The sequence below is a fragment of the Sabethes cyaneus genome, chromosome 3, assembly GCF_943734655.1.
Source record: "Sabethes cyaneus chromosome 3, idSabCyanKW18_F2, whole genome shotgun sequence".
Taxonomy (NCBI): domain Eukaryota; kingdom Metazoa; phylum Arthropoda; class Insecta; order Diptera; family Culicidae; genus Sabethes; species Sabethes cyaneus.
Genome location: NC_071355.1, coordinates 51,001,811 through 51,145,989, shown reverse-complemented (window position 1 = coordinate 51,145,989; position 144,179 = coordinate 51,001,811). Strand labels below are relative to the sequence as shown.

At 39.9% G+C, this 144,179-nt stretch overlaps 7 protein-coding genes across 12 annotated transcripts; 5 read left to right on the top strand and 2 right to left on the bottom strand.

Annotated features, from left to right (window-relative positions):
- Positions 1–2,661: 2,661 nt before the first annotated feature.
- On the top strand, positions 2,662–8,580 carry LOC128739579 (uncharacterized). Its single transcript, XM_053835073.1, has one exon. It carries the CDS (start codon positions 2,662–2,664, stop codon positions 8,578–8,580), a length of 5,919 nt encoding a protein of 1,972 aa, XP_053691048.1.
- A 1,633-nt stretch (positions 8,581–10,213) lies between these two features.
- On the top strand, positions 10,214–11,191 carry LOC128744039 (60S ribosomal protein L32). Its single transcript, XM_053840782.1, has 3 exons — positions 10,214–10,301; positions 10,637–10,732; positions 10,794–11,191. Exons 2-3 carry the CDS (start codon positions 10,640–10,642, stop codon positions 11,103–11,105), a joined length of 405 nt encoding a protein of 134 aa, XP_053696757.1. The 5' UTR covers positions 10,214–10,301; positions 10,637–10,639; the 3' UTR covers positions 11,106–11,191.
- A 783-nt stretch (positions 11,192–11,974) lies between these two features.
- LOC128743308 (DNA-directed RNA polymerase II subunit RPB7) lies at positions 11,975–12,792 on the bottom strand. Its single transcript, XM_053839862.1, has 3 exons — positions 12,679–12,792; positions 12,153–12,611; positions 11,975–12,089 (listed from the first exon to the last, which is right to left on the bottom strand). Exons 1-3 carry the CDS (start codon positions 12,688–12,690, stop codon positions 12,039–12,041), a joined length of 522 nt encoding a protein of 173 aa, XP_053695837.1. The 5' UTR covers positions 12,691–12,792; the 3' UTR covers positions 11,975–12,038.
- A 4,439-nt stretch (positions 12,793–17,231) lies between these two features.
- Positions 17,232–20,462, top strand: LOC128742402 (small G protein signaling modulator 3 homolog). Of its 2 annotated transcripts, none has more exons than XM_053838752.1 (4): positions 17,232–17,399; positions 17,459–18,417; positions 18,675–19,512; positions 19,570–20,462. In XM_053838752.1, the coding sequence occupies exons 1-4, from the start codon at positions 17,331–17,333 to the stop codon at positions 20,107–20,109; spliced, it is 2,406 nt and encodes an 801-aa protein (XP_053694727.1). In that variant the 5' UTR covers positions 17,232–17,330; the 3' UTR covers positions 20,110–20,462. The 2 variants fall into 2 exon arrangements, with proteins under 2 accessions (XP_053694727.1, XP_053694726.1); XM_053838751.1 differs by having other exon boundaries at positions 17,453–18,417.
- Positions 20,463–24,860: 4,398 nt separating this feature from the next.
- LOC128744091 (dual specificity tyrosine-phosphorylation-regulated kinase 1B) lies at positions 24,861–130,627 on the top strand. Of its 5 annotated transcripts, none has more exons than XM_053840867.1 (10): positions 24,861–25,427; positions 55,588–57,281; positions 107,263–107,384; positions 107,546–107,683; positions 120,981–121,149; positions 121,225–121,392; positions 121,460–121,633; positions 121,696–121,808; positions 121,875–122,451; positions 128,683–130,627. In XM_053840867.1, exons 2-10 carry the CDS (start codon positions 56,540–56,542, stop codon positions 129,720–129,722), a joined length of 3,243 nt encoding a protein of 1,080 aa, XP_053696842.1. In that variant the 5' UTR covers positions 24,861–25,427; positions 55,588–56,539; the 3' UTR covers positions 129,723–130,627. The 5 variants fall into 5 exon arrangements, with proteins under 5 accessions (XP_053696842.1, XP_053696843.1, XP_053696844.1 ...); XM_053840868.1 differs by lacking the exon at positions 24,861–25,427 and adding an exon at positions 33,764–34,320; XM_053840869.1 differs by lacking the exon at positions 24,861–25,427 and adding an exon at positions 55,263–55,442.
- An 8,186-nt stretch (positions 130,628–138,813) lies between these two features.
- LOC128743597 (uncharacterized) lies at positions 138,814–139,963 on the bottom strand. The gene is made up of 2 exons (XM_053840201.1): positions 139,839–139,963; positions 138,814–139,768 (listed from the first exon to the last, which is right to left on the bottom strand). Exons 1-2 carry the CDS (start codon positions 139,857–139,859, stop codon positions 138,881–138,883), a joined length of 909 nt encoding a protein of 302 aa, XP_053696176.1. The 5' UTR covers positions 139,860–139,963; the 3' UTR covers positions 138,814–138,880.
- A 1,351-nt stretch (positions 139,964–141,314) lies between these two features.
- On the top strand, positions 141,315–142,825 carry LOC128742729 (cytoplasmic 60S subunit biogenesis factor ZNF622). Its single transcript, XM_053839176.1, has 2 exons — positions 141,315–142,227; positions 142,283–142,825. The coding sequence occupies exons 1-2, from the start codon at positions 141,448–141,450 to the stop codon at positions 142,634–142,636; spliced, it is 1,134 nt and encodes a 377-aa protein (XP_053695151.1). The 5' UTR covers positions 141,315–141,447; the 3' UTR covers positions 142,637–142,825.
- The last annotated feature ends 1,354 nt before the right edge of the window (positions 142,826–144,179 follow it).

Genomic DNA, 144,179 nt, shown 5'->3' with positions numbered 1-144,179 from the left:
AGGGACGGTAGGGGAAAGAAATGGGCTTTTTTTGGCGAACCAAGCTATAATCTGAGATTATAACCGGATTCGTTGGAACCCACAACTCCCGCCAGGGCATGTGGGCATGTGGACCACAAGTGGCTCTCTTGTCCCGCCTACAATCACGTTTAACAGCCCTCTCCAGTTCGGCGTATCGTTGACGGGCAGCTGTCTTAGCCGATCTGGTTCGCGCTCGCTCAATGCCGGCCTTCACCTCTCTCCGCTCGTCGATCTTCCTCCAAGTTTCATCCGAAATCTACTCCTCTCGCCCACTGCGCGCTTTGCCGAGGGTTTGGTCACTGATCGTGATAAAGGCGTTCTTGATGCCGGGCCATTGCTCTTCGACGGTTCCACCAGGTAGCAACTCCGAGACTCGGGATTCAAGTTGTTCGACAAAGGCCTCACCTCAGAATTCTCCAATCGGCGGACGTCGTAACGACACCCGACTTTCTCCTCCCGTCGTTGGACACGTGCGACGCGTAAACGTATTTCAGCGATAACAAGATGATGGCCGGATGCGATATCAGCGCAGCGTTTGTTGCGTACATCAAGAAGGCTCCTTCGCCATTTTCGGCTGATGCAGTTGTGGTCGATTTGGTTTTCTGTTCGGCCATCGCGAGAAACCCACGTAACTTTATGTACTGGTCTATGGAGGAAGAGCGATTCACCAATGACCATGTTGTTATTACCGCAGAATTCTGTAAACAGCTCCCCGTTTTCGTTCATCTCTCCTATAGGCCATGGCGTCCCATAACGCGTTCAAGGTTTGCGTTGTTTGAGCCAATCTTCGCGTTGAAGTCGCCCAAGTGGATTAGGATGGTCCCCATTCGGGAGTCGGTAGACTACGATCAACAAACAAACTTCGTGTCACCTAAAGCCTATAGCACTGACGAACTGACATGACACATTGAAGAAAATCCTTTAAAAACCATCGTCCTACACATTTTGCTTGCACACTAGCACCCTCTGTTATGCATGTCGCGGAGTAGCTTGCATTAGCAGGGTTTTATGCAGTAGGGTTTTTACCACCCGATCGACGTCTCTATATCGAGCTGCAGTGAACGTCAGCGACAGCGTGTCCTGGGCTCAAAATTTGACAGCTGGCTCAAATCAGGCGAAAACATGGTTGCCTGCCGATGGGGTGGTTTTTACATTTGTATGGTTTTATACTGAAAACTCGACAACACTCGCGCGTCGCGGTGTCGCGAGTCTCGTCTGTTTGTCTGTGCTTGTAATTCGGTTCTTTTTGCGCCTGAATTTGTTAATTGAGTCATGATTGCACTCCAACTATTGAATCATGATTTGTTAATTAGGCCGACTGACAGTTGATAGGAATTTCGAAACGATGGAATTTTGACATTCAAGTGCTTTTTAATTGGAAATAGGCCAACTCCACCACTCCACCCAGTAAACCATTTGGTTTGTATATCTCGATTGCAACTGAGATATACGAAATCATATCTGAACGAAAAAGTTATATTTCTCGCCATATAAGAACATATATGTACCAAAGTGGAGGCGATATACGTGCGAAAATTTTGACAATTATTTGTTATTCTATTTTGCGTAGTTTTTATAACACGCAACTAAATACTCCTGAATATATTGTCAATTGCAAGGAAAATTGTACCATCGAAAGTGCGATATCGCTCATAAAAGTGCTATTTTAGCTTAAACCGTTGCGGTCTCTTCGGCGCACTTATTGCTTGGAAGATAACGAAAAAGTGCGCCGAAGATACCGAAACGATTTAATGCAAAATAGCACTTTTATGAGCGATATCGCACTTTCGATGGTACAATTTTCCTTGAAATTGACAATATGATTAAGATATAAGCAAACATTGCAATCATCTATACTGCTTTATAATTCACAGTCATGAATTGTATATGAAGACACGCACGACTGCAAAACAATTTTGTCACCGGAGTGTCAACCCCTCGGATCGAACACACCGAACGCATTCCAGTAGCAACAGCCCTGATCGAGCGAAAGTGGGCTGTATCGAATGCAAGTGACGGTAGGAGAATCGTAAACAAAGGAAAAAAGAAGATTGATCTTTACAACGTGAGACGCGAAATAAAAGTCTGATTAAAATTTCTTTAAAATATCATTAAAAGTCAAAAGTTAATAGTTAAAAGTTTATAGGTTAAAGTTAGTAGATAAAATATTGTTACGGAGGCAATAAACTTACTTTCTAACAGTGAATCTAAGGTAAAGATAAAAACTATAGGTAATTTGTGCTTAAAATTACTGTAAAATTGCTTATACTTAGGATCGTATGTCTACTTATGCCTATGATTAGTACGGAAGAAAGAATAGCTTGCTGATCTAAGTCTATGGTAAGGAAATCTATTCTAAAACGAGTTTAATGCCTAAAGATAAATTTAAATTAAAGGTAAAGCGTATTAACAGTGGGCTCGTACGTCAGCGAATAGAGAGGAAAAAGGACACTAAACGTAAGCAGACCTAGTTAACCTAAAAATTATCAAAAAACTATCTAAAATTTATGTACTACACAGGAATTTAAAACGCTCGTTAAGCTTCGTACGAATAAACGACGTTGCAAATTTGGAAAGGCCAAATCACCCTCTTTGTTACCGTGTTCCGCAAGTAACAAAATTTTTAAATTCGTTTATACGATGTCGAGTTCAACTGGAAATGAAACCACCGCTACCAGTCAAGGTAAGAGCAAAGCTAGTTCTCTTCGAAATGCGGATGCGGCAGAAGTAAACCCCCCCGTTAATTCCGATAGTAATAAAGATACCCGTAACAACCCGAGCGTTAATAAAAAGAAAGGTTCGTCTGTCAAAGACTCTTCAAAGACTCCCCGTAAGAGCCAAACTTCCCTCGCGAATAGCCAAACCTCCCTCGCGGTCGAAAACGTTGGTCAGAATTGTCGGACGTGTAACTCAATGGATAATAGCCGTATGGTACAGTGTGATAGCTGTGATGAATGGCATCATTACAGCTGTGTAGGTGTCGGTCAAGATATCGAAAATGAGCCGTGGTGTTGCGTGAAATGTGCGGAAAAGGCGAAGAAGAAGCGAAAGTCTAAGGTGACGAAGCTTGTGAAAGAGACGAAAGCAAAGGAAACGAGTAACGTACCATCATCATCGAAGAATCGTGAACCGGCAAAACAAAAATCCGCAAAATCCCAGAAGGCGGCTTCAGTGACTTCGGCAGCGTCGAAGAAATCCTCCCGGGAGCACCTGAAACTCCAACTACAGAAACTCGCAGCAGAGCAGACACTGCTTGAAGAGAAGAAAAAACTGATCGAGAAGCAGTTTAGTGTACGCCAGGAGCTAGCAGATCTAGACGACGAAGATGAGTCGGGAGATGATGTAGTGGACGGCAACTCCAAAGTAAAGGAGTGGTTGAGCGATGAACGTGAACAGGGTGAGGAGAATGCTGAAGGTGAAGTAAGCGATGAGTACGTCGATGAAGATACTGACGATGATTCTACGGACGATGATGAGTGCGATGCGTGTGATTTCGTTCCCCAAAATCGATCCACGCCGAGGGCTATAAACGCTAGTCAGCAAAGAGGAACGAGCAGCAATCCGTTAAACGGTAGCCTGACGCGAAATCAACTCGCTGCTCGCCAGGTCGTCGCAAAGGATTTACCCATGTTTACAGGTCATCCTGAGGAGTGGCCAATGTTTTTTTCCACCTTCGAAAGCACAACGCGTATGTGCGGGTATACGGACGACGAGAACATGCTTCGTTTGAGAAACTGCCTGAAGGGAGACGCGCTTGCTACAGTGCGTAGTTTTCTGCTACATCCGTCAACAGTGCGTAGGGCGATAGATGCACTTAAGTTGCGATTTGGACAGCCGCAGTTCATTATACAGTCATTGAAGGACAAAGTCTTAGCTATGCCACCACTTAGAGCCGACTCGATGAATAAGTTGATCGATTTTGCGCTGGCAGTGCAGAATCTTGCTGTTACGATCGACGCATGCGGGAGGAAGGAATACCTGCGAGACGTTTCGTTACTGGGCGACATAGTTGGGAAGCTTCCCGCTTCGATGAAGCTAGAATGGGCGAGACACACCAGGTGTTTGCGGAGGGTTAATCTGGTGGCCTTCAGTGAGTGGATCTATGCCATAGCGGAAGATGCCTCCCTAGTTTCTGAGCCGCGTAGACAACAGGAGCCTGACCAGAACCAGGAGCCCCGCAAGAAGTCGAAGGCCTTTGTAAACACACACGCTGAGCAGTCTTCTAGCAAAGGGCAAGCATCGAGCGTATCTACGACGACTGGAGCCAGGAAAGCAAACCAAAACAGCTGCATTGCTTGCAAAGGAGCTTGCGTGTCACTCGCGAAATGTAAACGCTTCTTGGAACTCTCTTACGATGGACGGTGGGCGACAATACGCGAGGCAAGAGCGTGTCGCAAGTGCCTGAAACAGCACAAAGGTGGATGCGAATCGAGGGATTGTAAGGTAAATGGCTGCACCTTCAAGCACCATCCCTTATTGCATAAGGAACTGAGCGTCAACCCATTGCACGACGAACAAGCTTGCAATGCACACTTGTCTGGGTCGAGTACAACCCTATTCCGTTACGTGCCCATTGTAGCGTATGGGAACGGAGTAATGATGCACTGCTACGCCTTCCTGGATGATGGATCCTCTCTGACGCTGATGGACCAGGAACTGGCAGATGAATTAAACCTTACGGGAGAGCCCCGGCCACTGTGCCTCAAGTGGACTGGAGGCACGCACCGTTCAGAACCTGAATCCCGTAGTGTTAATATAGACGTCTCTGGGCTAAAGGGAAAGCGGTTTCATCTCGAGGATGTCCGCACTGTTAAAGAACTGCAGTTACCGCCTCAAACACTAGACGTGAAACAGCTACAAGCTGAAAACCGCTACTTAGAAGGTGTTCCGGTTGAACCCTATTGTAATGTTCGACCACGTATCCTAATCGGAGTAAGGCACGCAAGCGCGACGCTCGTGAGGAAAAGCCGGGAAGGAAAACCGGGTCAACCAATCGCAATTAAAACCAACCTGGGTTGGACGATCTACGGTGGCTTTCCGACGGACAAGCCAATGAATATGGTACACTATACGTGCCACGTTTGCAGCTGTGAGCACGGGGAGAAGGAAAATGACGACGGATTCGTAGAACGCGCTATGAAAGAGTATTTCTCTCTTGAGAATTTGGGTGTAACGCCGCGTTCTAGGCAGCTCCGTTCTAAGGATGATGAGCGGGCCATAGAGCTTCTACACGAGTTGACCGATCATGCAAATGGGAGGTTTGAAACAGGTTTGCTGTGGCGTTATAACGACGTGCGGATGCCGGATAGTAAGCCCATGGCTTTAAAACGGTTTCATAGCCTTGAACGGCGGATGGAAAAAAGCCCGGAGCTCGCACGGATGCTGAAGGAGAAGTTTGCGGATTACGTAGCGAAGGACTACGCTCGCAAACTGACCGAAGAGGAGCTGATGGAGGACCACGAACGTGTCTGGTATTTACCAGTCTTCCCAGTTACCAACCCTAATAAACCCGGAAAACTGAGACTCGTCTGGGACGCAGCCGCAAAAACGAATGGAGTTTCGCTGAATTCCTGTCTCCTCGCTGGGCCTGATCTGCTCACGCCGCTGGTTACCGTCCTCTACAAGTTTCGCGAGTTCCGTTTCGCAATATGTGGTGACATTCGCGAAATGTTTCACCAAGTTGGCATACGTAGCGAGGATCAGCACAGTCAACGGTTCTTGTGGCGGGATACCGAGAAGAGCGAACCCAATGTTTACGTCATGCAGGTGATGACATTTGGAGCATGCTGTTCTCCAGCGAGCGCGCAGTTCATAAAGAACAAAAACGCCGAAAGGTTCAGCAAACAGCACCCGGCAGCTACTAAGGCAATTGTACATTGTACTTACGTCGACGACATGTTGTGCAGTACAGAAACAGAGCAGGATGCGATCGAGTTAGCAAAAGCAGTCTGGTACGTGCACAACCAAGGTGGGTTCGAAATTCGAAATTGGATGTCCAACTCCGTCGCCGTTCTGTCGGCACTTTGCAGTAACTCGGGAGAGGAGAAAAGCCTTGATCTATCGTCTGATCTAGCAACAGAGAAGGTACTGGGCATGTGGTGGTGCACCAAAACAGATTGCTTCACCTACAAGATCAACTGGGATAGACTGGGAAGAGACCTGCTGGAGGGTGCCCGCTGTCCTACGAAGCGAGAAGTGCTCCGCATCATGATGACCATCTACGATCCACTAGGTTTGATTGCCCACTATCTCATGTATCTCAAAGTACTGATGCAGGAGATCTGGCGAACGGGTGCAGGTTGGGATGACAACGTCGATCAACAATGCTACGAAAAGTGGCAAACGTGGCTGAAATTCCTTCCAGAGATCGAACACTTGAAGATCCCACGCTGCTACAGACTTCAAACGAGGATTACATCTCAGATGGAGGTACAGTTGCATACCTTCGTGGATGCAAGCGAAAATGGTATGGCGGCGGTAGTATATCTTCGGTTCGTAGAAAACGGTGCGGTCGAATGTTCACTCGTGGCAGCGAAGAGCCGTGTAGCCCCCCTCAAATATTTAACCATTCCTCGATTGGAGCTTGAAGCAGCACGCATTGGTGCTAGACTATCCGTTTCTGTTCTTCAAGGATTATCCATAGAGATCTCAAAGCGTTTCTATTGGTCAGACTCCAGAAATGTACTCTCCTGGATACGGGCTGATCACCGCAAGTACAGCGCATTCGTGGCAGCAAGGGTCAGCGATATTCTGGACCTGACAAACGTTATCGAATGGAGGTGGGTTCCAACGAGGTGGAATGTCGCGGACGAGGGTACGAAATGGCACTGTCGTCCATCGCTAACGGGTAACAGCAGGTGGTTCAAGGGACCTGAATTTCTTTGGCAAGGAGAAGAAGAGTGGCCGGTAATACCAGGTAAAATAGCAGAACCTACAGAGGAGCTGCGTGCACATGTCAACGTGCACATTGAAACGACAAGCGAGGCAATACCTGCGACTAACTTCTGTACTTGGAGGAGATTAGTTCGAGCGACCGTATACGTATTCCGGTTTATTAAAAACGCACGCCCGAAGAAGTTCGCCAAGATCAGTGGATGCCTCACTAGTGACGAAATCCGCCAGGCAGAAGAATTTCATCTTCGCATCGCGCAGCAGGATAAGTACTCAGAAGAATTGTCAATCTTACGCAGGAAGGACAACACGACATTTCCTAAACGAAGTCCGCTTTACAAACTGAGTCCGTATCTCGACGAACGTCAACTGCTTCGTATGCACGGTAGAACGGGAATGTGTAAATTTTTAACTCCAGATACTGCCAACCCAATCATCCTTCCACGTGACCACCCGATTACGCTCCTCATCGTAGAAAGCTATCATCAAAAGTTTCACCATCAAAACCACGAGTCGGTGATTAACGAGGTTCGTCAAAGGTACTGCATCAGCCGACTGCGCAGAGTATACACCAAGGTCAGATCCGACTGTCAACGCTGTAAGTTGCGAGTAGCCCGTCCGCGACCCCCCGCGATGGCAAATCTCCCGGTATGTAGGCTTGCAGCGTTCGTTCGTCCTTTCACGCACACCGGTATTGATTATTTTGGTCCCATGGAAGTGGCTATAGGGAGACGGGTTGAGAAACGATGGGGGGTTCTTCTGACTTGCCTTACGATCCGTGCGGTTTACATAGATATAGCTAGCTCACTGTCAACAAGCTCATGCGTAATGGCGATACGCAACTTCATGGTGCGACGAGGCACACCGGCTGTTTTCTACAGCGACAGAGGAACCAACTTCGTTGGCTCCGAGCGAGAATTGAAGCAGGCATTGCTGGCCCTAGATCAGCACGAGATGGCGCAGGAGCTCGTGTCTTCGACTACTACCTGGCGTTTCAATCCACCGGCGTCTCCCCATATGGGAGGAAGTTGGGAACGGCTTATTCAATCTGTCAAACGTACCTTGTCAGAGTTTCGGTTGTCGCGTCGAACGACAGAGGAAGAGTTGAGGAACGCGTTGATTGAGGTTGAAGGCATTCTAAATGCAAGACCGCTGACTCACGTGCCCATAGAGGATGAGGCAGCCCCCGTCCTAACGCCTAATCACTGGTTGCTGGGATCGTCTGACGGTTTCAAACCCTGGACCGAGTTGGACGATAATTCAACTTTCTTGAGTCGTGGCTGGCATCTCTCTCAGCAAATGGCCAACTACTTCTGGAAGAGGTGGGTGCGAGAGTATCTGCCGGAAATCACCCGGCGATCCAAGTGGCATGAGAAGGTTCCGCCAATTAGGAGGAACGATATCGTGCTGATAGTGGATCCAGGTCTACCAAGGAACTGCTGGCCGAAAGGGCGCGTCATTGGAACGATAAACCGAGACGGACAAGTACGCACGGTTACAATCCAAACTTCGAAAGGCGTGTACGAGAGACCAGCGGTTAAGGTTGCGGTGCTTGATGTCAGAGGAAAGCAGGAGTTAGCAGACTCAGAGGCGGAGTCAGCAAACTGGGGGGGAGTGTCACCGGAGTGTCAACCCCTCGGATCGAACACACCGAACGCATTCCAGTAGCAACAGCCCTGATCGAGCGAAAGTGGGCTGTATCGAATGCAAGTGACGGTAGGAGAATCGTAAACAAAGGAAAAAAGAAGATTGATCTTTACAACGTGAGACGCGAAATAAAAGTCTGATTAAAATTTCTTTAAAATATCATTAAAAGTCAAAAGTTAATAGTTAAAAGTTTATAGGTTAAAGTTAGTAGATAAAATATTGTTACGGAGGCAATAAACTTACTTTCTAACAGTGAATCTAAGGTAAAGATAAAAACTATAGGTAATTTGTGCTTAAAATTACTGTAAAATTGCTTATACTTAGGATCGTATGTCTACTTATGCCTATGATTAGTACGGAAGAAAGAATAGCTTGCTGATCTAAGTCTATGGTAAGGAAATCTATTCTAAAACGAGTTTAATGCCTAAAGATAAATTTAAATTAAAGGTAAAGCGTATTAACAGTGGGCTCGTACGTCAGCGAATAGAGAGGAAAAAGGACACTAAACGTAAGCAGACCTAGTTAACCTAAAAATTATCAAAAAACTATCTAAAATTTATGTACTACACAGGAATTTAAAACGCTCGTTAAGCTTCGTACGAATAAACGACGTTGCAAATTTGGAAAGGCCAAATCACCCTCTTTGTTACCGTGTTCCGCAAGTAACAAATTTATTGTTCACTTCGATTTGACATACTCTAACCATTATACAATTCCAATGTGAAATTGACATGAAAACGATTTAATGTGAACTTTCTATTACGATTTTGTGTTATCTGGGCAGTGAACATCGAACTAACGAACCGCCCAATTAAAGAACTCTCAATTAGCGAATCATTGTTGTATTAAATATTCTGCTTTGCAGCTATAGCTGGATTAATCCAGATTATTTTCTCTAATGCCAATGTATATGACAAAACAAAACAGCAACATTGCAGTTGTCACTCTTTCTCTTTCTCACTCACAGCAATCGCATTGTCGCACTTTTTGTGCCAATCGCACTTTTAGACTGCGGTGTCCAGAGGCTGAGAACCATTTCGCGAAATTTTTAACTTTTTAGTTAAAATTTGACAGTTTGATGGTTATTTCTCCTCGAGTGGTTAGTTAAAATCAGTTCAGAATGCGAACCATTTCATATTTGACGTATTGATAGTTTTTTTTGTTCAATGAGAGCCTATAAGGTGAGGATGAAAATATTGTTTATTCTGTTCGAGTTAAAATTGGATGAATTTTTGACGTTGATTTGCTTTTATTTGATAGATAAAATTCATCTCATTTCAACCCGGGTTGTTTGAACAAATTTATTTTGTGATAAGCATCCATACCAATGCAAAAAAATTCCAACGACAAATCAGTGAAACACGTCGAAGCTCTCTTCCTCACCTGTGCATATCTCATTGGCTCTGAAGCGAACCATCGAACTGTCAAAACCTTGGTCAAAACTAACCATGCTCCCGAGCAGGGTTATTTTCGAAAAACCATCAAACTGTCAAATTTTAACCAAAAAGTTAAAAATTTCGCGAAATGGTTCACAGCCTAAGGTGCAAAATGCGGGCTATCAATCAAATCAAAAATTTTCACAGTGCATCAACTCATTTCTGCCAACTGTTTAGAAATTCTCAGCATGCTAATGTCAAATGGGATCATTGTTGACAGCTTATGTCAAAGCGGCCAAGTTTCTCTCCTTTTTGATTGTCCCTTCCACATTGAACGAACAGCCTCGTGTCGTGTTCTGATCAAAAGTAAGAAATTTTTTAAGTTATTCTAGAAAAAACAATACTTATTATCTGTTGATGTGTTCAAATAATTGATTTGTTTATTGGAATAGTATCAATTTTGAGCTTTACCGCCGTAATACACGACATTCAGTAATAAAAGATTTGTTTACAAGTGGGCTGAACTTTTCCGCATAAGTTTGCCTTATTAGATTATTTACAGGATAAAATGGTTTATTAAGTATAGTTTGCAAAAAAAGTGTAAATTTGAAAATCGTATTGCAGTGTCTTTAAATATTTTTCCAAATAAAAAACATTCTTGGTTCAAATTCTAACCTCACTTTCTCTGTTGCTTCCCACAGAAGATGGCTCTTCGACCAGCATACAAACCTAAGATTGTCAAGAAGCGAACGAAGAAGTTCATTCGCCACCAGTCGGACCGCTATGATAAACTTGCAGTAAGTAAATATCAAACAGAAAATAAGTAACTCAATGACTAACCGTGTTTCATTTTTCTAGCCAAACTGGCGCAAGCCGAAAGGTATTGACAATCGAGTGCGTCGTCGCTTCAAGGGTCAATATCTGATGCCAAACATCGGTTATGGATCGAACAAACGCACCCGTCATATGCTGCCGAATGGGTTCAAGAAATTCCTGGTTCACAACGTGCGCGAGTTGGAAGTGTTGCTGATGCAGAACCGTGTTTACAGTGCCGAAATTGCGCACGGCGTGTCGTCCAAGAAGCGTAAACTGATCGTCGAACGTGCGAAGCAGCTGGCCATTGCCGTGACGAATCCGAACGGCAGACTGCGGGCACAGGAAATTGAGTAAGCGTGACTGGATGAAGGAGTTAAATGCATACGCCAGAGCTTGTATGAAAATCATCTTTAAATAAAAAATTAAGTTCTAGTTCCAAATGTTTTGAAATTTATGAAGAACATCACATTGCGTCGTTTGTGGGTTTTGAAAACATAAGTTAAGTTTATACATCTTAGCGTGAATCAATCTATACTTCGCCCTTAAATTCAAATTTTTTTTGTGATGATGACAAAACAATGGGATGCATTCACTTTTAACCTCCACTTTTAATCTTTAACCTGTTAACGCTCCATACGATTTGAAAAATTTATGTAAAAATGATGGTTGCAAATTGCATCGACCCTAGAATATACACCCACAGTTTTGAATAGGTTCATTTCGCGGATTCGACCAAATTAGCTGTAATACTCCTTAGGCAGGGCATGATCAGTAACTATGCATTTAATTTTGCTATTTTTTCCATTTACACCCTTATTAGTGAGTCCATCGAATCATACTTTCGATGGAATTTTCAAGTTGGCGATTTCAGTAAAAAAACATTCTATAGTATCGCAAATCGTTAGAAATAGAGTTTTGCAACGGTTTTAAGCTTTCTATACGAACGGCTATCTGGTATAATATACTTATAGAATGTATCAAAACTATGAAATGTTCTTCATCAGAAAATCACGGAATGTTTCACCCTCATTCCGCACTCCGACGGATCTTAATTTCGTTCGACTTACTTCGAACAAGTTGTTTCGCCTATTTGATTTTGCTAGTGGAATGGAGAATACTATCCACTTTGGTTCGATAAACCGATCTGTCGTTTAGAATAAGCCTAATTACTGTAAGCAAAGGCATAGGTTTACTTATTTACCAAAAAAAGACAATTTTTAGTTGGGCGAAGATTTTATAAAATAAAGTTATGTTATTAGTTTACACACTAACAAGTAGCGTAAATGACTAACTGCAAGCTAATCCTAAGAAGTCGTCCATCAGAGTTCCAATAGCAAACTAAAAAGCAAGAAAAAAACGATGAGGGAAATATTATATTACTGTTAAAAATTAACAACTTACAATACCAGTGGCATCCACCCGCGTACCGACAATCTTCAGTCGAATTTTATCCTCCAGCGCAATAACGACGTCTTCTTCTTTCGACTTGTAACAGGGCGGATTGCCGTTCGGGCAGAATTGCATGTCGGCCGGAATGGAGTGATGGGAGATGAAACAGGACAGGGGTCCGATTTCGGCAAACATTCCTACCTTGTTGACCTGTGTAACTACCGCATCCAGCACTTCACCCTTGAAGGGACGGAATACGATAGCCTTGTACTTGACCGGGTAAACCACGAAGCCCTGGCCTGGCTGGATGACACCGGAACCAATGTCGTCGATCGTGGTGACCGCTATCACGAAACCGTACTTTCCGGTGCATGTCCCTTCGACTTCTGTGTACAGTTTTTGCTTGACCGTTTCGATAAGCTGTGGACCGAAGTATCTTGGATGCAGCAGGATTTCGTGCTCCAAAGATATCTAAACACCAAAACAGAGAATTTAACAGGAATAAGCATTTGTTTGTTTAGAGGGTATTAATACTCACATGATAAAACATTGTTGTTTTTAATTATAATTGATTAGGTACAAACTGTTAATAGTACAACCCGGCAGCGTTATTTACTTATATGCTGTTGATGTTAACCGTGGCGTTCGCGTTGAAGAAGGTGGAACTACTAATGAGGTATCAAAAGGTGTGGAAGAATACAACACTGTCAGCTGTCACTGGCGGCGTCGCTGAACTAGCCTCTAGTACTACAGAGTAAAGTTTACTACCAACAGGGTTGCCACAATCACAGATTATTAAAGTAAGTGAGATGAGGGAGTTGATGACGGAATTTTTAAGTAAATAAATTGTCATTGCCTCACCTTTATATCGCTCCTTGTTTGACAAGTTTATTTTCAATTTATTATTGCGACATTTGCCTCTATTCAGACTACCCCGATTTAAACGATTACAGTCGAGTTTCGCACACGATTTCGCACAAGGAATATGAAGTAAAAAAGATGTGCAAGAAGGAAAAAGAAGTCAAACTCATAAGTTGATTATTGTTGTTGCACTGCAGTTGAAAACTCTAATAATCGACGTGGGACATTCGGTTTTATTCTTTTTCTGCGTGTCGCAACTACGTCGCGCGTGGTGCGCTGTGTTCGCACACTGAAGCGCTATACAGCGCACCACCTACGACGTAGTTCCGACACACATAACAAGAATAAAACCGAAAGTCGCACGTCGATTATTACGGTTTTCAACTGCAGCAACAATAAACTAAACGCCACTCTACTGCCAGATTAACAGTGCAAAATGCGGTACACTCAACCCCCGCTAATATGAAAAACAGCTCGTTCAGATTGGGCGAGTTCATTTTTAATCTGAATATTTGGTAACTCTATTCATTTTCACATACGCGCAAGACGCGCACCCTATAAACTTATTGTTTTGATTTGACGAAAACAAACGTTTTGAAAACATTTCAAACATGTGCGAATTCTAAAGGTTCGGTTTGTAGAAGACGAAATTGGCTCGGGAGTTTCGACTAAAATGGTCTATTTTGAGTGCTGGAGAGAGGTAGGTTGCGTATGAGCTGTATTGCCAAAGCTCTGGAGCAAGAGGAAACGCATTAAGATTTTTTGCTTTTTTTTTAATTTACCGGTCAACTTTAACGTCAATTGTGTATGACGCTTGGTCGGTTTTTAATGTGAACGCATTCATACCACCGGGGTACAGATTAAAAATGTTCAGATTAAAGAAGGTCATACCAACGGGGGTACACGGTATTCCCGGATAAAATAAGCATAGCACGAAGGTAAAAATTATGGTAACAGTAGAATACAAAATACAGTAAAAACAATAAAACTTATCGTCATAAACGATAAACAAACCATCAAACTAATCTTTTAAGCGAAAAAATAAAATATTAAAAAAGCAGTAATTTTGGATTGTATAACAATTCCCCGAAAACCATTTCCCCGAAACCCGTCTCCCCGAAAGATATTTCCCCGAATGTATCAATTCCCCGAAAACTCTTTTCCCGAAAGATATTTCCCCGAATGTAATAATTCCCCGAAATATATTTCCCCGAATGTACTAATTTCCCGAAAGATATTTCCCCGAATGTACTAATTCCCCGAAAAATATTTCCCCGAATGTACCAATTCCCCGAAAAACATTTTCCCGAAGGTATCATTTCCCCGCAAACCTGATTTCCACGAGTAAAATTCATGTTACATTGCATTGCAAACCTGTTGTCAAGTGTATGTCTGGTCTTACCCAAAAATTTTTTCCCAGTATCTTCAAAGTAGAAATATATGTAAGATTATACGACATACGGGGAAATATTTTCCCCGAATGAAGTTTTTCTGAAAAATACTTTTCCGAATGTAGGTACTAGATTCCCAAAATACAGTTTATAAAAACCAATTTCTCGAATGCCGCTTCTTCGGAAAGCATGTTTTTAAAAATAAGCCATTACTTCCCCTGCACAGCATTATAGAATAGGTAAAGCAGTTTTATGCTGCAAATCTGATAAGTTTAAAATTTAAAAACTGGGGTTGAGTACCACAGAAGGCTGCAAATCAAAAAGTAGAAAAACACATAAAGCTGAAACAATTGAAACGTCAATGAATTTTGACGGAACATGTCACATACTATTTAACACCTCAAAACAAAACCAGTTTTCACATATTCTTGCTGATAAAATAACTTCTGCTCGTGCGGAATCAACTGAAAATTAGTTACTACGACTGGGTATGCGGAAATTTACAAATTTGTGCGTGCGAAAGTCTGCTACATCCAACGGTGGATTGGCTATCATTTTTCTTGGTGAATAGATGGATCAATCTTCGTGAACAGACGCAGAACTTTGACCTTCTTAGGTCCCTTGGTATGATTTCCAACGTAAAAATCGTTTTCGGATCATGTAGGTAAGGTCAGTGCCGTAGCGTGCGGTTGTCAGACTAGCCACCGCTAAGGGCGCTAGGTCTTAAGGGTGCAAAAAGCAATGCTCCAATAATAATTACAACCCTTTTTTACCATACTTTTACTCGAAACACTGTGTAAAGGTCAATTAAAGGTAATGACATTATATTTCATGAAAAACTGAAACAAAATTAGTCATTATTTGCAAAGATATTCTCGCATTTTGCTATTGTTATTTGATACCGCTCATCAGACGGCGCACATCTTCTTCAATTACGGTCTAGGCCAGCAAAGTCGCTGGTGACTGCTTCTTTCTTTCATCTTCAGTCAGAGAATTTAACTCTTGCAGTAGGGAAATATCGACTGTATGTCAAAACATTCGCAGCCTTCGGTCTACTTAATTGTTGGTTATATGCTGTCCTTACTCGCTATCGCTCGTTCGGACTCAACTAAAGGATAACCCCTACTAGTCGGCAAACCTAGGAAAACACATGCACCTAAATAGAGGTGGTTTCTGCGGGGGGGCTGCCCCCCCGCAGTGGCCGGCGCTTCCGACGGCGGGTCGCCGGCGAACACTCGCGGCCTACGGCCGTCTCGCCCTGAATCATCTAGGAAACGTTTGCTACTAGTACGATAAAATAGTTAGGTGCCACATCTTGTAATAAGCGTAACTCATTGTACTCGTAACAATGATTTTAAAAATATTTCGTTTATCCGAGAAAATAATTTTCGGGGAAAGTCGAAAATGCGGGCAAATGCGGTAATTAGACGATGCGCGAAAAATCCAGAAAAGAGAGATACTTAATAAACTGTAAGATAGCAGATGAAGATGTGGTTGGAAGAAAAGATATTAATAATTATAATAATACCTACTGCAGAATAATTTGGTTTTGTTTCCTGATGTAAGTTAATTCCTTTAAATAAATGAACACTCCATTTATTTTTAACTTTGGGTTACTCGTTGTTAAACATTTTTCTAGATATTGGTTCTTTCTTGCCAATAGCTTTCTGGTAAATAGTACTTTCTGAGAATCAGTTCTCTGGAATTTGATACTTGGAATTGGTTTTCTGGAATTTAGTACTTCCTGAGCATTAGTTTTCTGGAGAATGATTCTTTCTGGGGAATATCCTTCGGTATTTTATTTTCTGGTGTTTAGTTTTCTAGAGAAAGTCGGACAACCATTCGTTGAGTCCGTGAGGTGCCGCAATTGCGTGCGACGCCTAATTGCATACGCTTGGTCTAAAGGTGGCGGTTTCCTAGCGGAAGATACAGAACATTTTCGACAAAAATGTTTGAACGTATTCTCTCAAGCATTCAAACATTGTTGAAGGAAATGTGCATGTTTTGTTCAGAGATATTGTTGACTTTAATACCATTTGCACGGAACTAGTAATGCCTAATACTCTGATCTCTGATGTGCCTAGCTTCAACACTTATATAATTTGTGACCTCGAAATATAAAACGTTACTTTTCGGGGAAATGGTACATTCGGGCAAACGGTTTTCGGGGAAGTAGTATATTCGGGGAAATGGTTTTCGGGGAAGTATTATATTCGGGGAAATGGTATTCGGGGAAGTAGTACATTCGGGGAATTGGTTTTCGGGAAAGTGGTACATTCGGGAAAACAGTTCATTCGGGGAAATAGGCTTCGGGAAAATATCCTTCGGGGAACTGGGTTTCGGGGAAACGGTTTTCGGGAAAATGTTGTACAACCGTAATTTTGTGATGAAATATGGCCAATTCTTTCGCATAAAATTAAAAACAATAAAATGAAAAAAAAGAGACTTTTACAATAAATTTACCGTAAGTTTCAATGTCCACAATAAAAACTGTTGTAGATGCATTGTTTATACTACAAAATTTAATGTAAATCTTTTTAACGGGTTGTTTCTATACTACAAAATTTAATGTAATAAATTTTTACAGGATGTTAGGGTAATGTTTTCCGGGTTTCTCCTGTTTTTGTTTTACGGAATTCGTTTGCTTTCGTTATAAATTGTGCTGGTAGCACTGCCTGGTACAATCTAGTACTGAATTGAAACCAAAAGTTTTACAGATGCGAGAAACTATTTTCTATAATTGATTTAAAAAATTTTAGCGTGTGTCTTTGTCATTTTCTGAATTCTGATGGGGGATCCTGTTTACATTTTTTTCATCTGCGTTGCATATGAAAGTTATTAATGTTTCGACTAAACAAGTGCAAAAATCGTTTTTAAACTTGTGGTGCGTAGGTGTAGAGATTTTTTGCAGTGGAAAAGTGAAACATTGATCATTTGAATGGATGTAGCGAAATCTTTGTTCGGTTCTCGCGACCACGAAGGATATGTTGGCAAAGATGAACATATGGTAAGTGAACCGAATGATGACTGGTGCTGTGGACTGATAAAGTCGAATTGCAGAAAAAGCTGGAGACTGCGAATTCTGAGGATGACGGAGAGTTTGTTGAGTTGGGCGAGAGTATACGCATCGCAGATGGCTTGCGGCCAACAGCGGGAGGACCGTTTTCGGCGCTGACCCCGTCAATGTGGCCGCAGGATATATTGGCTAAGCTGGGGCAACCGGATCCAAATGAACCTCCGAATCATCAACCTGATTATCGATTCGATGAGTTTGGTTTTCGAGTGGAAGAAGAAGATGGGCCAGAGCAAAGTTCAAACAAACTGCTTAGTATTCCCTTTATGGAAGATCCGGCACAGAGATTACAATGGGTTGCACATTTGGAGTTTTCACATAACAAGGAAGCCACGGAGCTTACATGGGATAGTGTGGATGTTGTCCTTCCTAGGACGGAAAAGTTGCGCAACATGGTACGATCGGGGATACCGCATTCCCTGAGGCCACAGATGTGGATGCGTCTATCGGGAGCGTTACACAAGAAACTTAAATCGGAAACATCGTATCAGGAGATTGTAAAAGTTTCCTCAAATGATGCTCTCATGACTTCGAAACAAATTGAGAAAGATTTACTGCGAATCATGCCCACCAATGCCTGCTTCAGTTCGCTATCGAGCACCGGAGTTCCTAGGTTGCGTCGAATCCTGCGCGGAATTGCTTGGCTTTTTCCCGATATTGGCTACTGCCAGGGAACGGGCGTAATCGCTGCTTCTTTGCTTTTGCTTTTAGAAGAGGAAGACTCCTTCTGGATGATGGCGACTATCGTGGAAGATCTACTGCCGGCGTCCTACTACTCGTCGACCCTTCTCGGTATTCAGGCTGACCAGCGAGTAATGCAAACGCTGATCGGCAACTATTTAACCGCCGTCGACGACACTTTGAAGAGCCATGACATTGAGCTGTCTTTGATTACGCTTCATTGGTTTTTGACGCTATTCGCAAGTGTTGTTCATATGAAGATTTTACTGCGGTAAGTAAAGATGCTAATGAATACATTCTTCTCATGACGATAGAGAAAAAAGTTATGTGATTATCGAATTTTGATTACAGACAAGATAACACAAAGTTCGCTTGAGTATGTTTGATTAGCAATCAAAATTTAGTATCAATCCATCAATGTCTGCTCATAAATCATCTTCTTTTCAATCAAAATGTGACATCACTTACTCATACTTTAGACAATTTTTGCATGTGCAATAATAATTGACTAAATTTTAAATTTTTCAGAATCTGGGATTGGTTCTTCTACGATGGTTCGATTGTGCTGTTTCAACTGACGCTGGGTTTGCTCAAAATCAAAGAACCTTCACTAAAGAATCTTGAAAATTCGGCCCAAATTTTTAATTCTCTGTCGGATATCCCCGGTGACATAGACGATGTGGAGCATCTGTTTTCCATATCGATGGAAGTGGGAGGTTCCCTTTCGCCGATGGTAATTGAAACGCATCGCCGCCGGCATCTGGCTTATTTGATGGCCGATCAGGGAGCGCTGGTCGGTAACCCCGAGGCTGGTTCAAATTTGCCGAAACAGCATCTGGCGCGCCGACAAGTGAAGAAGTCCAAATCAATGCTGCAAATAATTCTGTTCGGTAACGATAATGGGGAGGACGAGTTGAAAAACAAAAATATTCGTCAGACAGAAATATTGGTCGATTTGCGAGAGGCCATTCTTAAAGTGGCCCGGCACTTTTTGGCTATCGAACCGAAGTTGAGTGCACACATTAAGCTAGTTGCTGATTACAGTATGGATAGCCATGCCAAAGACCACGAAAACTATATCAATGTCTCTAGGACGCGTAGTCGACGAGCAAAAGCCTTGCACGATTTCGAGCGGCACGATGATGATGAGTTGGGTTTTAGGAAGAATGATATCATAACGATCATCAGTCAAAAGGATGAGCACTGCTGGGTCGGCGAATTAAACGGATTGCGTGGTTGGTTTCCGGCAAAATTTGTAGAACTGCTGGACGAGCGCAGCAAGCAGTACAGTTGCGCTGGAGATGATGCAATTTCGGAAACTGTTACGGATTTGGTTCGCGGAACGCTGGCACCCACTATTAAACAGGTAAACTATTTGCTTGTTTTAGATTTAATATTTACTGAAAGCGAATTACTTTGTCAGGTCTTGGAGCACGGTATGAAGCGTCCATCGTTTCTCGGTGGTCCCTGTCATCCGTGGCTGTTCATCGAAGAAGCCGCTACTCGTGAGGTAGAAAAGGACTTCGAGTCCGTTTACTCTCGTTTGGTTCTGTGCAAAACTTACCGCTTGGACGAAGATGGCAAAGTATTGACGCCGGAAGAGTTGCTGTATCGTTGCGTTCAATCGGTAAACCAAAGCCATGATGCAACGCACGCTCAGATGGACGTTAAGCTACGTTCGCTCATCTGTCTCGGTTTGAACGAGCAGGTATTGCACCTGTGGATGGAGGTGCTTTGCAGCTGCTCGGAGATCGTTCAAAAATGGTATCAACCATGGAGTTTTATCTATTCGCCCGGGTGGGTACAGATCAAGTGCGAACTGCGACTGCTATCGCAATTTGCGTTCAATCTCAACCCGGACTGGGAGCTACCAGCAAAACGGGAAGCTGTGCAGAGCCAACCGCTGAAGGATGGCGTGCGTGATATGCTAGTTAAACATCACCTTTTCTCGTGGGATCTTTAGAGAAAAATAGTTAGCTAAACAAAGATCAAAGTTTCAAGTTTATTTTATTGTCAGAAGAGATTTTTTATTATTTATTTATTGTTTGAATGTCTGTGCATGTTTTGTTGTTTATTGCCTGATTTTTTATAGTTTACAGCTATTTGCTTTTAGCGAGCAATTTAAGAGTCTTGGTTGCCGTTATTCAAATCTCAAAAATCAACGGCCAAGCTTAGAAAACAGTGTCGCTTTAATAACTAAGTATTTCCATAATCTTTCAAACAAGTGCAAATTAGTTTTGGATAAAGGATGAGTTGTGTTCTAATATAATTACGTAGAAACTACATAATTTTAATGCAATTGGATAAATATATAAATGTTTCAAAAGTTTTGATCTTGCACGCCTCAAACAAATAATGCAAAATATATTTATTCCGATACTAAATAAAATATCACTAATATATTAACACAAAATCGAAGGCAGATTTTTCTGTTTGTCCGAATATTAATGCTCAAACAAATGATAAAAAAAATCTTATCTATGATTATCTGTCGTAGTCGTCTTCGTTCGGCATAAAGCCGGGGTTGGCTCGTGCTGTTTCAGGTAGTTGTCTCGATTTAATTCGGCCTTGGTTTTGGGCCACTCAAGTCTACACAAACTTACCAAAAACATTCAGTTCGTTCCCACCAACGAACATCTTTAAGCACTGAGCTAGCGGGTGTTAAAACTTTAACTGTGCCCTGCGAGTATGTTGACATGAAAGGGGACACTCATGCGAATGCTAAGCATTAGGGGATTGTCGGCCTTGATCATCTGCTCAAACGGTGATTCCTCTGCAAGGTGGAGCATTGTAGTGAACGGCTGCACTCCACATTGAGAGTGGCTCACAACAGCGTTTGACTCTTAGCTGGCGGCTGAATTAAGAAACTAAAGCCAAAATGGTAGTGTTGGATATCAACAGAATCCACCCCAAGCTTCATCCCTAGCTAAATTCTACGACCCACTAAATTTCTACTAACCGAAAGCAAGCAGTACATGGTCCCGGCAGCTGCAGCAAATAAACATATCCGATTAACATCATCGTAATCATCGTATTGGAATCGACCGAAGCCACTTTGGACAAGTGGTGGTGAGCCGTGAGCGCAGCTTATCGGTGGTGTATCGATGAATCGATAACCACTGATATCAGCCAAGAGAGTCGAGGACATCCTCTCAGGATACAAAATCAGCGCAATCGGATCTTCATCGTGCCAGTGACCTACATCGGGATCAGTACCACTGGCAGTATCAATTGGAATTGGATCACCGATCAAGGCAGTTGCAACAATAAGAAAATTATAAATTATAAATGTCGGATAAAATTATAGTTTAATTAAAAATCACAGTCAATTAATTTAGCTAGTGTATGCTTTAGTGCGAATACTTAAATATTAAATAAATTTTTATTCATCTCGGTAATTTCCAAGGGACATTGGAAACTCACTTATATCGCCGGAAATTTATTCTGAACAATTAGACACTGCCGGCGTGCATTGGCAGGAACCGCCAATTTTTCCGTTACAGTCCACTTCTAATCATCCTTTCGTGTTGGTCAGGTCCTAGGACCAACAGGTAGCTCTATTATGAGACTCAATAGCGTGGCCCTAGTAAGGTAACCTACCTTAATAAAACATAAAACTACCATAAACGTTCAAGTGAAACATTCGTGATAATAGAGGAAGTAACTTCATTCGTGCAGTAAGCAACGGAGATGTGCCACCCCCCTCGATAAGCAACGTTAAAGAAGCTATCTAGCAGCTGAAGAGTAGCGGGAAAGGATGGTTTTCGTTCGAAGAATATTTAAAATAGACCAGGACAAGTTGGCCAGCTTTTTGCATCAATCGATTGCCGAGATTTGGAATACGGAACGATTATCGGAGGAGTGAAAAGACGAGGTTATTTGCCCCATCTACAAGAGAGGTGATAAGCTGGATTGTGAGAACTACCGAGCGATCACTATCCTGAATGCCACCTAAAGTGCTTTCCCAAGTCATCTTTCATCGACTGTCGCCAATAGCCAATAGATTGGTGGGCGCCGGCAACTAAGCGGCGATTGAATTGTAGGCACGATTTTCAATAAGTCCAGTCAATGTATCTGCTTTGCCGACAACGTGGATGCTGTTGGCAGAACATTTGAGGTAGTGGAAGATCAGTACACCAGGCCAAAACACGAAGTAGAAAAGAGTGGGATGAAGATAAATAAATACGTCAAAAACGAATTAGTAGGTATCCATCTTTTCGCGTGCGTAATGGCGGCTAGTGGGTACAACTTTCGGAAAACGTTAGCATGCCTTTGGCAACTTTATTCACGTCAGGTTGATATTTTCAGACTTGATTGTTGTTGTAGAACTTTCAAGCATACGTGAGCGGAGTTCTCAAAAGCAAATAAACATTGTCGAAAAGTGAACCCACCTGCCGCCAATAATCGCGCGAAAAGGTGGATCCTTTAGGCGTGGTAATCGACGGGGATGAGTTCGAGGTAGTCAACGAATTTGTATACCTTGGATCCCTGGCAACAGAGGACAGCAATACCAGTCGTGAGATTAAAAGGCGTATTATCAGCGGAAACCAAGGGGTTTCCAACAGCAATGATTACTACGCACCTTTGAAAAAAGTTAGATTTGATTACCCCTGATTACTAGTAATCACCCAAGTAACCACAAGCATTGATGCATAACCCCATATTGGCTGTAGCTCGGCATCGCTAATACCAGACAGCGGTATATCAGCAATTCGCATGGTTAAAACTTTTGTATAAACATTGCTAATGCGTTTAAGCATTATCGTAAATTAGCATTATTAAAAACACTATTTGCGTATATAATGTTACAATATGTTGCTTACAAGCTTTAGGACAAATCTTTAAAACGTACCGTAAATGTTAATAAAATGCTTATACCTGACTTCGTTTTTGCTTATTTACGGCCACTACTCATACTCTGTTTCACCTAACTGCTGCTGTCTTTTTTCAACCAATTGAATTCTAAAATCAACTACGAACGACGATTTAAGTACGACTAATTACAACCCACTCATCTATAACAGCTGTGGTTAAGATATCAAAGGCGCCAGCAAATGAACCATGCAGGGATACACGCACCCATCAGGTTCAAGTCTCATTAAAGGTAACATTTGAAATACAAAAAAAATCCATTCGTCGTAAATAATGAAGTAACGCATAGCTTGAGAAGCTGCTAGAACCAGCGGACTTAAAAAATAAATATGAAATATATTTATTTTTGTCTTTTGACACGCCGGCCGAATTGATGTTTTTATATTTTTTTCGCAAACAGGCTAAAAATAACGATATGTCGATAATGCAGGCGAAGCGATGTTTAATTCATGCCGTAATGGTGCTTTAGCAATTGCTATTATAATGCAGCTTTAATTTGACAATAGTGGGGCCCTTTTCCACTTTATTACTGCATTTATTGTACATGTAAGAAAATAATACATTATATGATATGCTTTGTAGCGCACTATAAAGCATTACAATTGAATTGATATAAAGCTTCGTGGTTACTTGGGCAATCTCTTGTGATTACTATAAATTAATCATGGTTACCAATGATTACTTAAGATTATCATTGATTACTCTACTGATTACCATTGATTACCTAATTAATTCGTAAATGATTACAAAAGTGATCTCTGATTACTACGCACTTATACGCCTTACTGAAACTTGGCGGAAGCCGTGCCTAATACGGACTCCACAAACCTTAATATTCGAACAATCTGATGCTCCGTATAAAGTGCATATTGTACAAAACGCTAATTATACTGGTTTTCCACTACGGGGATGAAACGTGGACACTGTTTATTGGAACAATCTGACAACACTGTTCCTTAATTTACTTAGCTTACGAAGTATTCCACCACGCACACATATAAAGATTTTTTGACATTAGCTGTGGACCTCGCTGATGCTGTTTGCAGTAGGAATAATATCAAGAACATCAAATTCCAAACTCCCGGATCCTCTCCTCCACTCTTTGCTTCCCTCTCACTCCTACATAAACGATCCGCAGCTAATGTCATTCTCGTTTGTGACGAAACCGCAAATTACTTCACTTAACGTACACTCTTAAATGAGTTTACCCACCCCATCGGCAGGCAACCATGTTTTCGCCGCCAACATCTCGTATGTGCGAAAATGAGATAGCATGTCAGCATTGCGTTTCACTCAACTGCCAGCAGTCTGATTTGGGCCCGCTGTCAAATTTTGAGCCCAGGACATGCTGTCGCTGACGTTCACTGCAGCTCGATATAGAGATGTCGATGGGCTGAGTTTACCCGTAAATTGGTTGAATTTAGAATGTGTGTAAGAAAGGTTGAAAAAAGTCATGCTAATAATTTTCGCTGGGAAGTCTAAAAAGGTGGAATCCCCGCAAAATGAAATAAATTTAATGAATTTGAAGTAATCTGCCCCGTGGAGAAAAGCATGTTTGCTTACTCATTGTTATAAAATATGCAATTGTCTACGGGCCGGCCTGATTTCACAAACAGATAGTTAAATGTTTATTTAACTCTCGTTTAATAAATTAATTCCCTGATCGTCATTTGTACTCATATATGTAGATAGAAAATTTTGAGCGTGTACACAATCTGAAAATCCATCTCCGTCCGTATTCCCTTTTTCTAGCTCTCTGTGACTGCGAAAATGTGATCAACTAAACCCACCTCGAAGGGGAAAGTCCAATGATGAGTGAGTATCTGATTTAGTCTGTAAAGACCAGGATTCAATATTGCTCCACTGAAAGTGACCAGTTTCCGCTGTAAAGTGACGAAATCTGTGAAATTACGGATTGCCGCAACCAGTTCCTGTTGTGCAGCGCGCGGTTTTCAGTGCAGAAATTGTGTTCACAAGTGGAGTCACTGTTTTTCACATTCGCGCACGGCACCCCGATTCCGTGTCCGTCTTGCGGTACTCTGCGAGCAAGTGCTTTTTCAAGGAAAAAGGTGTACTCTGTACTGTCCGGCTTCGCAAATCTACGAATAACAGTGGCATTCAGTGATTTTGGGTCGTGATATCAGAAAATGGAAATGTGAAGGCTGTTGTGGAATTATTGGGCGAGCATTGGTCGTCTGGGGTTTTTTCATGCTAAACGGAAGAAGCGGTGGCGGCAGCAGTGCCTTTCGGGGAATCCGTCTATTCGCAGACGACATATAGCTAAGCATGTATGCTGCCTGCTCTGCTGGCTAGCCACGCACGAATACATAAACAGGCATTGTGAGAGACGCTAAGGGTAGAGAGAAATTCCAACAAGTGCTGCCAATATCATCGGAAAGAAAACGAAAGGTAATTGATTGTAAATATTGTCAACAAATTGGAAAAGAATAGTGTCCTTGTTTTCGCATTGTTTTATTTTTCGGAAAGTAACACAGGATCTAACAACTCTTACGGCAAAAGTGCCAACTTTTAGTTAAAAATAATGACGTCTAAAATTTGACATTCTTAGCTTACAGATTAATCCGGAAATATTGTCTTCACTATTCGATCAATAAAAGTATTCGTGCTAGTAGTATTCGAATAAAAAAATTCCAATATTGTTTTTGATATTCGATTCGTTGAATTAATCGAGCGATTAACGGATCTCTATTCAGAAACAAACTCACTCATGTTAATCTTCTATGGGAGCTTGGGGTAAAACGAACACCCTAAGCAATTACACTTTTTGCTTTTCCAGAAACCAATCAAAGGTTGAACGCAGTACAACGCATTACATTTTATCCAGCTAAATATAGAGATGTTTTAAAAGATTGATTTTTCATTTTCAAAAAGTGTTAAATCGAGCCTGATTGTTTTGTGTTAGTAAAATGAAACATGCCTGTCGTGGTTCGAAACTGATTTCCAAAATTGCGTTATTAAAAACAAATAGATGATAAAAATATGTTATTTTCGACAGTTCCGTCCGAATATATCGATAAGTGAATGGACAGTAGTAAATGATAATAGTTGAAAAAATAAAAAAAAAATCCGCCAAAAATCTTACTAGGTACTAATGGAAATTACCATCGGCGTTATTTTTTAGCAAATATTTTTGACTATTTAAATATTTTTCATATTAAACAGCTTATGATCAGCACATAATGTCTCAAACAGCTTGAAATACTCCTAGAAAATCCTGGGAGGAGAGGGATAAATTTTCACTTAATATGTTTTGAAACGGTAGTTCTTTTACAATTGACGAAGGGACGATAGAAGAAAGTAATGAAATTGTAGAGTGAAGGAGAAAGAGCGGAAAGGTGGTAGGGGGGAGGGGTTATCAGTAGCTACGCTTAACAAGTAGTCGTGACTCCTACCTTGTGTCCAATGCTGGAAGGTGCGGAAGGGTCGAACCAAGCTATAATCTGAGATAACCGGATTCGAACCCACAACACCCGCCAGGACATATGGCCCGCTGGTACTAATGAACCATAGAGGCGCAGGACAAAAGGAGACTGCACAACTCCCTTATCAAGCGTGTGGCGTATCTTCAAAGATTTTCACTGTTTTTCTGATAATTTGGCTGCCTGTCCCAAAAAAAATGTACAGCCAAACAAAAGTATAATGTCTGTGCCTAAAGGCACGAACGAGGGGCTCACGTAGGATTACGAATGCAGGTTCAATTCGACAAAGCTTAACATTGCAAATGTTTGTCACACAAATTTTCAATTTGCTGTATTGCAATGAATGCTCTGAAGCATTCCTATAAATTCGATACAAGAAGTCAAGTTTAAATATCCTAAATGCTCGTGCTTTGTATATATATCAGTTATATCCGTTTCTTAGAGTTTGTAGTTCCACTAAGAATTTCATCAGGCTACAATGACACTTCTGGAAAAATTTTGAGTGGCTTGTAGCACTAGTCAACGTTAGCTAACTGGTTGAAACGAATGCTAATTGCTTTAAGGATCTTGCTCAAAACATAAAATGTTTGTCATTGGACGCACAACTTATTGCTGAACGAAAAAAATAAATAATAAATATTAATCAAATTAGTCTAGATTTATAGCGGTCCTTAGAAATTTTGTTAGGACGAGATGACTATCCCCTTTCCGGAGTAGTTCCTAAGCATAGATATTAAATTAGTATTGACCAAACTCGTGATTTTAGTCATGACCTTGAAATGCGGTCAGGCATATATTAATATTTTTTTGAAACGATGATTCTACAATTGATGAAGGGACGGTAAGGGAAAGTAATGAAGAAGGATTTTTTCGGGAATGAAGGGGAAGGATGGAAAGGAAGGGGTGGGGGGCTCCAGCGCCTCTGTGGTTCAAAGGTACACGGGTACCAGTGAGCAACACGCCCTGGCAGGTGTTGTGGGTTCAAATCCGGTTATAATCTTTGATTACAGCTTGGTTCGACCCATGCACCTTCCAGCATTGGACAAAAGATAGGAGTCACAACGACAACTTATTAAGCATAGTTACCTATTACCCCCTCCCCCCCTTCCTTTCCATCCTTCCCCTTCATTCCCGAAAAAATCCTTCATTACTTTCCCTTACCGTCCCTTCATCAATTGTAGAATCATCGTTTCAAAAAAATATTAAATTAGTAGTCTGAACGTTGTTATGAATCTTCGCGCTATTTTCATAAAAATAAAGGAAAAATGTGACGAGAACAATTAAATGCAAGTGTGAAAGCTGGAATGAGTATAAATTTAAGTACGGTTGTATACAACCTGCATACTGGAAATGAAATAAAAAGAAAACTTATCCAATTTAATTCAATTATGAAAATTTTATTCTTGGCAGGTACATATTTCGCCTACGACTTGCAGGCTTCCTCAGTGTCGGTTTTCGAAACAAAACACTTCGAAAAACTTCTGTTCGAAAACAGACACTGAGGAAGCCTACAAGTCGTAGACGAAATACGTGTCTGTCAAGAATAAAATTTACATAGCAGAATTAAATTGGATAAGTTTTCTTTTTATTTAATTTCCAGGTTTCATATTCTACTAAGACGCTCCTAAAACTTCAGTCAACATGCATACTACATACCTGCATACATACAACTTGTGGTATGGGATCATTATTATCGCTACGGAAATCAGTATTACTTAATCCGGCCAATCACTATTTATCCTTTTTGTGAACGATTTGTGCTCTACAATTGCATCTCCTAAGTGTATGTTTGCCGACGACCTGAAGTTTTACCGTGTTATAGCTTCGAGAGTTGATTACTATACCTTATAATCTGACATTGATTCGTTACTAAATGGGTGCACTCTGAACGGAATGGAGGTGAATGTGAAGAAATGTAATGTCATCTCATTCTGCAGAAATAGACAGATCACTTCGTTCGACTATAAGATGGAAATAGCCAGTATCACCCGGGTTGATACCGTAAAAGATTTGGGCATTCTTCTGGATAGCAAACTTTGTTTTGCGCAGCACGTCGCAGTTACTACTGCTAAAGCTTATGCTGTACTAGGCTTTATCAAACGGAATACACAGCAGTTCCAGGATGTCTACTGCCTAAAGTCCCTCAAATGTTCGATTGTGCGCAGTATTCTTGAGTACGAGGTGCTTGTATGGGCGCCCTTCCATGCAGTTCAAATCAACCGGATCGAACGAATCCAGCGTAATTTCATCCGGTACGCTCTTCGAATGCTGCCTTGGAATGACTCAGTCCGTTTGCCTCCCTACGAGAACCGTTGCGCCCTAATACGTCTGCACACTTTGGTAAATAGGAGGAGTATGTTGCAACGACTATTTATCTTCGACCTCCTGCAAAACAATGTCGATAGCCCGGAGATGTTAGGACAGCTTCGACTCAACGTTCCGTCAAGGCGTACCCGACGAGCGGACTTCTTTAGACTTTGAATGCACCGTACTTTGTTTGCCAGGAATAATCCTATTGATGTGTGTTGTCGTGAGTTTAATGTTGTATCTGACTGTTTTGACTATAATGTGACAAGAACTACTTTTAAACTTAGAATTAGTATATATTAGAACTGTCTATACGATACCTTCGTAGACCAGTATTAATAAATTAAATTAAATCAAAAGTACGAGAGATGAACACGTAACGAAATGTGGTTTGGTTTTGCACGCTTCACGAGTAGGAGAAAATTACTAAAGAATACCTGATTAAGATATTTTTTGGTGAATAACTGCATATCTGAATTTGGTATAGACGAGCTAGACATAAGAAGTAAAATAACTAAAATAATAGCTAAAACTGTTCTCCAAACACTTTTTTTTCTTTTTTCCTTGTTGGGGACCTTGGACCACTGCGACCAGTTCTTTGATCTATTGTGGTGTGTCCTCTTTTGCTGTATGCCTTTACTTATGAACAGCTACTATGTTGTTTAGTAATTGTTATTTTAATTGAAGGCATCATCCCAACACGGTAATATGTTGAGAATAAATTGTATTACTTTCTGAGGAGAACTAGCCCATATTTCCGAAGGCTCCAACAGTCCTTTATCAAGAAATTTGCGCCTTTTATTGAATAATGCCGTGCATTCGCACAGTATATGATGAGCACTTTCACACTCTAGATTGCAGAAACGACATCTATCATCATTAAGCTTTCCTATTACCTTCAGATGATATTTGCTTGGACAATGACCAGTAACCACTCCGCTAAAAGTTCTCAAATCTTTTTTTGAAAGATTCAATAGCTTTTGCGTGATTGAGGCATTTGGCTTAATAAACCGTTTTGCATGACGAGCTGATAGAGTATTATTCCAGTTCAATATGACCTGATTGTCTTCCCATTTTTTCAGTTCCATCTTGCACGTACTATTGGATACCCCACAGAAAGGTTCGGGACCTATAAATTCCATTGCAGATCCAGATCTGGCTAACTCGTCTGCTCTTTCATTACCTTCTATACCACAGTGCCCGGGAACCCAAAAGAGGTTTACCCTGTTGTGTGTAGATAGCTGTTGAAGCAGTTTTACACAGTCCCAGACTAATTTGGAAGTGCAAGCAACAGATTTTAGAGCTCTCAGAGCTACTTGACTGTCTGAGAAAATACAAATATTTGCATACCTATATTTTCTCTTCAAGCAGATCGAAGTACATTCTAGAATGGCATATATTTCGGCTTGAAAGACCGTTGGCCATTTGCCCATTGCCACTGACCTATTTAGTCCAGGACCAGTCTCCAAACACTTAAATAATAACTGATTTTGTTATTGATATATCTAAATAATATCAAATGTTTTTGCAATTGAAATATTATACCTCAATGAGGCATTACAAGTCATTCTTTGTAGCTTCATAGCTGATTGAGCAATACATTTGGTATAGTACAAAAATGTAATATAACTTATTAACAGCATATTGATGTATCATATCTCATCGGGATATTCATAAGTTATTCTTCATAAAAATGCGATAACTAACGAATAACAAATTTAGACAGGATAGTTGAATTTGATATTCATTAGGTATGGATGAGGTATTGGCTCCTACTCGGGATATTTTCATCAATAGATCATAAACTTTTCTATGCATTGATTGATATAGAGAATCTAATAGAAATTGGACAAGTCATCATCGAAATAACCAAAAATATCTTTCAAGAATTAACGAATCAACCAATCACATGTAAGCACACTTTTGCATCTCTGGCCCGGTTCGACAATCCTACACACGCGCAATTTCGTTTACTTCGATTGCAGGAAAAAGTGACAGAATCCCCACATGCCAGATTTTTTTTGCAATTGAAACCTGGACGAGGTTGCTGTCTTAAAAGTAAAAGATGGTTTAAAAATGTAAAACAATTTTCTCTTTCAATCGATTTTATTCGTTTACCATCAAACCTAGACGAATTTGATGTCCTGGAAGTAAATCATTAAGGAAGAACCGCGAACGCCCCTCTTCTTCAACCGACTTTATTGATATACTATATGTATTTAACTAATGTCATATATGAAAACGTGGTAGACGGAATATTCGAGCCTGTGACGTGACGCAGATGTTTTCAGAGTAGACAACTCCATTAAAAGACTAACGACGGAATTCTTTACATGCTTTCGATTGTATTGCTGTCAAGCATAAACATAACTGAAAGGTCTAGAAAACTTACAAGATACTGAGAACGATAATAATAATTGATAATCTTTAAACCGGCATAATTTTCAGCACACTTTAGTTAAAAGACAATTATACTTTAAATCAACCTGTCATAATATATGGTACTTCCGAAAAAACTGGCGAAAGTAAGTTGGTGCTGTAGGTAAATAATAGCCCAGATTAATAGATCATTATTATCTAGGACAGGACGTGATATGTTGTATCGCAAAAGAGCCAATTTGCTGTCAAAAAAAAAGCCAGCTTCCTGATTGACTGATTTCATGCGTGTAACTGTAGAAACAAAAATTCACAAGGGAAGCGCAAAAGTGTTGCTGGAAACCACAGCAAACTGAGTCCGTCTGAACTAAAACCGTCAAATTTTTAACGTTACTAGGATTTTAACAATTTGTTTATCGTGGCGTGTTAGCATAAAACAAACTAAACTCAAGTGAAAGTGTAATTCGGCCAAATTGAATCTGTTTTTGTGTAATTAGTGATCAACTAGGACAACTGGATTCTATCATAAACTGCAGCTGCATTCTTGGAAACACTTTTCGTTGCCGTAGTAAATTTTGAAAGGGAATCGCCAAAACTATAATGAAGAAGAGTAAGAAGTCACATGTCATGTGCTGTCCTAGATTATTATCTGTTTAACCAAAAGATGTGCATTTGGATGCGTGAATGTGCGGTTGTGACCTGGTGGTTTAACTCTTTATGGAACTACAAATGTAAAAAAAACTGACACTGCCCATGGATGCATAGTCGACGTAACGACCAACACCATCATTGTTGAGAAAACGCATTTTTATCGGGAAAAATGTTTAGGGCCATATAATCTTAACTGCATACGTTTTCGATCAAATAATCTGTCAATTTAGTAGAGATTATTAGTCGAAAGAGGGCAGATGGGGATTCGTAATTCATTTCTCGTTTATTGTATTCAAAAAATGCATACGCCAGTTTATGCAAATAAACAAATTGTTTATTTTCATAGCTTGGCGTAAAGCCCGTGAAAATCAGATTGCTATGCTAGATGATTATGCGGGCAAGGTTAGTCAAGAGGAGAGGTTTTCTGATGTTCAAATTTGTTTTTCACTCCCACTGGGTTACCCTTGACGATCACCGAAATTTTCAAAGCGGAAACTGTTGAATGTATAAACTACGCCGATGGTTGCTAACCAATCGTTCCGCGCACTTCTGTCCTACAAACTGTGAAAATTAGATCACCTATTTTAACTGACCTTGTATGCGGGGACTATGCAGAGTGGCTCTATTTTCCCAAATTTCTCGAATATTTTCGAACATACAACATACAAGTGTTTGAGCATTGGGCATGTATATTACATTCCAAATTCCGTTCTTTCCCATCCACGCCTTATCTGAATCTGTTAGCGTAAAGTGTAGTAAACAGTAAAATTCATTGTAATCGTAAAGTTTTAACATTAATATGAATACATTATATGAAAAATTTTCCAAGAACGGTACAGTGAAGTTACAGCATAAAGTGTTGTAAACAGTAAAATTCATAGTAATCGTAATGTTTTTACATTAATTGCATTTCTATGCGGGATGTCACATCTTCAAAACCGTTCTTGGAAACACTAAAAGGAAGGACTTAGCTCATCCGCAGTACTCTCCAGATGTTCTTACAAGTTAATATTTGGAACTAGGATTGTATAGTGTGTGTATCAGTGTCGCATGGTCTAACTGGTCAGCAATTTCGCTTTTTTTGAAGAAATTAAAAGTGAAATAATTCTTGGATCGCATCAAAAGAATACTTAAGAATGCGTAGGACCGAAAAAGTACAGTTTGGTCATTTTGGCTTTTACGTCAACTATGAATCCATGGGCAGCACAGGGCACATGCATTTGAAAAATTTAATCTTGAAATCAAGCAAATATATAACAAATGTAAAGCATTATCATATTGTACCTACACTCGTAGTTTATGCCCGTAGGCACTGATCTTCATATTTAGCTTTACGTTGGTCATCAATTGTAGCCAATTAACAAAAACATGGAAAGTTATGTTATTAACTGTAAATGTGAGACACGCCGGTTAAGATACTTTTTGGTAACATCACATTAATAATAATTAATTACACGCTTTTTGTGAAATATTCTCCGCCTCGTTACGCCGTTGCGCTGAGCACACTCAATATATATGTTTGCTTGCAGCTCTGTCAACACTGCCGAGCGCCAGACGAAAAGGTGAATACACTCTGCATTTCGTTGGTTCTCGTGCGCCGTCATCATTGTCCCGAACGCCAGTCTTCGTCATCATCATCACCGTCATCATTATCCCCCTGATTGGGAAGTCGACATCGGAAGAGTGCACGCACACTACCGCAATCCACTTGCACTAGTCGTAGTCTCAAGTGACAGTTCATCGTTTCACTGTCAGTCGTTCGTCGAGTTCCACTCTGGTTTTGCTGCCTGCAGCCTTACTGGTATATGCTATACTGATGCTTTTACGTCGTTTGTCGGTGTGCGTGTGATTTGACGGCGCGCTTGCTTCGCATAACAGAAATTTGGTGTCAGCTTTTCAGTATATTAGTGTTTACAGTTGCGAGTGAGTGTATTTCCATCGAAATCTAAGAAATTTTATTTTTCGATGCTTTGGCTGGTATATTTTGGATATTCCACGACGGTATAGCAAATGGAAACGGTGAATACTTTCCTTCGTTCTCCTTGCTTGCGGTTTTCCCACTTGCAGACGAATCTCATACTAAACACGGGCGCGTTTGGCTGATGGTTTTTAATTGCATTATTCGATTAGAGAAAAAAGAAGTGTTTTAATACTTCGTCCCTGTTTTCTTGTGCCGAGAATAGTTTTTTTATCGCAGTGTGATACGAAAACAAACGCTTGACCATAAGAGTGATACCAAAAAGTGAGTTTTTAAATGCAGATGCAAAGTTTGCCGAAAATTGGGACACCAAGAGAGTGTATAGAAACATAAGTGCAGTTCGTCTATGTCATTGATGGTGAAAATTCTCGAAGTTTATGATGAAATAATGGTTACATATGTAACCTAATAATTAGAAGCCAAAGAAAATACATCATCAGTGCTAGAAAATGTACATTACAACATCATGGTTTGAGGATTACCATTTTGGATAAATTTTCAACAATCATATTGCAGCGGAGCATCTGTCGCAGTTAAATATACACAAGTGGTAAATATTGGTCCGCAGTTTCCCTATAAACAGAAATGACGATAATTTCATCAACTGCAATCATCCTATAATGGCGAAGAGCTTCAGAATCGATTCCTGGTCGCATTTTTCTCTTTATTTTTCTGCTCCTCCACAAACCCCGTCCGGTCAGTGTACCCGTTCTCATCCAAGCAGCAAATTATATGAAACTTTTGCTGTCTGGCGCTGATGCTGCTGCTGTTGCCGTTGCCTCTGGAACAAATGGGGAAAATGACGTCCACCATTTTGATATTACACTAACACCGTTCTGCGTTGCCTCCAGCTTGGTGTGCCTACAGTACAGTAACTTGTGGTGTTGGTTTCTGTATCTTTGCACCGTTTTCGTTGGTATCACTATTGGTGTGCGTGGTGAAGTTTTGATTTAGCAAAAAAAAACAACAACAATAAGAGTAATAACAAAAACAACTGTGCACAGTTTTACCGAAACTAATTGGAATGTGCAGAGTGAGAAGCTGTGATTTTTTTTTCGAACTGGAGTTTGTCTTATTGCCAATGGATGTGGCGAGCCGATGTAAATGTGCTCTAAATAATGATTCACGGATGGTCGCGTTTACCAACCTGTGCCAACCTGGGGTAGTGATTTTCGGGAAACTAGGTATTAGCTTGCCATGCGTGTAGCAAAAAAATTAACGAAAAAACATAAGACGTGTACACCTCCCGTGTAGATGGCGAGTTCGATTCCGGATGTGATGTCCCTGTTGGAAACACGTGTCTTTATAATGTTCTTTATAATGTGCAAAATTGATTTGCCGTAAAACGTTCTTTTTAGATTGAATATTGGAATTTAACCGGAGTGACAGTTTGTTCGGGACATAATAATTATTATTATTTAGGGTTAAAAATTAAAGCATCTATGCATTCACAGATATTGATAATCTAATACGAAAATTAAAAGCACATTGACGCGTTGATTGCTGGATATTGTGATTTATTTATTAGGTAGTACAATATTTATTAATTTGGTTATTTTATACTGTTTTGTTAGAAGGTATGCTCTCCAGGCTAAATCGAAAAAAAATCGACAAAAATTACAACATATGTTCAAATATTGATTTTATGTATCATCATCATATATTAGATACCAAACATTGTAAACAATAATGCACAAATGATTTAATTATGTTATTAAAAAATTTACGAATGGTGAAGAATTGATATGTAGCAAACTTTTCACTTTTACCTTTTTATTACTTTTTCAAGAAATGAAATTGAAAATGGCAATTCTCGTTAAAAAACAACCAACGACAGACTGCAATAAAACCGTAAACCCTAGTTTACTTTAGAAAATTAAAAATTAAAGTCATTTAAAGTTAAAATTTTATTAATTTTTAGTTGCAATGTATAAACTTTGTGCATTTTGTGGATTTATGTGAAAAATCAACAATCAATCAAATAAATTCTGTAAAAGACTCTAACATTACTTGGACTAGTTTTCAGTATTTTTCAAAAGTATCGTGCAGATTTGTGTTGAAGCGTCTTCGAATTTACTGAATTTTTGTACAGGGGCATAACTTATCTACAAAATTAATGTTTAAAAAATCAGTAGTTTCTATTTTCCCAGAATACTAGGATTTTTGTTTTGAAAAATTCAGTTTTTGAACCACATATGAACGTAATGAAACTCTATGGTATGAACGCTATGGTGTGTCCTAGGGTATGATAGTTGAGGCCGTATTCATGGAGAGATCTGATTTGACCCGCAACCCGCTGGAGAGAATAAGAGGCATTCAACACAAAATAAACTAAGAAATGTTCAAACGGGCAAACGACTTTCGGATTAGCACCAAGTTTAAGAGCTTGGAGTTGATTGGAACAAATGTTCCTAACGGAAAACAACAATACTGTTAATGGAAGTTTTGTTATGAACTGTTTATATGCCTCCATAATAGTGCACACTGTTTTAATTTTGCACGGAATGTCAATTTTTCAGGATGTAATCACGCTCATCGGCAGGGTTGGCTTATCCAGTTTGATTTGGGTTTGCTTTTTTGATTATCGCCTCTGCCTAGCAGATGTTTCCAAAAGTTATCTATTTCGATTAAAAACCGCTGTTACGTAACTGTATTTACAACTGCGCGGTTACACAACTATCTATCCAATTTTGAATTTGGTTAAGTTGTTGTAGTTCTTGCTTTATTACGACTATTTACACTACACTCAAAGTTTTGATTCGAGTCCTAATCTGGTCCTAAAAAAGTATACATAATAAAAAATTGTCAACATTATGAAATACTAAACACAAACCTCCTATTATCCGCAATTGAATTTTATTATCACTTAATGGATTTGTATTATTGATGGGCAAATCATAATGAGCGAATAAAAAGCTCCCTGAAATCACTGCAATTTACGGTAAAGATATTCAATAACTGTTTTAAATTAGAATATAACTTGACTTATTGAAACATGTACGTGTCATATACATTTAATCAGAAGAGGTTGTAGAGCTCTTGTAAAAGTGGAAATCTTTCCCAATACTTTTAAAATTCAATTAATTCCCTCATGTCAAACAATATGCACACTATCAAGATGAATAGAGACGCTTTGAGTTCATCTGACCAAATTAAATATTTGATATAAAAAACTAATATTCAAGAACCACATTGAAGGTGTACAAGCGAAATGTAATAAACATATGAGATGCCTATATGGTCGGTGTTAAATCAGACCGGACCAAGTCACAAAATTTAAGAAAATGAGGTAATGACAGCAAACGATCAAGAATTTTCTCTCTAATCAGACTACATAAATGATGCTAACAGCCAGAGTTATGAGATGATTTCGAACGATTGATAGATATAAAGCATACGGAGCAGCAAACTTTGAAAGCGTTTTTCTCGAAATCAGAGTTTTGTCACTTAGTTCGGTCTGACTTAACACCGACCATATCATCACATGAAATTAGTTTCGTAAATAATCGCCAGTGTCTTTTGAAGTGACCTTTTATGAATATGTCCCGATTATTAGTCAATAGGGAACGTTTTCTATTCTTAGGGTGAGGATACTAGGCAATTTTCTTCCGCGGAAGATTACATTTTCTGGATTTCAAAGTTGGTAAAATTATGCAGACGACCGTTTTGCCAACAAGATGGTGCAACATGCTACACTGCGATTTGACTGTGCGGAATGTTCCAAAAAGCGATAATTTTTCGAAATAAACCTTTCAATTGGCCGTGTGATTTTGCACCGTTAGCCTATTTTTTGTGGTGGTATGTAAATTTAATAAACTAGCACTTCGATGAATCTCTAACTGGCGCCCAGGTGGAGAACCATGGCCGCGGAGAAAGCAGTTTAAGGAAAAGCGAAGTTAAGGAGGCTATCGAGCAGCTGAAGAACAATAAATCTGCTGGGAAGGATGGAACTGGAATGGAGTTATTAAAATGGGACCAAAAAAGCTGACCACTTGTCTGCACCGGCTGATTGTAAGAATTTAGGATACTGAGGAGAAGGATGGGGTTATTTGCCCGATCTACCAGTAAGGCGACAAGCAGGACTGTGAGCCTACAAAATGCTGTCCTAAATCATTTTCCGCCGACTTTTTGAATAGATTTGTGGAAATTTATCAAGCCGAGTTCGTTAAAGGACTGTCGACGACAGATTAGATATTTGCGCTGCAGCGGATCCTTAAAAAAGACCGTGAATACAGAGCTGCTACGCATCATTTGTTCGTTGATTTCAAAGCGGCATATGAAATTATCGACCGGAAAGAGCTCTTGAAAATCATGGACGAGAGTCTAGAAGGTCGATTCCACCTGGTGTGATGGAGGGGAAAAGAGGGGGACAGTACGCAACGAAAAAAGGCTTTATCTTTCATTATAAGGATTTCCGAAAGAAAGGCAAATAAATCAGGAGGAGGGAGCTTAAAATATTTGGAGGGAAGTGACAAAGGAAAGGCGTGCTCAAAATAGGGAAAAAATGAAAGTTGAAATAGAGAATTGCTGAATGAAGTGAAAGATTTCCGAGTATAGAATGTTAAAAATGTGAAAGGATGGAACAGATTTGAATACGCCAGATTTGTCCTGATTCCTGGACAATTACGTACAATTCATATCTCGGATAATAATTTCATATTGAAATACCTATTAATGATAAACATGTTACATCGTCATATAAAACATGTAAATAGCGACTTGATTCGTACAATGAAGTGAACGCTTTACACCGATACACACTGTTAGGTGTCCACAGCTGCGCTGTGGTGTGTCAGAAACATTTAATATTACTCACCCCCACAGTGCGGTATCTCCTTGTTTTATTCAGACGCTGCTGTTGGCGTTGGGTGGCCGGAGTCGGAGTTAAGCGCGATTTTTGCTGCCACATAGCTCACATACGCTGGAGGAAATGCAATAACTGCTCGCTCATGTGTATTGCCTTTTCATGACTTTCCTGCTTATTGTTGGTTTGAAACGCAAACTGTTGAGGAGAATTCAACGAAATTGAAATATTTTCTAAGTACTGTGCATTCTCTTTATGGTCAATCAATAAGGTGGTTCATAACCAGATTTGTGGGAAAACATCTTTAGAAAAATATCAATAATTAAAGTCAGGCAGTTGTTTATTGAAGGACGTTGCCCTTTTATACCATCATCGGAGATAGTCCGATGTGTAGACGGAACAGAACATGAGTCACCTCCCCCAATCTAGTTTGCAAACGCTCAGCCCTGTACACGATGTATTTGGTCATTGTTGGAATTCCCCATGCAAGTGACGTGTAGGAAGAATCGTGACCAGCATGACATACAATACACGGGCTATTATATCACGCACAATTTGCAGTTACGACGAATAGTGTTTAAGCCGAAACAATATTTTTTTTCAGGAAATTCTTAAATAGTATAGCAATTTTTTGAGATTTTATTCTCATTATTTTAATAAGACGTTATATCTTAAAACAGAACTCTCTGCTTATGATCACCCATTTTAAATTTTTAAATAGTATTTTTATTTGCACTCCATACTTTTTAGATTTTGTTTTCAACTAATAACATGATGGTAGATAATGGCACTTTCTAACCATCAAAATTAGGTCACTAAAATGTAATTAGACAATATCTGCTTTCAGAGTCTAACCCGTGAAATTAAAATTTAAGGTTATATCTTATTTCAAAGTATTTCGGAAAGTATGGCAAAAAAGTCAGGTTGGTTTTTTGAAAACTGCGTTTTCACATATCAACTGTATGCGCGTACGATTTCTCGAAAAATTTCATAACTGTTTGCTTTATCGAAGTTTAATTTTATTAATTGTTGCAGATCAGATTAATCAGGTTTTCATAGTTTTTCAAGTAAATAAAATTTTATGTAAAAGATTATACTTTTTCCAACAGCATAGCATAAGTTCTACTTTTTTCAAATGAGCAATACGCATTGGTTTTACATTATTTTATTTAGAAACATTTCGGATACGTCTTTTATTGAAATGTTGTTCAAATACAAATTATCGACAAATAATCGACAAATGCTAGGATTAAGACTTTTTCGTCTATTACACATGTGATAGCAATGTTGCATCGTTTTGGTAATGCTAGTTTGCGTTTCATCGACGAAAGTTCTGAGTATCGGATTTTTTCCTAGATATTCTTTCCACCTAAAAATATGTCTTACCTAGTTCCGAACCGAAGATGACGAGACGCTGCAAAAAAAGGATGATTTACCACCGCAGCTGCAGTTGTATGGGTTTCGCTCTTTCTCTGCACATCTCCCGAGGTAATCACTGCTGCATGCAAGCAGCAGCAGCAGCAGCACTGACTGACATGGTGTGTGCATCAGTCCGTAAGTATTAGTTGTCTACACGGAACACACCTTCTCACCGTCATCGCATCGGTGAGAATGATCTTGCGCATATGCGAGGTCTGGTCCAAGTCTGTACGGCGGAAGCCGGACTGATCGGAAGGTTGGCGCGCGCGGAATGGTGGGTGTCTGAGCAAAATATACAATCGCACCGACAAACGTCGGCTGCAACAGCGATGGATGCACATTCCGTCGCTTTGCACTGTCCATGGAAATCCCTCCGCTGCTACCCTCAGTGACCCCAAGGGCGTGACGCTTCCAGTCAACTCACAGCAGCAACAGCAGCCGTAGCTCGGTTTACGTGCATTATGATAGACATTGTAATATCCGCCCGTCTGCAGGTTGAATTTAAGCTCGCACACATACTATGTACTGCCACGGCGACTGCACTGGGGAACACTGCTAAAAGAATTGTCCGGAGAGTGGCTAAGTCATCCATCATCGGTTGAAGTACGGGAAAGTGAAATATTTTAAACGTTAAGACATCACCTCTATAAAGAATTTCCTACTTCTCGCCATCATCGCTTGAAATTGTAATGATTCCAACAGAAAGCACTTTAAAAAGTCTGTCACTGTATCGAATCGAAAGTAAACGTCGCTGAAATCATTAAACCATGCTTAACTATTTTGTGAAATTACGCACAATGCAGCTTTCAGAAGAAAGGAAATCTCAGAGTTGGGTTGCTGAATTCGATCTAATGAAGGGGAGAATTTGTGTGCTTTATTCGTAGAAAGGTTTGATATCCTTTGTATACTTTATTGGCTTGGGTGCTTTGCAATGGGCTGTGGAAATAAATACTGTTTTAGGTTAATTCCTATTATATACATAGGCATATAGGTTTGCTTGACTAAAAATCCTAACTTTCCGAGATATATAATGGTGGTTTCTACAATTGACGGAGGAAACAGTAAAAGAAAGTAATGAAAGTTGTTGATGGTGTCTAAACAGAATGGGACAAGGTGTGTAATGGAAAGAGCGTTAAGGGAGGGTCATTGAAGTAATGCTTAAGAAGTTGTATGCCGTTCCTCTGCTGAGCGAACCAATTATAACTAGATTTGGCCATCAATGTACAAAGCTTAAATACTTCATGGGATAATCAAACTGTCAAACTATACCCATTTGCCTTCGATATTAGGCTGAAGTTTTTGGAGCGTCTTAGTAGAATACGAAACCTAAAAATAAAAAATAAGAAAACTTATCCAATTTAATTCTACTATGTGTATTTTATTCAATGACAGATACGTATTTCGCCTACGACTTGCAGGCTTCCTCAGTGTCTGTTTTCGAACTAAATTAGCCAAAGCAATTTTACAGTTTTTATAGGAGCTTAAGGTTCCTTGCTGCTGGTATACAAAAGGTGATAGGTAAAGCGATACATTGTTTGCTTAAGACTACCTGTGTCAAACGATACAATGTTTGCTTAAGACTACCTGTGTAAAGTGATACAATGTTTGCTTAAACTACCTGTGTAGGTATACACAGTTGGTGTAGGTAAACTGATAATATTGTTAGCTATATTCTACTGGTAAACTAATTCTATTGCAGGAGTCTGAAATCTAAAAAAAATAAAAAATAAAATGTTAGTTAAATGAAGGAAAACCTGAAAGGGTCTAATGGGGTTATGCGAAAATTGTGAAAAATGTGAAAATGTGAAATCGGGATCCGAGGAAGGGTGAAGTTTTTTAACCAGAAGTTGTTACGTCTGTGTGTATTCCTGTATGTCTGTGTTTTGGCACATATTTGAAAAGCCAGGAGTAACCGTTTCCAGGGTCTTTATTTAGTAAAGTGGAGGAGCACCTCTTATAAATCTCTAAACTCTCCGCTACATCCATCTTCCACGCAGAGCAGTTGTTAATTACTTTTGCGTTGTCAATGGTCAGCGGATGGTTGTCGTTGAAGACGTGCTCAGCCACCTTAGATCTAAATTGGTGTGTCAGACCTTTCTCGGCATCTCTTGATGCTTTTGCTAAAGACCCGATTGAAGAACAAAGAAAATCCGGGGTGTATGAAATCAGTTGCCCACAATGCGAGAAGGTGTATATCGGCCAGACTAGAAGGAATCTGGAAACACGAACAAAAGAACACCTGGCAGAGGTAGCAAAAGCATCAAGAGATGTCGAGAAAGGTCTGACACACCAATTTAGATCTAAGGTGGCTGAGCACGTCTTCAACGACAACCATCCGCTGACCATTGACAACGCAAAAGTAATTAACAACTGCTCTGCGTGGAAGATGGATGTAGCGGAGAGTTTAGAGATTTATAAGAGGTGCTCCTCCACTTTACTAAATAAAGACCCTGGAAACGGTTACTCCTGGCTTTTCAAATATGTGCCAAAACACAGACATACAGGAATACACACAGACGTAACAACTTCTGGTTAAAAAACTTCACCCTTCCTCGGATCCCGATTTCACATTTTCACATTTTTCACAATTTTCGCATAACCCCATTAGACCCTTTCAGGTTTTCCTTCATTTAACTAACATTTTATTTTTTTTAGATTTCAGACTCCTGCAATAGAATTAGTTTACCAGTAGAATATAGCTAACAATATTATCAGTTTACCTACACCAACTGTGTATACCTACACAGGTAGTTTAAGCAAACATTGTATCGCTTTACACAGGTAGTCTTAAGCAAACATTGTATCGTTTGACACAGGTAGTCTTAAGCAAACAATGTATCGCTTTACCTATCACCTTTTGTATACCAGCAGCAAGGAACCTTAAGCTCCTATAAAAACTGTAAAATTGCTTTGGCTAATTTAGTTCGAAAACAGACACTGAGGAAGCCTGCAAGTCGTAGGCGAAATACGTATCTGTCATTGAATAAAATACACATAGTAGAATTAAATTGGATAAGTTTTCTTATTTTTTATTTTTCGATATTAGGGTTTACATATCATGGAAATCTCAATTTGTTTTTATTTTATTATTGGGCTGATTCGGGTTAAGGATGATATGTCGTCCTGGTCGTCATTTAACTTACAACCGGTCTTAGAGCTCTGAGCCACTCATCATCAATTTTCCAGGCGTCTCAAAAATCTCCTTTTTGAACATGTTTGTATTTTACACTGCGAAAACTTTTCGTATAGTTTCTATGTGTTTCACACATAGATTTTTTCCATGTGCCCAGTAAATGAACTTTATGTGCCAAACAGTTACCATTTATGTGTTTTTAAAATTTACCTTTAAAATTTGCACATACTATTCATATGCATATAATTTTCATGTGTACTTCTGGGCGGATTGTGTTTATATGTGGCACATAATAATCATAAGGATTTTCATATGGAAATTTTCCATTAGTTATGTGCGGATTATTTTCAGGGTGGCCACAGACTCGGGAAAAGCGGGAAATGCGGGAAAAAGTCGGGAATTGGAACCTGTCGGGAAAAATGCGGGAAAAAGTCGGGAATTTTATGAAAATTGCTATAAATCGGGAATTCCTGAATTTAAGTAAGGATGTTCAAGTTGAATATCTTGATAGAATCTGGGAGACTTGTCGAAACCTCTACAATTCTGAAACACATGAATCTTTAGACCTCAAACTAAATCTTCGTACCAGGAATTTTCTCCACCTGCAAAGACGAACTGAAACCCGTCTGTAACTGTGAGCGTATGGCACTCTCTGTATCAGCTTTTTCGTAATAGTGGTGCGTGGAGGGTACAGCCTTCCAGTTGGTTTCAAGGAACGTCGCTGGACTTGATCCCTTTGTTCTGCCGACCCACAAGGCAACGGGTGAACACATCAGAAATTAAGTCATGAGTAATAAGATAAAAACGGGGAATATTACAATAATTCAAAATACTGGACGCAGTGGTTCAGTTCAGCAACAGAAGAAGAGAGCTCCATTTATTGCAAACCGTCTCCTTCCAGTTGGCCTCATGGTTATTAAAAAAAATTTAATACTTCTTTCCGCACGTATAACAATTTGTATAAGTTAAGTGCTTTATATTTTTACCTTAAAGTAGTCAGCTTTGATCTGTAGATTTTTTTACGAGAGATGTTTGAAATCAAAAAACGGGTAGCAAAAAGCAAACGTGCAAAGTACAACAACTGTGCCCACCTGGTTATATGCAAGTGATCGTTTGCTTGTGTGCACTGTGTCATTAGTGAAATGCCAGTGTCATGTCAGTTCGTCAGTGATTTGGCCTCCTAATGTTGTGTTTGATATGCTTTGTGGCCAACTGTCAGTGTGTAGCAAAATTGATAGATTCGATTATTCGACGACTGGCTTATTTGATCAGTATCGTACCACGAAACCAACTGGGAGGAGACGGTTAGTAATAAATAGAGCTTTCTTCTTCTGTTGCGGAGCTGATCCACTGCGTCCAATATTTTGAATTATTGCCCGATATTCCCCGTTTTTACCTTGTTGCTGATGACTTAATTACTGATGTGTTCACGTCCTTTGGCTTGTGGTTCGGCAGAACAAAGGTATCAAGTCTGGTTGGTGGACGGTTATCTGCCATGGTTTTTTGCCATCTGCCACATGTCGCCAGGTGAGGTTCCAATAATAATCTGAATACAGTTAGCAAGACCACGCCGTCAGTAGCTTTTAGATCTGCTTCCTCTGCTCTCCTATTGAGTGTCTTTCTGCCGATTTTTTTTCCATGCGTGGACTCATTACTGCGACCAGTATAGTTGATCTATTGTAATATCGCCCGGGTGTTTGCTGTATGACCTGCACTGCATTTCTTTTGCTATAATCGCTATTGAGTGAGCGATATGCTTATTAAATTTTATGCGTGCTTGTGTGTATTGAGGTTTACCCTACCTTAAAAGCTAGATCTACTACTTTACCCACTTATTCCTCGACCCCTATCCCATATTATAGCCGTCCCTGGCGAGGACTTATTCGTACCTCTGACCAGTACACTTAAACTATAGGAGGGACATTTGCACTGTCAAGAGGCTTCAGAGGGTAAATATAGAATTTAGCATGAAGGAAGGGTAAATGGAGGGGCTGAGAACGCTTCCGAATCTCTGTTTCTATGTGGCGATATTGACGATAGAGTTCCTAATTGGAAATCCAAGTGCGAGACCACGAATCCTGAATGATGCAGAACGAAGACCTGCAGTTGCCTCCACCGACACGGACCACGTCTTGCAGGCAATCGAACGAATTTCACGTTTAAATTGAAAATTCGTATTAGGATCGGTACGGTAATCTGATTTGTGTGTCGAGCCCAAATTCCCAAATTCCATAGTCCCAAATCCCTGGCCATCCTGATCTAACTTTGAAATTAATAATGTTTAATCTCACTGACTTGGTCGTCGCGACGTTGAATATGAGACCTACTATCTTGGAGTTGTCATCAAGGTTGTTCTGCACAACATATTGTCGTCAGCAGAGCAAGAGAATGTCGTCGGCCAAAGTCAAAAGCAAAGCAAAAGCAAAGTCTTGGGCTTAAAACGTCTATAGACATTACCCTTTTTTATCGACAGACTTCGCAACCGGCTGTTAGAGTACAGGAAAATTACGGGGCCAGTGTAACAATCCTACTGACTATCCAGCAAGCACCGTCTAGCCGAGATTCGAACATACGACGACTGGCTTGTTAAACCAGCAACGTACCTCGAAGCTAACTGGGCGGCAAAGTCAAAAAACTCCAGGGTAATCCTCGGTCTGGTTCACTGTCAATGGTTCCAATTAAAATCTCGAGGGGCAGTTGCGGTGACAGTTCAAATGTAGCCTTATGTCACTCCTGCAGTAACACATATAGGGACCCGACAGGAGGCCATCGTGCAGCAATTTGCACTAAAACAATGAGATAGACTACTTTATCAGGAACTCATCTACGCCTTAGTACGCCCCAGATGTTTTCATGTTTCGGTCGAATGCTTTCTCGAAATCAACAAGTACCAGAAGAAAACAGGTCAGAATTTATATCGATTGGCAGGGAATCTACTTTGCTATTGCCGGAGAGCAGCGTCGATTTTCTCTCGGCTCCGGTTGAGAATTACCTTACAGAGTACTTTGAGAGTAATGCAAAGCAACGTGATGCCAGTTATCGCATTCAGTTAGTTTCTTAGGGACTTTGACCAATATGCCCTGCATTCAGTCCATCGGAAAATTTGCAGTTTCCTTATTGCTAATATATTGCTAAAAAGCTGATGCATCATCTGAGCTAACAAAGATGGATTTGCCCAGGCTTCATTTTGCTCATCTTGTGCATACAGAGGCAGAGTAATCTGCTTCTCACAACGATCAAATTGTTTTCGTTTTATGTTCAGCCGTTTCCTCTCTCTCCGAACGATGCCTAAATACTGTTTACTCTTACGACCGCTCATCTTGCGCAGAAGGCGGAAAACGACAAGCAGAGCTAATATTTTCTTCGCACGCTGGAGACACGAGTCTATTTGCTCCGTGTCCCAAAGAGAATATGCGTTAGCCAATTATATGGACTGGAACGATTTATCCTGTAACCTTGAGAGCATGCATTCGGTAGCGCTCCGGCAGAAAAAGAAAGATAAAACCAAACTGATGCTCACTCGCCGGCAGAGCAAAGCATCAAAGCATTGCAAAAACAAAACAAAACTCGGCGAAGGTAACATTCGACTGAGAGAGAGAGAGAGAGAGAGCAAATCAATTCGTCTTCTGTGCTTTGCCAGGAAAACGCCGAGAATTGAGATATTTTGCAGAGTACGACAGAAGCCTGCGAAAATTTGCCACTAGCGGAAGGCTAGTAAAAAGGTAAAAAGTAACGTCGTCATTCATCAGCTAGATATTTGACCCTGGCTCTCTAGTCCTGCTTAAAAGACTTCTTAACAGCCCTCCTCAGCTTGGCGTATCATTGACGGACTGCTGTCTTAGCTGATCCTTGTTTCGCTAGGCTGTCAACAAGCTTATTACTCTCGTTTCCGCTTCCGGGTCCAGGCACCCTGAATAATGAAACTTTGTTTTGGCGGGAAAGTTCCCTTAGTTGTGCTGCATTCTTAAACTAATTTGGATGCACACTTAGTGGGCTTGAGAGCCAGTCGTTCCCAGGCTGTCCATAAAGATACCTGATTTTCAGCTACTACATTATTTGAACTTCCACTTCTGTTTCGTGGCAGAATCGACGAGTGCACTCCATAGACTCATAGTAGAGTAATAGTTTCGATCCTTGAGCTCTGCTCTGCAAACTGCAATATACACAGCATATGTTACCTTTATTTTATAACGGAAAAATGAAGGAAGTTTCTGTCGGGAAAAACTTGAATCCGATCGGGAAAATATCGGGAATAAGTCGGGATTTTTTTTCAAGAAGTTCTGTGGCCACCCTGTATTTTGAGTGTAGGCCCCTTTGTTCCTACACGGAGAATAAAAATGTAGTTTCAACCATATTTATGGTTGTTTTACGCACAAACAAAAATTTCGTTTTGTTTCAAACTGAAATGTATGATTGAAATGAAAATATTTATTGTTACATCAATGTCAACTTCAAATTTGAAAATACTTCACTTTTAATTCATAACTGTTATTTACTTGATTCAAACAGAATCTCGTTTGGAAACAACAATATTTTCAGGTTGTTATAACAATATTTTATTGAGGCTTGAAACAACAATCATTTTGTTTGAAACAAACTGGAGCTTTTTCGCTCCGTGTAGTGTTGGTGGGGTTGTTTAAAGGAACGGTTCTACTTTCGCCTGACGTACGATGTAAATTTTGCCAAGTAATGTCTCTAGCTTATAATTTTTGAATGAAGTTTTTAGAGCGTCTTAGTAGAATAACGACACCTGCAATTAAATTAATGAGAAAACTTTCCAATTAAATTCTACTATGTGTATTTATTATTGACAGATACGTATTTCGTCTACGACTTGCAGGCTCCATCAGTGTTTTCGAAGTTCGAAAACAGTCATTGATGAAGCCTGCAAATAGTAGGCGAAATACGTATCTGTCAAGAATAAATGTACATAGTAGAATTTAATTGGAAAGTTTTTTTTTTAATTTTTGATTAATACACTCTTTGCTGAACGGATACGTTGGGCAGGACTTGTTGCTAGAATGCCGGACAACTATCTTGCAAAAATGGTTTTTACGTGGATTCGGTAGGAACAAGACGAAGAGGGGAACAGCGAGCGAGGTGGCAAGATCTGATGGAGCGAGGTCTGGCCAGCGCCCGTGGAACTGGAGATCAGCTGCCTTGGACCGAATTAGATGGAGGAATTATGCTACGCATCCCTTCTCATAAAACGTAAGGCCAACTAAGCACACTCTTTGCTTTCAGTTTGTTATGTTTTGTTGTTTTTCAACAATGTCGCGTTATTGCTCGAATCTGACAACAAGTTGGTGGAAGCTGACGATCTGAAATTATACGCTGCGATTGGACATAAAGACGATTGCCCTCCATGGCCAGATTCGCTGGATTCATTTGTCGAGTGGTGTAGACAGAACACACCCATTTTGACCATTGTAAAATGTGTTATTAGTTTTCATTGCTTTAAAAAAATTACGCAACTTTAATCGAGTTAATGACCTGGGTGTCTTGTTGGACGCTAAATTAACATTGAATATGCGCCGAGAGTTGATTATTTCTAAGGCTTCTCGGCAGCTAAAGTTTATCTTAAAGATTGTCCGAGACTTTAAGAAAGCCGAAAATATTGCGCACTGGAGAACTTGGTATGGTATGTTTTCGACTGATTTTGCTATATGTTTCTTGATGACATTTCAGTAACTGGCCGTCGTACGCAAACAGATGCCGCTTAAGGTGAATTAATCGTCATCGATTCTACCAATTCCAAAAGCAGTTTTTTTATTTGAAACAAAAATTCTGTTCAAGAAAATATATTCGCTGTGTTCAGATTGGCAAGAAGAATGCAGTATTTACATTTTTATAAACAGAACCTCGCTTTTGGGTCCAAAAACTGCTTCCGAAATTGGGCTCTCGGACGAAAAGTTAATGACTGCTAATTTCCCGTCAAAAAAAATGCAAAACTTAATTACCGCAGCCCGCAGTTTGTTTGTCAACCTGCACACGGGCGCTGCAGCAGTGACCGCGGGTTTGATTTCATGCTAAACTCGTTACGTACACAAACATGACGGCAGCGCGACAGCAGGCATCGCATCATCATCATCATCATCATCATCTGATGGGTGGGAACACAAAAAGAAGTTAGGATGCAGCGTATGACAGACAGACAGCTAGTAGCTGATGGAACTCGCAGCTCATAAAGGACCACCCCCTGTCTTGACCTGAAGGGGGATTTTTATGGATTCGTTGGTGGAATCGTGGAAGTATTGATCTGATGTCATCGAAATCATCTTGTTAGCCCGAAGGCAGACGACAATGCAGCTCAGGGTAAAGCAGACATTGATAGTGATTTGAATGATGAAATTAATGATGACGGTGATGATGATGTTAATGATGATGATGGAAGCGTTGCTGAAAATGGACGACCTACGACCATGCGGATTCGGTTGAGCTGATTTTGTTTCCGCTTATAGGCACCGCAGGGTAGTGTCTAGACGGATATGGGGAGGAAGAAGGAGCTAAGAAAATTGGCAATATATAAATGTGAGCTGAGGTGGCGCTTGCTTGGTTGGTTGCCCCTTTCGGATACCTGCTGTTGCCACGGCGAGTTGGTTTTTGCATTTGCCCTTTATTTACTTCATTATTCGTCGGATCGACGAGTGCATGCTGCCATTCCTTGCGATTTCTCCTGTTTGCTTCCGTTCCGACGAGGCGCTGTAAGTCCCGGGAATGGGCTGGGTTTTCTTTCTTTGCGTTCGTAAATTACTTATTTTTCTTGTGGTGTTAGGGTTTCAAAGAAAATTAGCAAAGTATGCTTTTTTATATAAATATTTTATTCAACCTATCAGTATAAGCTTGGTTGAAGGTTTGAAGGCTATATGCACTACTTTAACTACAAGATCTTGTTTCTTGTAGTGCTTTTTATCGTGATTTTGAAAATAGATGGATATTTTTTAAATTACAAAACGCGTCTGTATTTACTGGTTTTCCGGTGCGGAGAATTCGTTATCCTAAACTTTGTTTCTACCCAGTTCTAATCAGTTGGAATGTTTTTCGCCGCTTCTCTCGCTCGACCCTACACTCTTCGAATCTTGTGATACTTGTAGTCCTAACCTATACGGATCGTACAACAAGGAATATTTTCAAATCATCCATCTATAACAGTTTGCATCCCAGTGGAATAACATAACAAACGTCAGAGTCACGAAGAGTAATTGTTTTAAATTTATTCCCTGTGAAACACCGAACTTGTTACAGAAACTAAGCGATTCGGTAGAGTCTAACTTTACTGATAGGGCGTGTTCGTCAAATATGTCTAAAGCCAGCAGATAAATTCATCAGAAGCCCCTGGTCGGTCCAGCTTCCGTACAGTATTTGGTAGTCTACGCGATTGAAACCAGTGAAAGCAATAAGTTCATCTCAACCTGTAAGAAATCTCGTGAATAATTTATCGCCTACTTCATTTCCGCAATATGAGTTGGATCTGCACAATAATGAAATAATAAGAGTAACAAATTATACAGAAGATTGCAGTTTTCACTGTATACGCTTCCTGAACTTAATACTTTCACACTACTTTGGAACAACAATGAAATCGGAAATATGTTTTTTTCCTTACTTGGTCCTGTGCATTTGCAAATAATTTAACAAAATCAAGAACAAAAGTACTGCTGTCTTGTTATCTCTCAGAAGTCAAAGATTGTTTTTTACCAGTCCTTCCTCCACGTTGAAAACATTTTACCAATTCGATTCCTTTTTCTAAGGGTGTCTTAGGGTGTCACAACACAATACATTTTCTTGAGGTCCAGAGCAGAGGCCAGAGCTCGAACAAATCGACAGCGCTGCAAGAAGGCGAATATAAAATGTATTCAGAGCATACAGTTTTACCCCAGATAGTATTCTTTTATCTGTCAGCCCATGCACATGACTACTGAACTGTTGACAGTATTTTTCTTTCCCAGTTTTCTACCCTTCAATACAATTCATTCATGAATCGCAGTGCTGAATGATCGCTCGACTAATCGATCAGTCAATTTTCTTGCTCTTGACTGTTATTTTAGTTCTCAAAGCTTAATTTTTTAAACTACCTGCTTTTTAAAATCAACCAAAACCTGGCAAAAGGAAATTAATTAAAACATCGAAGCAAAAAAACAGCAAAGCCGTGGGCTTAATCTCGAAGCTAGGCGATTATTAAAACTTCGGAGCAAGGATGGTTCGAACATTTTGACTCAATTTTGATTCATTTGACAGTACCGTCTCAGCTGAGCCAAATTTGACTAAGTAATATTTGGGACATTCGTAGAACTAGTTATTATCTACAATTTTGCTGAACAAAGTTTTGCTGTATCTTTTGTATTTACGTTTCTACAATGCTAGTACGTCTATAGTAACTAAATGACATTTAGTCACTAAAGAGTTACTAGCATAGTAGCGCCGTAACTACAAAAGATACAGCAAAACTTTTTTAGCAAAATTGTAGATAATAACTAGTTTTACAAATGTCCCATATATCACTATGCCAAATTTGGCTCAGCTGAGATGGTACTGTCAAATGAATCAAAATTGAGTCAAAGTGATTGAACCATCCTTGCTTCTGAGCAATGTTTACGTCTATTGTAATTTTGTTTGCCGTTATCGGCAGTTAATAATGAATGAATGGTTCATATTTTATTTCATTTACTATTGTCGAAAATGAATGAATGTAGAGAACAATATTTAATTTTCCGTTAATAGGACACCACACGAACCGGCGCTTTTCTAGTGGTAGTTAAATCAAAATTTCTCACTTATCTATCTTTACCTACCTGAAAAACAATCATTAATCACATTTTATTTGTGGTACAGTTACTCTGTTATACTTAATTTTCATGACTTCTGCCTAATTTTGATTAAAAACAAACTTTTCCTATACCTCTCCATAGCATCTTACTACCATTCTTCCGTGAGCACGGAAAAGTGATTTGACGAGAGCCGGGAAGTGAATATGTTTGCGACATTTCAATTCCAAAAAATTAAATGTCGCAACATGGACGCGATAAATAAAAACAATATTTACCAAATATTTATTGATTCAGGTGTCAAATGTTATATTGCGATAAGCGATAAACACAAATGAAACTGAGATGCATGAGAGTGCTGCGTTGAGTAAATTTATTGTCGCGCAACACTGGGCTGTTTCCGAAATGTACAATATGCGGACCAAAGTAACAACATTTGTTGTATTGAACAGAGAAACATTGATAGTTTCAAGCATACTCTCACGCATGGCGTATGATGAGACACTAGCGCAAACTTCTGTTCTTTATTATCAGAAACTAGCGGCGGTGTCCTATTGTCAACGCGTTTGTCGCCCTTTGTAAACGTTGGAAAATGAGGTGTTTTCATAGTGATCACAATACAATTAATAATTTGAGGTTTATTGTACTCTTGTTGGGGGTTTATGGTCAGTTTTGGTTACTAGAACTGTTATAAGTGTATAATAAAACTTCTACTGTTATTTGGAAATATAGTAAACGAAAATGGTGTCACCTTAAGAGAAAGTGATGCTAATTGGAATAAGATTAGTGCAATGTGAATCTTTTGTAGATTGTTTGGTGGATCACTTTTAAAGATTCCAAGGAAAAAACGAGCGCAATTGATAAGTAGTTTACGAAAAAATCACTTTACCTTAACGGTTTTCGGTCCTTGACTAAGCGAATGTAGTGTTTGAAATATCTTTCAAAAATCAGACTAATTTCGAATTTTTTTCGGTTTTGTCTCGTAATCGTCGCTCATAGGTGCTGCATTGCGTTTTCGAAATCTGATGTTTTGGTTTTATTCGACAGAGTTCGTAGTCAGTTGTTAGAGAACAGGACAATTGCCGGGCTAGTGCCTCGATCATGTTCGCTCTAACAGTTGCTTTCAACCGACATTAGTAATTGTGACCGCTGGTTTGTTAGACCACTTCGCTACACATTTTTTCGACTGGAAATTTACGGTTATTTACTTACTTACTTACTTACTTACTTACTTACTTACTTAGGTGGCTTGCCATCCTAAGACAAAGCCTGTTGAACAAAATTTCTCGATGTAACTCGGTTGAGGGCGACCGTTCTCTAATTCCTCGGACACCGAGTACTCTCCGCCAGATCTCGCTCCACCTGGTCTAACCATCTTGCTCGCTGCGCTCCTGGTCGTCTTGTTCCTACCGGATTTGAGACGAACACTCTTAGCACTCGTCGTTCGAAAACTCCGAGCCCAAAAGCGGAGTTTTGTTCGTAAAATTGTAAATACTGCATTCTTCTTGCGAATCTGAACACTTCAAATATATTTTCATGAACAGAATTTTTGTTTCAAACAAAAAAACTGCTTTTGAAATTGGCAGAATCGATGACGACTAATTTCACCTTAACCCAATCTTTTCTGCTTCGCGCTATAGTCTGGTGTGCTGTTCAGCCATCGCCACGGATGTTCTGCCGATAATATCCATGTCATCGGCAAAGCAGACGAATTGACTAGATTTGTTGAATATCGTGCCCCGCGTGTTGATATCGGCTCGGTTCATAACACCTTGTAGCGCTATGTTGAACAGCAGGCAGGAAAGACCATCACCTAGACGAAGCCCTCTGTGTGATTCGAATGAACTTGACAATCCACCCGAAATCCGAACACAGCAGTGTGTACCATCCATCGTAGATTTAATCAGTTTGATGAGCTTCCTGGCGAAGCTGTTTTCGATGATTTTCCATAGCTCTTTCCGGTCGATGGTATCATATGCGGCTTTGAAGTCGACGAATAAATGATGTGTGGGAACTCTGTATTCACGTCCCTTTTGGAGGATTTGCCGCAGTGTAAATATTTGATCCGTTGTAGACCGACCTTCGACGAAGGCGGCCTGATAAGTTCCCACAAATTTATTCGCGGAAATTTACGGTTACGGATAGCAAAATTACGGTTTCGTCCTTCCAGGTCAAGAAAAGAACAAAAAAATTACTTTGCTCAGAAGTTGCGTATTTGGGGGTTTTTGCTTCGTCAGAGTAAATGGTAGTCGAATGGTTTCAAGTCTGGCGAATATAGCGGGTGGGTTAAAACTTCTCTGTTACTGTCATTTTTCTCCAAGTATTTTTAACCAATATAGGAACTTGTGGCCGAGCATCATTATTGTCAAAAATTATAGTCTATCTAGTTACGGTTTTTCTATTTCAATACTCGCATTAAACGAAGCAGCTGTTGTCGATACAGTTTTCCTTATAATAGTTTTGCCCCCACCAACGACTATTTTATAGCGTTCGAGGTGCATTTTAGAGAGAGGCTAAACCGCTTTTCGACATCTCCTGATTTTAGTTCGGGTGGATACCCATTTCCCTACCTGCGTTGTAAGACTGCTTCCGCAAGCTTATCTTACTCTTACGTTTGGCGCAAGTTTTCTCCGAGGTTGGAGGCAATTTCTCGTCTTCAATTTTTTTTCACTTGATACTTTTTATTCCTCCGCGGTTGCAACGTTTGAATCATTCGAAACAATGTGTTCTGGTAATTTTCCGTCATGGAAAAAAAATCAAACGCATAAAATGTAAACAAATTATCTTTGTTGTTTTGACGGTCAGCTGGTACTTCCGAATGCGATAAATGTCTCATTGAAGTGTTACAGCTCACATGTGACTGGAGCTGTTTGTGTTTAAGTCAAAGAGCAAATTTTTTATTGTTACTTTTTAATAGTAAGTAACGAAATTTTAACTCAATTATCATTATCAGTATCTGCAGTTTGCATTTCCCGCTTTGGACAACTGAATAAACACTCATCGTTTATATAACGATGAATTTCTTAAAGCGCAATATTGGAGGCCAACAGATAAAAATATCGATGGATTATTCCAGTTTTTGTTTGCTTGATTAATAAGACACTTGGTGCAACTTGTAAGTGTTCCCCCACCCCCACCCACCAGACGATCTGTTCGGTGCATCAGACTGCACACTCGCCGTCCAGCGCATTTAGCGCTTCTGCTTATTTTCATCAGCCGACCAGCCAGCCAGCGGTCTGATAGGGTGTTTTCTCCATCTGTTTACTACTTGCATGTAGGTATGATGGCGTCGTTGCTTTTGCCCTTTTATTAGTGTTGCGTCAAACGGACGACATGGTTGCTGACGCTGTGCGCGCGCTTTTGATGTAATTGATGATAATGCAATTTAGAAATTGCGACGTTCCAATCACACTCGCTGAACTTTGCTACAGTGTGCGACTTGCAGCGCGGGTGATGCGTGGAGAAAGGGCTTCTTGTCTTTTCAGCTAGTTGCATGTATTGATAAGCGAGTTACATGCAAGACAAATATTATTGGAAATTATTATTACTAGGTATCAGATTGCAGTGTACGGTGGAAGTGTTTTCCGAAAGATAACCATCTCTATTGCGTATAAATCGGTAGAAATTTGATTCTTCCTTTGTCTAATGTGAAGTGCCGTTTAATAATCTTGTTTCTATTTTGTTTGTGTTTTGCAGACCTATTGACCAAGCGGCTCCCGGTACAGGATCATTCTAGGTTGCAGTGCGGTACTACCAGCGCGGATAAGCGCGGCAAACCAGTAATGGTGATCCCTGCGCAAATAAATGCAATAACAAAAATAAAATAATACACAGCAACAAAACGCTCAGCCGGAGATATTCCGCTTGGTAGTCAGTCAGTCAGTTGATTTGAACGGAAATGCGGAATTGTTTGTGAAACTCGCCGCAGATCGGTGCCAGCAGCAGAACAGGAAACAACAGCACATGCTGAGGGCGCTCTGTTGTTGCAGCGTAAGACAAGTTGTTCTCGAATTGAAGAAAGAGAATCAACGTTTACAGCCAGAAAATAGTTTGCGTGACTAATCGTGAAGATTTTCTTTGTCATTCAAGAGGTTCGGAGATTTCCACACCTTAAACGAGACGGAAAAGCGTCTCGAGTGTATATGTAAGCGCGCGAGTGTCACGGTTGTTGGGGTGAAGATAGAAGAAGAAAATTCATTGTGGGTGGAAATCTTTCAAATGTGTTCTACTAGCCGACAACTACGACGCCAAGCTCAGTGATTGTTGTTCAGTGCTTGTTCCGCTAGAAGCCGATGCAAATGTGCTATTGTATGTGCAATTCAGGCAGCATAGTATATTGTTTAGCGTCAGCAGCGACAACAAGAGGTCGGTGCGGTGGTAAATGAGCAAGTTTTAAAAGTGTGAAAATCCAAAGTGAGCATTCAATCGAATGGTGCATTTAGTGCTGGAGTGAAAAGTGATAGTAATTGTAAATATATTACACAATTGTTAGTCTGGGCTGAGCAATTAAATTCACAAGTTGGTTGGTTGTTTGGCGTGACGAATTTAAAACAGCACCAGAGTGGGCTAGGAAGAGCTTATACCGGTTAGCCTTAACTAGTTGCAACCGATCATATTGAACGCGCGGGTGAATGTATTTACCGGGGGCATGATAGTCCCCCCTCATCTGGCCGCAACACTCAGCAACAGTGGTGGGGGGTCTGGTGGTAACAATAACAGTACTGGAAACAGTAGCAGTAGTAGCAGTAGCAGTGGTTTGGCCGCCACAGGGGTAGGAGGAGCAGTAGCAGCAGGATTGGGAAGCCACCTCGGAGTTGGGATAGTAGCGGGTGGGATCACATCAGCAACCGGAGCGTCGCTAGCGGTTAGCGACAGCCAGGATAGCTTGAGTGGTTTTATACTCACGGGGGGTGGTGGAGGCGGAGGAAACGGTAACGGAAGTGGTAGCAGTGGTAGCGGCTCCAGCCGCACCGGATCTAGCAACGGTAGCGGCAATCGAATTCTCGCGGTCAATCGCAACATTGACGATTTACTGTTCGGCAGTGATTTAGACTCACTAATCAATGACAATATCATAAATGGATTTAAGTCGCTAAAAGTGGCGAAATCGCAGTCGCAGGACAACTTGGATTTTCATCTTCATCAGCAGCATCCTCATCATCAGCCATTTTATCACCATTATCATTCACATCAGTTGCGCTCATTGCCACCGATACAACAGCAACAGCAGCAGCAGCAGCAACAGCAGCTTCAGACGCCTGCATCGTTAAATTATCAATCTTATCATCATCATCTGCAGCAGCAGCAGCAGCAGCAACAAGTAAATCACTGGATTGAATCGGATATCGTAGCAAGCAGTAAGATGCTGACGGACAAGGCGAAACAGAAATGTAAGTATTTTTTTGGGTTTTATGGAAAATTGACTGGTTGTAATGTAAAAATAAACCTGGTAACATATTACATGGTTAGTTGAAAATTTAGCTTCACTCCACCACCAATTATTATCCACATCTCGTGAAATTTTTTTCACTGAATGTTAACGAATTAGTGAAGAAACCATGTTTAAAAATTTAGTTTTTATACTTTTATTTGGAGTTTTACGCCATCGTGGAAAATTAAATGAAAATGTTTTCCCAGATAATATACATTCTGGATAGATCAGAAAATTTATTTCCATTTTCATAAAATAATATTTTCTCTGCGCTTCTTGGTTTCGGAGGTATGACTATCTAGCTGAGTGCCTGATCTTACTCAAGGTCCCTTTGTCTCTCACCCACTTGTACATCTATTATTGTAACGGAAATTCTCACAATGCAAGACACAAAATCCCTTTTCTTCATTTGAATGTCTCTACTCCTCTCGTCTGTTATCCCCCTGTTGTTCCCAAGCCACTTGGAATTCCGCCTTCTTTTCGGAAATCCCTATAGAGTGACAGCCTTTTTTGCTTATTTGAACCTCCCCCTAATGATTGACCACCCCATCTCCGTTCTTTATATATCCCCCTCGTGTCACTCAACCATTTGTACATCTGTTAACGTTCCAGCAACTTACATAATTTAAAACAAGTAAAACCCTTTTTCTTTATGTGGAGTTTTTCTCCATGCAAGGGACCACCACTCTTGATCAACGATCGTATTCTGATTCCCTCATGTCAAGGAACATGAAGAGCAACAACTATAAGAGGAAAATTTTTGTGTTATTAAGAGGTTTTATTGAGGTAATGTAGGCTATAGCACGAAGGACGGATAATGTGGAATACGAGAATTAAGCCATGCTAGTCACTGATCAGTCACTTGACTTCGAAGGATTATTATTCTATTAAGATTCGAATTCACGAGCATCAGTGCTCTTCAATGCAGCTTTTATAACCTTGTGGAGCTCCTCGATCTACGGAATAATGCCAATATTTCGATCCCAATATGGTAATATGCGCTTAAATGACCGATTTCTTATTAAACAAACGACTCCGAATATCGGTAGGTTTGGTAAGTGGCTGTAGGTAAGTGTGTCATATATTGTAGTGGCAGATTTAATGTGTGCCGCCGAATGCATCCTTCACACTTTCGATTGAAACTGTTTGATATGATCATTTGTGGCTCGATCGGCATGTTTCTCGAAGTTGTGTGGAAGATTTGAGCCTTATCTGTCATGACCGTGTTATTATTTATCTGATGAGGACGGGAGGAAAAATAGAGGGAATAAAAAGCGATGGATAAGAAATATTAAACGACTCAATTTACATACATATAATCGAGTAATTGTCGTAATCCAGGGTTCGCAACAAACCCATTAGTTTGGAACTTTTCCAATGACCCTTATGTTCATATGAAAATGTTCATAAAGTTTTGAATGCAAATGTCCCAAAACTTGTAAGTTCGTAAGCCTGTTCATTTCCAGTTAAACCAGAATTTCCAGGAACTCACCCAAACCAGATGAATGGCATTCAGAATGTTTAGTTCTAATTGTTATAATTGAGTTCAGTTTAGAAAATGGCGTAGTAACTACCCAGCTAATAGAGTTCCAGTAATTTCAGTTCACGTCAGTGAACACCAGCACCGTCTTGACTTTCATGCAAGGAACCGTCAGAAATTTTCTTTGCTAAACTATTTGAGAAAGTGTAACAGGGAAAAGTGGTCGGTGTTAAGTCAGACCGAACCAAGTGACAAAAATCTGATTTCGAGAAAAACGAAGTCAAAGTGTGCTGCTGCTGTGTAGTTTAAAGCTATCGATCGTTCGAAATCATTTCATATCTCTGGATGTTTGCAACATTTGTATGATCTGATTAGAGTAAAATGTAGCTTACGAAATTCTTAATCGTTTGCTGTCATTAACTTATTTTTTTAAATGTTGCGTTTTTGTCCGGTCTGATTTAACACCGACCAAGTATTAATGAGCGTTATATCGCTATGAAAACTTGACAAGTGTAACTGTTTGGGACTACAATCAAGTATGGCCAATGAAGTCATCTACTAGTCTGCCAAACGCCTGTCACATGTACTCGAAACGCACCTCTTGTTGGAGGTATTTGTGTAGAGGTGAAAGCAAAGCCTGGGTGTTAAATTCGGTTTTCGATATTGGAACTTCTGTTTTTCATCATCAGACTTTGCAGTTAGCTATTAGAGTACAGGATAATTACGAGGCTAGTGTTAGGATTTTATCAACTTTAACAGCCTCTCTCAGCTGAGATGCTAACTGGCTACGACCAGCGTCGTATCTCGGCGTCATCTGGAAGGTTTGTGTAGAGGTATACTATTAAAACGGCGCTGGGGGTAGCTGGAGTTGTGTTGAATGCTCCTGATACATATTGCCATTAATAGTTCAACTGTCAGTACAGCCAAAACTTCCTGCTTCTGTCAAGAGGTATGACACTTTATCACTTTTGATTACTGCGACCTATTAATGACCAGAATTAGTCACAAATAAGTTGCTACAACTCAATGCATTGAAGGTGTGCTACTGAGTTGTCCAAACAAAGTAAATATATTTAGATTTAAGACCCCAAGAATTACCATTCGCTCGTCCTCCTTATTAGGAAATCAACATTTGTTGACCAGTCAAGGTAAATCATGGCAAGGTACTGCACTTCATCAAGACATTGTGTCACTTGTTCATTTCAGCAGACATTATGTAGGCATTTTAATCATGAGAGCACAGAGCGTAAGCTGCATTGGTATTTACCGAGAGATCAGCACCATGTTTCCATAACACGTAACGCCTGTTGTATGAATTCAAATGAAGTAAAAATCAAATTAAGACGGATAACCCGGACTATGAAGTTTCTATAATAGGCCATCCACCGTAAGGTACTGTAAAATCCACAAACACTTCCCTTTCAAATGCATTTTTCTATAATGACTAAGAAGTAATCGGTTTCTAAGCATATGTTCTACCCAATTTACAATTATTGAAGACATGTCAATATAACAGGCCTTGTTAAATGAATAGCGTCCAAAATGGAGGCAAAAGAAACGTTATCAAATGCGCCTCCAAAATACAAGAAAGTTCCTATGCAAGATTCCTTTCGTGAAAGGGCAGTCTATTCATCATTCCCCAACAAAGTGGTTATTGACATCCACTTGTATGCATGTTGTTGTTGAATGAATTTTTCATGGATGTGGTGGTCAACAATTAACCACTCGGTTAGCCTCGAGGTACAATCTGTGCTCGAAGAGATCAACAGTCCTCCATGAAGGTGTATTCTTATATCTGTCGGCCCATGGATATGACTACTGAACTGCTGACAGTGTTTGTCTTTCTTAGTATCCCTTCTACCATCCTAAACAATTCATGGATTGCAGCGCTGTAGTCAGTCAATTTTCTTGCTCTCGACTGATATGTTAGATTTCAAAGTTTAGTTTTTTTAAACTGCTTACTTTTTAAAATCAACCAAAGCCTGGCTGAAGGAAATTAATTAAAACTGCGGAGCAATGTTTACGTTTTTTGTAATATCGTTTGCCATTGTGGGCAGTTTAAAATGAAGGAACGATTCACATTTGAATTCATTCATTGTCGAGTATGAATGAATGTAGAGAGCAACACGAACATGAATGCAAGTGATTCGCAGGAATCGATGGTTTCAGGTTGGCAATGTTGAGTTCATTTTATCTGTACTAGAAAATTGACGAAGGGACGGTTGAAGGAAGTAATGAAATTGTAGAGTGAAGGAGAAAGAGTGGAAAGACGTGAAGGGGGGGGGGGGGGGGGGGGGTTATTAGCGGCTACGCTTAACAAGTAGTCGTTGTGACTCCTACCTTTGGTCTAATGCTGGAAGGTGCATGGGTCGAACCAAGCTATCATCTGAGATTATAATCGGATTCGAGCCCACAACACCCGCCAGGGCATGTGGCTCGCTGGTACTAATGTAGCTTTGAACCATAGATGCGCTGGACAAAAGGAGACTGCACAACCCCCTTATTAGGCGCGTGACGTATCTTCAAATTCCACCATCTGGTGGGTTGGGTTATTTATAGACACAAATTGTGCCTCTTCCTGTAAAAAATAATAGCTCAACCAATAACAGGCAGCTCAAAATACTGAAGTTTTTGGAGCGTCTAGAATACGAAACCTGAAATTAAATAAAAAAGAAAGCTTTCCAATTAAATTTCACTACGTACATTTCGGCTTTGGCTTCATCAGTGTCTGTTTACATCGCAAAATGGGCATACTGAAGGGAAAAAAGAAAAAGAAGACCAACTTTGATTTTTTCAGCCATCTTTTCTTCTTCTTTTTCGTTTTTCTTCAGCTGTATTTAGTTTACAAAGCTCAAAAGATACAAAAGTCTTTGCCAAGCTCCTACCAACAAAAAAAGGTTTGTTCCAATACGTTGTGTAGTTTCTGAGAAAAAGGTACATAAAGTTTAAAAATAGTGGTTTTTCAGGTGCGGCGTTTTATTGCGTCGAGGTTGTTCCACGCCGCACTGGAACGCTTATGTGTATGATCATTTTTCGGCCACTTTCCGTGATCGGATAATTAAAAATTAGTATCAAAATAAGCGGAAAAGACTGCAGGATCAAAATCTGAAATAAAAAGATAATGATTTTTTTTTAAATTTTTAATCGTTTATATCCCCTTTATGTGGTTTTAACCATTGGTCATTCACCGTGCATATTGCACTTTTGACGACTTTTTGAAATGATAAATTGTCTTATATCGAGGTATCCCTGTAGATTATTTTTATTAAAATACTTCAAATGATTTTGAACATCATTATTTTGCATCACATGGTGTGAGTAGAGCCTGATTGACAAGGTTTGTCTGGAATGTCGTGAAATTATTATCAATTAGTCTTGAAAGGTATTGCTTGATATTAGCTGCGTTCAAAGAAGAAAGGTAGCTACTGGGCTTTCGTCGTTCCCAATCGTGCTTCAAACCGCAGAAAAAAAAGACATTTGCAACCGAGTGAATGGGTTCCTATTCCTACAGCGTTTGTGCAGCAGCTTTGCTGCTAATCCCCGTGCAAATCACAGCATCAGTGTGTTTACTGCCTTGACAAAGTTGCACTTTTACTGGAACACTGCAAACTACACCCGACCCAATGTTATTTGCGTCGAAATGGTGGGCCAATAAAGTGCAACTATATATATAAAAAAATATGGTTTGGTAGCGCTGTTATGGGTTTGCAACCCACCACCGCTAGGGAACACCTGTCTCGGAATTGGGTAGAATGTGTGCGCGGGTGCGTCAGTCAGTAGTAGCTCTAGTGTACAGGCAACTAACAACTACTTTGTCGCTTTAACGTTGAAAATAGTGGGCTGCTGCTACCATCCACCAATGAGTGAGCGAGTCGTCGGATTTTTATGGCAAACGCTAGAATTGGTCGGTCGGATTGCATCACGGACAACAAGGGCGGAGGCATTAAGAACAATTTTAGTAGCAACAGTTGGTTTGTACGCGGGAATCAAAAGTAACTTTGTTACAAGTTTCGTGTGCATATCTCTAGAGGAGAGAACTGCGGTTACAAGTGCAATTTTTGGAAATAAAGTTTCTAGAATGAAATTTACATTGCGTTTCTCTAAGAGAAAGTTTTGTTTTTCGTATATTTTCTAGTACGATTAAATTTTATCAGTTTCGTTGTTAATTCAATCGCTAGGCTAAAATAGCTTACGAATGCTGTTTTCCTGATAAACGATTACTTAAGAACTCCGGTTTGCTACAGCCGATAGACTATCAGATATACTTAAACTGTTCACATGAAATTTAAAAATTGAAACAAGTTCGATAATTAACCCTAGAGCGGTCGCGTTAAAAAAAGTTACGTAAGCGGTCGCGTCGTGTACTGAGTACACGGCGAATAATACTGCCTATATCTCAGGACTGACATGAGATAGAAGGTTGCGGTTTTCGACAAAGTTGTTTATCTATTCAAGACGCATCTGGAAACGAACAATAAAGTTTGAAAACTGATCCGCTAGATGGCGCAAATGGCGACCAAAACAAATGATTCTAGAATCTCGATGCTAGATTCTCTAATATCTCAGGACTGAGAAGAGATAGAAGGTTGCTGTCTTTGGCAAAGTTGTTTATCTGGACGAGATCAGTCTGACTGTGGACAATAAAATTCGGAACTGATACGATAGATGGTGCTTATAACGAGCATATTGATTTTTTTGGAATATCTCAGAGTCGTGACGAGATAGAATGTTATTGTGTTCTACAAAGTTATTTGTTCGAACAAGACACATTTGGTAATGCATAACAACGTTTGAAACTGTCTCACTAGGTGGCGCACGTGGTCAAACTATAATCTTATGATGATATCTCATAACCATGATACGATAGAAGGTTGCGGTTTTTGACAAAGTTGTGTGTCTAGACAAGACGAATTTGAAAATGATCGGTCAAATTCGGAACTGTCCCGTTAGATGTCGCAGTTGGTAAAATCATATTTCTATTTGCGATATCTCAGCTTATGTCGAATAAACGGTAAAATGGCTTATCTGGTCTGGAAGAGAACACCAAAATGTTTGCAAATAGTATTCTTTTGGCGATTTTCCCAAAACAGAGTTTGTGTATCATCGACAATGTTGACAAACTGAATAATGCACATATCTCACCTAGAGATACATGATACTTATTCAACTTACCCAAGTAGCACACTTACGATACTTTTATTTATATCAATTTATTAATGACTCACATTAGTTGTATAACAATTAGTTGTACAGTTTTATAATGAGTATGTTATTAGGGAAGTTTGCTATGGTATGTTGAGGTAATGCTTTAAACATTAGAATGTTAGACACTTACCATTATGTTATGTTGACACTTACCATAAAACAATACAAAACGAGTATTTGTTTGTTTCATTTCCTGCTATGATAATAAGAATGAAAAATGTGCATTAGGAAACAATCCCGTAATATTCTTATTACGGTCACTTATATCATACACGAAATAACACACACGTAATACAAGGAAAGAGTAAAGAACTGGAGCCCAATGAAAAAAGTAAGATGTATACAAATGAGTATCAAGAGAGTGCACTTCAGTCGTGTTGTCACGTTAGCAAAACAAATAGCTTTGGTCCAATCATCACGCCCACGTTAATAAATTGCAAGCATCACGTTAATAAATTGCAAGCATCAACGTTGCCATTAAGCCCGTCAAGTTTGCTCCGGGCTACGATGCTGGCCCAACAAGCCAGTCGTCGTATGTTCGAGTCTCGACTGGGTGGTGCCGCTACAGAGTTAATAGGATCTTTGCACTAGCCCAGTGATTTTCCTGTACTCTAATAACCGGCAGCGAAGTCTTTCGATAAAGAAGGGTCAAGTTCTGAAGGACGTTTATACCCATGCATGGTTTTGCTTTGCTAATAAATCTAGATTTTACCAGATTTTTTTATTGCATGCCAGCCAAAGTTCAAAATCTTCCAGATATTTGGTAATGTCCCAGATTTTTGCCAGATTTCTGTTTCTCCGTTCTGCAAAGGAGTCATCACTCCTAATTTCAGACAACATTTTATATCTACGTTGAACAAAACTGGCAAGACGTTTCCCGAAAAAGTCCTCCCCATCGGTCAAATTGATCGCCAGATTTTGGCCAGACATTTATTCGTGTTTACCAGATTTTCGAATAAACCTATCAGCGACCCTGGGAAGAATAGAGACTCAAACACTCTAAAATATTTTTGAAGAATGTGATGGAAACGCAGCACAGGTTTCCAGGAATCTTTTCCTGGTGATATTTCTATATAGACGATGTAGACGACGAAATTGCTTCGTCAAAAGCATGTTGATCAGTCTGTGCTCTTCATCTTGTCTTTTGATAAAAGTTGAAGCAATACGTATCAATTGCTTCTGTCAGGAAACTATAAAAATAGCTGTTGATTGGCTGGAATTGACAACGCAGTCAATGATAAAAAGGACAACGATGCGTTATCTAACGTGTTTTGACTACAGAAACCACTTTGTAGCGAACAGCAGTGTTCTATGTCATCATGGTTCCGCAATATTCCGAAAATAATTTGATTTTCTCATCATCTCCACCTACTACTGACTTAATTCCGAATTTAATTTACCATCATCGGAAGTATCTTGACCTGATAAACAACTTTGTCGCAAACATCAACCTTCTATCTCGTCATGGTTCGGAAATATCGCCAAATGAATTAAATTTCACCGTATACTCCATCTAGCGGACTAGTTCCAAACTTCAGAGTTCGTTACCAAATGCGTCTTGGCTTTACAAACAACTTTGTAGTAAATAGCAACCTTCTAGCTCATTACGGTTCTAAAATATTCCAAAATGAATTTAATTTCTTCATTATTAGCGCCATCTAGCAAATCAGTTCCGAACTTTGTTGTATATCACCGGATGTGTCTCAACTAGATAAGCAATTTTGTCGAAAGTCGCAACCTTCTATCTCTTCACAAACTTGAGCTATTGCCCGCCGTGTGCTCAGTACACGACGCGACCGCCTGTGTAACTTTTTTCATTTCAAAAAAGTTACGTTAGTGGTCGCGCTGGTGTACTGAGTACACGCGCGCAGACACACCATTTTCACAAGCACCTTTCGACCACTTTTTTTATTTCTTTTTGCTATATTTTGGCATCATTAGAAAGAGGAAGAGTAGATCTTCGAATACAACCAAAACCTGGTGTAATTTGATTCAAATTTCGATTATTTTTTCGCGTTTTTTGAAAACGCGTGTACTCAGTACACTAGCGCGACCGCTCTAGGGTTAAACTAGGAGGTGTGTCCGATCCGAACAGACTAAAAATTAAAGCTGTATGATTCAAAACCTGCATGTGCTAGGTTCGGTTCGGGAATCCACGGAAATGTGATAGCCAAATGGTAGGTAATAATTTCCTAGCTGAACATTAAATGCAAACCGTTGTTTGTTATGCACGCTGCTGTGTTCAATCTGTTGCTCCAGTTTCGCTCATGCACGCATGAACAAACACTGGCATAAGCTAAGTCTTTACTCGCTTTTTTCGGGGGGTTTCCTAAATATAAATCCGCTCTGACACAGACCTAGTTTCGGTCGGTGCTGTAGAAATCGGAACACATCGTTGCGGTGTTTCTTTTACGGTGGCGGCCTGTAACTGTCGGCTTTAGGTTGGTTGCCTTGCCGGTTATCAGTTCACAGAAAAAAAATCGAAAATGCGCTAATCATTCTGAATGACGTGCTCTGGGAATGCGTCGTGGAATTTTTAGTCGCTGATAAGATTGCTGCGAGCTGTTGCCAGTTAACAGTGTTCGCTGTGCAATCAATCAATTAGCAGTTTGTTCTGCAAGTTCAGTTGGAGACAGACTTATGGCAGACTGTCCGGTGCATGCGTGATCTAAATTTATGCTTTATTCAACTTTGTTAATATAATATCTGCCACCTTCTGATCGAAATCTAAATTTATTTGGCTATAATTGTTAAAGATCCTTTTAACATCATATTTAAAGTCAAGCTTAGTAGATGAAAGTTCGTTCGCTTTGAACGTGAATTAGATAAAACTGTTAGGCAAAAATTGACAACCCGCTTCTGGACGATTTCGAAATTCAAGCGCTTTTTCGTATACTGTTACTACCCCATCTGGAACGGATACGAATGCCGACACCGATAATAATGGCGCTCTATTTCAACAATCCACACTCGTGCGCCTGCAGTAATCATCGCCCCGCATAGCAAACAACAATTGCGCGCGATGGCGCAACAGCACGCGATTGAACAATTCCAACTAATACGAGCTGCAACGGCGTGACTTTGGTGTTGCCTAGAGGATGCTAATGGCGCTAAAGGTGGCGCTTTGCAGCCACTCAGCAACCAGCCAGCCACGATAACGTGTTATCAGCCGCGGCGCATTGTGATAGAGAAAAGCAAATGCGTCATAATCTCACCGAGTATTCACGTGCCAGGTGAATTGTGTGAGACACCGGCCGTAAAAAAGCGGTCCAAGGCCATTTCAGATTCATGCTTGCCGCCCGCAGCGATTGGCCTATATTTTCGGTTGGACAGCGATTTGGCCTTGTAGATAATTATAATGTCCGTTGAACGGATGATGATACGCAGTCCACGCACGATTCACTCGGTGTAGTTTGCTTGGCGACTGTTGCTCAACGAGAATCGTTTTCATATGTGTTACGGGTGTTGCAGCTGGAAAATATGATGTGAAAGACGATTAATATCTTTTCAAATGGAATTATTTTCATAACCACAGCTTGAAACTGTTGAAACTGATGACTGTTGTAAAATAAGTGTCCTACGAATAGCTTGCTGACAATTTTACAATTGTAATTTTAGGCAAAATATTGGGCCAAGAATTCAGCAACCCATAAGTTAAGATGTGAATCCGTGTCAATGACTGAATTACTGGATGGGTGAAAACATGTCATTTGTGAACGGAGTAGTTTGGGCTGCAGTTAAGCCCTTAGGAATTAGCGTAGTTGCTAACGAAGGTATGATCTTCAATTCGTTATCGAGTCGGTCGCCGCAGCCTTCGGGCCGCCGCGTTGGGGTGAAGGTTCTCGATGAATGGATCCTACCGGCCAGGGTAGCCACCCGCAGATACACCAATGGCATACGCTACCTAATCCGTTCTGGGGCCCCGGGAAGTGCCCCTGACGTGGCCCGCAGTTACCTGCGTGAGTCCGGCACGCGTTGCGTGTTCGTGTATTCGGACGGTATGGCCCCAGGCCCCTATCCTTCTGCCAAGGCTTCGCAGAGGGCCTGCCGCTCCAATGGGAGACCACCGGCAGCGCGTAGGGCGGAGGCGTTTTACCTTCCTCGGGTGTGCCCAGTCGTCGAGCTAGCTCCGAATGGGTCTCCCTTGGATGCGTACCTCTTTGTCGTCCCAACAGGCGAAGAGATGAGGGAAACCGCGCTTCGTGGAGACTAGTCATCATCACCCCAGGCTGGTAAACGGCTGGATAATGCATACCTTCGGTGTCTTGCACACCTGTAGGCATAAAATAAACCCCCTAATGGTTTTCAGCCTCTCATCCAGCAACCCCTATCTCTACATCCTCGTGGTACCAGCCGGGATACGGACAACCAAGGCCGTATGCTAACAGAGAAGGGGGAATCATTGTCCTCGTGCCAGTGTGGCACGCAAAATAGTACTGTGACGATGGTCCTCCGGCGATACAGGGGGTTGGTGCAGGCCTTACGAGTCATCCACAAGCATCCTAGTACAAGAAGCAAATTATATTAATGCTGACGGACTAGATAAATACGGACCATCTACCAAAGCGGCACCGTCGTCCGCCACGATATAATCTCGAACGACGAACAAGCCACCGGAATTTGCTACTGAGTATGTGCGAAGCATTGAGGTAGCACTCTCGAGGACGGCTGAGGCGTGCAGTGGAAGGTGCCATTGGGTTCATTCAGTAGAGTCAAGGTAGCGACTGGCTCCACGATGAATGCCAACCCCGTAGACAAGAAGAGTCATTTTTTGGACCAAATCTTTTTAATTTTGGACGAAGCTCGTGTGGTAACACCACATCGTATTCAACAGCTACTCTTGTCAGGACTTCTGTTGTTGGAGCAATGGGTTTCCTACACTGGATCCTACTTGTCCTACTAATAATGGCTTGCATTATATTTCTGTTGTAGTCATCTAGTTTGGCACTTTCAAAAATATAATCCCTTCCAATTCATTTCGTTTCCCCACTGAATTGCAACGATTTCATTCGATGGATCATGTACCTAATGGAAAGAAGTCATTTTGGCATGAAGAGTTCACATAGAAAAAGTGAAAGGAGGTTCCCCATGGGTGCCCCTTTTGTCTGTTTATAATATTGTTTCATTCGAAAAGTCGCCACGTTGAATGAATGAACCTTAGGCTCTACAGATCAACCTCATGTTTTCGTGTTGACTTATCAATCAATCGAAGTTAGATATTTATTTATATTTTTTATAACGACAGTCTATCAAAGATGCGATGGAAATGCTAGAAGAAGGTAATGAAATATAAGTGTTTATAGTATCTCTAGAGTGAGACAAGACGTGCAAAAAAGTGGAAAATTGGACATGGGAAGGGTTTTTGAAGAAACACTTAGAAGTTCGTAGTTCACTTCTTTTTACCAAAAAAAAATTGGAATCTGCGCTTTCACAATTTAGATTCACGTGTGATAACCACAAGTCGGGCGATCACTTTTGAGAGCCTATACTAATTTACAATGATTACAGGTTGTTGACAATAGAAAACGGAAGCTATGACGGTTCAGACAAGCTTATTTCTCAAGTAACTTGTGTAAGTAAATAATCATTTAAATCAGTGGTGCCCAGGCATAGGCATGGCGTGGGTCAAACGAGATCGCCTCATGATGTCATGGGCCGCAAATTCCTCTGGCCATTCCTGCGCATAACAAACTGCAAAATATGCGGCAATAAAAACCATTTTTTGGGAATTACCCCAAGATTCAAACCGGAAAGCATTCGAAACTACAAAATGCACGAGGCATTACGACCAGGGACGTTAAATGTACTGGTTGGTGATAAAAATTTGAAGACTTTTACCATTTTATCTTGCTACCAGTCTTGCGACATGTTACTAGTACACAAGCACCGGAAAGAAATGCACGAACACTGAAAACATCTTTTGTTCTACATGTCAGACAGTCTTCGATATGCGGGAAAAAGTGTCACCAGTTTTGGAGACACTTTTTTGTATTCTCTTTTGCTGCTTTGCGTCCGTAAGCCAAACATACAGCTTTCCCCCAAACAACACGGTTTTACATAAGAAGGTTCCCAATACATCTTATTCTCAATTACTTCTCTATACTATTTCAACTATAACTGTAAGCATAAAGCGGCTAATGCATGTCATTTCTACACGACATTTTGCGTGAATGGTCGGCTAACGTATGAAAATGTTTGCTTATTATCATTTACATATTCTGATCATAGTCTCATAGTCTCGACACTTATAAGATAGGCACTGCCGGTACATAAACAGTACAGAGCGATGGTATTGGTTAAGAGTCTGACATGGCATTGCATGCTGGTAAATGTAATAGAAAAAGTGTAACCGTTTCGGTCCCTGATTACGACTGATTTGAGTGACTCCTGTATCATCAAAAAAGTCACTCATAAGTCCACCATCTCTCAAATCAGTCCGCGGGCCGCACAAAATATCTTGAAGGGCCGCATGCGGCCCGCGGGCCGTTGTTTGGCCATCACTGATTTAAATGATTAAGAGGAAAAATCTATACCGTGGACCCCCGCTAATTTTTATGATTGCTTATGCTAACTAACGGAGTTCGTTTTTAACTTCAACAACTGACAACCCTGAATATGGTGAAAGATTTATAAACTGGCCTCTTGGCTCTTTGCTGTTGTTTCGGTGGTTTGATCTAGTTGGTAGTTGTAAGTTCATTGAATGTTTCGTTCTCCGATCGAATTTTTATCAGAATCGGTGGACACATGAAGTGTGGAACAGATTAAACACAGTAATTCAGTACAAAAATCACGATTACTGACACTGTTTGATGATATCATGTTGATAGGCGGGATTCAAATTAAAGTGTTCAGATTAAAAACGGTCAAACAAACGGAGATCTTCGGTAATTGTATAAACCGAGCTTAGTGTGCGCTTCAAAAAAAAAGCTCATACGTAAGATTTGTAGTATTTTTGAAAATTCGGATACGAATAATACACTCTGCTGATCTGTTTTTCTACGAAAGAATAAGTTGTGTAAAAGTAGTTATTAGGCAGACAATTTGGAATTAGTGTAGGAAAATGTGAAACAGATATGTTCTCTCAGAACACCTCCCCCCTTGGAGAAAATGACGTAATTGTTGAAATCTACGACAATCTTCGAGGTTAATTTTAGACTCATTGCCTTGAGTGGGCTGATTACTGTGTATGTTTTTTTCTAGTCTTAATACTACTGATTTCAAGCAACAGCACCGAGGGGAAAACGAGTTTTCGAAACTCGGAAAAGTCTGTAGGTATCCATACTTTATGACAAAGACCTGTAATTAGAACCGAGAAATATATATCCAGATAAATCAGCATATCTGGCCTCGGTCAGTGTCCTGTATATCAGTCAAAATAGAAACAAAAAATCACAATAAAAGTCGTCCTATTCCATTTCAAAACTTTACAGATATTCGTTATAATTAATTACAGACCAATATTAATTATTTGTACTTTTATTTGTCAGGCCCTTTTGAAATATTTCTGATGAAACAGATTCGAAAGCATGAATGTTACTAAATTACGAAAGCAAAGTAATAGAGTAATTTCATGCTCTATTCTAATTTTATGTAATGATATTTTCCGCTTCACAAAAAAAGTACGTGAAAGAAAATTACCATCGGCGGTCTAATCAAATTCAACTCCGTGAAGGGTCAGGTTGGGGAACCCAGGCACGTTTCAGACATATTTATTGACTTCCTACGGAGGAAATAATATTGATTCACCATGCCATGGAAAGATGGAATGAAAATCTAATTTTCTACTCGTCAGTCACGAACTTTCCCTTACCCTGGGCCTGAGCTAGCAGCAGCAGCGAGCGGTTCCTACATAGTAGAGTCGGCGGCAGCAGCAGCAGCAATCGGCGACACGTTGTCAGGCTGGACTTTGAGGTTTCTTACCACTTCTGACAGCAATCACTTAGCAACTGACCGACCGGCGGCGTGGTTGAAGAAATTTGCAAGCAATTGCACACAAGGTCATCACCAGCTGCTAGGAAGAAATATGTTGGTAGAAGGGGTGTCAAGCGGGGAAAAGTTTCAAGATATTGCAAGCGCGTGTGGCGTCAGCTAATGGGCAAAGGAATTGGAATTAAGCAGAGATGAGCATAAAAAGTAAATATAGAGCAATGGTTAGTGTATGAGATGGCGGACTCATAAAAACGTTTTAATATCTAGAAAAAATGAAGTCAGAATGGCGTCAACTTTTTATAACCGGCTACTGAAATGTGTTAATCGTATTGTGTATTCAACATAAATATTAACCCTAAATAATATTTTTTCTGAGGAACATTAATTATTTCAATGTAAGCTTTGGGCTCATAGTTTTGTCGCATTTTTCTCATAAACTTTTACTGTGAAAATGAGATTTCAAGATTTGTCTTAATCTTTCGGCACTAAAACGCACGGGAGTATTCCACATCTGTTCCTGCGCTGTACCAAAGCGATACAAATTAACGGATACATTCACACGAGATTGATTTAGTTGATAAAGAAGCAGCGACTAATTTTGAGAATTATGCTAGCGCAAAGAAAGAAGGGAGGATTATTACATAAGCACAATAAGTGGAAACAAAAGAAGCCACCAGATGTAATCACCTAGTTTTTCAAAAGAATCACTACATCTAAAACACATCTTCTAAACACACCTTGTAAATAATCTTTCGAAACTGTCTCAATAAAAAGTATCCAATACGAAAAATGGGCTTGCAATGAGTTACAAAAGTTTGGTGTCCCACTTTTTGTCAAAGTCTAGGCAAGCTGCCTGTGATTCCATTGATATCTTTTCCCTTCTGATTCTAGCTCAACTACCTTCTTATAACGGTAGATGTATTTTCGTTTCTGTCGTTTTATTATTTTGTTTTGTTTATTATCTTCTGTCACGTTAGACTGGTTTATGACCAGGCATTTTTCTTTGCATTTCATAACTTTATTGAATTCAAAGTGATTTGTATAATTACTTTGATTACACACGACTCTAGACAAAACAAAACTCACTGTTATCGTTTTTACAATATTAAATAATATTTCGACTGGTGACGTCTATGGTGCTACACACCTACCCGGGGACTATTTAGCAGACGTGCGTGCTACCAAAGGCGGGGAAGTATATTTATAAATATACAATTTTATCGGCATTGTTGCTTGTCTTGACTAGACGAGACGAGACGAGACCATTTAATTATTCCTACAATACAATTCCTTCCTGTGGCTGCCTTGCGAATATTTCCTTAGTTCAATTTTGTTCTGATGATGTTCCGGTGCATTCTGTAATAATTTTATTTTCCTAAATATTATTGTGTTATAGTTGTAGATTTTAATTCTATTCTCTTATTTGTTTTTTATTTGATTTGTTTATGATCAATAACTAATTTGGGTCTTCCGAAACCATGGGAAACAAATAAATTGGTCGAGATCGGGATGGGTTCGTTCAACATTTAGTAGTTGGTATTTGACCATACATTAGACGCATGACGACAAAGTCATGATTTTATTCATGGATCTCACATCACAATAATTCGACTAGATCATTTGATGATTGATGTTAACATGTAGAAATGGAAATCTTTTTTTCGTCTTCCTTGAGGAAGTGGGTGTAGCGTGTAGGTACTGTACACAGAATATGAGCCACCAACCAGTCAGTGTTTGATAGGAAAGTAGGTGTTTGCGTTAGTGTGTGGGTTTTATTTGCCCTCTATCGATTTACATGTCCACCATGCGAGAGCGAGCACCACCGCGACACATAGTGTGTGCATCGATCCGTATCGCGTGGTTCACTGGTCACGCGAAACCATATGTCATAACTGACGGCGTCGTCATCAGAAATGTTCGTGATTTGGGCGCGTTCGTTTTCGCCAGACGCCGACATCCGATTTTCGGCTGCTCTTGTGCATAGTTAGGTGGGTAGGTATATGTTTGTCGTTACCAGCAGTTTGTTGTATGAAATGCTGACCTAGTAACGTTGGCTGTGTACTTCTGTGTAGCATAGATTTTCATTTTGGGTGAAATTTTTTGTGCGCTTACCGCATATTTAGCCACACGATCTCGCTAATCAAAACGCAAACATAAATGCTCTCAATCTATTCTGTGTCTGTGTCTGTTGTCAACAGCAGTAAGAATCGATAAAGTTCAGATGAGAAATAGTTTTCATATAGGATCATTTTGATAATTGAATTAACCTATGTGTTTCACGCTACTATGTGAATCGATTCTTAACCATCTTCCTTATTTTATCTGAAAATTTCCATATTCGTCAACATACCAAATTGCGAATAAATCAATTAATGCTTGGTACCTGAAGCAATCATCGCACGTTTGAATAACCTGTTAGATTTTTGTGTTATCGGTATGCAACAGTCCTGTGTCACGAGGTAATAATTCTGTAACATCATTGATAAACAACGAAAACAGTGGTGGCCCTAAGATACTGCCTTGAGGGACTCTGGAATTGTTATTAAACCAGCTAGGTTGTGGCGCTCTCAACTTCACGGCCATTTTACGATCCCACAGATACGATTTTAACCATGTAACCATCGTGACAGATATTTCGAGTTTATTATACTTAGCACACAACATCCCAGCCTTCAGGACAGTGTATACAGCGTCAATCTGGAGAATCCGATCAATGCCACGCAAGCAAAACGATGTGAACTCTAATAAATTGGTAGTTAAGGACCTGCCAGAGAAAAATTCATACTGAGCAGTTGAAATAGAGTTTTTTGTGCTGAACATTAGACGATCGTACACAATGGCTACTAGAACTTTCGAGCAGGCGGACAAACTGGAAATACCTCGCTACTGCTCCACATTACGTTTATCACCCATCTTGAACATCGGGAACGTATAAAACTCTTTCCAGATCCAAGGAAATAGTTAGCATTGCAAGATTAAAGCATCTTTAAAGATTAAAGAAGGAAGTTAACCACAGCTTTAAAGTAAATTGGCCACTCTACTTTTCGTTCTTACAGTAAGTATATACACTCAAGTTGCTTTTTACGTGTAGAATACGTTCTGTGTAAATCAAAATCGCGTAAAAAAGCGCGTAAATTTCGAAATTCGCGTGAAAAACCGCAAAAATTCCGAATATTGCGTGAAAAAACCGCGTAAATTCCGAAATTTGCGTAAATAATCGCGTAAATTTCGAAATTTGCGTGAAAAACTACAAGATATACAGCCCTAAGGGTTGTACGAAAGGATGACGTAGGACTATATCAGACCATTAGATCAAAGACTAATGTAAACTAAACTGCATATTTGTTGTCACCATAGAAAAAAATCCTGCCTCCAAAAATCCCCACATGCTAAATTTGGTTCCATTTGCTTGATTAGTTCTCGAGTTATGAGGAAATTTGTATTTTTTTTTCTAAGGGAGCCCCCCTGTTACGAGGGGAGGGGTCTCTTACTATGATAAGAACCTTCCCCGGCGCCAAAAACCCCTGCATGCAAATTTTTACGCCGATCGGTTCAGTAGTTTCTGAGTCTATAAGGAACATACAGACAGAAAGAGAGACAAACAGACAGACGGACAGACAGACAGATAGAAATTCATTTTTATGTATATAGATACCATAAAATTGCTGTTCATTTTATCTATCCAACGACACATAAATTGTTCAGTTTCGTTCAGTAGTTTAGTAGTTATTACCATTTGAAATCTTTCATTCAAATGTTACACTTTTATTAGTTTTCACAAAGTGCTTCCCGGTATAGTAAACAAAGACGTAGTCCTACGTTAAAAACGCGTAAATTCCGAAATTTGCGTAAAAAAATCGTGTAAAAAGCGACTTCAGTGTATTTTCTTTTGCCGATCGGTTTCGGGTAAGTTGTTACCCATCCAATTAATTATGTGTATGCAGCTACAAATTCAGTTTTGTAAAGTCGAAGAGCGGCAATACTATTGGTGCATCAGAGTCGCGCTCCATTGCAGATTGCTGTCAAATGTTTGTATTATTATTCTCCCTATTCGTGAATGTGTTTGTCTTCGATGCAGAAGTCACATTTACTGCGATGAATATTTCTGAAAGACTTAGCAATATTTTAGAAATTATTCCATTCCAACAGTGCGTTTCTCAAGGAATCAATGTAGGCCATTTTGTCTTCAAATCAATCGTTAACGATGTAGTTAAATTATCAGAAACCGGTTGCGTACTTGTCTATACTGACGATGTTGAATGGTATCTAACTGTGCCTTCCATCGACGTCGTCGATTATCGTCAACTTCGAAGATTAATGTTGATAACAGTGTGAACTTGTGCAAACTTCAAGTTATTATATTATATCTCTTCAAAAACTTCAGGTTGTTACATTCCATCTCACTAAGGGCTCTATCACCATTGACTATAAGAAAATTTCCAAAAACTTCGGTAGTATAGAGTCTGAGTGACCCGTACTGTATTAAGAACTTGTCTCCATTGTATTCGGTTCTGGGCTATTCGTCGCCAATTCGTTGAGCGTCTCGACACTCGCGAGTTGGCTTCAACTGGCTCGACCCATCTAGCACGTTGGGCCCCTCTATTCCAGGCGCGACCGGTGGGGTTCTTGAAGAGCACAGATTTCACTGCACAGTCGCCCGGCATCCTTGCGACGTGGCGCGTCCGCCGTAGTCTCCCGATTAGATTGCCCAGCTAGTTCACCAGGTGTGTGATGAGAATCTCTTCAAGTAGTGCCTGCAGATCATTGTTTATGCAGTTGCGCCACCCTTCGCTTTCCGTTTGTAGTTACTCCGCAAAAAATAGTTAGCAAAACCTATCGTTCAAATCCGGAAAGTGCACGTAAGCAAATTCGCAATTTGCTTCCGTGAGTAAATTTACAGTCTCCAGTCCGTAGAAGATTACCGCTTTGATGAGCGTTACATCATCAGCTTTGTGCGGCGGTGTATGCTCCTTGATCGAAGCGTTTTGCGGTGGGAAAGTAGACTCAATTCTTAGCTTGAAGGCGCCGATGAATTTCCTTACTCGAATTATTGTCGGCGGTCCCAATCATATGAACTCATCTACCACTACCAGTTCATCGCCTTCAATAGTTACTGTGCGTGGAAGAGGAATGTTATTTTTTAGCCTGAGACTCTTTCCATTATATATTTGGTTTTTGGCGCATTGCCCAATCCTCCTAGCCTCCGTTTTTAGCCTGGCGTAGATTGTCTCCGCCGTCCCAAGGATTTTATCAATGATGTCGAGGTCGTCTACAAAGGCTAGGAGTTGGCTACGTTTGCTGAATGTCGTTTCACTCGCTGCCCGCTCATCGGATTCACTTTTAATAGCGATGTTAACAAACATGCATGGCAGTCCATCCGCTTGCCGCAACACTCTGCGCGATTCGAAGGGACTCGAAAGTGACCCAGAAACACGCACGTAGCACATTCCTAGTCCACTCTAGTATCGTACGCTGCCTTGAAATGCACGAAAATGTAATGCGTTGTATCGTGCTCCCGACGTTTCGAGGGGATCTAGCACTAGTTCCCCTCTGGTATTGCCTTACGAAATCTGTTATTGAGGTTGGGGATAGACCATGTAACAAGATCTGGGAAAGCACCTTGTAGGCAGCGTTGATCAGTGTGCTGCCGCTGTAATTACGGCAATCGAACCGATCGTCCTTTTTGTAGAATGAATCAACCACACTTTCCGTATACTCCGGGCATAGTGGATAGATTTTTTAGTAATAAATATATCACGATAGCGTTAGATGACGGCTTACTTCAGTATGCCTATGGCTAATTGCTTCACCCGCCATATTCGCCAGATACTCTTGTTCCGATTTATTCCGATGCATGCAATCAATTGGTCCTAATTAGAGGCTATCGTAGCAAGAGATACGAATATGTTTTAATAAATCGGTCGAATCAACTTTCTTTTGGACTTATCAACTTGCAAATGTAAGTTAAGATAATTTGCTCGGAAAGGCGATAAGTGAAAAGAGAGACGACATTGGTCACCAAAATTATCAAATTTCATTTTGAGCCGACAAATCGAAAAAACCGTGAATCACACAAAAACATTTCATGAGAACAAGTGAACCTTTAACTTGAACGTTGTTGAAGCAAAATATAGTCCTATGTCCGACAAAAATGCAATGTTATCGCGACGCAAATATAAAATAAAAGTGCAGCGAAATGAGATAGGTAATTTGGCTAAGTAAGTTGAGCTCGTATTGGGGAGGAATTCATCACAATTTATGGCACCTAAATGGGGTGTAAAATTTGTTGATTAGATCGTGAACAACAGCCAGCGAAAGACGCAACAGCTGTTTCACTTGCTTACGACGACTGTCTTCCGACTGTATCTGTACATACGTATATGGGGCTTTATATGACAGCAGAATGTCTTTGTTTTTCCCTTCGCTCTCTGGTTGCCGTCGTCGTCGTCGTCGGTCGGTGCGGTGTGTGACGAAAGATGTGAACTGTCTGATTTTTTTTCTCGCATCAACTCCGTAGTTCAAAGCAGCGCAATTTTTCGCGCACCAACGCCGCTGCCGTTGTTGGTTGGTTAGCTGTTACTGTTTACGTATGTCGCACAGCCTTCGCACTGTACACGATTTCCTAAGTGCTGATACACAAAGACACGTACCGAGTGTTAGCTTTGTTTCGTCTTTCTGCCAATCGAAGCTCCGTTGTTACCAAGTGTGACATTCGCGTCGCGTATTGACTCAAGAAGTGCGGGACAGTGTTGCTTTGAAGTTCTGACAGAACGGATGGGAACTTCTGCTCCTCGGCGTCCATCCGGTGCGGTTCATCGCAGGAAACCTCTTAGTGCAAGCGATTGAAATCCGAAACCCGGTGGTGCATCCGTTTCCGTCGAGTGTTCCGCTCAAGGTCTTTGGTGAAAGCTAAGTTTTGGGTGGTTTCGAAAAGTGATAACACTTTTGTTCGCAGCGAGAGCATTTCGCTTTCTCGATTACGATTTGTATCATAAATAAAGTGAATCTACAAAATTGCATAATCTCAACGACTGTGTGAGTTGGTTGGCGACCGTCGATCGGTGGATTGTTTTTGTATCGAAGAACTAGGAAATATCGCCAGTGGGAATAAAAATAAGCATTCGCACTGTGGGCGGTTTATTGGTTTGAAAGAAGCATCGGCAAGTCGATAATTATAGACCGTGCGAGTGAAGTTTTTGCGTGCGCGACACAGTCGAGGCGGGCGTAACTCAGAGCTCTCTACAGAAAAGAGCTTTACAGCCAACGACGGTGAAAGCCTGTGAACCGTCGTCTGTGGTACGGTTCAAGGGAAAAGCTTGCCTGCTTGCTTGCGTTGTTGGGGGAGCCACAATGACCAGCGGCCTGTGCTACATTTCGTCGTCGACGCTGACCCAGTCCTGGGCCCAAAAGGATGACTACGGTAAGTGTTGGTGGTTCGTGCAGCACTCGCATTGCTTGCAGTATTTCGCTGATGGTGTTTTGCTATTAAACGGATCAACGCACTGATTGGAATGCGTTGCTGACCTTTCTTAATCGGTGGAATGTGTGTATGTCAACCGTCAACAACAGTCAACACTTATCGGTTTGGGTTTCGAATCGTCAACTTGGTCATACATGAGTACATAGTTCACGTAATGATAAGGTGCGATTAGTCGGGTTAGTGTCAGCATTGTATACAATTCAAATCAGTCGTATTATAATAATGTGGAACATAATTTCCAAATGTTATGTTATTGATTAAAGTATTTTTTAATATTTTTTTGCTTTATGTTTAACTCACGACTGGGAGACAAGCATTGGTTCGAAATGATAGGCAAGGTTGGGTTTTCTTTGTTTACAAATAAAGTTACTTCGAGCTGAGTACATTCGGATACATATGTGCAATAAATTTAAATGGCGTTTTCTTCGGTCAACTGACGAAGTGTTCTGGTTTCTATAAAGTCCATTAGTAGGATGGTGACGCATTTATCGAGGTACTGCTTTTTCGCAGTAATAACAAGCAACTTCCTATTGCGTTTTAAGTACTATAATAGTTACTGGCTGTTAGTTGTGTGTGTTAATATACATATCTGACACAGCAGCGAGCGGTGTCGTACGACAGTGATGCTGGGATGACGCACCGGCAGAATATTTCCAACACGAAACGATGGATGAGTGACGAAGAAGGAAATTTCTCGCCGTTCTCAATTCATTGTATGGCTACGAGAGTGGTTCAGGAAAAAAATATTCCATGGCGGTAGATTTGCTTGAGGTGCAAAGAGCAAATGTTTAGTACCTTCGATGAACCATCCTATCGCTGCACTACACATCATATCCCGTACACGCACACATCCGTGTCTGTCAGACACGGTAATTCAATCTGGCATTTCCTGTTCGGTTTGGCCATTTATACGAGATTGGACTCCGCATCATCCGTCGTATCAGTGATAAATTTACGTCGATCGCCATTTGAGATGGATCAACCGCTGGCAATAACCCTGATAGCTTTCAATTTGAAAAGGATTCATTTATCCTTTTCGGTCACTAAGGCAGCGTGATAAAGAAATCACTCTATTATTATTTGCTGCTTGTGAGTGAGGTATTTTTAGCTAATATTTTGCTAGAAGATTGAAATCGACTTTGGCAAAATCTGCACTGCGGTATGGATTAGTACCTGGAATTTCATTCGAAATTGGGATGGTGGCAAAAACCGATAGCTTTATAACATTTCAATTTAGATTTCCAAATACTGGTGATTGATAAAATGTGGGTCGGCGAATATCGGAGATCTCTAAAGATTGCTTATTGTGAAACTTTACGTTTGAATTTTGTCATAAGCAGTACGGATGCTTTCGTTGATGGACTGTATCACACACACACAAGCAGTACGGATGCTTTCATTACAATGTATCGATTTCATATTTTTTTTTCAAAAAATGTTCTTATAATAGACAGCAGCGTAGTCCTATGTATTTTGGAAAAATATTATTAACCTCTGACTACAAAGATATCAAAGTCCAACCAAGATATAATCTATCCAACAGCAAATGTAGAATAAGGGGTCAATCCTGGTGTAATGGTTAGCATTCACGCCTCTCACGCCGAGGACCCGGGTTGAATTTCCAACCCCGCAGAAGTCCTGAATGACCCAAACTGTTAAAGTGACTATAATAAAAAAACTGTAGCGTAAACACCTCAAGAATGAAAAATTACAATTTGCAGATAGCAAGATACCGCTGAATATTAAAGAAATCTGGGGTACTTTTTAATAAGGGCGTAAACGAATGCGTAAACAACCAAAAACCAAAAAAGTATGGTTTAAAGTGAATTCAAATTTGTGTCTCAGTATCAGTATTTAATAGTTGCTGTTTCATTCCTCTCACCTATTGGGGAACAAGAAAACAAAGTGACTCATTTTCATTTGTGGTTGTTTAGCTTTAGCTTATAACTACAAGCTACAACGACAGAAAAAAATTTCAGATTAGCAGGGTATAACCTTCAAATGAACAGAAGAGCTATTGGTAGTTCTCATGAAAACAATGTTAAAAATTTGGAAAAAGTGTCTCACCGTAGACGTCTTTCCCCTATTCGGCTGCAGAGAATAACTCGCACACAGTTTGTTTACATTTTCACTTGGGTGCTTTTGAAAAGGTAACCGACAAATATGTCCAACAGTGGTTGGAGAACTCGCGAAAAAATGCTTATTTGAATTGATGAACATCCCTCATGAACACACACTATTCGACTACCTCGTCGATAATGCATTCTTCGGCTTTAAATCCCATCACGAACATAACCTCATCGAGAACATCGGAATTCGTTCAAAAATTGAATATTGAAAATTGAGTGTGGTCGATTTAGCGGGCTTAGTATTCCCGGGGACACCGGAAAGTATTCAAAATAGTATCACTACGAAAACAGATTAGTTTAAAATAGTGTTAGTATAGTAGCAGCAGAAGGTGTTATTTCGCACTTTTGCGTTGCACACGATATTCGTATATTTAGCGATGATATGAAGCGTGAATGTATGTGCCTCATTAGTTATAGGCGAATTGAACCATTCGTATCTGTGTTTTTCTCATGATAAAATTGTTTGCCGTTGCTCGGTGTATATATTCATTTTGCGAATTTTCCAACCTCTGGTGTTGAACTTCCATATAGTGACATGATTAAATGAATACTTTGAAAACTGGTTCTATCGACATACAACTATCGATTTTTTAAATTTGATTTTTTTTAAGACGATAGATTTGTTTATTCTTTTTCAAGATATGACCTACTTTGCTTATCATTGGACGCTTCCTATGGTCCAGTAAAACGTAGATTCCACATCAATTCTAATTTTCTCGACTAACTAGGATTTTATTCTTCGAATGAAAGACTTTTCTGTGAGCACTTTTTTATTTCTTGTGGTTTTGGTCAAATAATAAGCATTTCATCTCCTGTTACCCTGGGTTACGGCCGGAAAACTAATGATTAACGACGGCACATAATCGGTTCACCAGCTTGTGCAGAGAGGAACGGTACACATTCTTAAATAAGGGTCATTCCACGTCAAGTGACGGAGAAAAAGTATAAACTTGTAATCGACCTTCTCGGATTTTTACCAAATTCGACCAGATAGTTTTTTTTGGTCAAAAAGAAAATGTTCAAGAAAAGAAGGGAAGCATACAAAAACTCACTAACAACACTAACATCAACAACACCAGAACTAAGAACGTGGCAAACCTCCAAAAAAGTTCAAGGAAAATGAACTACAAGCACTTTTGGATGAAAATGACGCAACAACAAGCCATCTCCATAGGTTTTGAAGGTCACTAGGAAAATCGGTAAATGATATCCACGTGAGTTGAATGAAAAATTGCAGGGAATGTGTGCAGCTTGCCGGGTACAAAAGGAAATCATTTCTCGATCACATTGTGATCACATTGTGTAATCAGAACGGATTGATTTACATCTACTATAAACTACTCAAACCTATCGGAATCGTTAAAACTAAACGCTACCAAGAACAAATGATCAATTTGGATCAGAATTTTGGGACGACCACCAAAACATCAAAAAATGCAACACAAAATGATTTTGTTGCATGATAGCGATCCATCGCACACTGCCAAAACGATCTAGGAAACGATTAAGTTATTTGTTTGGCAAGTCACTGAGGAAGGTTTACTCACTAGACCTGGCTCCTCCCCGCTACCACCGATTAGCATCGATGGGACACGCACTTCAATTCTTTTGAAAATGTGGGCAAATGGCTTGATAAATGACTTGCTTCTAAAGAGGAACAGTTTTTTCGGCAGGGCATTCACAAATTGTAATAGGAAACAATAGCAAATTGTAATAGGAAAATGTATAGTTATCGACGGAAAATACTTTAAATGTGCGTTTTGTTCCAATAAAAATTCTGCTTTCATACATTCACACTCCTGAAGATTCCATTTAAATTTCTTGTTGAAATCATTGAAATCTAGCTAAAATATTTTTAATTTTTTATGATCTGATCTTTATTTACTATTGTACCGTTCGATTCCATCGATTCTAGCGAATTCAGAACTGCAGAGAAAATTGAAGTGGAAAATTTCATAGAGTATCTTTTTTACCGATGTAAATTCGCGCGAAATCTGTTTTACTGCAACAAAGGATCGCACAAGTCTGCTTATTAACCAACTGCAGTCGGCTGACTGTGCTCAGCAGTCAGGACAAAAATATTTGCGGTTTAACGGTATGTAGGGTTGTTGATATTCCTAAGAAAAATCAATATCAGTAATATCAATATTTGGACTCGCCGAGATGATACTGACATCGATATTTATATCGATATTGCAAAAACCCCTATTCATCAAAACTGCGTAATCGCTCGAAATATTGTAGTTTTACGCTTTTATGATCTTCATGCACTCTGTGCACGTTTTCGTTGTAATTCAAGGAATAACTGTGCCAAAAGCATCAAAACCCGATAACGTGAAACCGCTTTTTATTTTTTATCCAGTAATATTTAACTTTGCATGCAGCACCTAATTTTTTATCACATTAAATTCAGCATTCGCACACATTGATCCCCTCGAACAGACTGACGGGTAGGTCCAAAACCGGGTGAAAAATATCAGAAAAACTGTGATATTCACAAAATAATCTCGCTTTGTTAAAAAAAATTAAAACCATGCGTTACTTATGGTTTCTACACAAAATTTAATTGTTGTTTGTGACAAGACAGAGAGATAAAAAGTTCGCATTTCTTTGTATGAAATTTAACAAAGCCACTTGGTCTATTGGCCTTAATGGAGCTAAAAGATTTAAGAACCTTCTCAAGCTCAAGCTAGGAATAGATATGATGAACTTGTTGATGGTAAAATCTAAAATATTTATCGTACATAAAATGCAAATTTATAAGTCGTAAAATATTTGAAGAATACTTCATATTACCTAAGCCAGCTAAATTATTCGAGTGTAATTGTAAAAACTGAGCATCTGCACTATTTTAAAACACGGAAGAGGATTGAAAATGATAACAAATATGAGATGGTTGCATGCATCGTTAGGCTATTGTAGAAATATATATGGGCCTAATCGAATGCCTTGAGGTACATCAGATGTATCAAGAAAGGACATCAACATTACCATTTTAAGTGAACTGAGCATCCGGTAATTCCTAACACTTACCTGATTTAACAAATTGATTGCTTGTGCACAAAAGTGATACCATTTATTAATGTTGCCAAGAACAAGGAACTTACTGGGATTGATGAACTCGAAATGCTTCAAATTTATTGTAAGCATCATACGATGTTTGTGCACTTAGATTATATTTGTTTTAGATGCTCACGCAGGTTATGATTCAACATCAAGGTAATCAATTTCAATTGCCTTTGCAAGGTTTACTCAGAAATGTTTAGTTTCACGTCACATCAATCGCACGCATATTGACACCAGCTTGACGCGTGTTATTTGATAATTGTTAGATTACACCGCGGGAAATAATAGTAGTAAATGAATTGTGCGTTGTAAAATCCTTATCTATTTAACAGATTTCTTTATGCGTAGTCTTGTTGAGTAAGCAATTTTGCGTCGTCTATGAGAAGAATTAATCAGAATACCTCCGCAGTTAACTCAACCTCAACCCGATATGAAATATTATTACTTCGCCCTTCGACAGCGATCAGTCATGTCATCCGTAAGACTTTCACCTTCTACGTCAATTTATCACAGCAACAACATATATTTTCCTTCGCATACCTACCTATCCATCAGAAGAGAGTGTGAATGGGTTAAGCTCCCTGTTGTGCACTGTTGCTGTGACCCGTTGCTGTTGCTTTTGATTGCTCGAATTTGACGTTCGTCTTCAGAAAAAAAAATCAAACTCAGGGCTGAGTTCTGCAGTAGGACTGTACGTTCCCGAATATTGTTTACCCTCCTAACACCTTCGGTGCGGTGGGTGATGTGGTTCACTGGACAAGCAAAGAATTGCTGTCCACCGACGTCCGATGGGGGGTTGCCCCCTGTTGTCGATGTCAATCAAAGTGAATGACCTATAATTTTTGCGAGTGTACCAAGGACATTCTCCTTCGCATGGCGAATCTTTTGTCGTCTCAATTCAATAGTTCATTTTTTTGCTACGTGCACTTGAGTGTGAATATATGTTTGAGTATCCCGACGTGTCCCAGACTGTTCTCCCGAAAATAAAAAAATAATGCGGGGGAAACAACTCTGACCTGATGAGTTTGTTATTCTTTTTTATTCTTTGTTCTGTTGAACAGTCATAGTCAACGGCAGTCTTGCCAAAGTTTTGAATTTTGCCGAACGAAAAATGCTATGCTGGCACGCCCACGGATACACGGCCAGGACGTTGACGACCGCGAAATAAAAGACCATCAGAAGAGTGGATTTCGCAACACTGGTCAATAGTCCCGTAAAACGCACATTTTCCCCAGACCGAATTATGTTCGAAAAGTTGAAAGGTGGCAGTGGTCGTAGTTTTGTGGTCGATGAACATCCGGCGATGAACATAATATAACAAAGAAAATCTTCGGCCTGGAGCTACTGAAAGCGGATGTACGCTTGCGTGTCTCCTATGACCGGCAACACGTGGTGCTGCTCTATGTCTACGTCGCGTCGGTGATTACAGTTGGTAGATTGCTGCTTGCACACACAATTTGTCAAATGTTTAGTCTTTTGTTTTGGGTCAAAATTCGGCGGATTCTGTTCAGACTTTTTCATTAGGCGTCAAACTTGAGTGAATTTGCTCCAAACAGTTCAATGTCAATGCTGTGAACGGCTTTCAAGAAAACATTTTGCAATTCAAATGTATTCTATAATTCAAATGATGTAACTTTATCTTCAACCTTGTCGATTTTTTATTAATATACACGGCTTGTTGTGTATCGTGCATTATTATTTCCTCTCCTGTTATACACTTGAATGTACAGTAAATTTATAATTGCATTCAACGTGTTATCCAACCTGTAATAGGTTAGGCTTCCTTTCATCTCAGCTTTTCACGACGACGATGACGGACGGCTGGTAGGCCATGGAAAGTAATCCAATTGGCTTGGTTGGTTGGTGGGTAATCCAAAAAATCCGCTTCCAACTCGTGGTCGGCTGACTGGGGCTTACCTTTTTGTTCGTCATTAAATTTTCACCGCCCCCGCCTAATTAAATCTAATTTCACGCCTCAAATTTACGGATATATCAAATTTCTCCTTCATTTCGGGTCGTTGTACACTGCTGATTGCGCAAATTCATTGATGATTTCTGTCTTCTTTTGCCGTTTGTTTTTTATTGATGAACAATTTAAAGTTGGCGGAAACAAATTTACTAGTAGTTTTGTTGTTTCAAGGGATAGTAGGATTTTCGATTAATTTTATACACTACTTTCATTACTGTTCATTTGTGTGCTACATCATGAATGTGCATTTTTGTTGCAGAGTTTTTCGTTTTCTTGCATTGAAAAAAGTTTCTTCTCAAGAAATGCCTCTTTATTGTCAGAAAAATTAAACCATGCGGTATACTTAATTGATTTTTGTCGGCAAGTATGGTGGAAGAAAAGATAAAAAATATTTTACCAGGAAAGTGTTCTTAAAGAAATAGTTTTTTTTGCTCAAAAACCTCGGATTTATTAGAACAACCTCGTTGATTTGTTATTTGGAAGAATTTATCTTCGTGAAGATTTGTAGTGAATAATCTAGCTATAGTTTGTACAATACAGATCGTTCTAACTTGTTTTTTCTTTCTCTTTTTTCCAGGTAAGTGTAATACTTCTACAAAAAAGGGTAAACCAAACTTGCTAGTTAGTCTAAGCAGCAATATCCAATCCGTATAAATTGTGCAGCTGAGGGTAAGTCAATGCAGCTCCTAATTAGGAACTCGGCTATAATTTTCGAATTGGAGCACAACAATCGCCATCGTTTTCTTCCCCGCCAGGTATATTCGCAATGGGGTGGGGCGATATAAATAGACAATGATACACGTCGGAAGAATGAACCTTTGCATCACAAGTTATTTTTTTCCTTGATGACGAAGAAAAGTTTATCCAACATAAGCGTACACCCACCATACCGCGGCGGCCGGCCCGGTAGTAGTCACCGGTCGCTCGCTGGCTGTGTGCGCATTCAGCTGCTGCTGCTACCGGGCCGTTAATCTGCGGAACACGAGTTACGCCTGTGTGGCCATGCTTACCAATAAAAAATGTGTAGAGACGAGAGGTGAATTGTGAAACGGACTATTGGACTGGTTTCATAAGATGCTATTTCGTTGAAGTTGCAATTAGAATTTCGTGTATCTACTAATTTGTGGGTGTGTAGAGCGCCGTACAGCATTGTTGAGCTATTGAAAAAAACGGAGTCAATGTATTATTGAAATAAAAATTTTAGTAAATCATTCAACGGTGATATGGTCGGTGTTAAATCAGACCGAACCAAGTGACAAAACTCTGATTTCGAGAAAAACGCGTTCAAAGTTTGCTGTTCTCATCATCTCATAACTCTGGCTGTTTGCAACATTTCTGTAGTCTGATTAGAGTAAAATGTAGCTTAGAAAATTCTTGATCGCTTGCTGCTATTAACTCATTTTCTTAAATTTTGCGACTTGGTCCGGTCTGATTTAACACCGATCATATAATCCAAGAATTTTCATCCTTCTAGTAGTGGTTGTTAGTTTGTGCAAACATTTCATTCGGATTTTAATAACTTTATCAATATTCGGAGAACGCTTGTTGAGTAATTTTCCATAAAAAATATATTTTTTGATATACATCAGTCGAAAGCTCTTGATTGACTTTTTTGAGGAATAGGTTTTTTTTTCTAATTCCCGTCGTAATAAGTAAAGCCATTCTAATTTTCATCATTTGTTGGATGGATTTAATGAATACTCCAAAAGTTCTTGTGTTGATTTGGCTAAAAAAAACTTACCTTCCGATCCGTGAACTTTGAAACACTGAAAAGCGACTATTAAAGCATATTATTGAAATTACGCAACTGACTTTATTTCTAAAATTCGTCGTACCGTTTAAAAATCCGTCCATCAAAATTTTTCATCGTCCGAACTAAAAATCACAACAATGTTTACGAAGCTAACGCGCATGTATTTGTGTAGGACGGCATAACAAATGTTATTCTATAAAATTTCCAAGATTTCCTGGCTGTAGAATAACGACAATGCCTTGCGTGAGTTATTTTCATTTATGAATGACGGAAATTAAAACGATTAGTCGACATTGTCTTCTTCGTCGCACTAAAAAACGTAGGAAATTTGGCTGGTAGGACTTCTTTAATGATAAAAAGCATTTAAATAGATCTCAGCTCACTTTGATTGATCGCGTATGATAGACAACAAACTAAAATATTAGGGAATAACTAGTTTTGCATTGGCGTCATAAAAATGCTGATATTTTTAATAATTTGTGTTGGATAGGACGGGAATAGGCAATTACGACGAAGCAGCAACATACCCTATATAAATTTTAGGGTTATTTCACTGTGACAGAAATAAAATACTTTTTATCGACTATCAATCTGCTTTTATCACACCACCAGAATAAATGAAAATAATATAGCAAAGTACATTAAGAATAACAGTTCACGCTTGAGGATGAGAATGATACTCGATTGCAATTTGTTGAGTTTAATGAGCTATGGACTCATGTAACGTTAAGGGCAGAGTCCTGCAAGGTTAGATCTTGGGGCCGTTTTTGTTCACGGTGCTCTATAAATGATCCTGATGATTCTGACAAGTTTTATCAGAAAGCTGATCAGTAGGTATGATCTTTCCGAAAAAAAGATAAATTTAAAAGCTCAATCAAAATAGACGGCTGAAAATTTATGTGTAACACTGAATGCTTCAGAGATCGTAGAAATTTGTTTCATGTAACTAAATCGAATAAAAAAAAGAGCAGAAATTGTTTACTTCATTTTGGAATAATTTTTACTATTTTTAACAACACTCAAAACACAGGGTCAATTGTCCATCTCCTCGGACAAAAACGCCATGCGTTATCTTATAAGTGGAGAATAAATCAAATGCACTCAAAATAATTCCAATTTAGGTTTACTTAGGGTCTTTTTCTAATTCCCGTCGTATTAAGGAAAGCCATTCTAATTTTCATCATTTGCTGGATGGAATTAATGAATACTCTAAAAGTTCTTGTGCTGATTTGACTAAAACACACTTACCTTCCGATCCGTGAACTTTGAAATCACTGAAAAGCGACTATTAAAGCATATTTTTGAAATTACGCAACTGACTCCATTGCTAAAATTCGTCGTACCGTTTTAAAATCCGTCCATCAAAATTTTTCATCGTCCGAACTAAAAATCACAACAATGTTTACGAAGCTAACGCGCATGTATTTGTGTAGGACGGCATGACAAATGTTACTCTACAAAATTTCTGCAGGTCAGGCAAGTTTTTCTGGCTGTAGAATAACGACAATGCCTTGCGTAAGTTATTTTTATTTATGAATGACGGAAATTAAAACGATTAGTCGACATTGTCTTCTTCGTCGCACTAAAAAACGTAGGAAATTTGGCTGGTAGGACTTTTTTAATGATACAAAGCATTTAAATAGATCTCAGCTCACTTTGATTGATCGCGTATGATAGACAACTAACTAAAATAGTAGAGAATAACTAGTTTTGCATTGTGTGTCATAAACATGCTGATATTTTTAATAATTTGTGTTGGATAGGACGGGAATAGGCAATTACGACGATGTAGCAACATACCCTACTTACTTTACCAGTCTCTCGGCGTGGTGGCTGGCGGCCCGGTGGGGTTCTTGAAGAGAACGGATTTCACTGCCAAGTCATCCGACATCCTTGCGACGTGGAAGGCCTACCGTAGTCTTCCAACTTTCGCTAGATGTACGATGGGAATCTCTCCAAGTATGAACTCTTGGTTCATTCGCCTACGCCATTCTTCACTATCCGCTTGTACTCCGCTTTAAATAGTCCGCAAAACCTTTCGTTCAAATATGGCAAGTGCACGTATATCATCTGCAAGGAAAGTTACTGTCTCAAGTCCCTACAGGACTACCGGTCTGCGAACGAGTTTTATACATCATCAGGTTTGTGCGGCGGCGTATGCTCCTTTATATAAGCGTCTTGTGGTGCGACCTCTAACTTAAATGCGTTGTTTAATTCCTCACTCGCATTATTGTCGGCGGTGATCAGAGAACCCAAATATACGAACTCATCAACCACTTTCAGTGCATCACCGGCAATAGTCGCTGTTTGTGGAAAGCAAACGCTGTTTTCTCAGGGGCTTCTTCCTACCATATTGGGTTTTCGACGCATTGATCTGTAACCCAATCCTCCTAGCCTCCGTTTGGAGTCTGACGTAGATTGCCTCTGCCGTCCCTAGGTTTCTAGTAATGATGTCGAGGTCGTCTGCGAAGGCTAGGAGTTTACTACTCTTACTGAAGTCACACCTTGCGGATCACTCGTTCAATAGCGATGTTGAATAACATACAGGATAGTCCGTTTCCTGTCGCAATCCTCTGCGTGATTCCAAGGAACTCGACAGTGCTTCCGAAACACTTGCTCCAGGGAAGTTTTGATCAGCCGCGTCAGTTTTTCGGGAAAACCGTACTCATGATGCATTATTTTCCATAGCTGTTCGCGCGCGATTTGATCGTATGCTGCCTTAAAATCCAAAATCCATATGATACTTGGGCACGTTGTAACCAATAGCACTATGCAAAATAATCAATAGATCTCTATGAGAGGAAACGCTTCATCGTTTCCAGTTTGAAAAATGTCTTTCGTTTTCCTGTGTGTAAAAAAGGAAACCAAAGTGATCGCTTTAAATTACCAGGGAATCATTTCACTTTGTGCCAACGATGATAGATCACTGACCTTGTTATAGTCACTTTAACAGTTTATGTCATACATGACTTCTGCGGAGTTGGGATTTAAACCCGGGTCTTCGGCGTTAGAGGCGTGAATGCTAACCACTACACCGGGACCAACCCCGTTGACTTTGTGCTGGGTTTAAAGTATTTGAAATACTCTTATATGATGTGTTACAGCGTAATGTTACTTGTTACAGCTCAGCTGATTGGCACCCTGAACGTTAAAATAACATAAATTTAGTCGAATTCGCTTCATTTTGAATCCAGAATGAAAAGATCCCAGCTGGTTACTGTTTACATCGGTAACAAAGCTGCGTCTGATTGTGTCAACCATCGTCTTCTTCTATCAAAGTTAAGACGTCTGGGTGCATCTGGCTCGCTCGTACGCCGGCTAACATTGTTTTTCTCCAACCGCTTGAAACCTTCAAGTCTCAGGAGTTCCAGAGTAAGTCAGGGGTACCGCAAGGTAGTAATTTGGGACCGCTATTATTTTCGCTTTTCTTCCAAGACGTCTGCCTAGCGATTTCACTTGGATAAAGAGCATGCTCTAATCTAATTTTGCCTTAACTCATATTGTTGAAAACATGGCTTTCAATAATGGAGAAATCTGGCGTAATCATGATATTGATTTAACCTAACATAAATTAACTGAACTTATTGCACGGCACACTAATGTATGGTCTGTATAATGAAGGTTTCTCTCATCGCCGGCTATATTAATCCTCTAAAACATAATTCGAATGAATGATTCATCGATGAGTTCAGTCATTTGTTTTATGCCTTCATTATCGATGTTCCGTACGACTAGCTTCCGTACATAGCGCCTTCCACTGCACACGCAATCACAAAATCCTATCACATTGCTGCTGCTACATTTCTATGCGAGTGCAAGAAAAATCGCCGAAAACAAGGATTGGTCCCCAGGGACCACCGTCAAATCTCAGTCCGCATCGGCTCGGTTGAACTGATTCCATTCGATGTTGGTGGTTAGTGGTTGGTTGTCTGTCTTCACAGGTCGCAAACCCTTATCATCATAGTCGTCGTCGTTGTCGTCCCCGTTCAGTGGCGTGTGGGTGCCGGCTTAGGCTCGAGCGAGACACAAGACTCAAATTTCCCACGCTCGACTGCCTACGGCTATAGGCTGTATGTGCCTCTGCTTTCACCTTTCGCTAAATCCACCCGCCTGTGACACTCAATCCATCTGTTGAGCCGCCACCCATTGCGGTCTCCATTGCTTCGGCTCAAGCTATAGGGTGGTTGTAGCTCTATACTATTGGCCGTTTAATTTTTTCCCCTATTTTTCTATTAGTTATAATAATTTAAAAGTTTGTCGCATGCCAAATTTTACGATTCCAACAATTATACTATGTCAGTGGACATTGATATCCACCCTCGCTCGCTCGATATTGGGTATTAGCTCGGCTCCAGGCAACAGCTGACCCTCCCGGAAGCGATGTGATTTGTCTTTTTCTGATGTTTTAGAGGAAGAGCGCTAGGTCTTGCACAGGCAGCAGCACCTTCGATGAGATCTATTTATATATCCGTTGTTTGTTGGTAAAAATAAGCTTTTGGAATAGCCCACGCGTGAGTTTTACTGGCGGGCGAATGATGGCGAAACGAGGGGGCCGAACCGTTCGTTCGAGGGGCGAAGCAGGAGAGTCGTAGTCCGTCAGTTGACTCGCCGTTTCGACAGGGGACTAAGAATTGACGTACAACCGCCAAACGCCGAGAGTTACAGACATGCTGCTGATGCAACTTGGCATTCCACGTTTTGCCTAGTTTGTTTTTGTTATTTTTCGCCCCAATGCGCTAGTAGTCTGGGCAGAGCCGATGAATCCGGTGTAAGGCAAACAAGACACTCTGCGGTTGCAACCTTGACGCGAACCAAAATAGCTAGTGAATCACTGAAACTCGTAGGATTCTGTAAGTACTTAAGGATGGTGCGATGATTGGTATTAAATTTAAATTTTTTTTCCGTAGTTTTTAAAACCTACATTTTACATCGAAATTTGGATGTGCCTGCCTTAGTGGCCATTTTGTGACATAGTTATGAAACTATTCTTTGCAATCGAGTGATTTCAATGTATGAATTTATCGCGAACGAGACATATTTAGCAGGAAAATCGTTACCAACTGACACACACCGTTGAGCCGACACCGTAGGCTCTTAGGCTGATTAATCGCCCGATACTAAGTATGCGCTTTTATGCTTTCAGTATAAAAAAAAACTGGCTGCGAAGCTGTCATCGCCGAAATGTGTCATTCTTACTGCTTGCTTCATCGTCATCTTTCAGTTCTATAGAGATTTACACGAGAATTAGTCATAAATAAACATTAGCCTGTGCCCAGGGTCAATCTCTTACAATATACTCAACCGTGCGTGCGTAGTTGTTTTGCAATGGCACGAGATGCGGATTATTTATTTTAAATTTATGTTGCTCTTTAATGTTTCTAACTTACGTCATTTTTTGCTATTTGGTTTGGTATATAAGTAATGCTAATGCAAGCGGAATCGACTACTGAGCTTTGATAATGGTAAAATATCTAGTCGTTTGATATAATATATCGTCCTAAAACTGTAGCTCGGTAAAGTGACCTTTGGTAGAACTCGTACGGATTTGTGATTTCTGGTTTTGATAAATCCAGTGATGAACGACCTACCGACCCAATAAAAGTTGCCAGCATGACTCATCCGCGTATTGAGATTTTACTGGTTTTATCCAACGTATGCGGCTTTATGCTGATTCTTTTCATATTATGATTAATAAAATGCCAATACAAACAGATAAACTGTTTATTCATCCATCAAATGATCCATCCATTAAAACCATCCTTTAAAAATGTCCGAAAATGTGTTCTAAACTGAGCCACATTAAAACATCTGTATTTGAAAGCTACAAATCGCGGAACTCCACTTTTTGTTTTGCTACCTACCACAAGCTGCCACATAACTCGTCTTGCAACCATCTGCAGTCTGTCCGGTCTTAATTACCATAAATGACATTAACGCCACGAGATCCGTACGAATATGTGACATATATGAAAATTACGACCGTGGACAGGACATTGCAAAATGCAATGCTGTACTGTGGAACGAACGAGAGAGGCCTTTAATTCAGCATAAATCAAGTGGCCCTTGACAACAGCAGCGCCGGTGGACCGGCCGACTGCTAGCGCCTACTCGTCTTTGCCTGAAAAGGAAGCGCACGTTCGGCGCATGTTCCCACTCTGAAACCGTGTTGAATGCAGATAAATGTAGGAGGTGCGGAAGCGCACTCACTCACGAAGGAAGTTTTCCAGCTGCACATAACACCTTCGATGAAATAAGCCAAATTCGTGAAACAAATGCTCCAGTCGATCTAATAAATATCCTAGCAGCTCGGCAATTGCTTAGGCGCGGTTAAACATAGCACGCAGCAGATAGTGTTTATGTGATTTACTGTTTGGAAAAAGTATTTACCATAAATTCACAAAAGGACCACTTCTGTGCAAACATTTTGAAGTAATAAGGCCATTGCAAATCATATTTAAAGTTTTTGTCAACCCCCCCCCCCCTTGGAAATTGGGTTGAAAAATCGGGGGGCAAAAAAATAATTTCTAGGATATGAGTCAAATTTCTATTTATAAAATCAATTGCTTGTAGGCTCTACAGTGTGAAAAACTCGAAAAATGACTCTCCGAGTTGAATTAACGCTTCTAGCACGAAACAGAAATGGAAATTCGAGCAATGGAATTTCCGAAAATCGTCCAAAAAAGATTTCCTTCGTTTTTGTCTTTTTTCGTATATTTTTGCATAGAAAATAATAACGTATATATTATAAGCAAGAATAGATTCGGTTTTCACGTTTAAACCTTAAATAAAAATTCTTAAAATCCATGTTTTTTTTTGCTCGATTAAAAAATTCACTTTGTTTTTTTTTTCGCCCCCCCCCCCTTCAGTGGCCGAACACCGGAAGGACAAAAACTTTATAAAATATTTGTAATGGCCTAACTGGCAAAATTTACCAGAAACTATTTTGAGAATAATCAAAATTTAGGATTTTACGCAATTTTTTGTATGAATTTGCGCAGTTCTTACGGGAGTTTATGGAATTATTACGGAATTTATGCGGTTTTACGCAAATTTCGGAATCTATGCGGAACAAATCCTACACGTAAAAAGTGACAACACTAGCTTTTGACGGATTTCACGCCAACTCGTCTATGGAGCTGGCAGCACCCTCTCATAATTCAATGAAACTTTGCGTGTGCATAGAGTTCATGTAAATAAGCAACTTTGCATACTTAGTTTTTCCAAAATTGATCTAGAATAACTTTTGGAAAGCGGCCAATTATTTTCTCTTTTTTTAAAATAAAAATTTAACTAGAAAATTAAAGCACCTACACAAAATGACTTTTAGAAAATATTCTGAATTTTCATAAAAAAAATACTAGAAAAAATAAAAATTATTTCCTACACTGAAAAAAGAACATTTTAAAAATTAAATTCGATTTCCCAAAAAACGCCATCTCAAAAATTGATGAAATTTTTTCTGAAGATAGATAATAATGTGCCCTACAAGACTTCCATACATTGCAAGATGGTCATATTCAAGAGAAAAAAGTTTTCTTAACAAAAGCTTATAGCGATTTATATCTTTTTTTTTAATGTATATATGAAAAAGTTTTTGCTAGAAAAACTGTTTTCCCATAAATTTTGCAGTTCAAAAGTTATGAATTTTCCAAAAAAAAACTGCAAAGACAGATAAGGGTCTAAAATTTGCTGGACAACAATAAGTACGCAAGATTTAAACAAAATCGGAACATTTTTGAATTTTGTTCTATCTATATTTTGTAGAATTGTTGAACTTGCATATTTTATGAGGGTTGTGCTTGCAGTTTGGAAGTTACTTAAGGCATAAGAAGAAAAAAGGGTTCAGCACAATTTTTTTTCTAAATATAGACAACAATTTTGTTGACAACAATGAACACTTTCATCTTTTTGTTTAGACTTGTCAAACAAAAGTAAGAATTTAAAAATCGGATGTTGCTTTCAAGCTATTTAAAATTTAGTACTTAACTGCAGCATATAAAACCGCCAGAAAACATTAAAAAACAAAGCATATCAATCAAGTATCGAATACTGCATAAAACCAGCTACATTTAAAAATTGGTAGCACAAAATCATCTATTTGTGAGCGAATTTATTCACAAAAACAAATTTGAACTTACCCGGAACCAGTGTCGCCAGACTTTGCTGAAGAAAAATCTGTAGTTTAACCATATGTGTATTTATCACTGAAGGTTATAATTTCGTTTCAATGTTAAGAAAGAAGGAAATCTATCTAATTTTAGTTTAATTATAAAATCAACTGATATTTATGCTTCATTTGAAAGTTTGTTAGTATTAAATGTTGGTTGGTTTTGTTGGTAACTGTAAGTTTATTTCGATGTGTACTGTTTTCTAATATACTATAGTTTGTTTTTCTCGGATGATCAACGATGGTTGAGAAACATTAAAACAAAAAACAATCTCAGTTAAAAAACTATAACACAATTTTTTAAGTCGTTACCTGTGAAAAAAAACACGGAAAAGTTACGATGGATTGTTTCACGTGACAATGTAAAGTCATATACGGAAGAAATTTGATTAAAAACTCGCTGTATACTGGTCAAAGAGCTGTTTCGTCCGTAGTGTTTCTTGGTGCGTTGAAATGGTATAGCAGGACAATCGATTCTTCCCTACAAACAGAACTTTTGCTTTTCCGGTACCCCGGAGCTTGTAGTTAAAACTGACAGGTTTTCGAATACGGGAGAAAGAAATAATGAAGTTCTTGTTGTACCAATTCATAAAGGTGTCAAGCCCTCTTAGAAGAAAAATTGCGTCAACCTTGAAACAAATCTTCAGATCGTCGGCGTCGGACAAACGAAAGCCTTTAAAAACGTGGTTAAATTTTTTGAAGTACAACAGGCAGATTAACGGTCCCAAACGACTACCTTGTGGGATTCCAAACGAGGCCGGAAACGTGTTAAATTGAAAACCTGCAACTGTCACAATTAGTTTACGATCTACGAGGTGTGAACTGAATCAACACAACACACTACCGCTGATGCCGAGTCTTTCCAATTTAGCATTCACAATAGCATGATTGATTTTGTCAAATGCCGCAGACAAATCAGTATAGATGTCCACAGTGCAGTGATCGGGATCCGGATGGACAAAACCATCACTGGATAGTTGCCATAAAAGTCCTAATAGGTTGAAATCATCGAAAATAATGAGCTCATCGGTTGTGGTTACCAATTCCGTTAGGATCATCTTGCAGTTTGCGAGCTCGAAACACACCTACACCTGCTCAAACATTAAGCCCTGAATAATTTTCGATTACTTGTAATTTTAGCCTCTAACCGCGACACGCACGCCGCCGTCCGGTGATTTTCAAATATTTCTGGACCCAAAACTTCATATGCAGGACCAAACAGCTGACAAGAGAGAGTTCGCGATTCAAGCCAGGCTTTTGCGGTCGTCTTGTCGTCTGACTTGTTTTTCGTTCTTTTTGGCAGCTGCTTTTCTGGTATATTTACCTCGTCTGTTTGTCTCTTCTCAGAGAATTGTCGTGCTCGTGATGGCTTCTTTTTGTAGTCTTTTTTGAGATTTTTTGTCGCTGTTTCGCTGTCTTTTTATCGTCTCTACATCACCTTTTCTGCATCTATTTATAGTCTTTTCTTCATTTTTAATCGTATTGTCGTTTTTTTGTCTTTTTTCGTCGTATTTCTTCCAGCTTTTCATAATTTTTTCCTCATCTCGCGGTTTTTTAGTCGTTTTTTTGCCATCGTGCTTAGTTTATTCTTGCCTTTTTTCGTATTCGTCGTCTTTTTGTCGTCTCTTTGTCGTATTTTTGTCGTTTGTTTGTAATTCTTTTGTCATCTTTTCAACGTTTTTTGTTATCGGTTTGTCGTTTTGTTGTCTTTTTGCCACTTTTTACCATATTTTCCGGCCGTAAATGTTTTTTTACTGTCTTTTCGTCGTATTCCTGTTATATATTCGTCATTTTTTGTCGCCTCTTTGGCGTTGAAATGTATCTTTTTGTTGTTCTTGTAGTTGTTTTTCATCGCATTTTCACGTTATCTCCGCCATATTTTCGTCGTCCGTCGTCTTTTTGTCAGTTTTTCATCGTGTGTTTGCCATTCATTCATTTCCTGTCGAAAAGCAGGTCTAGTTCACTTCAGGAATGAAACTTTTAATCACAATTCTATGGAGGTAATTGAAGACTTCAATAGATTTTATGCCCTAAAATTTTAATGCGTTTTTTTATTACAAAACAGACATGCAAATTTGTCGAGATGGTTTTTTTCTTGATTTTAAATCGGCTATATATTACTTTTGCTTTATAATTTTTGGCATAAAAATTGCCGTTAGCAAGGAAACCTAAATTTAAAAAATGTTATTCTCCTGAAACGAATAAATGAAATTTGATAAATTAATGCAACCTCTGAATAAAAATCTTAACATGAAATTAATATCTAATTCAATAATTTACTGCAATTTCCTTACAGTTTAAGTAAATAAGAATATATTACAACAGACATTGTGATTTCAAACTTATACGCTGTTTTGAACGGATTCCAGCGAACAAAACACTTCAAACTAGTAAACAACGGCAGCCGAATGGCAGGCGCCTTGTCGTGTTACACGACAGGAGTAACGTGCCGCTGCACGTGACTCCAAAACAACATCCACGGGGTAGGTACTTAGTGAACGATAACTGGAATGGATGGGTTTTACCTCAACCCTGGGGAAGGCAAGCGCCGAAGAAGCGATAGGTGCAATTAGTTTTTTTTCCTAGCCGATGCATGCCGATGACGGTGCAACACAACGTCAACAAACAGAAGTAAAAACAGAAAATATTTACGTGCAGTGCACTGGCGCAATGACGATGATGAGCAGCGCAAAAATACGCCATGCAGGAAAAGCGCGGGAAGGTTTATTCTACAAACTCTTTGATCAGAGTGCAGTTGCACCGTAAGATAAGTTAGCTGGATATGATTCATCAATATTTGGTTTGCACTATGTTTAATTAACAGGGAACAACAAGCAAAATATCTATCCATAAGTAATATCATAATTTAAGTCTAATTTAATCTTTGAAACAAAGGAGTAAAACTTGTAATAAGTAATTAGTAAAAACACGTAATAACTTAAAAGGAGTTAGGTCCTAAAAGTAAACAAACCGAGGAAGGGGCTTTCTATCTGGACCAGCATAGAAAAATGAACGCTCAGTTGGTTTGTTTACACTTTGGACTTAAGCCCTTTTCAATTCTCGATCCTGTTAGAGCAGCTGTTTTTTGAATCACCGCTAACTCTCTTGTCCTGAGAACAGAGAACCGTAAAGAGACATATAAAACTTTCGAAAGCAACAGATCCAAAACAAACCAACACACGATGAGGCAAAAATATGCCAACATTACTGAACCTGCCCATATAGACACCAAACAAGTACGCAGAAATCCTTACCCCATACACACAGAAGCACACCAGAATGAGAGTTAAACAACCGCGAAGGAATGCAAAGAATGCCGAGCAAAACTTACTTCATCATTTATTGGGACTGCACTCCATTCCGCCTGCCGAGGGGAAAACCATGGATCGTGACTGCAAGTGAAAGATAAAATGCCCGCGCAGCATATTGCTCTCATTCTCCTGTTTAACGGAATCGAAGAACAGGATTGATCAATCAAATGAATGAGCATTAGTTTAAGAAGCCTCATGGTGGACAATGACATTTTACGGTTTCAATAAAATGTTAATGTTACAGTATGTGACACATATGGCATATAGATGCTCTGATCGCAATTTAAAATAGATTTTGAAACAGCACAAACATAAAATGTTTCAAAAATGTAATATGTAAGATACAATCAAACCCAAAAGGTTAGATATTCGATAGAACACCTGCTTCCATAACCAAAATCGTTGAAATGATGTTCTGTATAGCTTATCAGTAAATCTTTGATTTTACACAAAGACAAAGTTATACAGCGGTAGGTGTATTGACGGCGAAGCCGGTGCTTTATAAAACTGTCACACTTGCGTTTCGCACTTTCAGAGTTCAGAGTTGCGTCAACCAATCCGATAGAATTCGCCAAAACCTACACAGTGACAGGGGACGGTGCGTATATGCATATTATAATTGATAACTCGTTCTTGTCGCTTTTGTTTCAGGACAGCGCAGCGGGCAGCGGCTGGTTACCGCAGTGCGCGTGTCGAGTTCAATAACATGGAAATAAATTTAATTTATTTTTGTATTTTTTGATACGCACTACCCAATCTAGTTTTGTGAGCCAGATGGTTTGGCGAAGATTCCTTCTAACAGTCGAAACGGGAAAAAAGGAAAGACAAAATATAAAATTTTGCCTTCTTTTTTTTCGGGATATTGAGAAGTCTTCTCCAAACGTCTACCAAAAAACAAGAGAAGGTTGTTTTAATTTAAAGAGAAAAGTACACGGAAAGAAATCTAATTCCGAGTCATGATATCATGAAGCTTGAATTGCTGTCAAATCATGACTGAACTGCCAAAAATGAATTCAGGCAAAATCTATTGCGTTGCTGAATTTAATTCAAATTTTTATAGCTGGGCTGCACCGACAATAGTTAATTGGTTTTAAACAATTATTGACGTTAAAATGGCGGGAGCATTCAGTATTCGCCGCCGCACAAAGCTGGCGATATATGTATCGCTAATCAGACCGGTAGTCCTTTACGGACTTAAGACTGTAACTGTCCTTACGGATTTGAAGGAAAGGCGTTGAAGTTTATTTTTGACGAGATATAAATGGAAACCAGAGAGTAACGCAGGCGAATGAACCGCAAGTTGGCACCACTGGCAAAAGTCGATAGGCAATGTTAGGCCGGCCACTTTGCCAGGGTGCCGGACGACGGCGCAGCGGAATCTGTTCTCTTCAAGAATCCCACCGCCATCAGCAATAGAGGGACCCAACGTGCAAGATGGCTCGACTAGGTTGAAACCGGTTCTTAGAAAATACTTCCCAAACCTGGCCGTAAACGCACTGTATAGACACTGGAAGCCATCAAACGAGTGATAGAGCGAATTCGACGGAAACCAGATCAGTCTGGACGTAAGATGGCCGAAGAACTGGGAATTTCGCAGTCAACCATGAAGAATATTTTGAAAGATGATCTTCAACTTATTCCATACAAAAAACAACGGGTTCACGGTTTGACTGAAAAGCAATAGGTAACAAGCGTCGAATGATGTCGGCAGCTGCTCAAGCGGCCGGTGATTGCGAAATTTTGTTTACGGACGAAAAAATGTTCCTGCTAAAAGATCACCACAACCAACAAAATGATCGGATAGAGGCAGCACATCTTTCTGATATTCCTTAGGACAGACTGGCTGTTCAAAGGTTCCAGAATTTTTCCAAGATGATGGTATCGAGATGTTTTTCCAAAAAAGGTTAGGTTCCATTGCTGTTGATTGATCTTGGTATTAAAATCAACAGTAAATATGCTCGGTGTTAGGTCAGACCGAACCAGGGGACAAAACTGTGATTTCGAGAAAACCGCGTTCGTTATGGTTTAGTGCTATCAATCGTTCGAAATCATCGCATAACTTTGGTTGTTTGGAAAATTTTGTAGTCTGATTAGAGTAAATTGCAACTTGGAGAATTCTTGATCGTTTGCTGTCATTAACCAATTTTTTTAAATTTTGCGACTTGGTTTGGTCTGATTTAACACCGACCATATTACATCGATAGTGGTTTGAAGAGTCATTTGCTTCCCATCGACAAAAATGCACTATACTGCTTTGAACAACATTCTGCACCGTCTCACCAGGCGAAAGCTGCACAGGCTTTGTGTGAGGACAAGGTTCCGAATTTATTTCTTAGAAAGAGTGACCTGCCTCTTCACCTGATTTGAATCCCCTCGAATTCTGTGCATGGGGTTACACGATAAGCAAACTAGGGAGCACCAAAGGATTGACTGTGAATAATTTCAAGCAACGTTTGGAAAAGATTTGGGATGAAATGCCTCAGGATGTCGTGCATGCCAGCTGTAACGCTTTTCAACAACGTTTGCGACTGGTAATTAAAGCAAAGGAGAAAGATTTGAATTGGACTAATATTTATGGAATGGATATACTTAAAATTGATGCAACTAACTTATTTTGTGACCATTTACTTTACTGACAGTTATTACTACTCACTCTGTATTGATTAAAAATCAGGAGGCAAGTTCCCGAAAACGGAATGTAGTCCCTAGACTTTTTTTCCTTATAAACTGCTAGGATGAATCTGCAATTCGCCTATATGGCAATGCTCGGTCATACTGGTCATAATTATTTCAAAATCAGTGACTGGGAATTTGTCTTCTTTAATAAATTTATATAATGGTAGTCTTTCTAATAGTAAGATGGAATGGTAGAAGAAAGTAATGAAACAAAGGTGTTTTGAAGTATCCCTAGGATGGGACAAGACGTGAAGTGGAAAGAGCGGTGATAAAATAAAGGGAGAGTTGCTAAAGCAGCACTCTTTTTCCTTGTTGGGGACATTTAACCACTGCGACCAGTAGCACTTGTTAGGCTCTTATTTTATTCCTTTTGATTAAGCTAGGAGATCCGCGGATTGAACCAGGTCATAATGGGACAATTACTTCAATGACACTTCCTTTATCTAATTGTTTAGAAACACCTAGCATAAAACACTTTTCTTTCATTACTTTCTTCTATAATTTGCTCCGTCTATTGTAAAGACTATTGTTATAAAAATTATAAATGCCAGACTTTATTATGAGTCTAGACAAAAAATGGAGTTGAGTGATTGGGAAGTTTAAAGTTTTACTCAACCCGCTATACTCACCAGATCTGGCAGCTTCCGGTTTTTACCCTTTCGTTCGATGCAAATCGCTTTTACAGAAATCTGTGTAATATATCCAAAATTGGCTTGATTTTCTCTAAGCCTCGAAGAAAACGAAGCAATTTTCGATTCGAAATTCATCTGTTGTCGGAGAGTTGGAGAAATGTAATTGTCAATACTTCGTAATAAATGCTATTTAATTCCTAATGTCGTCAAAATAAAGCACCATTTTCACTGAAAAAAAGTTCCGTTTTTAATGGCAAATTTCATACCAATCTTAACTAACTAATGATTACCCCTTGAAAAAGATACAAAACAAAGTGTTGCAACGTCGGGAAAACATCAAACTTCAGTCTTGATAAATTTCTCCGAAGACTGCCCTGCCGAATATTAACAGTGACCTTAACTAACTTTAAAATGATATTCAATATCTTTTATAAAGTGATTTTTTAATACCTCCTGTGCTACTGCATTTGATATTCAATACAATACATTAATATTAAAAATTTTATTCCAGACTCTGAACAATTGAAGCCAAACAACCGAACGTCAGCTTGACGAAAATTATTAGACACATCGTAAACGAACTGCTTAGGGGGCCCTGTAGTCACAAAGTTGCCGAGTATGCCTTAACAAGCGAGTGGTCGTGGATTCGAATCTTTAATTCTCAGGCCCTCCAAATTCTTCTTTCCTGCATTTACCAACAATGAAACCTCTTATTAGGGCAAGTTATAAGAGTTGTACTTGCTTGAGGTGCGAATGAAGCCTTTTGACCGAGGGCAAATTATAACTAGCATTCGCACTTCCTGACTAGAGAGCATCGAATGGTTGAAAAGTAGTAAAAAGTATAAAAGAAAAGAAGTCAAAAAATCAAAAATCATCGTCTTCAAAAATCATTAGATAGTTTCAGAAAATTCGAAATAACGTCTTTTCTTTTCACGTCTAAAATTCGAATTAACGTCTACTTTTTTACGTCTAAAATTTGAGTTACGTCCTTTTTTTTACGACCGATTTTTTTGCGTTCTTCCAATAGTGGACGTGAAACGTGATTTGAGTGTACTGCAAAAAAAAAAACGAAGTGCGGAATATAACATTTGGATGATATCACAATAGATCAAACGTAGTGATAATCGTCTCTATTCTGCATACCGATCGCACCAGGATCCGATCACAAAATACGTTTCGATCAGAATACAACGTATTCTGCTGTAACACCCGTTGATTGTGAAGTTTCTGATCAGAACGGGCCCGATCGGTATGTAGAATCGAGGAGAATGTCAACAAAAAAAGCAAGCTGCTTTGATGCATCCCAAGCAGGAGCGAAGAGCAAAATAATATCAAAATGTGTTATTGAAAATCGAATAAGTCATATCAAAATTTGGTCTTGTTTTGGCTGACATAGTTGGTAAAATAACAAAAAATAATATCAAAATTTTACTCCTTTAAGGCCAAAAGAATAACTACTTGTGTTATTTGAATAACAAAGCAATAACATGACTGTATTCAGAGTTTAGAATAACAATTGTAGTATTATTAAGGTATTGAATAACAAATGCAGTAGTATATGAGAGATTAAAAAAATCATTTTATAAAATAGTTATAATCTAAAATCTCTTTAATCAATTTAAAAAAATTGAGAGAAATATATCGAATGTCATTTTAAGGCCAAAATAAGATATGATAACAAAATAAGTGATTAAACTCATCTTACAACCACTGTTTGAAATAACTAATCAATAACAAAAGGTGTTATCAACGTATCTCCATATCTATTCAATAGCAAAATATACCATTATAACACAGTTTGATATTGGTTTTATATTATTTTGCTATTCACTCCTGCTCGGGATAAGTGGCTTTGCTTTGCGTCATATACTGCGGAAATTATCTGGCTTTATGACAAATATTCATCATTAGCGGGAAGTGTTGATGTTCCTCTTTCATTTAAAGACAAAGCGATTAAAGTGCATCGCGAGCTCCAAAAAGTTTCAGGAGATGTTGCTCTGAGTGAAACAATGTACGGTGTATAGTTTTGTCGCTTGATCGTTTACATAAAGAAAGGTCAAAAACTTCCGTTCCGACGTTAAAATGGAGATATCGCTGGATGAGTATCAAGCAAGAACAGTTTGCTTCAACATTAGGAATCATCCGTGAATGTCCGTTTTTAGCGATTGCATGCGTTGATATTGAACTCAAAGAAAATAAAGTATTGGATTGCCCGGTTATACTCGACGGATCGGCCAAATATTGCTATCTCTTCTGTATTTATGGGACTATGGGGCTGCTACGCTTTTCCGAATTCGGTTTGGCAAAAAGGAGTAAAAACGATATAAAAAGAGCATATCAAGCTTGCAGCCTGTGATGAATGGTAACACTCTCAAATGATGCGATTGAGTCGAGCACTACGAGAAAAACGGTTGAAATAGAGTAGAGGCACGAACAAGTGATTTTACAACGTGACTACGCTCGGCCTCATGTTACCAAACCCTTTGAAACCTACTTGGACTGATAGCATAATAGAGTATTTTCATAATAGAACCCGGGAGAATCTAGTTGCGCACCTAATATGACTTTTGAACTACGCTCAAACACTGTAACAGCAGAAACGAAAGATTTAGAACAATAGTGAGCTGGGGATGGCCAAGCTTAGGTATATTTTTTAAAAAAATTCTCTCACTACACCCAAAGGGTTAATGTAGTGAAGTTGTGTTAGACAGGACCTTACACGATGGTGTGGGCCTTACGTCTGTGAACAATAGTGATAAAAATTCCTTGTTTTAGTGAATTATAATTCCTTGTTACTTTATTTTCCATTAGGAGCATGACATCGTTAAGTTATAGCATAATTAAATTGATGCACCGGCTGTTTTCTTGTCTAATTTGTTCTAAGTACGAAAGCTTTAATTTTATTCATTGGATTTTTTTCCTGATTGAACATGCATTAATCAGGCTCATTTCTGCTACCGGCCATAATTATGGAGCCAAAATTTGGTTATGCTTATTTGAAGCATGTTATTTCCTCCTTACAACGCCAGATGTTCGATATATGATACCCTGTCCAAACGATGTTCTGGATGGTTGTGCGTTCTAAAACAAAATATATTTGCACCTGCTTTCGATGATATTCAATCAACGAGCTTTGCTTTTACTCTCTGTCCGTTCCTTCAGCTAAAAGTGACTACACACTACCAACACACGCATTATAACTTCCGAAAAAAGTTGGTGAAGTATTGTTTCCAGGCCAGCGCTCAACAAATAATGTGTTTTAGAATTCAGTTCAATAAACATAACCTTTCTTTGGTAATCAGATTCCCGTCCTGTGAAAGGTGAATCCTATCTTTTGGCCGCTCAAATCTCCAAAATCTGCCCCCAAACTTTTAACCAACCCTAATCAATACCGCCATAAGTTAGCAAGTTCTTACGGGGTTCGTGTCATACACGTCTTCGCCATTCATGCGCTTTGGCTTGTTTCATGTTTTTTACTTCCCATCTCGTTTGCTCATTAAAGGGAAGGTATCAGCTGTCACGTTTTCTCCCCGGTTGTTGTTCGCGTTCAGAACAACAACACCAACAACAACGGGCGGCGCAGTGATGAGCGGTTCGAAAGCGCCAAAAGAAGGAATCGAAAAAAGAACTTTCCGCTTGCCAGCCACGTCCGCCGTAACCGCGCACGCCGCGAGGTTCACATAAGAGATCGAAGTTCGTTAACCTTATTTCCGGTTCAATTATTTTTTTCTCGCTTGTACGCTAGCATACAGACGGTGGACCTCCTTCTTCGTTATACATGCTCCTACATACATTGGCTGACTGTATGTATGCATAACGTATATATCTTTCAATTTTTGGCCTAACCAAAGCCGCACTCGCTGCAGGAAATTATGGTTCATCCTGATCCTTCTTAGGAATCGAATGACCCTCCGTTTCCCTGATTAAGTATTTCCGGCTCGGTTGTCGATTTCAGCGAATCCGAATATATTGACTGCGGCCAGAGTAATTGTAAACAGAAGCGAGAAGCAATTTTCTCGTTTCCTTTGTCCGAAAGAGGTATACACATATTAAACTACTACACTCCATATTCCAATCAAACTGATAACGATGGAAAACTAATCTTGACCTTTTTTATACTTTTTTCGTTATCATTACTTACAGTAGCAGCACAATATGCATCCGGAAATGTTCCTGACTCAACGCGGCAAAGGCATCATGCGCCGCTTTACGGAAGACTGGTTACAGAAGAACACTTACCTGCCGTTCATCGTGATATACATCAGGTTCGTAGTAGCGGAATGGGTTTAGAAAAATACGACGTAAAACTTGGTTCCACTCCATCGTGCCAGTGGAGAGTTTTTACGTAGTATTTGAATAGCCCCGGCAGCAGAGCAAATAATCATGAACTCATTGGAAATTTGCGGTTTTCTTTTTTTTCCTGCAGCGTACGATTAGTCCCACATCATCGACAGACATTCGGGCGATGCAAGCTCGGATACCATCGCATTTTCGAGATCCATCGACGGCACCACTGCGGAAGCTGAGCGTGGATCTGATCAAAACCTACAAACACATTAATGAGGTAAGCTGGGATTTTTTTTCTGGGTTCGAATGTAAGATACTTCTATGAATGGACAATTCATAGTGCAATAAAATGTGTGCGTATAAGCGTATGTGGACAATTAGCACCAAATTTCCAATGTAAAATAGTGCATTTGATCAACGAGAAAAATATTTTTAAACCTTTTTCTCGACTAGAAAGTTGCAATTGCATTTACTGATTTCTCCAACTATTGTTCTCACTCAGTTGGACAAACGGAAATCCATACCGCAATTTTTGAATGACAAGATTCAATTTACGCTCCGCGTGCCCATCTTGGGTGTTGAATTATTATTTCCACGGACAGGTTGTGAAGCAATTCCAAAACTTGAGCTTCGCGTGCATCCTTCGAAAGTGGATACGGGGTTTGCTCGTGGAACTTGCCGAAGCAATTCACGCTTCGTCAGTGTGTGGCCACAAAAATAATTTAGCAAATATTTATTCAAATTTCGGTTGCACGATCTCACTGCAGCCACGACTTTCTCGTACTTCGACCGAATCCATCTTTCGGAAGCAACTTCTTACCGCACGGACCGCCGCAGCAAGGAGTCGCCTTCCAAAATGGAAAGCGGAAAACACGCCAACAATGAAAAAGTCCGTCATTTATCCAGCTCCTTTGAGTTTCATGCACGCAACAAGCTGCCAACTAGCTAGCTGTTATGTACTTGTGTGCTTGCTAGTCAATGTTGCGCAGGGTGAAAGTCAGCTCAGGGTGCAAAGGGCGGTAGACTATATTCCATCTTCTTGGTGAAAATTGGCAGTCTCCACCACTATCCGCCAAACGACAACGTGCCTCGGAGGTAACTGACGCGGTGCAACATCGGACTTTGCTAGGGTGGAATATTTTATGACTACAAACCGAAGAATTTACATTGAAATTCCGATATCCGCACTGTCAGTTTGTTAATGGTTGTTTCGGAAACAATAGTGAATGTTTTCTTCAGGACGACACAAAATGATTTCCGTCTTGTGTCGTATGGATGTGCCTTTAATTTGATCGATTAAACATTACATACCATGCTTTGTATAGTAGTGTCCATTAAATACGTTCAAGTGCAAAATTTCTAGATCTTTAGGCCAATTTTGTGCCAAATCACAAATTGCATGCTCTACTCGTAAAACTATCTTTTTTGTTTCAAAACCTATGACCGTTTCACTTAAGTAATTTCATTATTAACGACTCTGTTGAAGTTTTAAATCCAAACTTAGAGTATATCTAAAAGAGTACTTTTTCAATTTAAGTATTTGGAGCTTGAAACTCGTCAACTTAGGGAATAATATGTGTTTAAAGCGCGGAAAGCTAGGTAAGGGAGGATCATTGAAGCAACGTTTATTAAGTCGCCTTTGGAATCTTTGTAATCTCTGTAAATTCTGTAATTCTCTGGAATCTCTGGAGTTTTTTTTCTTCTTGTGACGTAACGGATTAACAAAACTGTTACTGCAATGATCTAAAAATTTATTTGTAAATTATGAGTTTATTTTTCATAATTAGATCAAGAAATTCTATTTGTGGTAGAATATATTTCCTCATATATTTGCTGCGTCTGACTAGTATACAATAAATATAGCTCTGAAAATATTTTTTTTTGTCCTAGGCATTAAATCTTGTTGGACCAATTCAGAATGTTTCTGATAAAGACTATGATACGAACGTAGAGCCAGTATACGACGGCGATGGTCAATCATATCTATTGTATGTTGACATCTGGGACGTTTATGACATTACAAATTTGCTGCTGAAAAACCATAATGATGATCTGCAGTCCTTCTAATAGACTGGCACGTGTATAACAAGTCAACTTCAGAACATTATTATGATAGCCAATGATTTTTCATAAAAACTAGCCTACCAATTTTAAACAATGCTGCTGCTGTTGGCAGGTCTTTAAGGTCTTAAACTCATGCTATTAGATTACTTTTTGCCATCTGCTAGGCGATTTTCGAATTTCGTCTAGAAAAAATGTTTTGTCTTTTGAGATGATCTAAGTTTCAAATCAGTTTTTGTTCTCTTCGAATGAGGCAATCCGGTGACCTGCTAGGTTGTAGTCGAAACAACCAGTGTCAGAGGAAGATTTGAAAACTATTGATATATGTTCGGTGTTAAGTCAGACCGAACCAAGTGACAAAGCTCTGATATGAGGCCGAGCATTGTCGTGCAGCAGAATGATGTTATCATGTCTTTTTGTGCATTATAGCTGTTATTTTGCACTGCTGAAATAAATCAATCGTACGTGTAATGGTATCGTCAGTTTTTAGTCAGAGGTGCCAAGTCCACACTCGTGTGGTTTAATTTTCTCACAAACGCGTACTCGTTCTAACGAACACGCCGGCGTAAGCATCACTTTAGGACTGTTTTCTTCTTCTTCTTCAGCCGGAATGACTCGTGCTGTTTCAAGCACTCGTCTCCATTCAACTCGGTCTTGGGCTACTCGTCGTCTCTGAAGTCGCAAATCGCTTTCGACCTGGTCGAGCCATCTTGCACCTTGGACCCCCCTGTTTCTGGTGCCGGTGGGGTTGTTGAAGAGGACTATTTTCACCGTACTGTCGTCCGGGATCCTTACGACGTGTCCGGCCCACCGTATCCTGCTAACTTTCGCTAGATGTACGATGGGAGTCTCCCCAAGCAGTGCCTGTAGCTCGTGATTCATACGCCTCCGCCACTCTCCGCTTTCAGTTTGTACTCCGTCAAATATCGTTCGCAGCACTTTCCGCTCGAACACGTCTGACGACTGTCGCTCTGATTTATTCATGCACTGCGACGATTTCTTGCGAGTGTGTATTTCGCTTCCAGCCACGGTCGTCGCTCTCGCTCGTCATTATAGCCCGAGCAGCTGATACCGATCACTCGCAAAGGCTCGCACTCCCACCTGCGTGTAGAATAGAAGGAGTAAGATGAAGAAAAAAAGAATTGCAAAGTCTGTATTCCAGTGTGCCGCTAGGGGTCACGGGCAGCTAGTTACTCACGAGTGGTTTGCCTCGTTAGTTTGTTATGCAGAAGGACGCAACGAGGTTGTGCGTTCACTAGTGTGCAGGTAGCAGAATGTCTGCACATGGCAACAGCGGTTGTTTGTCGCACATGTGCCTCAGTGGCGTAAGCGTCGGATGTTATGCTTCTCATACTCGCTCATATGAGAGTAAGCATCCTTTGCTGCTCGTTCGATTTGCAATATTGTCCGCCGTAACCAGTGAGTCAAGGTAGACAAGTTTCTTAATTACTTCGAACTCATCACAAGCGGTGCAAGCGGCGTTGATCGGCCTCGGTTCCGTCGGCCAGCATGCACTTTGTTTGGGATGTATTCACCTGTAACCCAATCTTCTCTGCTTCACGTCTCAGCCTGGTGTACCGTGCAGCCACCGCCACAAATGTTCTACTGACAATGTCCATGTTATCTGCAGACCAACTGACTAAGTAAGTTGAAGGTCGCGCTCCGCGTGTTATGAACCGCGATTCATTCGTTTCATAACACCTTGCAACGCTATGTCGAACAGCTTGCATCACTTTGATGTAGCCCTCTGCAAGATTCTAATAAAATCTGCACCCTGCACTATGTGCCATCCATCGTAGATTGGATCAGCTTAATCAACTTCTTGGTAAAACCGTTCTCGTCCATCAATTTCCATAGCTTTTTTCGGTCGATGGTATTATACACAGCTTTAAAATCAACGTACAAGTGGCGCGTGGGAATACTGTATTCATGGCCATTTTGGAGGATCTACCGCAACGTAAATATTTGCTCCACCGTTAACCGTCCTCCAACGAAGCCGGATTGATAAATTCCCACAATTCTGTTCGCAATTGGTTATAGTCAGCGAAAAATAAATTGGGACAGCACGGTGCATTGAGAATGCTCATCTCACGATATTTCTTCTAGTTCAGCTTGTCGTCGGTATTGTAGGTTGGTCAGATAATCCCATCGTTCCTTTCGTTCAGTGTTCCAAATTCTTACAATCAGCTGGTTCAGCTCAGATAAGTGGTCAGCTTTTCCGGTCCCATTTCAACAAGTTCCGCTCTGATGTCGTCCTTCCAGTCGATTTATTTTCCTTCTGCTCTTTAATGACCTCTTTGACTTCGCCTACCCCTTCCAGGTTTATTATCGCACCGTCGAAATTGTTTTCTCTGTTGCTTGGTTCTCAGCCTGGGCGCCATTTTTGTGTTCATCAATGTGCTGCTTCTATCTTTCGGCCACCTCACGATCATCCGCACCTATAATGTTCCGTCCCATTATTTTGATGCTGTTCAATCTTGTTTCCGCCCGTCTGAACGACTTCTGTCCTACCTTCACCCTGTTTGCTTCCTTTTTCCTGAGCTGCAACCGCCAAGTCACCGTGTCAAAAGAAGATTGGTGTGTCATACAATACCCAAATGTTTGCTCTATATTATTTCATATGCGAAGATTGATCCACAGTAACTAGTTCGTATAAACTTTTGTCGTCTGTGTTGGGGAAGTTGAGAAGATGTATGTTTAGAAGGTTTAATATTTAATTTTCTTTTGCACGCTGCCAATATGTAATTAAAGAACAGGCTGTGAAATTCCTATTTAAGGCAGGGTCATTGAAGCAACGCGTATTGAGTTTGTATAACATTACTCTTTGCCCAAGTTGGGGGGTTTCGTGTATCGAACTAAGCTATAAAGATCGCAGATATCCAGTCCGGTTCCGGTTCATCAATATCTGCGATCCACCGGGTTGGGTTAGGTTCAAATCCGGTTGTAATTGGCTCTCATAGGTTCGATCCGCCGATCTCATAGCTATTTAGGATAAAGACGAACATTACACAAACTCAATTAGCGTTGCTTCAAAGATTCTCCCTTACCTGATTTTTCCGTTCTTTCCGCTTCGCGCCTATCAAAAGCTTTATTTCATTACTTTCTTCTACCATCCCCTCTCCGTCGATTGTGAAAAATCCTGTTATAAAAACTATTTGAAGGCCTGACCTCATTACAAAGGTCAAAATAAAAATACGAGGTTGGCCCCACAATATTTTGTAACTTTTTAACAAGCTTTTTACAAGATTCAAAATTAGTCTAACAGAGGCAGCATTTCTGATTTTTCATTCATCATTAATGCATGCGTCCTTTTTCAATACGTCCAATGAAATTGCGTCCATTTGTACAATTTTAAATATGACTCCTCCGATTAATTTTAAACAAATTCAACGCAGCTCGTGCATAATGATACAGTGCTAGAACTGATGAAGCAGAATTGATTCATGACGAAAGTTCAACAAAGAAAAGGTTTTTTCAGAGATGCATAAAATTTATTTATGTCATTTCTATTTCTTCTTTTTTTTTGTTAAAAATCCACAAATAAGTGACTTTTTTCTCTGCATATACCGTAATTTATTTTCAATTAGATAGAAAAAGCATTAAAAATCAGTTAGAATGTTTCGTTTGAGGCAAACAGGGTTGCGACAGTCCATCACTATGCATTGGTGAATATGTTAGGTTTTAATTAGTCATTCACACAAGTGTTCAAATTGTCATGTCATAATAATGATGATGCGCACCCCGGAAGCCCTGAGTGGTCTTAGTTTTCGCCTTTTTTTGCAACAGACAGACGTCTTTTCCACTTCACGCAAGCCCTTACGCTTTGAAAAGAAATCGCGCTTTATAATTGTATTAGTGAGTGCGCTAACCGTCTGGCTACGAAAGGTTGAGAATGCGGGGCCAAACAAACCGGTACAGTGCAAAATGGGGTGGTGGCAGCTGGGTGGCCACCCTAAACTTCATCAGCAGTATTTCTCCTTCCCGCTTATCTGCCAGTGAGAGAGAAAAAAAAATAAATAAAAGTAAACCTCTTCCGTCCGCTTCAAGTCGACCCGCTCATTCGCTTCCGGATTGCCGGTTGCATACCAATCGCATAAACCTGAATTCAATTCGAAAAACTTTTTCAGCGCTTCGCTTCGTGATTCTACTGATGCTGGTGCTAACTCTCGCAACACATTCCAACTTTCAGTCAGCATCAGCAGCGGTTCTCCCAACCACCCAGTATCGATTTTCTTGGTTCGAGACCTCTCCACTGCGCTCCGACCGACGCTCCAGTTCCGGTGGTTCCATAAACCCCCCTAGGCAGCACCTATCTCTAACGGCAGTCTGCATCTCCCGCTGTCTGATTCGCCCACCCCCAGCACCGATGTTGAGTGTTCTTCGAGCTCTTCAACGCGTTCGCCCGAGGTATCATCGTCGTCGCATTCGCCAAAAACGTTCTCGTCGTTGCATCCTGTGTTTTCCGATGTGTTTCCCACAGTCGGTATTCCCGTCGTCGTCGTCGTCGTCGTTGTCGTCGTCATCATTACAGTCATCGTTGTCACCGTCATCGTCGACATAGTCAGCTCGTCGGTGTGTAGGGAGTCTGCTCTGCGAAAAGTTCAGTTGGCAACAGCCACCAGCTTGGTAGCCACGTTTTCATCTTGGCCCCGTGCAAAATAAAAGTTTTTGCTGGTGCTGCTTTGGTCTGCAATTTTCTATTATGGATGAACGTTTTGGTGCTTCTAATCTTTAAAGTTAGGCTATGTACTGGTTTTTGGATGGTCGAATGTTATACTTTTCAATGCTGTAATAGAAATGCAGTCATTGTTGCTCACTATAATCAAGCGTATTGAAATTCATGATTAAACTATTGATATTTTTTAAAGCCTCCATTGCTGTTTATTGCATGACAATAGTTTCTTTCCATTAACTGAAGGATTTATATTAGAAGATGTTAATTCATATCCTAGATTTCAACTTTAATTTTTTTTTGAATGTGGAGTAGATGACACGATTATTTTCCGATTTTAATTGGATTGATCAACTACAGCGTTTTCAATCACCTTGAGAAACTCAACATGTGATGGAAATGAACTGCTAATGCTCAAGATTTTTTGTGAAGGTCATCAGGTCAGAATTATCAGGAATTTGATAACAATAATTTAACTGGCTCTCCGCCAAAGTTGCTTTATTTTTTCACAATTATATGCATTCATTTATAGAACCGAAATTTGTGCAATAAAATATTTATCCAACTTTTTAAATTATTTTGGATTTATTGGAAGAAAAAAACATTCATTGATATTCATATGGTTGGTTTCACAGCAGCGCTTCCGGTCAACCCAAATTTAATGGCGTTGAAAGTTTAGGTTAAATATACAACTTAAGGTTCAAATACGCGTAATCGATTTCTGGGATTTCAAATGCAGTTTTTATGCTCAAAACAAAAGATATATTCGTGAAAATTTATCATTGTGTTTTGAAAGACGCCAGACGCAGAGACCGCATTGCTGGTTAGTGTCCAATAACTCAATTAGTTTTGTAATGTGTGGCATTTCGCGTCATCCTATTGAAATTCTGGATCATCCAAGTGGACAAAACCTGTCATTTTTTATTGTTTTTTGGCGCTTTTTTTACTTCTTATGTGTCTGTGCACGCTTTAACCTCCCAGATGATCTTGAGCTAATAAGCCAGCCGTCGTATGTTCGAATCTCGACTGGGAGAGGCTGTTAGAGTCAATAGGATCATAGCAACTGGCCCTGTAATTGTCCTGTACTCTAATAGCTGGCTGCGAAGTCTGTCGTATAAAAAAGAAGGTCAACAGAAAGTTTTGATTGTCTTTTCGCCGAGTTTTTGCCATCTTTTGGCAGGTTTTTCTTCATATTCGTCGCCTTTTTGTCTTCCCTCATGGTGTTCGAGATCATCATGTCTTTTCATGATTATGATCATCATCTTATCATTGGCTATTCATCGTTTTGTTACGTATGTTTCTGATATTATTTAAGTAAATGTACTTGTCCCATCCCCGAGGGTTCGGAGTATTAATTAACCTTTGCTAGCCAAATACTCCCAACGAAAATCAAAACGTAATCAACTTAATTATTAATCAGAAGTGGTTGGTACGAGACGTCCCCGTTTCTTCTTCCCCTGTATATTCAGAAATGTATCTATGTATGAATAATTTATTCACACAAGATTCATTTCAATGAATCGTCTCTGCGGCAATACTTCACAGTAGGCCTGGCCGATTTAACATTTGTGAAATATCTCTGATGTTTCGCAAACGTCAATACTGACAAGAAAATAATTTGAAATATTTCTATGATTAGAAATAATTAAAATTATTTCCAGAAATCCTTTATTGTGGCTGTGATGGTATTAATAAGAAATAAGAAGAATAAGAATGTTTCTGATATTATTTAGTCGATTTTTGTCCTTTTTGTTGTTTTTTGCTCCTTTTCGTCATATTTTTGTCATCTATTCATCGTTTTATGGGATTACCTACGAATGGCCGAAACACAAATGGCCGAATCACGAATGGCAGAAATTACAAATGGCATAATATATCACAAATGGTCGAAACACGAATGGTCGAATGTCATATTCGCTCGAAAATATTCACGGCCTTCAACCTGCACAAATGTTGGGTATATGCTGTCCTTACTCGCTGCCGCTCGTTCGGACTTAACCAAGGGATCTCTTACTTACTTTAGAGGCAACGGTCCGTTACCGATCCTGCGCCGAACGAATTATGGTCCTCCAGTACCGTCGGTCCTGGGCTGCCGATGCTGAACGTGCATCGTCTTCGACAGCACCCACCCACCGGGTGCGGGGTCTGCCTCGGAGTCTACGGCCTCTTCCTGGTTCTCTGCTGAAAATAGTTTTGGCTACTCTTTCATCGGGCATTCTGGCCATGTGTCCAGCCCACCGCAGCCTGCCACATTGCACTACCTTCACTATATCAGCATATTTGTATACTTGGTACAGCTCGTGATTCATGCGTCTGCGCCACACTCCATTTTCCATTTTGCCACCAAGTATAGATCGCAGAATTTTACGCTCAAAAACCCCAAGCACTCGCCGATCAGCTTCCTTTAGCGTCCATGATTAGTGTCCGTAAAGGGCCACCGGAAGGATTAGTATTCTGTAGAGCGCCAGTTTTGTGCGAATTTGCGAACTACGGGACTTCAGCTGGCTACGTAATCCGTAGAAAGCCCGATTCGCGGCTGCAACTCGTCGTTTCACTTCGCGGCTTACATCGTTGTCACATGTCACGAGTGTACCAAGGTATATAAATTCCTCCACTAATTCATATCGTTCCCCATCTAACTCCACCTCGGCACCAACACCACTTAGGCTCCGCCGTTCCCTACCAGCAACCATGTACTTCGTTTTGGCGGTGTTAATGGTAAGTCCCAATCTCGCCGCTTCCCTTTTAAAGGGCCTGAAGGCCTCTTCCACTGCTCTACGGTTGATTCCGATGATATCGACGTCATCCGCAAAACCAAGAAGCATGTGAGATTTCGTGATGATAGTTCCATTCCTTTCCACGTTTGCCCTTCGTAATGCACCTTCCAAGGCAATGTTGAATAGCAGGTTAGAGAGTGCATCCCTTTGCTTCAGTCCATCCAACGTCACGAAAGCAGCTGAGGTCTCACCCGCTATCCTAACGCATGATTTGGATCCGTCCAGCGTCGCACGAATCAGCGTAACTAGTTTCGTCGGAAAACCATGTTCTAGCATTATCTGCCACAGCTCATTTCGTTTAACTGAATCGCACGCCGCTTTAAAGTCCACAAACAGATGGTGTGTCTGCAAGTTGTACTCCCGGAACTAGTCAAGCAACTGACACCGGGAAAACATCTGATCCGTCGTGGAGCGACCCTCACGAAAACCAGCTTGGTACTCGCCGACGAAGGACTCCGCTAACGGTCTCAGTCTGCAGAACAGGATACGGGAAAGCACCTTGTAGGTAGAATTGAACAATGTAATTCCTCGATAGTTTTTACACTCCAGTCGATGTCCCTATCTCTAAGGATAAGGCTCTCTAAGGGATAATCTCTACTAGTCAGTAAACCTAGGAAAATGTATGCACCTAAATAAAAAAGTGGTTTCGGCGCACACTTGCGGCCGTCTCGCCATGAATCTTCTAGGAAACATGAGCAAAAAAATTGGGGTGATGCAGCTCCTCCTTTGTTAAGCACTAAACAAAGACGTTCTTGAAGATTTTTTTATAGTAAATACTTGTGTTGCTTATTTTGTTTTTTGTTTGACTAAAGTTATTTGTGGACGCTTGCCAATTCATGTCATTAGACCGAATGATGAATATGAATAAAAGAGTTAGAGCTAACTCTCCCATAAGATTTACACGTGAAAAGCAAAGCAAACTGTTTTATTCATACGGCCTATTGAATAGTTATTTAGGCATTCCGAGAAAATTCGGCCTTTCGTGATTCGGCTTTTTGTGATTCGGCCTTTCGTGATTCGACCATTCGTGAGTCGGCCTTTCGTGATTCGGACATTCACGATTCGGCCCTTTGTGTTTCGGCCATTCGGTAACAGCACGTTTTATGTCATCATTTTGATGTTTGGGTTGTTTTTTCGACGTTCTTTTTTGCATGTTGCTTTTTAAATGGCTTTATGTTGTTAAAGGTCATATTTTTTGTTTTTTTTTGCTGTTTTAACGTCTTTTTATCGTATTTTGTTCATTTTAGGTCAATTTTTCATGGTGTTTTTGTCATCTTTTTATCACCTTTTCATCGTTTTTTCGTCATCTTTGCGCAGTGTTTTTGCCGTTTCTTCGCTGTCTTTTCTTCGTCATTTTTACATTGCTTTTCTGTTGTGTTTAAAAGACTTATACATTCAAAAAATTTTAATTGTCACTTGAAAAAAGAACAGCTAATTACAGGGTTCAAAACTTTATTGCACCAGAAAACATATTAGGAACTGTCAAAATGTGCAAAAAATATTTCGTTTTCTGCTGCACTCGAACCTGTCGGAGAGCAAAAGCCTGAAAGTGAAGAATGTAATGCCCATCAAATTCAACGCATATAATGTAGTCTGCCGTCAAACTGATAAATGCAATTTTGAATTGATAGTATTTCAGCATTGACGTAAATTTTCCATTTTTAATTCACTACTGATTCGAATAAAACCTCTTTGCTATTCTGTTCGTTTCTTGCTTTTAGAATAACTTCATAAGAAACCTAAGCCACTTGACTTCGAATGGCCTTTGTTGGTTTAGAACCCACGTTCCATAGTGACATTATTATTTTGATGTTTTTCTAAACTTTCGTTATTTTTCTTAAAGATTTGTCTTTGGTTCTAAAATAGAATCCCAATACGACTAAATCTTCATCATTAGAATCAAGTCACTTTTCCTGTAGCATCTTTTAGAGATCTGTGAACAAGCCGAAGTCTGCACAGTCGTCAGGCATCCTTGCGACGTGGCCGGCCCACTGCAGTCTCTCAACTTTCACCAAGTACACGATGGGAATCTCTCCAAGTAGTGCCTGCAACTCATGGTTCATACGCCAATAATGGTCCTCAATACCTTTCGTTCTTGCTGAGGATCGTTCCTCTCGTTTCGATGCTCGCTCGCCCAATTACAACTTCAATAGCGATTTTGAATAACATGCAGGACAGCCCATCCCCTTGCCGCAACCCTCTGCGTGATTCTAAAGGGCTCGAGAGTGTTCCCGAAACGCGCTCATCACTCGCTCCAGGGCAGCTTTAATCAGCCGGGTCAGTTTGTTCGGAAATCCGTACTCATGCATTATCTGCCATACCTGTCCGCGCTCGACTATATCGTATGCTGTTCTGAAATCCGCAAGAGTATGAAGTGTGGGCACGTTGTGCTTCCAATATTTCTGAAGCATTTGTAGGAGAGTAAAAATTTGATCCATACCAGCACGGGCCCCCAAAAAGCCTGCCTGATACTGCCCTACGAATTTACTTGCTATTGGGGATAGACGACGTAACAAAATCAAATGTAGCTTCACTCAACTTTCGAAATCTCTAAAATTACCGACGGTCATTGTGCCAAATACGAATTTTAATTGTTTTTCATAGGTATAATATAAGCTTGCAGTTAAATTTCATTCGAGATATTTTTGATCCTATCCCAAGGTTGCAAAGGTTTTTCTCAGAGGCGCGTTTCTTTAAACTACACGCACGACAACTCGATAATGTCTGGGTGATTCCAATAAAATATTAAAAATTTAATTAGGAATGTGCTATATCTTCTGTATTTTATTACTTAATGGAGAGTTACTATAAGTGAAGAAGTGATTGAGAATGACATGTTAATAGGATGTTTTACCTTATCGGGCGGGGTCACTATTTCAAGTAACTCCGGAAAATCAATTAAAACTATTAAAATTTATTAAAACAAAACTGAAAAATATCTAATCAATCGCAAATTACGCTTACCCGTTGTCTGCCATTATTTCCAGAATCCGAATATCGTTCTGCTGGAAGGGCAGTGCCGAATTAATGAAACATTTCTCGGTTCATCGTCCTTTTTCCTTCGTCTGTTTATTGTCGGCTTACCGCCGTTGTGTCCTAGGCATACCGTGCTGTACGACTTAGCAAATTAACACACCGATTCGTCTCTGTTGATTATTTTTCGCAGCCGCACGAAAAAAAACAACAAAAACAATTACCTTATCGGTAGACCGTGTAGAGCCGTCGTCGCCCGACGGTCTGTGCGGGTGGGGTTCGGTTTTGTTTTGAGAGCATAGCCACCCCATGTACCACCACCCACCTTCTTTTGGGGTGGGGGCTGCTGCTGATACTGTAGGAAAAGCTTCCAGTGTTAACACGCACACTCGTGCACCGACGACGCCGTGCCGTGAGGCGTGAGCGGTACAATGCTGTGGTGAAAATGCGATCGAAAAGTGGCTCACTCGATCGATAAGGATGGACTGTGTATGCTGCTGCTGCTGCTGCTGTGCTTTCACGATAAAATGGTGTGCGTGTGGCGGCGGGCGAAATGGGTGGTTGTTGCATAAGTTGGAAGCTTTTACAGCTTGCGGGATCTATCCCATTCCCATGCCACGGGAAATGTAGTGTGCAAATGAAATGTTTAACAGTAAAATCTTTAAAAACTAAGCACAACTAAGCGAAAATTGTACGACTAATTCAAACAGAGACTAATATGAAGGATGCATGACGATGAACATTTTTCTTCTAGCGAATACTCGTTGTAATTTGTTTTTAAACGAAATACCTATAGCCACCTTTTGCATTCCTTATGTTTTGATGCTAGCACACGGTGCATTCCATTTCTCGGAAACCGCAAAGGTCACATCCCACGTTCTACAGTTCCGTTATCGTCAATTTGCGGTTCGGAAAATTTGTTATGGCAAAGAAATTATGAATCATAACTCAGATTTTTTATTTTTCCCCTTTCATCTGCAAGAAAAAAAAACCTTAGTATTAGAATCCTGGTAAAAATCAGTCTTTAAAATCAAACATAAGTACGTTCTGAGGTGAATCGCCACTAAATTTGTTTATCTTTTTATACTCAGGTGTACTATGCCAAAAAGAAACGAAGAGCTCAACAGACCCAGGGTGAGGATACGTCACATAAAAAAGAGCGAAAGCTATACAACGATGGTTACGACGACGAAAACCATGACTACATCATCAAAAATGGAGAGAAGTTTCTCGATCGCTATGAAATCGATTCGCTTATCGGTAAGTTGAACTGCCCGTCCAGAATCAAGAACGGTTTTAACAATGATCTATTTCGTTGTTGTTTCTTTCTTGCAGGTAAGGGTAGCTTCGGTCAGGTAGTAAAAGCGTACGATCACGAAGAAGAATGCCAGGTGGCGATTAAGATCATCAAGAACAAGAGACCCTTTTTAAGTCAAGCGCAAATCGAGGTGAACTTGCTAGAGATGATGAACCGAGCGGACGCGGAAAACAAGTACTACATCGGTACGTTTGTGAGATTTAGCGAGATGCTCCCATAATAACTTGCTTTTTTGTTTGTTTGATCTTACAGTTAAGCTGAAGCGACATTTCATGTGGCGAAATCATCTGTGTTTAGTATTCGAGCTGTTATCCTATAATTTATACGACTTACTGCGCAATACGAACTTCCGCGGTGTTTCACTGAATCTGACGCGAAAGTTTGCCCAGCAATTGTGTACGGCGTTGTTATTTTTAAGTTCACAAGGTAAGACGGATGGGCGTAACAGCTGATAATGTCGGCTTAACTTTTTTTCTGTTTATTTTCAGAATTAAATATCATACACTGTGATTTAAAACCAGAAAATATATTATTATGTAACCCTAAGCGGTCAGCAATTAAGATAGTAGATTTTGGCAGTTCGTGTCAACTAGGACAAAGGGTAAGTTAACAGATTGATTGGCTGAACCCCAACAAATACTTAACACCGATTTGTTCCAACATCCAGATATATCAATACATACAATCACGTTTCTACCGCTCGCCCGAGGTACTACTAGGCATACCGTATGACTTAGCAATAGACATGTGGTCGCTCGGATGCATACTGGTGGAAATGCACACTGGTGAGCCGCTGTTTTCCGGTTCGAATGAAGCAGACCAAATAAACAAGATCGTTGAGGTGCTCGGTATGCCGCCGAAACACATCCTTGACCAGGCGCACAAAACTCGCAAATTCTTCGAGAAGCACCCGGACGGTAGCTACGTACTGCGAAAGACGCAAAACCAGCGTAAGTACAAGGCACCCGGCTCGCGCAAGCTGCACGACATCCTGGGGGTGGAAACGGGTGGCCCCGGCGGCCGGAGGCACGGTGAGCCGGGTCACAGCGTGTCCGACTACCTGAAGTTCAAGGATCTTATACTGAGGATGCTGGATTATGACCCAAAAACCCGCTGTACACCGTATTATGCCTTGCAACATAACTTCTTCAAGCGAACGTCGGACGAGAGCACCAACACGGCGAACACGATCAGCTCACTCAGCACAAGTCCGTCGGTTAGCACACAGGATCCCAGTAATCACGGTACGTAACCGGATTGTATGTTACATGTTACGAACACAGACATTTTTTGCTTTGTTTTAATATCACACTATTGTATTCTAATCACCATCATGAATAGTTTTCCACTAACGTTACCGGGTGGTGGATTGACACGCTTTTAACCTTTAACATAACTTTTAACCAACAAATGTTGCGGAACCATTACTCAATGAAATGTTGTAATTTAGTTTCGAACCAGCTCCATTCGAAAATTATTCAGTATAATAAAGCAATTCCAGGTGAAATCAGGTAAACGGTTCAACATTACTCTCTCCAATTGCAGTGAAACTTTCAACATGTCTTCAGTGAAGGATATCCTTTATTTTTCAGCGTCTAATTAGTCATTACAACTCAAAACCAATTTAGAAAAAGGAGCTTATGTTTTCACATATTTAATTTTAATTAAGCCATGACCTATTTTGGCAATTTTCTTATTAGAAATACACTTGAAACTGTGATATTTCTATGTACCTACCTGTAATCATGTTTGTCTACTGATAACTGCCACTCCACTCAACAATACCTTCTTCATGTTCTTCTTGAGCCACATAACACAATGAAAGTGAATTGAAATTGTTCATGGATTTCTTATTGGCCAAATCGTATAAAATATAAAAATTAGCATTTTTTATCGGATGTTTGTGTTCGCTAGATGAACTTTCTTCTAGTATTACACAACTTCATGGTCCGTCACCAGTCTTCAATAAACGAAACCGTCCTAACGATGCTCCGACTGCTGTACTTCGGATACACTACCAGAACGTTTGTGGATTTCAGACTACAAATAATCGGGCTTATGCCGTGTTCAGAAAAATTCTCGACATTCTACTGCAAAGCATAGAAGATGAATTTGCTCTCTCCTTATCGGATGTTACCTTCTCTGAAAAGTGAGGAATATTTTTGTGGAAGGCTTTGCTGCTTTGTTTTGCTTCCCAATGAGCGAGCCTTAATTTTGTTTGATCTTTCTTTTTCTGTGGAGCACTATAGCACTACAGAATTTCATGAAATTTCGCATACGCCATAATGGTCAATTGAGCTGTGAAAAATGAATGATTTTCTTCGCTGAAGATATGTTGAAAGTTTCATCCAAATTCGACAGAGTCATGGCACATATTTATTTTTTGGCAGATTTCACCTGGAAATAGATGTTCAGAAGAAAGTAAATTCGGTTTTCTCAGATGCTATTTTCTTGACGAAATAGGTAAAGTTTATTTTAGATTGCTCCAGATTTTGTAAAAAGTATTGGCTGTTCAGTTCGACTTCACAAATTATTAAAATTATCATTCATCGGTATTTTTTTATAAACACTGACGATAAAATGTAAATATTGTAACTGGTTTTTCTTTAGATTATTAACGTTAAGATGCATTAAAGCATAACATCAAAACTAACATATTGCTATTGCCACTGTCATTTAATAACCCGCATATATAGCAGATGACCGCCGATGACTCGAGTCAAGTGACAGAGAATCTCACCATCATCATCCTCCTCTTCATCAGCAGTCGCAGCAGCATCAACCACATCGTAGCAGTAATAACAATAATAATATTAATAATAATAATAATTCTAATACTAACAGCGGTAACAATAACACTAATAACAGTAGGCAACAACAGGAACAGTAAAATGTCTTCAACAGAGACGACACGTATGTAGCATGGAAAGGGCCTGTAAGAAACTAAGAAAATGGAAAACAACAACAGGCTGACTCTGTAGTTTACTCTAGTCTAACCCCTGTGCCAGAGAACGGGAAGATGCAGGTTCAAGAGTCTGTTGAATTAGCGTTATATGGTGCTGAGGTACTGCGCTTGTACTGTAGTAAACAATGTCTTCGATAAAGGTGAAAATTTAAAAAAAAACAATTTTCGCAATATGTACTACAATACGAGCGTATGATGGACGACGCGTGCTGGCTGAAATCGAAGTGACAGGTTGACAGGATGATTGCAAGCCAAATACCTAACAAGTCAAAACAAAATTTATAGAACAGAATCGGTAGTTTACAGATGAAAATGGATAAAAGAAAAGTAAGATACTGCTAAATTGATACCTTTGACACAAAAAAAACCAAATGAATAACTCCCTTGAAATTTCTACCTATTTTGGCATACTAATCCTAAACAAATAAAGCAAAAGAATCAACTGAAAAAAATTTCAAATAAACCAAAACGCAAACAAGCGATAATTACAATACGGTGACAGTTTTTAGAGGCAAAAAAAAAACAAAAACCCACGAAAACGGCAAAAAGCAAATAGCAAAAACAAAATTTTGAACTAATAATACAAAGCAAACACAGTACATAACTCCAGGAAAAAAAAGAGCAGACAAAAAATATATACCGTAGAAAAACAAACCAAAACCGAGTACCAGAAAGCAGCAAAACTGTAAATCGAAGTAGAAACAAAACTGTTAAAAAATTACTTGATGGTAACACAGCATAGTTGGAAGGGAAGTTTGGCAGAAATGTGCGTGAGTGTGGTAGCGTTATACGTATCCCGGTAGGTCAAGCCAAGCTTGTACCACCTAGATAGAGTTTCGTTGTGTGAGCAATGTCAGCAATTGATGGAATTAAATGAAAATAGGTGTGTTGAGGGTCCTGGTCACTATATGGCTGGTGGTGGTTGGCATTTAGCAAGCGGATAAAATCGCGTTAGCTAGATGACCTGAGCTAGGACTCCCCGACAGGCGAGACTGGAATGGCACCGAACGAGTATTATTAGGAAAATAATAATCAGTAAGCGATAGCAATCCGTAACCGGAACCGATACAGAATGTAGATTATAATTCAACTTGATTAGCAGATGGCGCGAGGGAAAGCTAGAGAAACTTTTTGTATAGTGTTGACTGCCGAAACGAATTGTGTATTCTTCTGGCCAGTTTCGTCTAACGAAGCGAACGCAGCACCGAAGGTTATTATCATTAGTATTATTGTCGTTACGAACCCGTGAGACAACCGAACAGGCGACAGCCGCACAGCGCTACATATGGATTTCTCTTCTGCACAAACATCACGACTCATCCAACACTAACCAAAAACCAAACAAAAAACCGATTTGCCAAAAACAAAATGAACTGTGTTCCAATAGATTATTTTAGGTAACTAATGCCTTTCGTCCTACTACTACATACTTCAGGTTGTTGCTAATAGTTTTTGCATGAGTATTGTACATTTCATTGTGCAACTATTGCTTTTTAAGCTTCTTCATTTAGTTGCTTTTTGTAATGCTTTTTAAATTTTTCTTTATTTTTTTATTAAATAGAATTGTTTCCAATATTGGTGTTATCGAAATTATAGCTTTACACTTGTATAAAAGTAGATTTCTAAGATTAAGGTATTTAACGATTGTTGTTGTGTTATAATTTTCACAGCACTTACTATTGGGTGTCATTCGAACATTTTTACCTGCTACATTTTGCTTGCTGGATTCTACATCACCATCATTAGTTATAAGATTATGGTCATCCCTTTAAAATCATTATTAGGCGGTAAATCCTATGGTATTCCCCGTTTTTATCTACTACACTACAAGCTTGCTACCACTTATTGAGGAGGTGATGGGTTGGTATGGCTATGGGCGACGCAAACCGGATCTCCTTGGGGGTTTTGAGCTACTGAAGTCTGCGATCTATTAGTGCTCCACAATTACAAAGCAAATATTCCGAGGTTTCACTCTCGGCTAACACAAATGCCAATTTTGTACAAAACTGAGATTTCAAAGGGGATGTTAGTTCGCACAATGTCCTGTAATGAGTCCGAGAAGCATGCTGCGATCTCTCTTATTCAGAAATGGAAAAAATCGCTTCTAGCGATCAAGATCATAGGAGCGATCAGAATCAGATTCATTGACATCACTACTTGTAAGCGACAAAAGGCCCAGACACAATGCATATGGATTTTACTACGTTGCGGAAATTCGACAGAAATCCCATGGAAAAACTGTCAAATTGCCGCAACGCAGTATAAGTTTATAAGTTTTATAAAGTCCTCTGCATTCTGTTTAATGTCACGTCGTGGGGACCTTTGGGAACCTCTTACGGCACAATCAAGGTCCAGGATGGACATAGAATGAACGAAATGAGTATAGTACTTCCGAAGTTGATTTTGTGACCAAGAGGTCCTCTTTTTTTAAGTACCTAGTCCGTTCTGGTATCCTTTTACGAGAGGCTTATTCAGTCTTGACACGATTGGGATGCTTTCAATGCTTTCACAAAAATGTACATAAGACTTTCGTTTTGATCGTCTTAGCTCTTTGCTGTATTCGGTTGGGGTTCTCTTGTACATATTGAGACTAATCAGAAGTAGTCTTAACTCAATTTCTGCACTGTTTTGCAAAGCCATTGGAGCATTTTAGTCCACCAGGAACAGTGCAAGTAACTCATTTATGCGGGCAATTACCATTGTATGCTGAGATTAAGTGAAACTTCGTCCGTTGTGTATGTTTTTTAGAAGTTACTGGACTACATAAGGTTAGATCCAAGACTTTTTGTCTAATTGTGTCTATATATGTTGGTTCATTGGCCAAACTGTAGAGACACCAACACAGGAGGAGATCAAGAAGGCAAGAAGCTGCAAAATTGTAACGCTGCTGGGAAGGATGGAATCCTGGGCGAACTTCTAAAAGAGGGGAGCGAGCGGCTGAACGAAGCAACGCACCGGATCATTGTCAGGATCTGGCAGGAAGAACATATGCCGAAGGAGTGGTTGGATGGCCTCATTCGCCCTATTTTTAAAAAAGGGACATCGACTTGAGTGTAAAAACTATTGAGCCATTATATTAGGTGCTTTCCCGTTTCCTGTTCTGTAGACTGAAACCGTTAGCGAAGTCCTTCGTCGGCGAGTGCCAAACTGGTTTACGTAAGGGTTTCTGCACAACGGATCAGATGTTTACCCTGTGTTAGTTACTAGACAAGTTCCGGGAGTACAACTTACAGACTCATCATTTGTTTCTGGATTTTAAGACGGCGTACGATTCAATCATACGAAGTGAGCTGTGGCAGATAATGCTAGAATATGGTTTTCTGACGAAACTAATTACGCTAATGCGTGCGACGCTGGCGGCGAGCTGTATCCAGTATACAATTATGCAAGTATACAATCACTATCGTAGTAGACTGTGGCAAGCTGCGGTGGGCTGGGCACGTGACCAGAATGCCTGACGAAAGAGTAGCCAAAATTATTTTCAGTAGAGAACCATGAAGAGGCCGAAGGAACAGTCTTCCGTAGAAATTATCTGTTTATTCCTATTTTGATTCATTCCTTTTCCTAGCACTCTTGTACTGACCGGCCTCTGCTCTAGTACTATCCATTAGTTGAGTCGAAATGGGCGATGGCGAGTAAGGACGGTTCACATTTATTCTATGGGCAGACCGATAATAATATTTCTGCTTAAACTTTATCCACCGTATGCTGCTGCCGCTAAAATGTTTTCCGTGAAATGGTTTTCCGCTAAACAAACACGCGTCTTTTATGTGTTTTCGACAAACCCATGCCTCGGAGAAAATCTCTTGAAACTTTTTGACAATGTGAATAGGAATTTTTATGTCGTATATATTTTGTTTGATATCGAATACTTGGTAGGAAGTTTGTAACTTCTTAGTTCATGAAATTTACTCGGGAAAATGATTCCTCTAGTAAATGGTTTGGCAAAAAGGGTTCATTCGGGGGAATATTTTTCGAGAAAATGACTTTCGGAGAAATATATTTTCTTCTATATAATGTGGGCCTCGCAGAAATGGTTTTCAAGGAATTATTGTAGAATCCTTCCAGATGTATGCAGATAATCTGTCTTATTTTAATGTTTTGCTTAGTTTTTTTGCATTTTATCGAACAAGTTATAAAAGTTTCGATGCAGGTGTATATTTTGGGTACCGGAAATAAACAATTAGTTGTTTTGATCAAGAATATTTTTCAATTTACTTAAATTTTAGGTTATAGGTGCTTTTACCACGTATTGCATACTGTCTCATTGTTCACTTCCAATAGTTGTAAACTAATATTATAATGTTATAAGCATGCGCTTGTCATTAGCCTTGATCAATACCGCTTGGTTTTCGAGGACGAACAGTTAACATAATTTATTTTTAAACCCCATTCATTTCATATGTTATGGCATGTTCGATCGTATTTTGCTTTCTCGTTTCTATAATGTTTTGTCTATTTCACTAAACCTACCATGAACTACTCATTGAAACGTGTTCTCCCTTCGTAGGTCTATCATCGTTACAACACCAAGCTCAGTCAGCGCACCAGCAACCGCAACAGCAACAATCACAACAACAGCAGCAACAGCAACAACAGCAGCAGCAACAGCAACAACAACCACAACAGCTGCACCATCAACCGACAGCGGTGCAGGCGCAATCCGCAAGCATGCTTATACTTTCGCAAGCGGCGGCGGCCGTCGGTCTGGGTGGAAATGCCGGATCCGGGGGCGGCGTTACCGTAACTGCCGTCAACAGCTTGAACAGCACCAACAACAGTGGCAGCAGTAACAACCTTAGTAACAACAACCCACTGGCTATGGAATGTGATCCACCGGTAGGGACAGTCCATTCTGTTCTTTCAAACTCCGCCAATCCGAACCATTATCACCGCAGCCGATATATTCAGCATCAACAGCAAAACCATCAACAGCAGCAACAGCAACAGCAACAACAGCAGCAGCAGCACCAGTTGCTTGGTCATAAGAGTTACGCCCCTGCTTCACTGCCAATCGATTTGGGGGGCATGACGCATGTTGGTCAAGCGATTGATTCCTCTGCCGCGGCATTGATGTCTGGCAGCTTCATTAGTCATCCGTCAGCTGTGGTTGGCGGTACCAGTAGCAGTAGCAGTAGTGCCGGCAACGGCAACGGAAGTAGTAGGAGTTTATTATCTCATAGCGCGAACTATGCGCCGTTCTCAATGAACGACGCAGCCTTGCTAATGAGTCACACCGGCGGTCTGGGCGCAGGCCATGGTGGCGTTCTAGGATTGGTCCCGGTAGTCGGAGTGGGTCCTATCTGTAACAGCGGGATAGCCGGCCCGAATTCACTGATTGGCAGCGTTAGTGGTGGTGTTGGACCTATTGGAAGCGTAGGCGTTGGTGGCGGTAGCGGTGGTGGTAGCAGCAGCAGTAGTAGTGCTAGCTCGAAGGGTCTAGGGCGTGCCGCTGCGGCAGCAGCCGTTGCTGCCGCGGCTTCCAGCGAGCGGGACGAATCGCCCATGGTTGGCGTTTGTGTTCAGCCTAGTCCGGTCATAATCCACTGACGAATGTGGTTAGGTGGGGAAAGCAGCGGTGAGGGAGCAGGAGGATGAAGTGTTTGGAGCGTTTGGAATGCCGAGGTGCAAACTATGCTGCATGCATCCTGGGCGAATGAGTGTGTGGGAAGCAAAAAGAGAGCGCGTGCTAGTGAATGGAAAATTGACAGGCGGCTTAATATTTTGTATACTATTGTAGAAAATCTGTTTTCTCAGTCTTCTGATGCTTTGTGGTGCTGAACGTTTTTATATGTTCACGATAGTGGCAAAAAATGCAAACTTCGGTTGGTTGGTCCTTCGATAAGGATCTCGAGATTTCAGAAACAACGCGGGACGTGAAAAATTCGTAGATTCGAACTTCTATCTAATTTTTGAATGTAAAATGTTAGGTACATGTACAGAAGAAAAGTACATGCTCGTATTAAAATCAATTATGTTAATATGCATTTCGAAATAGTGCAATAAAATGCAACATTAAGCTCAGTCGTGTTTGAAGGAAAACATAACTTAACTTCTGTTCGTTTGTATTAATGGGCCTTGGGTTGAAGTGTTTCTAATAGTGTTTTTAATTTAATGCTGGCAGGTTTAGTGTGTGATCGATGGTATACTACTTTCGTAGAAAAAGAGTAATAAAAGCTTCCGGAGTTGCTTACCAGCAGAGCCGTAGCGTGACATTATGGCACCCTTGGCGAAGATCCGATTTGACACCCTCTCGTTTCCTAATTCAGTGTTCTTTCAGGGTTTATCAATTGTCCATTAACAACAGTTGGTCGACTGAAGTTTTTGGAGCGTCTTAGTAGAATACGAAACCTAAAAATAAAAAATAAGAAAACTTATCCAATTTAATTCTACTATGTGTATTTTATTCAATGACAGATACGTATTTCGCCTACGACTTGCAGGCTTTCTCGAAAACAGACACTGAGGAAGCCTGCAAGTAGGCGAAATACGTATCTGTCATTGAATAAAATACACATAGTAGAATTAAATTGGATAAGTTTTCTTATTTTTTATTTTTAGAACAGTTGGTCGCGAAGTTTGTCGACCAATAACGCAAAAGACCAAATTCTGTAGGAATGTAGCGTCACGACTTTGTTTTTTTCTTTGCAAACTGTTTCAAAATATTTCAGAAAAGGCCCCCAGAGAAATCGAATGTGCATCCGAAACAAAAATCATCTTGTGAAAAGAGATAACAGCTCGATTAGCTCGATTTGTCCATAATTCTGTTCGATGGTGCTGCTGTCGGTGGTATGGCAAAGAAATTAGTTTTGAGCTAAAAAAATCCTACATCTTATGTTGATTTGACTCCGGGCGGCAAACAGAGTTTTTCTGGGTCTCGAACAAACCTCGAATGAGACTGCTTCTGGAGAATTTTCGTTTCTTTTACAGATCAACTCGTTTAACCAAAGATATACCTTTGCCCGGATGATGTCCTTCCTTACAGTCAGTCCAGTTGGCTTCGAGGTACGAAGCTGCAAGCTACCAAATGTTTCTCAGGACAGGTTTTGAAACTTTTTTTTAGTACTTTTCAAATTGTTGGATGGTTTCTGTTGGAAGACATGTTTCTTAAGATGTCCCAATAGATGAACTATACTGGCCGCAGTGATGAGTCCACACAGGAAAAAAAAAGATGTGCATTCGTTAGTGCCCAAAATCCTTCAATTGGTCGAATTTGTGAATAATCGCCCAGATACATGTGTGTCCTTTGTGGCCCTAGCAAGGATTCATAGTTGAATGTCATGTATATTTCATCGTACATTATGCACTTCGAATTCCCAGTAAACATCATATCGTTCAGCTTTCGCACTCAGGGCCTGATCAATTCTTCTTGTTTTGGGTTTGGAATGAATTTTTAACTCTTGAAGCAATGATTCTTTACTACTGCTATATAAGACTATAATCTTTCAAATATAAAGTAATGCAGTGAAATAAGTCACAGACAATTTCATGGCGTACCACTTGTTTTGCAACAATGGGATTCAATTGCCACTCAACTCTATTGTTGCAGTTCCTGCTTATCATTTGTTCATTTCTATTCCCTATCAAATAGGCTGTTGCAATATGTAGTCGCTGAAGACCAAATTATGGCGCCTAATTAAGATATGCCACCGAAAAATGAAGTTTGCATTATTTGGCTAGCGGCAGCAGGAAACGATTGGCACCACGCCTGTAGTTCTTTTTCTCTATAGTTTTAATTTTTAAATAACTACCACCTTGTTGCTTTGTTTTGGAGACCAGAATCAGTTAGTCAGTTTGTATAGTTTTGTTTTTGTACAACCAACCTAGAGGAGACCAAGGCTATTATGAATACTAACGTGATTAATTGATAACGCACGAAGGAGGATAGTGTATAGCTTGAACGAACGTATAGTGCACATTTTATGGTTAGGAAATCGAAACTAGGTCAAGCATATATCCGGTATAAGTAGGAACGGCTTATATCCAATTACTACGAAATATGAAGAACTCATACTGACTGATTGTGGTGAAAAACTCTCATCACGTTTCCTCTTCACTGTCATTCTGTTTATGTTAATCAACGACGCTTTTATTTTTCCACGAATCAAAACCTAGGTAAACTTCGTCGATCCGTGCTGAGTTCGGACAGAGTAACCACATTCTACTACCATTAAAAAAAGAATAAACTGCATTACACCAATCACACCCGTACCGTTATGCAGTGTGCATATACGTATGTGTAAATTAAACATTTTATATCGACACTGTGCATAGTTTCATGTGACGACGAAAAATCTCTTTAGTAAATATATCAGGAAACAACAAACGCTACAACAAAAAGTACGCAAACCACTATAGCGAACATTGCTGAGAGAGTATAGAAAGACACCAACACATCAAAGCAAAATACGCCAATAATAATTCGTTATTTTCTCGGTTATACACGGAAAACGGAAACTACAAACGAACACAAACAAAAAACACGTTTATTTAAGGACAAATCCGGGGATACTCCGAAGCAGAGGGGCAACAATGTGAGCAGAATATTAGAAAAAGAATGGTCAGACCAACAATTTAATTTATTGAATTTTTATTTAAAACTAATCTAAAGCTGAGGACGGAGAAGGCATGGAACTGGACAATGTTTCCCTGTACATAGTAACTGATAGTACTAATAAAAATGACTAGTGGAATGAGAAAAAAACTGAAAACAATACGTTTATGCAAGATTAAACGTAAGCAAAAGGTAAAGAACAAAACACTGAAGTGGTGAGAAATTAGATCAATAACTAATGGAAAGAAGTAAATGAATTAAATTAATACCTAAACAGTAGCGAATAAGATAAGTAAATAAAAACCAACAACTAAGTAAGGAAAATTGATAAGTAATAAAGAAAGAAAAAGTGCTACCAGCAAACAAAACAGTGAATTAGTGAAAACAAAGCATCGTAAAAAGAAAATCCCTTCGAGAGGTGTACAGCGCAGTGTGCGGGCTGTATTAACTTGTATTAAGTTCTCTAGAGTTGTACCATACTCTGGCAAAAGAAGCTAAGAAAATAATCAGGTTAGCCAAGTCGAGCCAAACAAACAAAAAATCGAAAACTCATCGGGTTTTGTTTCCAGTGATTAATCTGCTAACTGAAATACACACAAACACGTTACACATATACACACATACATACACACGCAGTAAAGAGTCTGATATCTCATCTCCTCCCGTCGGAACGTTTGCCGGTGAATCAGCGGTGCCGCCCGATAGGAGAAGATTTTAACAAAAAAACCGACTGGATTAGGAAACAAATGTTATATACATACTAATCATGCTACCAAAACAGAACCCAGAAAAAGAAACACACCACATAAATACTGTCCATAGAAGGCAACCGGCACGTTTCCTAAAAGTGCAGAGATATGCCTTTATGGTACACTACATTAAGCAGCAAAGAACTGAATCGAATTTCATTAATTTCTTTTTCACGAACAAATACACACACTCACACAAACACACTCTCAATTTTACAGACAAGCGACTAATAGTGACGAGAAGGGAGCTGTCTCCTTATGGAACAAATTAAACAGAAGGAAGCAAACTCTATTCTTTAATTATTATATCGAAATACAAATAAAGAACAAAAAAAAACAATGAGTAATGTAAACTTAAATTATTATATTTATACACCTAAGACGGAGACAAAGAAGCCGAACGAAAAGAACCGAACGTAAAAAAACCGCTGGAAGCCAAACAGCAGAGAGGGGATCCGAGTGAAGAAAATTGAAAATCAATGATATGGCAGAACAAAAAAAAAGATAAAAGACATTTGTATAAAAAGCTATCATAAAATCCAAAAAATAAATCTCATACAATTAGATAAACAACACTGAGTAGCAAAATTCAGAAACAAAATGGCATATTGTTGATTTGGAGCTGACCGACGACGGCTGATAGGACGGCTGGTGGTGGTCTGTGTGCGAGATCACGACGGCTAAATAAGAGTGCTGTAACCGAAAAGTAGCAATAAGCAGTAACGAGATGGGCAACTGGATGAGATGCGGACGGGAACGGTGTGCGTGTGTGTGAAAGTGCGGTCCCGAAAAAAAAACCCACTCGGGGTCGGGTTTGTGTGAGCGAGCGAGACCCAATCGAAACGCGCTGAAATCGCGAGTTCATAAAAGAATGAAACAGAAAAAAAACAGAATAAATTGTAGATTGGAAATCATTGAAGAGCAAAGCGGCGAATGAAAATTGACGCAAAATAATACAAAAAAAAAACTAATTGACAAAAAACTAATTGAGAAAACAAAAAAATAAGTAAAAATCACAAAACTGAGACGAGAAAAGTGTATTAAAAGTAAACGAATGCGAGTAAGTAACAATTAAAAAAACTGATGTGTGATAAATTCCCTGGTAGAAACTGCCAAAGAAACTGTCCATCGTGTCGTGTGTTTTTATTGTGATTTATTTTTTATCGAGTTAAGCATAATTTTCTAATTGATTTCACTAGATTTTTTGTGTTATATAATTGATAAATCTGGCATATGAAAAAAATAGTAGATGACAGAAAACGAGTTCAATACGTCAATTTGTGGATGCTGCAACTTTGTTGTCATAAATATTTATAAATATCTGTCCTTTTTTGCGGAAAGATCGGCCGGGGCGGAAGTGAAGGAGTTGGAGAAGGGTCCGTGGCTATTTTATTCGAATAGTAAAGTGAACTACCCCTTTCTAGTTCCAATGCAATGCTCTCTATCAGATCAACCTACTTTCACTGTATACCGTTGGGTGCTTGTTACATCTGAATAACATAATTTATTATTGTAGTCAGGCATTATTTTTCATTACTTTTAAAGCGATAATTTACAACAGATGAAGAAAGTGGTAGTAGTTAAAAGATAATTGTGAGTTTGTGAAAATGGTAAAGAGCAATGGTTCAGGTACACTGCCTTGGGGTACGCCAGATACAAATTACAAAACCACAATAGCAACGGAATTCACCACAACCCAAGCGGTGGCCTCCGTCAGATATGAGGTAAGGTATGACTCGAGATTATGATTAACAGACTTGTGAATTGGAGCAATGGAGATTGTTTTCCAAGCATATTTTTCAACGCATATTATCATGTGAGCCTTCCAGTTCCAGTAGTATTCTAAACAAGCATATCCTTGCATGTTTGAATCTGGTCTGGAAAAGGCTGTAACAGTCAATAGGGTCGCACCAATAGTCCCGCTGCTGTCCTGTACTCTAACAGAATAGAAACATAAGTCAAGTACCAAAAGTCATCATGACCTTAATCGCGATGAAACTAATTTTGACCATTGCATTCGATCTTTTCCACAGCTTTCGAAACGTGCATTGCAGCACGATGGCTCATCATAGACCATGCGATTGCCTGTTCTTTTGCAGTGCGGTTTACTTTCCGGACTTCAATACGAACCACTTCACTTCAATACTTCAATACGGTTCCATTGAAACTACGGTTGAATTAACTGCATGATATTTAAAAAAAAAACACATAAAGGTGTCCCAGGCAGTGGTAAAAAAGTCACTGGTATTACAATTTATTTCAACATGGCAGTTCCGTGCAGTTGCAATTTTGTAACATTTTATCGTCAACACAACTTAAAGAAACTTAACAAAAAACGGACACGGAAAATGTTGATTTTTAGGACGAAAGCGAGCTGGTGAGGAAAAAGTAAAGCAAACCATACCATAAGCATGTCTTTTAAGAGAAGACCCTTATTTATCGACAGACTTCGCAGCTTATTATTATTTAATTCACTAAATAAACTCTGAAATTATTCACAACCGTTCAAATGGTATTCTGGCAAAATAACCAGAATAAATTAAGACCCTTTGAAACACTAAGTACTGAAAATAAACTTGGCTTCTTCAAAATGCAATCTAACACAACTTTCACGTGTGGGAGTAGACTCTGAACTGACTGTCCGTTTATTGCACAAGTATGCTTTCCGCGATCAGAGATGCCAGAAGTGAAGACATGTCTGAGAGAGACGCCAGCTCAGTGACTGATTGATAGTTCTTGTTATCTACTCCTTTTTTTTGATGCAGAAAATTAAAGTGGTACCATTTAAAACAAGTCAGCATGCTCTGGTTTGTGAGGAGTTTGCTATAAATCCCTTCTCTGTTTTATTCAATCAAGCTAGCCCGGTTTACAGTGGCAGTTTTTACCCGGTTCGCGTTGATGAAACATGAAACGTAAGCGTATGGAACATGAGTTGCAGGCACTACTTGGAGGAATCTCTCCATCGTACACCTGGCGAAAGTTGGGAAACTACGGTGGGCCGGCCACGTCGCAAGGATGCCAGACGACTGTGCAGTAAAATCCATTATCTTCAAGAACCCCACCGGCACCACGAATAGAGGGGCTGAACGTGTTAGATGGCTTGGCCAGATTGAAGCCGACTTGCGTGTGTCGAGACGCTCAACGAATTGGCGACGAGTAACCCAGGATCGAGTATAGTGGAGAGGATGTCTTGATACGACAAAGACCACCCCGGCTCTCTGCTGGTAGAAGCAAGAAGTTATTTTTAACTGATTAAAATAGATGATCTTTGATTAATCCATTCCTTGCCATATCTGTAGCTACGAGAAACTGTTTCTGACAGATTTTCAGGCAGAGATGGCTGCAATAATGGAATGCACAAACATCTGTCTCAAAAGGAAATACGGATATGCTAATGTTTGCTTCTTCTCGGACACGCATAGTGCAAGGGCTGTGACTTTGGAGCCCTTAAACAATTCAGTATTTCTCAAAAATTATTTGGAATGGTATTTTCTTATTACGGCAACTATACCAGATAAACTCAGTAAATTTTCGCTGGATTCCTGGTCTTTGCGATATTGGGGGAAATGAACTAATGTGGTTTTACCTCTCCGTTCACTGCACTGGTTCAGATCCATTCTGTGGAATTTCTGACTATGTGCTGAACGAAAGCAATGGGAGTGGCGACAAATCTTGGCCAACAATGGCTTAACCGCTTAACCAATCAAGAAAATGTAATGCCAAGTATTAACGTTATTGCTTTATTAAATACTGAGCACTAATAAGACGCATCCTACCGACTGCGCCAACTGTAGAGTCGTGTCGTAATCCATTTGGTTCTCCCCAAGCGAGGTGCTGCTATTCACGGTGGTAGTTCCGTTACTAATCCCCGACCGTGGAAACGCATATCTTCTCCATGTCTCTTGCTTACTAATACCAATGAGATAATATAAGACTTCGTAGTATAAGCGTGAACACAGGGTCGAATCTATTTGCACTCAACCCTACAGGCAGTATCTCAAAAATGGTTTACTAGAGTCAAAGTTTGTGGGCAAAGTATAAGCAGATCTGGTCTGCGTCGCTGGCCTTATAAACCAGTTGTCATATGTTCGAATCTCGACTGGGAGAGGCTGTTAGAGTCAATAGGATCGTAGCAACTGGCCCTGCAGTTATCCTGCACTCTAACAGCTGGCTGCGAAGTCTGTCGAATAAAAACAGAAGGTCAAGTTTCGATAACGGAATGTAGCATCTAGGCTTTGTTTTGCTATCCATGGTTGGCACCTGTTTCGTCATATAGCTACCAGCCTATCATTCCCTCAATAAATAAAGTGTAAAGAAAAATAAAGCAAGACATAAGCAGTGAAAGACCTTGAGATAAAACCGTCGATGTTCCTTCCTGATCTTCCAATATGAACTTCCAGATGGCGATCGGACAGGGACCACGAAGCAGATCATCTTCAAAATACTGACACGACTGGTAGCCCTTACAGCCATGAGACCTGGGCTACACTTGCGGAGGGATAGCGTACCCTTGGGGTCTTTGAGCGGAATGTGCTGCGCGATAGTGTAAATGGGACGGTACGTGGATACAGCGAACAAACCATAAGTTGCACCAGTTGCGGCGAAAATTACCTGTCGTGCATATCACCAAAATCGACTGGCTGCGGTGGCTACATATCCTAAGGATATCCAATGACAACCCAGTGTAAATTGTTCTCGATAACGCTTTGACAGGTATATGGTAAAAAGTTACCAGCTATGAACCGTCTTGGATGGAGACGATTTCTGTGTACAGAGCGCAAGCCGGTGGAACATTTGCCTGATTAAGAAGTAAAATTTCAATAATACGAAATTGAATTACGTTAATATTACATATAGTTACCCTCCCAACGAACGAAATGTCATATAAGTTAAACCTAGTGGATTTATTATAGGAAGGGATCCTAATGTTGAAAGGAGATTACTTCGGAATGCGGGCAAGTGCTTTCGTTTGCTCAACCCTGTTAGGCTCTTCGAAAACATTACTGTAAAATTCATTCTATATTCATACACTCAAGTCTTTTTTTACACGGTTTGTTTTTTTCGATTACTCGAAAACGGTGCAGCTAAGGAACTATTTACAATCTACGCGAGGAATGTCGAGCTACTCCCAAATGTATTGAGAAATAAATGAATGGTCTCTAAGTTACCCCGTTCTTAATACTCAAAAAACTAACCCGTGTAAAAAAAGTACTTGAGTGTATTTCAATTTACTACAGCAAGCCAGCCCACATAGACTGCCAAGCCCTTGAAATGATTATGGCTTTTACATACATAGAGGAACATAAAAAATAACGATATTGACAATCTAACAGTCCGATTTATTCAAAAAAAGATCCACATTGTTTCCAACACTTAAGAAAGGCAAACAAGCGCTTCGCGTATAATCACATGTCAAGTATATCATCGAGCCACTGTTGAATAGCTTCCTTTGTCTCCTCCTTGGCAGTGCTGGAATTGTTTTCAACCGCAGATTTAGTCTGTTCGGCCTTAGTCGCCTTTGGCGAGTTAATTTCGTTATCTTTTTTCATCTCATCCTGGCCGACATCTGCTGTAGCTTCCAACGGTATCGAAGTGTAGCTCCCCGTTACGTGGGGATTACTCCGTAACTCCGGAGGTAATGCCATCGGTCCAATCAAGCAAGGAACTGGCTGTTGCGGTGGTGGCGACGGTGTCGACACGGGAGCATCATTTTTTGAGGAAAGGTTCAACGGCAATGCGTTGCTTTTCGCAGGGCTTTTTACTGGAGGTGTTTTTCCCGAATAGGACATCTTTTTGCTGGACTCTAGCTTTGCGCACAAATTCTGGTATTTTTTAGTTTCAAGTTCGGCTTTTAATTTCATAGAAATAATTTCAGAATCCACGAATATTTCGGTGTGATATTCGTTTCTTTCGTGAAACGGTATCGTAGCGAGGCTAGCGTTCAAGTGTTTTGTATCAATTTTAAAACGATTTCCCGTACTTATGGGAGATTCGGATGCTTCCTTCAACCAGTGCTTTTCGGTACTGAGAAAGAAATGGCCACTGATAGAGTGTGGCAATCGAAGTAATTCCTCAAAGTCTGCAGCCCTAGCTTGATCGTCCTCCGACTCTGACTCAGAGGATATTTCTCGGTGGACGGACCAATTTGACTCGATTGGACGCTTTGAGTAGCGGTCGTCATATATGACGAGTGGTTCCGACGTACTGACCGTACTCTTGGTACTTTTTTGAGGTGCTTCGCTTGCTTTTACTGGCGGTCGTTTTTTGTGGCACTTGTCCTGCCGACGCTTGGCCTACAATTAAAAGGTTTGGGTTCCAAATTAATAACAGAATTGGGAAGGAAATTCTACTGGAATGACTCACCTTTGCGGTACTTTTATCCATCTGTGTTGGCAATGACTAACTCTTTTTTTTTTATTAAACTACAAAACACTTAAAACAATGATCTTATTTTGTTTTGCTTCTGGATGCTGCTCTCCGTGCTTCTATAGGGATGGAAACGCGAACGCGACCGTGTTGACTGACAGTATCACACGTATCGATATTTACATTTGCGACAAAAAAATGTAAACAACCAACAAGTAACCTACAAAGTATATTTGTTAAAGGTAATTTTTGGTGAGTACTTTAAGATATTTTCCATATTTGTTGGAATTATTAAAGAATATAAATACGGTATACACTGCTAAATTACAGTAAAACATAAGGCCCTCATACACGTATGAATATGTTGACTGAGCATGTTGGTGAATTAATTCATCAAAGATCCAACATGCTCGACTGAATGTGAACGACACAAACACACACGCAGTGAACCGGGTGAACCGGGTGAACCCATCAGCTAACGGTGGAAGAGGTGGAAGATGTTGGAATGTTCGTATGTCGATCTTTGATTTTTATCGTCTCTTCCGTAATTTTATATTATAGTTTCGCTCAGATTTCAAAATCGATACACTGACACGTAAAGTTATCTATCCAGCTTTTTACGAGCCATAATGGCGGACGTGTTCGTAATATTTGGACAGCATTTTTGACATTTCCCTAATACATCTCACGTTTTCTTTCCGCGCGTTCACGGTAAAACTAAAGGAATGTACGGAAAGAAAATGTGCGATGTATAGGGAAATGTCAAAAATGCTGTTGAAATATTACGAACACGTCCGCCATTATGGCTCGTAAAAAGCTGGATAGCTAGCTGGTGGTTAGCGAGTAGACACGATGATAAGCGAGTTTACAACCAATTCGCCAACTCGCTTGCTACACGGAGAATAAAAATGTAGTTTCAACTATATTAATGGTTGTTTTACGCACAAACAAAAATTTCGTTTTGTTTCAAACTGAAATGTATGATTGAAATGAAAATATTTATTGTTACTTCAATGTCAACTTCAAATTTGAAAATACTTTACTTTTAATTCAAAACTGTTATTTACTTGATTCAAACAGAATCTCGTTTGGAAACAACAATATTTTCAGGTTGTTATAAAAATATTTTATTGAGGCTTAAAACAACAATCATTTTGTTTGAAACAAACTGGAGCTTTTTCGCTCCGTGTACCAGCTAGCAACTCGCCTAGTGTAATTTATAATTTATAATAAACTAAATATGTATAATTATGATATTTCGGTTATGAAACTGTGTTATTTGAAGGAATCGGTTATTTTCATTATTTTCAGTGTTTTACTCAATCTATTTTTCTCAAGATTTTTCTCACAACTTTTCAAATATCCAACGATATGGCAACATTGGCCAACTCTCATAGTTGTCAAAAATATGATTTTGACGTTTCGATTTGCATTTGCTTCATTGTGTAGTCTGTGTAGTAATTCTTGGATTTTTATTTCGCAAGTTTTGTAAAGATAAGCGAGTAAAACCGCATTTTTCACACTTTCCTATTGTTAAAGCTTTTCTTGTTAAAGCTTTCATTCGTTCAGTTATCGTTAAAACTGGTTCCCCGTCTCGCGTTGCAGAATGTCCAATCTATCCGGTTGTTACACGTGTCTCAATTGTAGCGTTCGCTTCCAGAATGCGGAAATGCAGCGGGAGCACTACAAAACGGACTGGCATCGGTACAATTTAAAGCGCAAGATAGCGGAGCTTCCTCCGGTTAGTGTAGAGGAATTCGAAAAACGGATTAACCAGCAGAAGAGTGCCGACGCGGCGGCTCTCGAAGACCAAGCCCTTTACTGTAAAGCCTGCAAAAAGCTGTTCAAATCGAAGAATGCTCACGATAATCACCTGGACAGTCGTAAACATAAGGATAATTTGAAGGAGTTTCTAACTCAGAACGCTGATTCAGGATTAAATCAACAAGCGGATGTTTCGGAGAAGTCCACCAGAGTAACAGCTGGAGATGACCACCAGCAAATGGATGCAGATGTCGAAGAAGTCGATTCAGATCAGTGGGACGAAGATTGGGACAATCCGATTGAGAACAATGATTGTTTGTTTTGCCAGCATCATAGTGAGGATTTGATTAAGAACATCAAGCACATGGGAATTGTACATTCCTTTTTCATACCCGATGCTGAATATTGCATTGATGTGGAAGGTTTGCTGACGTATTTGGCGGAGAAAATCTGCCGAGATTTTATTTGTACTTGGTGCAACGAAAAAGGACGAACCTTCTACTCGTTGGACGCCGTTAGGAATCACATGGTAGAGAAGGGCCATTGTAAGATGCTGCACGAAGGGGCAGCTTTAGCGGAGTATGTGGACTTTTATGATTATAGTACTAGTTATCCGGATCATGTAAGTTTTATAAGCTGTTTCATTTATTCTATTTTAACCGATATTCGACTTGTAGAACGAACAAATGGATGTTGACGAAGAGCTAGAGCCGCCACAGACGCTCGATGGCGACGATTTTCAAATGGTACTTCCATCCGGCGCGGTCATCGGACACCGTTCACTGCTCCGGTACTACAAGCAGCGCATCAACCCGAGCCGAGCCGTGGTGGTGAAAAAATCCAGCCAAAAGTTGCACAAAGTACTGGCTGAGTATCGGGCTCTCGGCTGGACCTCGACTCAGCAGGAAGCCGCGGCTCGTAATGCACGCGATATGCACGTCATGAAACGACAGCAAGCCAAACTTATTCAGCAAATCGGCGTGAAGGCGAACAAATTGCAGAAACACTTCCGGGTGCAGTGCAACTTCTAAATGGTCACTTCAACGATACTTATGGTCAATGTTAGGGGAAATATCATATTATGCCAATAAAGTTCTGAACCATTGAAAGCATTGTTACTTCTTCCGGCATTTCGATCTTACTATGTTCGTACTAGGTACAGATGTAAATTCTCTTATTTTTTAATGTAAACTAATGCAGTGTTAGCCGATATATAATTTTGACGAAATAAAAGTAATAATTTTTCCTTTAAACATGTTTTATTAATATTCGATGGCTAATGCGAGCGGTCAATTTTTACTTCCGGTGCAATAAGAAGGTCGGTTGCTGGGGCGACATATCGGATGTCGCTGTGTCTTTCCAATCCTTCAGCGCACTTGCTACGTCGGACAGATTGTGTTTCAATTCTTCAGGCCAGCTGGGGTTGTACTTGAAAATATCGTCCGTTATGGTAGTCAGATACTCGATAACATCGTTGAAAACTTCACCTCGGGAGCGTATTTGAGCGGACTGTGAATTCGAGGAAAAAATCAATGCTCTATCCGAATCACTGTATTCTGCCGCAAAAAGTGGAGATTATCGACAAATCCGTATCATACTTACACCTAGCTGCAAGCAAACCACAAGCAGTGTGATTGTAACAAGGCATATTGAAATTTTGGCCTTCATCGTCCTGTGTTTGGTACTGACTGCAACTGTCGCTGGTTAACTTGTTTTATAAATTTTACTGAAGTGTGCGAGGAGAGAATCTCTTATACCTTTATAAGTGATCAGAAAAGTGCCTTGGTACGTTCTGTTGATAAATATTAATTTTAGTGGCAGCTTTTTAACATTCTGCAGCTGTTAATTAGATTAGATGGGAGATTAAATCAATGCATAAAAAATAAACTCCACATGCAAAGAAGGTCGTAAAAAGTCATGGTTCAGAGTTCTTTGATGAACAAAAGTTAAAATCGAACCAGTGTTTCTAATGGTGACTATCTTGTGTTGTATCAGAAACTTATCTCCATTGTACTCTGTTCTGGGCTACAGCGTCTCGTCCCATGCACGTCGTCTTCAACCTGGTCGTGGACGAGCCATCTGACCTCTTCCCGACTTTAGCCAGGTGTACTATAAGAATATCTCCAAGCAATACCTGCATCTCGTGGCTTAGGCGCCTGTACCACTCTCCGATTTCCGTTCGTATTCCGCCAAAAACAGTTCGCAAAACCTTTCGTTCAAATACGGCAAGTGCACGTATGTCCTCCGTAAGCAAAGTTACTGTCTCAAGTCCGCAGAGGACTACCGGTCTGATTAGCGTTTTGTCCATCGTCGGCCTTGTGCGGCGGCCTATGCTCCTTTATCGAAACGTCTTGCGAAGGGAAAAGTAGGCTCGATTTCCAGCTTGAATGCGTTGTTGGATCTTCTTACTCGTATTATTGTCGGCGGTGACCAGAAATCCCAAATATACGAATTCATCAACCACTTCCAGCTCATCGCCGTCAATAGTCACTGTCCGTGGGAGGCAAACGTTGCTATCTCGGGAGCCTCTTCCTACCATATATTTGGTTTTCAACGCATTAATTTGTAACCCTA

Coding starts and splice junctions, on each gene's coding strand:
- LOC128739579 (XM_053835073.1), top strand. CDS start 2,662: ATGTCGAGTTCAACTGGAAATGAAACCACCGCTACCAGTCAAGGTAAG.
- LOC128744039 (XM_053840782.1), top strand. CDS start 10,640: ATGGCTCTTCGACCAGCATACAAACCTAAGATTGTCAAGAAGCGAACG. Junction 10,733..10,793: donor ACCGCTATGATAAACTTGCA/GTAAGTAAATAT, acceptor TCATTTTTCTAG/CCAAACTGGCGCAAGCCGAA.
- LOC128743308 (XM_053839862.1), bottom strand. Junction 12,090..12,152: donor GGGTGGATGCCACTGGTATT/GTAAGTTGTTAA, acceptor CTTGCTTTTTAG/TTTGCTATTGGAACTCTGAT.
- LOC128742402 (XM_053838751.1), top strand. CDS start 17,331: ATGGATGTAGCGAAATCTTTGTTCGGTTCTCGCGACCACGAAGGATAT. Junction 17,400..17,452: donor TTGGCAAAGATGAACATATG/GTAAGTGAACCG, acceptor GTCGAATTGCAG/AAAAAGCTGGAGACTGCGAA. Junction 18,418..18,674: donor CATATGAAGATTTTACTGCG/GTAAGTAAAGAT, acceptor TAAATTTTTCAG/AATCTGGGATTGGTTCTTCT.
- LOC128744091 (XM_053840867.1), top strand. CDS start 56,540: ATGATAGTCCCCCCTCATCTGGCCGCAACACTCAGCAACAGTGGTGGG. Junction 121,809..121,874: donor CGTGTCAACTAGGACAAAGG/GTAAGTTAACAG, acceptor TCCAACATCCAG/ATATATCAATACATACAATC. Junction 122,452..128,682: donor ACAGGATCCCAGTAATCACG/GTACGTAACCGG, acceptor CTCCCTTCGTAG/GTCTATCATCGTTACAACAC.
- LOC128743597 (XM_053840201.1), bottom strand. CDS start 139,859: ATGGATAAAAGTACCGCAAAG. Junction 139,769..139,838: donor TGGATAAAAGTACCGCAAAG/GTGAGTCATTCC, acceptor TTTTAATTGTAG/GCCAAGCGTCGGCAGGACAA.
- LOC128742729 (XM_053839176.1), top strand. CDS start 141,448: ATGTCCAATCTATCCGGTTGTTACACGTGTCTCAATTGTAGCGTTCGC. Junction 142,228..142,282: donor GTACTAGTTATCCGGATCAT/GTAAGTTTTATA, acceptor TTCGACTTGTAG/AACGAACAAATGGATGTTGA.